Raw genomic sequence first — 135,818 nt, forward strand, 5'->3', positions numbered from 1 at the left:
AATGTATTTTATTAATTTCGAAAAAATTCATGGCCCTGGGCGAAACGTTTTTTTCTGATTTTCGAAGAGCATGTTTTGCTATCTTTTGGCAACCTGCGATGCTGGACATTTCAGAATTTTTTTCCCCCTAAAACGAGCCCGGAGGATGTTTACCACTATAACATTAAATACCATGATTTTTCGAAAAGAAATCAAAGGTGGTGGAACGAAAAATTTGGATAATTTGGCATGCAATGACCGTATTGCACTCGGCTCTGAAATGCTTCCAATGAGTGGGACTTTAAATAATGCCGAAATTTGGCCGACTTCGTGATTCATCTTTGAAACTTTGCACCAGCATAAAAGACGAAGACATACAAAGCGGCACACCAGAAAACCGATTATGTCTGCGCGCCGAAAATGCTTGCGATGCATACATAATCCTACAAGTCACAACACACACGCTTATTTATTGTCTGCAAATTTAACTTCCAACCTAACCCTCCGCACCCAGTGTGCAGAGGCACGGAATTCGCGTGTATTTATCGGCGCGGTTCAGACAATGTACAGCGTGCACGTTTGAAAACTATGCTTGCAAAGTTCCCCGTTTCAGTACCGCCATCTATCGAGAGTGTCGCGAAATGTGCACAACCCGCCGTCTGGGCGACCTTCTTCCAGCTATATATTATACTCTTGCACTGCATGTGCCCAGGAATTAAAGGTATACCAGTGGGAGCATTGGAAGGATAGAAATGACGAACACTTAGAACATCTTTCTTAGCCCGATTTGTGTTGTGGGACAAGTGACAGCTTTTCGCCCATGTCTGTTCTCTCGTTCATGCAACCCTTGCCGTCACGTGATCCACCGCACCGGAAGGCTTAAGTGTTCGTGATCACTGTGGTGGCTCAGTAGTTAAGGCACTCCGCTACTGAGCAGAACACGCGCTCGAACCAAGCCGCGGCGGCCGCGGTTCTAACGGAGGCGAAATGCAAAAGGCGCCCTGGTGCTGTGCGATGTCATTGCACATTAATGATCCCCAGGGTGTCGAAGTTATTCCGGAGACCTCCACTACGGCACCTCTTTCTTCCTTTCTTCTTTCACTCCTTCCCTTATCCCTTCCCTTACGGGTCGGTTCCGGTGTCCACCGAGATATGTGACCCAATTACTGCGCCATTTCGTTTCCTCAAAAACCAATTTTAAAATTTGGATTGGAGGGCTGTAGACTAACTTCGACTACCTGGGGTTTCTTAAAGTGTCCTGACATCGCATAATACACGGGCGCCCTTATGCGTTAAGCTTTTATCGAAACGCGGCCGCCAGCAGTCACTATCACTCCCACTGTTTGGTAACTCTCGTTAAAAACGCGTGTTTTTAGTTGATTTGCTTATTAGCCCTCAGAATCGTACAGGCATTGCAGAGCTGAGTAGGTTACGGAAAGAAAATGTGTGAACATTATGATATTTTACGTTACAGTGAAGATGCTCCTATTCGCACAATGTTTTATAAGTTTCGGAAAAAGATATAATTATGCAAGGGAGATTAGTGGATAAAACACCTATCCTTGACACGTGGTACAATTTTATTGGAAAGATCAATCCAGTTTTTGAAAGTAGTGCGAAGAAATGCACGAGATGAAGAAATCGTAATACATGGTGAATGTCAAATTTGAGAAGGTGATGGACGGGAAGTGATGTGTATATGTGGTATTCGGATGAATTCATTATGCAAGGGGGAATGGTGACCTAACTTCTGGAGCGAAGTTTTGGCGAGAAGGTTTGCTCCGGGATACTAAATATGGAAGGCCGATGGTATTTTACGTCATCGTGGTACTTGCTCCCACATCATAGCTATAATGAAGCGAAGAGAGTTATACTGCAAAAGGTCACGTGATGTTATTTTTAAAATAAAAGTCATGGCAAGTGTCCCAGACTGATTTACAGAACTCAAGTTTAGAGCGAATTAGTGTTTTATAATGCAGTAATTTTAAGGAACTGGGGTCAAGTGGAAGTTTAAGACGCAAATACCTCAACATTTTGTCAACGTTGTCAGTTACATAATCCCCATGAAGCGTTCAAATTTAATCAGATTATAATGTGAATGCCTCAGTACTTATTAGAATTGACACTTTTTAGTACATTCTTTTTATTTATGGTATATACGGAAGAGAGTTTAGGGGTATGTGTTGCACGCATTACCTTGCACTCGTTATGGTTTTCTTCCATTAAGCAGTTACACTTGTTAACCGCAGTAATAAGATAGCGCTATAAGGTGTTAGTATTATTGGTACTGTTTATCTTACAGCAGATGACGCAACCATTGCCGGGTAAATGAGTATTAAATTCTTACTTAGCTGTTCTTTTAATATAGTATATCTAATATGTTTGCATCTGTGGCATTTATATTCAGGCCAATACCGAAATTTCTCATTGTGTTTTTGTTTCTGTTGTTTTTCTTTCAGACCAGTAATTAACTTTTCTGTAAGTGAGTATAAAATGCTCCGACATTTTTGAAACCTTTTCCTGATAGAGCCGGATACGCTTGTCGCTGTGAACCTCTTTGGTGCAACTTGACATTTCTTAAATGATCTGCGGCATTTTTTTTATTACTGTTTGTAATGTAAAACACTTTAACATTGCTTCAAATCAAGAGAAAGCAGTGTTTCTTAATTTGTTATGCAGGGGCAACGAGTTGGGGCGGAGGCTGTGATTTAGAGCAATAGATGTTTATTTGGAATTGGAGATAGGCGGATGCCGAAGTTGCGAGCTTCTTCGTGTGGGAAGCTCTTCAGGCGAAGCAACAGTAGGACCGTATGAGCGCCCTCGGTGGTGAGCGTTCTGCTGCGGCTCTTTCGCTCAACGCCACCAGTACCCAGGCCAGAATCCACCGAAGCCGAATCCGTTCCCGTAGCCGTATCCGAATCCGTACGGGAATCCGTATCCGAATCCGTAAGGCCATCCATAGCCGAAGCCTCCGCCATATAAGATGCCAGCTGAAGCGAGGGCTGAAAAAACGGCTAGAACTGCGAGGATCACCTGAAAATTAGTGACAACAGAAGGCAGGTGTTTTTACAGTTCGATCTTGGTTAGGGTCTTACTTTTTGTTCTTCGCTTCCGCCAAATTTTACAGTCTATGGACGTAAAAAAAAAAAGTCAACATGAAATGCAGGGACAATGTCAACATCCTAATTATCCAGCTTATGTTCTCCAATTAGCTTTGCCCTATGCCAGTTGTAGGCAACTTGTACCAGCAAATTTCCTAGTCTTAATTCAGCACCATACTCTCTTTCACTAATTGCTATGTTTTCTATCTATTTGAGTCCATGCACTCTGCTTCCTAAGAGACTATTGTTGCTGAGTTCTGCCACTCCAATGCTCTTCAATACAGCGTGAACACTAGGAGCCATTTGAACACGCATTGTGATGCATGGTTAAGACTACAGCTCCATCATTAAATACTTTATTTTACTGAAACAACTCAGTGACACGGACAAGCAATGAAGCACTCAGAAAGGGCGATGTGTTGTGATGTTTCGATGCCACACCAACTTGGCCAAGTGTCAATTTTATCGTGAACATGCACAGAGTTCCTAAATAGGGAATAGCGTTAAAACGGATTCGCTCTTATTATGTCTGCAGCAGAACTGCAGATGGAAAAAACAAAGTGAAAGCGTGAATACATTTCGTCAAAACTAAACAAGCTACCTGCTGTGCCCTCACAGCCCACGAAAGAGTGTCCAAGTGTGTCCTTCATGGACAGACTCAGTAAAGTGCCAAGACAGCTTTGCACGTTCACATCCTTTGGCGACGTTTGTTTTGCAGGACGCATAGTGAATACAACGAAACAGCTGTCCATGGCTTGCGTTTTCTCTCATTCTTATCCCGGTGTACCAGAGACACACAAAACTCGCCGAAACTGTTACGACCGCTTGGTGCATTACTTTAACGTCGTTTTTAGTTTCTTCGCATGGGTCGGTGACAAACACAACGAAAAGCGCCTACTGTATATAACGACCATGACCATAAAATATAACTCGCCCGATTAGTTAAATGAAGAGCACAAATAAAAACTCTGACGCTTACTGGTTAACTGTCCATCGTTTATTCTTCTGGATTACAAAAAAAAAATCACAGTACATATCCGGGCCCCTCTTGGTCACTGCCCCCGTGCTACAGAATATCACGTCTATCGAGCAAAGATGTCTGATCATCATACGAATCTTGTGGATGTGTCGTTTTTGCAATTAACTCCTCTCGCGATCGACGTGCAGGCACGCGACGCATGTTAGATATTAATGCTTCCAGGCTTCGCGTTCTCTTTAATGATTTAGATACGCTTTCCGTCTTCACATCAACGTCCTATATGATATATGCGAAAAAGAGATATAAAACACGACACTTACCAGCGATTTCATTCTGTACAATCCGTACTTCTGGTCAAGGGAGCAGCTTCTGGCTACAGCTGATCGGCGACGTCCCCTCTTTATATGAATGCCCCATCCTGCAGGAGCATCCTCCGCAGTCTGACTACTTAAGCACACAACAAAAAGAGAAAGCCAAGAATAAATACAAGTGAGCGGTTTCTACCCACTAGAGACCAGGTTAGCGTGTATTTTCGGAGGAGGTCCACGGGACCTTCGAGTTAACGCAGAGAAAAAGAAAAACGCTTCCCTCTTCGATGCTATCTGTCTCGAAAGCAGCGGCGCAGGCGAAATCACTGGCACGTTTTCGAAACTGTGTTTCGGAAGGCTGACCTCTGCGTTTTTTTCCCAATTCTGTCCGTGTGTTATGTAACTGTCTTCGTATGGTTCTGCGTCCCTTGACTCCGGAGGCCGGTGCGGATCGAGTTCATTGTCTTGAACAAACAACCTTGGAGTGGGAGTCACGGGAACGGGTGGAAGGCTTCTGATGTGGTCAGCACGCAGCAAATGTCTTTCCGTTTCAGGCCACTGGCTCCTAGCGGCGCTGTCTGTCCCTCTTCTCGTGCTGGGGTGCGTTTGCCTTTTGTATGTGTTGTTTTGAGCGAAAAGAATGAAAACAAGCACCGTAGGACTGGGCGTTTATGTGATTATCGCTTGCCGACTCACGTAATAGGTCAGGAACGGCTTTCTGTGCTCGTGACCCCCTACTCCGGAGCCTTTTAATTTATATCGCATTAGATGTGTATCAGCACAGTGGCAAATAATGTGAAAGGGAGTATGCCAGCTCATGCCGATTAGGGCCAGCTGTGCCAAGAAGGCTGTTTAGATATTCGAGGCTCGCTGAGTTTCATGCGCGATGTGGCGAGCACAAAATTTGTAAATTGGTAAAAAATTTAACAAAAGCGTAATTGTTATGAAATAAGGGCCGGAAGTTCCGAAAAAGCTCTTAAGTACTTCTCACCTATCTTATTTTTAAAGCATACGACAAGCATTGGTTTCTTTAGAGTTGTTTCACAGCGACACACACTCAGTTGTTACCTTTTAAACTGCTTGCAACTGTGCGAAGCTTCCGAACTTCATTCAGTGACTGCCTACCGCATGGCTACCGCGTGACATGGCTACTGCGGAAATAAGTCTCCAGGAGGAGAGAGTAGCAATCGAGGCAACGGTTCGAGGTCATAGTTGTGGAGGTGAGGGCCGGGCTCTAATATTTAGTTAAATCATTAGCTTATATGGTAACTATGCGCCTAGATCACTCTTCGCACATCCTAGAGACTTCTGTTCCGGACACGACACTGTCAAGCATGCAGACTGCTGTGATATAGCTAGTCGTTATTTCTAAACTTTCAGCGTTTTGCTTCTGAGCCGATTCTGTCAAACGTTCAGTCACCAATGCCGACGATTACGCCATACTACTTACCCCATAGGCGATATGGTCTAATAAGGAATCTCGTTTAATGTCTTTCCATAAGTAAGCACGTTTGTTGCATTTTTTAAGCCTGTACAAACGAAACTGAAAAAGCTTAACATGACAGATACATGATGGAAGCCAACACCACGGAAATCAAGGAAAATAAGCGAAGTATTTTGTTTTTAATTTGTTTTGTTCATAAATGAGATATTATTAGGCTAATTATTTTTTAAATATAATTGATTAGAGAGTAGAAGAAAAAACAGTCACTGCCACCGGTGGTATCCGAAGTCACGACCTCCGAATTTCGCGTCCGGTGCTCTACCAACTGAGGTCCAAGGACGGCTTTCCAGTCTTCCGCTATCGGGGGTATTTATGTGTACTTTAACCAAACTTTGCGAGTGTTCACCGGCGCCACCCTTGGCTATAGCGGCGGAAGTAGTACGTCCTGTATTACCATGAGTGCCACGTAGGAATCTGATCGAATGGTAAGGGTGGAAGCTGTGCAAGAGCCCTCTTATGCTGCCAGAATTGAGGCCCTCGTTAGCTATTGAGCAGACTTCCCGTGTCTATTCAACATGACAGAGAGTATATCTAAAACTTTCTTCAGATTGAAAGATTGCTCGCCTTGACTAGCGTATATTAGTTTTCCAGAGACGCCGGGGTTACGTAACTTTTAACAAAAATAATGTGGGGCTTTTTGCGCCTTCCAAGCTACCGAGAAGGTAAATACAGTATAGCACAAATAGTTTAACTCATATGTTTCTTGAGGAAATCAACCCAAGACCAATACGGCAACAGCAAAAATTTTTAGAGGAACGTGTCATGTAAAATTTAAAGAATAGTTTTGTAAAATTGTGCTGAAAGTTCAGTAGCCCATAACGTTCTTATAGCATCAGCGTTTTGTCAGTTTTCTCATTATAAGATTCTTTTTGTTAATATGAAACGGAACTGTGATGAAACGGGAAAAGGCACCGCGCTATTCGTAACAACATTAAAGTTAAATATAAAATTATTTGCCTCAAAAATAGTAATTGGGTCGTCATGGGTAGGTAAGTGGAGGTCTCCGGACTGATTGCAGTTACCCCGGTTTCTTAAACATGCACAGAAATCTCAGTATGTAAGCATCCTTCGCACACAGCCTCTGTCGAAATGCTGTTAGCGCAGCCGGGTGTCGAGCTCACACTTTGGTACTCGGCTTTCTTTAGATGGTGGGATGCCAAGAAAAAAAGTTAAAGAAAAATCGCCCGGCCGTCACCGTCTATGGCACAACGCGAAGCAGCAGGCCATGACCGCCGAACCGGCACCCCAGCCTTGAAAGCATTTTCGGTTGGCAAAACTCTGGCCAGTTTTGAACCCATGCCTCATGCATTACAACTTTGATTACACCTTCATTTTCAGTCTTATCTACCGTGAAGTGAAGCAATTTTCCCTAGCCGTCTGTGGCTCGCAGTTCCTTGCAGAAACCGGTTCTCATTCCATATAATCAAGGTTTTGACGGAATACCCTCTGGCGAGGAGCAAACACTGCGGAAATAGTGAACAGATACCCTGTAAATGCTGCGAAGCCGCCTATATCGGCGAAACTGGTAACTTTATGCAGAGGCTCAAAGAGCATCAAAATTGCGTCAGCAGCGGCTGCTCAAAATATAATGTTTGGCTTCGTCGTTGCGCTGCTTTGATTACGAAACAGGGACGAAGAAACACACAGTCAGATAGAGCGCCATGGGCCTAATTAGTTTTTCATATCCAATTAGCAGGCCCATTAAGCCTCACTGCATGTAATGCTTTGGCTGAGAGCAGCGAAACAGCAGCATGCGCCGTTCATCGGGACAAAGAAATTGTCACAGAGAAAACCTTATCATAGAGCCTTCTTTTGGCATTGTTTCATATACATAACATGAAGCTCGTTCGAAACCTTCCAGAAATCTACAATCAGCCACTGCGTAATTTCGACCTTACTTATGTCGTCGTCGTTATATCCAGCGCTCTTTGTGATCAAGGAACACGTACAGGCTCCGAAAGCATGTATTTTCTTCCCTCAAATGCTGGCAGTGTATGTTTACTATCTCCGCAATGTGCGGTGCTCATTTCGAATTGGAATGGTCGACAGCTCTGCTTTTGGCCCAAGTAGTTGTGAAAAGACAATAGAATTTTTGCCGCTTTAATGCCACCTTGCGCCGAATGTAAAACGCTTTACTACGCTCTAGGCAGCCGCGATCTCCACTCTATGACGGAAATTCCTCGGACTTTGGCCACAGCAATCGGCAGCCCTCAGGGTGTACGGAGCACTCTTACGGCTGAGGGCGTCGTTCTTGTGCGAGCAGTTGTGTCTTTGCAACACTCGCATATTTATCCAATATTCTTGCTCATACCCCCCTCCATCTCTTTCCCTTTTACGTCCTTTTCCTTTCCCCCAGTTCGGGGTAGCCAATCGGCGCATCCTTCCGTTAATCCCCCTGCCTTTCCACTTTCTCACTATGTGCTGGAAATGAATATTGCTCCTTTTTTTAACATCTATTCAAGTGAAGTTCTGGAATTTTGTTCACGAACATGGCTGGGTTATTTTCAATGCCATCGCATGTCGGGAAAATACGTCCGTCGTCCGCCTAAAGCATCCGTTGGCAAGTGGCACATCAGAGAAAAGGAACTCCTCATCTCTAGTTTTAGAGGAAGGGGAATAAGAGGGAGAGTGGGAAGATGGAGAGATTGTGGGAGGTGGCGGGAGGCAGGCGGCGGAGAGTGGATAGAGGGTACGGCGTGTAGAACGATGATTGAAGGAGTTGATCACGCCACCCGATCGCACGTCAGCGGCGAAGCTGCTGCTCCGTCCGGGAGTAACAAAATGCAAACGCAAACCTCACCGCATGAATCGCATTCATCGTCTGTGGTGTTTTTTTTTACTGCATCAACCGATTGATATTAGTAGGAAGAGTGCTTCGTCAGATTGAAAGAATACTCTAAATCTAATGTCTTTTAGGGGAAGTAGATATTTTTTTATTTTTCGGAAAGATAGATTAAGAACCAGTATGAGAACTCCCTTCAACGTAGGGCAGAGGATACCTACCACCTGTGGAAGCGCATATATTAAGCCGAAAGCCTTTAATGCCTCATCGTTGTCGACAGAAGGTTGTCAGCAGAGGTGTCACGCTTTTCTAGTCAGACCACAAAAATCTTTGTGCACGATGGGATTCGAACCACCATCCTTCCGTTCCGCAGCCGATCGTGCTAATGGCTATGGTTTTTTTTCCCTTCATGGTATTTATTTACATTGTTTTGTACAAAAAGGATATATGTACATATGTGTGTGCGTTGGCAGGAAGTAGCGTAGCCATTAGCACAATTACAGAGCTAATGGCTACGCTACTTCCTGGCAACGCATATGTAGTTCTTCTTGTCTAGGACTCTGGAGAGTGTTTGCAGAAAGGCTTCGTATCAGACGGATGCCTCCCAAACGCTCTCCAGTGCTCCAGCATTTAAGATTCACACAAAATTGTGTACTTAATTATCATCTTAACCTGCACATAAGTGACACAAGCAGCAACACCGCGCTTAAGGCTTTCACCTCACTGCACTTTAGGTGAACAACGTGCCCCCTGAATTTTCTTTTTGTCTGCATGTTTTAGAACTCATTGCTTAAGACGCGTCATCATCCATTTCAGATGTTCGGATCTATTCAGGAGGAAAAATGCTTCAACGGCTGAGCTGAGCACTTATTAAAATTTACTCTTTTCTGTCTCTCTCTTTCTCGAACTCTCAAGAGCTAAAAACAACAGAACGCCTCGGGAATGTCGGCTCAGCAAGGGCTATGAAGGTATGAAACACTTTCTTGAGAAAAATGTAAAAACACTTTCCTAAAGTGTCCCGGTTTTCTCCGTAAAATTAAATTATGGTGTGCAGTCGCTACGCTTCGTGATGATCACTTACAGGCTTCTTGTTTTTCACGAATTTAAAGCTGTTGTATAATCTCGTGTAAGGGTCGCGCCCGTATATAGGCCGCACCCCCTGTACTAGATAACTGAGAGAAAAGTGCAGTCATACACTTTATTTAATTCGTGTCCAGACTGCATCTTCAGAATTCACACCCGAATTTAATAAAAGTAGCGGCCCTTACACGAGTTTAAACGGTATGCGTATGGCTGTATCTATGGCTGTATTTATTGTATCTTTGTATATTTATATTTATGTCATAGAGCTTCAATCTCACACATCAAGGTTGATATGTATTTTATTGGCGCGTCTTTGATATCGTCATTCCCCGCGGACACATTGTTCCTGATGCTTTTAGTCAAGCTGTTTACTTTATGTACTATGACGAGCACTTATACAGTAGAATTAGGTAAACGGCTGACAAGATCAGAATGAGTAGTATTACACCTTTATTCACTATTAGGGGGATTGTAAACATTGGTAAAAACTAACGTTTGTCGTTTCAAAAGAAGATAGCTCAGAACGTGCAGTTAAAACCACATTTAGTTCAGCGAAATTTTTTCCTGTGCATTACGAGGTCGATCTGTCGCCATAGGTTCGTGCTTTCATTGTATATTTCGGACAGTGCTTTCGGATACTACTGTGTTTTAAAGCGCCTCAGTTGGTTATATAAGCTATTTCGAAACTACTTTAATTCTTCAAGAATCGTTAGGTCGAGTGTTTCCCAAAACTTCTTATACATCTTATTCTCCATTGGATGTCTTTACAGAACGTTTTATATATCTAGGGCTTTATGTTATTTTTACGCTTATGGAAAAAGTTCACTGTAGCACTGAAAAAACTGGCTGAGAAAGGAGGCGTACGCCCCATTAGCATTGTGTCGCTCAAAAATGCTATCCCACCAATGGCGTAGCCAGAAATATTTTTCGGGGGATGTTATACGCCTCCGGCAAAGAAAAAATAAAAGAAAAGAGAGTCTCAATGATGTGCGAAGTAACAAAAAGCATTTTCAGCATTTTCTGACAGCTTAGGTACTGATACGGAGGCGTTATTACTGGCTGTCTACGTCCCTACACGTATGTATACTAAATTCAGGTGTTTTGTGGAAATTTACAGAGCTACATCCGCACATTTAGTTCGGCGCATGTAAACGGAGACACAACATTAACTACAGCTTAAAGGCGCCATCTGGTTTTTAGAACAGGGACCATTTTTGTGAGCAAACCGACGCTGTTCTTATATGCGTTTTTACATTTTAATATATCGATGCTTTGTGTAAAGAGGATGGGCGAAAGAAAGGCCGAAAGGAGGGGGTGGGACACGACGCTCTGAAAATTTCGGGGGATGCTCTGGCAACGAACCCCCCCCCCCCCCCCCCCCCGGCTACGCCCCTGTATCCCACACTCTCCATCAAAGTTTCAAATGAAGTGAGGGATTCTTCGCTAATGCCTCGGAATCCCTTTAGCTCTATGACGGCGGCTTTTTTCATGTCTGATAGGAATGAAACAAAAAAAAGAAACAGGTAAATGGTCACTGATATCTGTAGAGAGCCCACTAGATTCAATGCCAGGAAAAATCTCTCTTGTAACGCCGATATATAATAGTGCATATGTATCAGTAGTAAGTGTATTGTAGGGGGCACAGTTGTGCTAGTAAAGCAAGTACGGGAAAAAAGCAACACTTAAGAATTTACTAGACAGTAAATCGTCAGAGAGTAAGTTTAATATTATGTTGCCATTCGTTCATGAGGACAAATGTAATTTTTCTTTCCCACGCTTTGTGATACTCCTGCCAGCATCGTTTCTTACTGATGGGCATTCTCGATTACCTGCTTTATTGCGTTTTCAAAGCACTTTCGTTTTGGTCCAATGGTTACAGATCTCCTCCAAGGTGGAATAGATTTGTAATAAGGGAGCAATTACTGGCATCCACCCAGCCATACGGCTACAAACAAAAGCTGTACAACTTCCACAGAAACTTGGTAGATGAAAGAAAAAAATTGGCAGTGGTTTAGCTCTGGTTAAACCTGGAGGATTGCGAAAGCAACGAGGAGAGAGAGAGAGAGAGAGAGAGAGATAGAGAGAGAGAGAGAGGAGATGGAGAGCGCGCGGCAGCGGCGGCTGCCCCGGCACGCTAGCTATGCGCCGCTACTGCGCATGCGCAACTGTCGAGCGCGGCGTCGGCACCTCTGAGTCACCCGCGCAGCGTCGGCGGCGGCGTGTCAGCTGTGCGCCGTGTGACGTCGCTGCTTTTCGCGCATGTGCAGTATGGCCTTTCGTCAGCTCCGCGAAATGGCTCGGCGACTCGCGTAGTCTTGCTTTCATAACAAAATTCTTCCTGGTCCGGGGTTCGAACCTGGGACGGCCACTTCACCGGAGCAGTCGCTCTCCCAGCTAGCCAACCTGGACGGATAGTATGTGGTAGGGCTAGAGCTAACTGATCAATAAATTTTTCTTTAACTGCGTAGTTTATGTGGAAGCTTTATAGCTTTAACTGTATGGCTGAGCTTGTCAGTGAGTAGTTTCTCCCCGATTACACCTTCGTTTTAATACCGCCTGTATTAGAATAAGTGTTTGATCTCTTGCAAGGACATTCTTGAAGGCTAGTTGTAGCATGATTTCGCCGTAATATTAGCGCCGAATGAAAAGAACAAGAGGAACGAGAGGAAACGTTCTGTCCTGTCTTCTTCGTTTCGGTTTCCCCTGTGAACCGCCGCTAATAGTCTGACGTTTGTTGTCTTAATGCAGTTTCAGAAGGCAAGCATTACCATTGCGACCAACACCTTGCTGCGCCCTTCGTCCAGGCGCTTAAGTTGATTATAATTTGCTATAACAAGTTTAACCTTTACTTGTTATTACTGCTGTTTTCAGCATCAATAACAAAGCTGTGTCAGTTGCCTTGTTTTGCGAAATGTGTAGAGCAAGCCCCTGCTAAAGGATATTTATTTCAGCGCAGTGTGATTTGTCGTCTTTTGTTTTCAATTACGAAAAGCGCCCTTGTTTTTTCTGCGCTAAATTTTCATTCCAGGCTGACATGAAATCCACTTATTGACACAAATAGGCAACATTTTATGCTCTTGCACAAATGCTATAGTGCAATCTTTCAATTTCATTGCTGCTCAAAAATTGCAGAGGCGGAACCCATTGGTAGTGTGCAGATAGACAGATTCACAATGCTCGATTAGGCTTGAGCGTAAAGTCAAACGAAATTTAGATATTGGATTCAGGGCTCAGTGTTATGAGTCGACCACACCCGAATCACAATTTCGCTTTGTCTTGTTCATACGCATTAGATGACTAATTATTTGTGTAAGCTTTGTGACTATAGCGGGAGAGAAAGTCGAAAGAAGTTTGGTTTTTGTTGAATTTTCCGAACAGATATCTGCAGAATATTAAACGATGGAAGGGTATAACTTTCACAAGCTCCTTCGCGAATGATGTGCGTGTTTAATTAGAGATGTAAGCATCTGCAAGTGAATGCTACTGTTGCTTTAAACAGATTTGTTGGTGTCTGTAATGGCAAGAATAATTTGCCCAGGGCCTATTGCGTTTGTTGCTGGTTTTTGTTTATTATTCAAAAGTGGACTTTGTACAGATCTCTTTGGCAATGGAGAATGGCTGAGCACTCTTTTTAGCCGTGGTATCCATAGCCTCCGTAGCCGCCGAATTTTCCGTAGCCGCCGTAGCCACCATAGCCGCCATAACCGCCGTAGCCGCCATAGCCGATGCCAATTCCAATGCCGTAGCCGATGCCATGACCAATGCCATAGCCCCCGTAGCCACCGTATCCTCCGTAGCCGCCATATCCACCGTATCCGCCGTATCCGCCGTAGCCATACAAGCCAGCGAACGCCGTCGCAACCATGGCAGAGAGGACAAGGAGAGCAATCTGGAAAGGGCAACATTGCACATTATATGAATTTTCCCGCTCATGAAATTACATCCTACATCAGTCAAAATATTTTTTTGTGTATAGGACACGGACTGCTCTGCAGATAAAAATCTTCCCAGCACACTCCAATACTCTCTCGAGGTGGTCCACACCTTTTGCAAAAAAGGAAATATCGCTGACTGTGAACTTCGTATGCTAACCAAAAGCACCTGCGACATGCACTGCGCTGAAATTTTGCTGCGCAGGTGGTGGAGAGCATTACTTCCATATAATTAGAATTTCTGTAATCGTAATCGGACCATAATAAACTGGGTAATGCTTCAGCGGCAGCTATATGCCATAACAGGTCCGTAAGCATCTGGGTTGATTTCAACTATGCCGTTATGTCGTTAGTGGCACATCTACCAATAAGCCACTAATCGCTCCGAAAAAAATCTACATTTTGTTCACCGAACTGCCAGTGATCGAAACCAAACTTCACATCTCTCTCTATTGCTTCTAGCGTTGTTGGGGACGCAGGGAACCTAGATTATTTTCACTGTGGTAAGGAGTTTAAATTTGAACTGCATCATTTCTTCTCTGTCGTCTCAGCTTTGTAGCTAATGAAAAAAAAACATGATAAAAATTATTTAATTACTCTGACGATCAGTGCTGAATTTAAACTCCTACACACTAAAATTAAACCGCTTAATTACGTTTCTTTTACTAAAATCAGTAATTCATAAACGGTGCGCGGCTACTAATGTGCGCTCTTTTTCGTTAGCCGAAATTATCAGACAGGGGAGCTGTGCTGGGGCTATGAAACCGTGCTATTGCATGGCTCCCAACTGTCTATCTATCCAACCGGTCCTCCTTGTCAGGCTGCCTGTAAGTGTTAAGTAAAAACTGATAAAGGTAAATTCCTTTCTTTCTCAGCTTAACGGCCACCGACACGACAGGTACATTTCTACGCATGCATGATATTCATATGAACAAAAGAATTGCCTTATTCCTGACAGCGTAGGCAGGGATAACATGCCGAAGCCTATGATCTCTCCTAAATTGCTGCAACTCGTGAGACTTACGCAGGCCTTCATTGTGATGTCTGGGAGTGGTGCTGGCGTTGTCTAGATCGAGGAGTCAAGTCCTTTGGTTGTGTGTGACCGGAGCTCGGGCGGTAGCGCTTATATAGGAAGACAGGCATACGCTAAAAAGCAGCGCTCCCCCTCCCCTTTTCACCCTTCCTCGCCGGATTCGAAGTGGAGCGCCGCGATTACTCCTTTTTCCGCACCGAAAGCGCGTGCCCGACTCGATCTGCGCAAAATTATGAAAACAGTATCACGGCCACGCCCTCTTTAGCGGGAGCCGAGAGCCCAGGCTCGTGGCGAAAGGGGCAAACAAGGCGACGTCACAGTTGCGTCGTAACGGCACTTGGGTAACGACGACGCCCGGGCGCGGCAGTGCTAGGGCGACGTTTGTTTTTCGCAGCGCCTTAGCTGATGACCTCGTTGGGCTTATTTCGGTGGTTGCGTACCGCCTGCGAGCGCCGCTGCTACGCGTCCATGCGCTACTTGCCCCCTAATAGCCCGCGCTTTTGGCGCTGCAGAGGAGAAAAGGTTGCCTGCACGGAAACGCAACCAGTGAAAGTTGCCGCTTTCAAATATGCGTGCCGAACACTGCTGCAGTGCAAATTGCAACCGAACATGAGAAAAAAAAAAAACAGTCATGAGCCCATTTTTTTTTCTGCGCAGGGTTTCGTGTGTATTACCTTATAATTGTTGGTGCAGTTAGACGATTATGAAGCGTAATTTATAGAAGCGTGACTTGTGGAAGCCATGTCAATTTTTTTTTTATGGTGTCACTGTTGTTTGCACTCGTAACACTGTGACCATGACTACTCTTTGTAGCTCCTCCTTAGCCAATCTGCATCTGGTTAGCGAACATTCGTTACTCTTGAATTTGGTCTTGCCCCGTGATGCCAACTGTGGTGACCGTAGACCCTGATTGCGAGAAACAAACGGCCGGGAAATTAAGAATGCATTGAAGTGCCCTTGTCAGGCTCACCGAGGTTACAAAAGTTGACCTACCAATATTCCTTCAGAGAAAATTGTATAATAGTTGTGTCCAGTTGTATAATGTTGTATAATGCAGTTGTATAATGCTGTGGCCAGTGGCATAGTCCCCGTAGCCACCGTAGTCTACGTAGCCGCCATATACACCGTATCCGCCGTTGTCGGCGCGAAACCTGGATGATAACGAAAAGGCTTGAAATAGACTAAAGGGCATCATTCATAACCATCAAGAGAAATTAACGCAGGAAAAACTAAAAAAATAGAAAAAAGGCTGCGATGACTTTCAAACAAACCCGAGTTAATTATATCCCAGCTGAAATCTAGAGAAATAAATGTAGCTGGTTGAAAAACTGTATGCGTAGAACGCATTGTCGATGGTCCTGTATAGGAACATCCCTCGTTGTATATAATAGATCAGACACGCGGGGCATTAAAAGGAAGAAGGTTATATGAGAAAACTCGAAAGGTTGCTTGACGACGGGTGGAGACGCGCCCTGAGCAGAATTTTTTTTTTTCTTCAGCTCGCACTATGCTCGAACTGCGGGTGCCTGATTGGGGCTGGCTCGCTGCGCCACTTTTTTTTTTTTGTTGGCGGGGTTTATTGGGTTGAGACACTGAAACGGGAGGGATTACATGAATAGGAAAAGGTTGGCTAACCTTGTTAATTTTTAATTATTTGCGATTACTGTAGCCCTCACCGGAGGACCATTACAGGAGAGGAAATGTCGAAGAAAGAATGTCAGGCACTGACGACACAGCATTAAAATCAAGGTCAAAAGCAGGAAAAGAGTAATAGGAAAAGAAAAAACTAACAAAAAGCCCGATAAATTCTCAATTTTGACTTTCATACTTAGCAGCGCAAAAAACGAGGACCAAAGCAAACGAGGAGACACAACACAAGCCCAACTAGCCCAACTTTCTGTACTTATTAATTTTCACTTTGTTTGTAACACGACTGCAGTGAAAGTTCAAACTCTAGCATTTTGTGCTTCGGTAGGGCAGCCTAGAAGGACATTTCACAAATGAATACAAGGAGGAAAGGAAGTGTTTTGGAGCACATTTAGGTGCGCTTAATACGGAGCTATTGTGGCTTGGTTCATACTGACACTTTGGCGGGTGCACATACATTTCTTTGTTCTTTTGTCAAATATTGCCTGGAAAAACAATTTCAGTAGTTTTTTTCTCTTCGTGTTTCTGATAGCTCCAGGTCGCAGAATTTTAGCATGTCAGTTAAAGAATCGGTTCTTCGAGAAAACGAAAAAAAAGAGCCCCTGTTTTGTAAAGCTTTGGTAAAGGTTTCAATCGCAGGAGGTATACTACGAAACCGGGTAAATAAATAAAAGTTTTGTACGCAATTTGCGTCACGCTTTTTGGTGCACGCTCCTTTTTTTTTTTCTGAAATAGCACACTTTGTGATACAGTTTAGAGCAGACCTCCTCCACTAGGCTGTGCCAACACAGATCATGAAGAATAATGAATCCAAAATGTTTAATAAAGCTCTGAGTCTTTAACAAAGAGTTTTCTCCAAGATTATTGGCGAAAGAAAGTACAGACACTTTTCTTGTTATATTAGTAAACGTCGACTTGAAGTAATTAATCTCCATTCTTCACTTATGCAGAAGCCACATATATTTTCTAAGCATCGGTTGATGATAATCCTGTCAGCTATATCGGTCGCTGTGGAGTAAATTAAAGAGCTGTCGGCAGAAGTCCTTAATTTTACTGCTGATTCAGGAAAACTTGGAATGCCATTTATATATAAATAAAAACAATAACAGACACAGCATATACCACTGTGGAACTCCGGACGAAACGTGTAGTGAATTAGACAGGAAATTTTCAGTATGAACAGACTGCACACGACACTTCAGATAGGCTGCGATCGAGTTCACATTACCGCATGTAATGCTTGCCTTCTGAAGTTTAAAAAGCACTTTACTGCGCTGTACCTTATTGAATGCATTGGACAAGTGCGTGCCGATGACGTTATTTTTTTTTTCAGGACCATCCAAAGCTACATAAAGATTATCAACCGCTTCAAAGAGTTGCGAAACAATTGATAAACCACTAGGGAATCCCTTTTGAGATGAAAAGATAAAACCATTCGCCTCAAGGATAATTGCGATATATTATGCAATTGCAGGCTCTCTAACTTGCGTGTGAATCAGGGCGATAGTTGATGTCTTGCACTCGACTGCCGTTTTAAAAACGGGAGCCACAACAGTGCTGCGCCACTCTTGAGATAGTCAACAGATTCGCAAGCACTTGTTAAAGACTATTGTTGGTTAAAATGAGCGCATTCAGCTTATGAACGCAAAAGTTCGCTAGAGATCCCATGCTCTGTGGTTGTTTTGTTTTTTATCAAGCGTCATTAGTTACTGGAATATGCCCTCTGGAGTGATTTTAGAGGGCCTCTTGAGCACGCTCCCGAAACATCGCGCTCACTGTTTACGCTACCAGGTGTTTATTTCATATACACTGACTGGAGGGACACAATGAAGCCGTTTGCTATCTATTTCCTTTGCGCAGTCGTTTCGGATACCCCTTTCGTCACTTATATGTCCTCTTCATTCTCTCTAGAGGTTCTCCAGAATTTTTTCTAGAAATTTTTGAGAAGGCTAGGAAGAGTTTTATTATACGTTTTTGCTTTATGTCTTTTAACGCTCCAATTTCGATGGAGGCGAAATTCTATAGGCTCGTGTGCTGGGCGATGTCAGTGCACGTTAAAGAGCCGCAGGTGGTCGAAATTTCCGGAGCCCTTCAATACGATGTCCCTCATCGCCTGAGTCGCTTTGGGACGTTAAACCCCCGTAAAACAATATTAACGCTGTATTCAGGTGAACGCGCTAATTCGATAATTCTCCAGGGTTTCGTTCCTTTTTCTGCAACCGGTTTGTCCAACGTTTCTTGTGGATAATTTCACTATTTACCCATGAGCTATGATGCTCTGCCCCCCCCCCCCCCCCCCCCCCCCCCCCCCCCCCCTGCCAGTAGGTGTAAATGCATCAACGCAATATTTCGTGATACCCTACTGGAACCGTTTCCATAATTTCTTTTAAGATTCATCAGCTGAGCAGGCCCAAATTCATTAAATGATAGACCTACCCCGTTCACTGTTGTATCGTGCCCGTGCGTAGTCCTTTATCAGTCTCGCAATAAATGATTAAAGGCGAATCTTGAATGCCCGGCGCCTTCTCCATTTTTTCCAATGCCGAGAAGATAGCGATGACCCGACCGATCAAGGACCTCTCCTATCCTCCTTTCCTATCCTTCCCTGTAGTCTAGCCTTTCTACTTTCTCCGTGGCTTTTAGGGAAAGTACCGTCCTGGTGGCGCCCTGCGACGGAACGCGGGTGAACTGAAGCAGCCGCGAGAGGTCTACTTGCTTCAGAGATCTGTACAGGCAGCCGATCCTAGAGTCCCTCCAGCTGGCTAGCGCCGCGTCCCGGCAACTTTCTTTTTTTTTTTCATTGCGACAGCGTGCCTCCTGGCATAAAATATTAAGTAAAAATAAAGATACACGACTTGCCCGATTCCAAAAGGAATTCCAACAAGGTACGCTGGTGCTGTCCTGAGCAGGTTCTGTACGGCTGTGAAACTAAGATTTCGGTATTTTACACATCCTTCTTCCTTGAACCGCAGAAGGCAAAAAAGCAGTGGAGAAGAAGGATGTGTAAAATTTATAAATCTGAGTTTCATCGACAAACACGATTTTATCGTAAATTTCTGCAGGTTGGCGTTGCTATAGTAGCATACAACTTTTAAAAAAAAAAAAAAAACAGCAGTTGCTAACACTCGGTCACGACCCGCGGCGTCCTGTATTACTCCGCTGACCAATCGCAGCAGTAAACGAAATCAAATTTTTGATGTTTGACTACATCAAACAATCCACGTATCAAAATTCAAGAGCTCATAACTCATTTCCTTGTGGCAAGCTCCTTGTTTAGGTAACAAGAAACGTTTAAGAAGCGGACTAATTTTTTCTCGTGGAGGGATTCTGTGCGCGGAGGCTGAATGTGGGCGGAGCTTCACTGCATACTTAAGCTGTATCCGACTACAGCTGGAGGTTATCGTGTTGGCAGACGTCAGAAAACAGGCGAATGGTGTTGTGCAGTAAAATGATTAACTGAATTCCAGTTGTTAACTTTTTAATTAATGCCGATAGGCCCCACTTGCAATTAGACATTGGTAGCCGGCATTTTGTAATAGTCGTATCAGTTTCGAGAATTTCGAAAACACGGTTACCCTGCTCGCTGTGGGTCTACTAACTTGGGGCATTTCTCGCGAAATCGGAGAGCCGTGCTCCTGCAGGAGGGCGCGTAGCGACGTCAATCAAATCGTGCCACTCCGTGACGCACGTATCACGTGACAATCTTTGCCCCGCCCATGCTGCGATGCCTCCCGGTCTTCGCCACTTCGCTTGTCCAGCTCGGCCGGGCAGAGACTGTCCATGGTACGTGTGTCAGGGAGTGACTTGATTCGATTGACGTCGCTATGCGCCCTCCCGCAGGCACGCAGCTTTCGACTGCCGCGAGATATGGCCCAAGTTAGTTGAGCCACAGCGGTGAGGGTACTCCCGTTTTAGAAATTCTAAATATTGATACGGCTATTACTAGCTGTCGGCTACCAACCTTTTTTCTATTTACTGCACATCTCAGAAAATGTAAAAAACAACATAAAAGAAAGAGAGAGAGGGAGCCCGGATCAGCAACGCTTTGCCAGCCTTTTGTCATTCACCGCACCTCTCAGAAAATGTAAAAGAAAAGCAAGGGAAAGAGAGAGAGAGCCCGGATCAGCAATACTTTGCCAGGCTTAACGTCAATTCAAGATAAATGAAAAGGAACTAAATGCTGTAAAGAAGAAAAAAAAACGATTTAATGAGAAAAGTAGATCCGTAAAGACAAAACTGAAACGAAGAAAGAAAAGGAACATTACAGTCGAATCTACTTGTAAAGAACCAACCTATAATTGGAAGGAGAGCTTTTCGGTAATAGTTAGTTAGCTATTCAAAAGTATTGAATCACTTTACTAGGTAACATATTTCGCTCGTTTTTTGATGTCCGCCAACACTGGTATTACTATGCCGCAAAAAGCTTCTGTTTACCTCAAAAACACTACTTTTAAAAATTAGTGGCGGTCTTCCCCGAAACGCCTGGTATATATACACCTGGGTAGGTTGCCCACACCCCGGTGGGCACGTTGCTGCCTTCCCGCCATGGCACGTGGGATACTTTCCAGAAGGACGCCCACTGAACACAGTAACGTCTTTTTGAGATCTCATATACGTATTCTCAAGATAACCGAGACGTCTTGCCGACAGAATAAAAACCTCTACATTTATATTTATATTCCCGATCCCGGCCGCGGCGGCTGGAATTTCTTTGGAGGAGAAATTCTAGAGGCCCGTGTACTGTGCGATGTCAGTGCACGTTAAAGAACCCCAGGTGGTCGAAATTTCCGGAGCCCTCCACTACGGCGTCTCTCATAGCCTTAGTCGCTTTGGGACGTTAAACCCCATAAACCAACCAACTATATTTATATTTATACCTCTACAGAGGTCTTAAAAACATCGTCAGGAAAATCGCGGCTGTTTTCGTGAATGTGGGCTTGAGTGCTACTGCACGAATAGAGGACGTGTTGGTATGCCTATTAGTATATCAACGAATACGATTTTACGCTCTGATATTTCTTGTTCGTTGGGCTGACGCCATGCTGTAAGCAATCTTCCTAGGCCGAGACACTAATTCTGGCAACGGCTGAGAATACGAAGTTTATGGTATATTTTATTGAACAATCTAGCTTAAACTCGAGACATATTTGTGTTCTGATGATAATTTTCTATATTGTCGGATAAATTAAAATCTCCAGTAATTAACAGCCTGGTGCTATCATTCAAATGGGCACGCAAGGAAGTGCTCCGTTCTTCTAGAAACTCAGGAGAGGTAGCTAAGTCCCTGTAAATAGCGCCCGATTTAACCACAACATCATTTAATGATATCCTACATCATACTCCTTCTGTGTAACTACAGGCTGTTGTTTTTGGCCCCAAGTGATGTTCTGAAAACAGCTATGCTTCACATTGTGAGCCCCATCTGTGCATCTTATACACGGAAGGAGTGATGCACTCGTTGAGAATATAAATATTTACACACGTTTACGCAGTAATAACTACATGCAGAATCTGCGATTCCAACTATGTGAGTTGACTTAGAATATTTCCGGCATTTAACTAAAGAAGGCGCCCTGCTGCATATCATTAAGGAGATGAAAGGTGGTTCCCCCCTTCCAAGCAACACAGAACGCTGGACTGTCCAGCTAGAGACCCTTTGCTGTCGGGTGCCGGATTCTCGCTGGTTTAACCATCGACTTTTAAATGTGGCCTATGAGGGAGCCAGTGATGCTGTTTGTTAGGGCAGCAGAGGAGATTCTAATGTAAGGTAACCGCAACGAGGGCCTACTGGACATGCGATTCACGGAAGCTTGAGAGAGAGAGAGAGAGAGAAGAAAGAAGCCCTTTATCGGAAAACAGAGATTTTAGGACGGATGAAAAATTTGCTGGCATTGGTGATAAAAGGATGAAATCCCAGAGGAGCGAAAAATTGTAAAGTAAAAAAGTATCAGACGAGAAGAGAAAAAAACAATAATGAACATTATATGGAGCCGCTCATTCCAGTACCTCTAACAGTGGACTTTGTATTAAAGGTCCTTTAGCTTGCTTTACGCAGCACAGACGTGCAATAAAAATTTTTATTTGCATATTTAGTCGGCGCTAGTCTAGTCTACACTCATATATTCCCGTAAATTTCATCGACAGCACTCTTCATGCACTAAACTTTGTCATCCCCTTTGCAGGACATTGCACGTCGCATTTCATATGCTATCACCTTACTCGTTGATGCACCTCAGGAAGTCTTCTAATACATGGTTTTCTTTACCGGCGCAAGGAAGGATTATTGGAGATCACTTGAAGAGGCTCCAGGCGGATGCGGTGGTCTTGCAGTCTAGTTAATTAGGCTGGCGATGGCGACGAGGATGGCACGATTCTTGCCACGTCAGAAGGGTGGTAAAATACTGACGTAGCTTTGGATAGGCGCAAAGCGAATAGGAGTAGCTTGCGCTTGCTGAGCGCGCTATCTCTAACATATGTTTTGTTTTCATGCCAAGTGCATGGTAGAGTGGCCTTGACTCGGCTGTGAGAAGGTGGCGTCATCCCTTGGAAGGCTCTATAAGTAGAAACTGGTTTGGTTCATCGATTGCTGGGAGAGGGCACTAGAACTGTTCCCCTGGACAAGCGGGGGGCGCTGCGTTGCGATTCCCAAGCTGGCAGAAGCAGCGCATAATCCATAGGCTTATAGTAGTTTATATGGTTCTCCTTTGTTTTACCGCAGCTTGAGCGGGCAGCACATAGGTTCAATACTTTCGTCGAGTTTCCTTTCCGCATGCTATCATTATTGCTCGGGTGAAGCACGTGTTCGCTTTTCTGCTAGAAACGTTTTCTTGCGCTCAAGTAACCTTTCTTTTTGTACGTGTTTTACCTGCACGGAACAAGCAAGTATATTACTATCCAGGGGATCGGCAGGAATTGATGCCATATCGTTGGAACGGGCGTCTCGCCAAAGGGAACGTTTTGAGTGAAATTAACGTTACGTACTGTGTGTCGTGGAGCCTGGCACGCAGTAGAACTACCCAAAGAGCTACCGCGTGATATCCTCTACTGTATAATACGGCTCAACAGCTCTGCTCTATGTATATTCGAAAACGAGACTGAAAGGAACGCAAATTCGATTGACTGATATTACATGATGCTATGTGTTGCAAAAAGGGTGCGATCTTCGTATGGCAATCGTCCTGTTTGATTTCTTGAACCTCGAAAAAAAGAGGAACGTACCAGGGAGGTGACGAAAGAAGTCCCATACCTTTTGCAGCCTAAGTTCCCCCTCTCCTCGCCCATTTTGGATGGGACGAAGAATTGTCAACGCTTGCCTCGCCTCATCCCCTTACCTCCAAACCAGAGGTCCTGCTCCCTGTACATTTTTGGCAGCGCCGTCTCTCGGGTCCACAAGACCCGGTGCTGTCTGGGTCACACTCCCACTGGCCACGCGGTGAGTGCGGGAGATTTCGATTACAGAAAAGTACGCCGACAAGCAGTGCCGACAGCTGACTACATAAACATCACAGCAAACAACTAATTAAACTGCTGCTGCACTGAAAAGAAAAAGGCGCAAGAGTAGTGCACTGTCACAGGTACGCGATCCGCACTCTGCACCATTCGGAAATCCGCAGGCATGCTAAAGGGGTCGCTGAAAAAGGGTATTAATCCGGGGTGTACGACAGCATCGACATCGCCGTCGTTAGCTATGCGGTGCTGCCGCGTCTATCACTTTTCCCGGGCGGAAGCTGTAAATTTTTGGTTTGCAGCTCTTAGTTGTATGATTTCCTTTTCAGGTGAACTATGCTGCAGTCGGCATGGTACACAACAGTGTTCTCCTCGGCATGGTACACAACAGTGTTCTCCGTGTTCTCCTCTGGTCAGATGCAACTTCATCCCAGTAGGCCTAGGCTCTAAGTGGCACCTTGGTCGTGAAGGTTATTTGTGAAGAAGCATACCCAGAGCAGGCAAATCGCATGCACCACTATCACCAGCCACAACGGACACTGATAATTTATGCTCGCAGCGTTAAGGATTGACATAAAAGTATAGATATGCAACACTGGGATCGTAAGAAAATAAATTTATTGCTCAAAGATCTCCGAGCTTTGTACTTGGCTTCATTCGTGGGCACTTCGGGGTACTCTGGTCGGCGCCATGGGACTACGTGATTTCGTTTTACTCCAGCACCCCTTTATCCATGGAACTTCCCGAACTTGCCGAATCCTCCTCCATGGCCGAAACCTCCATGGCCGAAGCCTCCACCGAATCCTCTGCCGTATCCTCCGCCGTATCCTCCGCCGAATCCCTTGTGGCCGAATCCCTTGATGGCAGCAGCGGTTGCCAGAATCAGGCAGATCACCAGCAGGCAAAGCTAGGAATGGGAGCCGATCAAAAGAATACCACACAACATTAGCTTCAAGTTCTGTGCAATTATCTACAAAATCCCCAGGCTTGAGAAGCCTGGGACACGTTATACAGCCGCTTCGCGCACAAGTGGATTTCTTTTATGAGCTTCGTCAAAACCTAGCTTTGTCTCATTCTGTTTAATCATGCTATTTATGCAGCTTTGTTCATTCCCATTTAATTGTGTTAATCTACCGTGCACTACGTACATTATTGTGTACATTGTGAACGCACATTTTTTTTGTGACAAGGTTTCCTCTCTGGGGCAGTAATTTCTGTGTTTCTGACGAATTACGAATTGTTCATAACGTAACTTGAAGGCATTTTGATGTTAGCGGACGAGGAAGTGAGTAAAATATGTCAAAACAGCTTGTGGCAGCACGTTGTTCGGCATTGTCCTGTGTACAGGTTTTGATCGTATTTTTAATTCTGAATATCTGGTGGCGTGTATAACTCGAAAAAAAAAAATACGTGATCGCATGACCCTTGAGTGCCTTTTTGCCAGAGAGTTGCATTTTTGGTAATCCAGTTTAAGAACTGTCGCGACGTTTTGATCACAATTCTCTATACATCTGAACAAAATGTCGGTCGCTGTTGTTCGTTGCACAACAAACTAAGTTTCGTTGGGTATGCATAATCGAAAATATAATTATAGAAATACAAAAGAATTGTATCTAAAAGGGTTCAGTGTTCAGTAAGTAGCCTGTCATGTTCACATGCTAAGAGGCTTTCTTGATAAGAATACCGAAAACCTCTCTTTTCCTGCGATTGAAGTTCACACTGCGGAAGGTGTCAGACATGACGACGCCGCTTTGCCTCGTTCAAGGAGCGCTTGAAAATTTACTTAGTAACAATAGTATTATATCATTGTAGCGCAGGAAAGAGACACTGCAACTGTTTGTAAAAAGAACTGGAAACCACAATTTTATAGCGAATTTTTATGATACATTTGTTCGCCAAAGCTATACCACACCCTATACCGCACTGTAGATGGAACCCCTCACCTCTTGCATCATATAGAAAAAAGATCTCGTACGAGCACACCTACATGTTCGCCTATAATAGCTACTTTAACGCTGACGAGCGCATTTACCTGCCACGTTAATTGTGCATGAATTTCTATATAAAAATTGCTGACTTTCGAAGCGGCTAGTCAAACACCAGGGTCATGAAATTTTCACGTCGTCTTGTTACTTCTCCCCACTTTAATATTTGTTGTCAGTTTTTTTTGGGCTGAATTGGCTTTAAGATGCGACCAAGGCAACTTGGTTTTATATGTATAGGCTCTGCCACAAGTCCCCAGGCTACAAGCTTTGCTTTCGATCAAGATTTTCGGGAACGTGCAACACTCACGAAGCTACCAAGGTACTTAGGGATGTGGATGGGACTCCTTCTCCCCCTCCAAGGGTTCTCAGACCCTGTGGTGTCGTAAATGACCCATTTAAAGGACCAAAAGTAGACATGGTGGCCTGGGAACTTTTGGCCAACTCTGTATACCCAAACACCAAACAAAGCCGTGACCGTGTCTGAAGCTGCGGCTTAGTAAAGAGGACAAAATGATCGTTTATCCAGGAATAAATAATTTACAGCGGTAATAGTTTCTGTCTTTGATATCAGCATAAAGCGAGTGCCTCCGAAAACTAGCTCTCTTGTTCTGATCTCTATGCTGAATCTTTGCTTGTGACCGAAAGCGGTGGAACCATGTGTGCACAAGGGTCACGTAGGTGGCTGGCATGTTCGACCAAAGAAATCGTTTTTTTTTTTCTATGGGTCCCGGATGAACAGCTATTCTTTATTTTAACTAAGTGAGTTCAAGAAGAACACGTATTGACCCCTGTGTGAGTTCTCACTCAATAAAAGTTTCTGTGCTGGCGTTTTTTTCTCTCTTTTTTCATGTCTGATCTTAATTGCTGCGTTCACGTGAGCTGAACTGGAGATATAGAAATTAAGGCGGTCTTTGTAGGTGCGAAAAGAGGGTAGTATTTGAAGTCTGGATTTTTTTAGGTGCACTGCAGAGAGTCTGCGCCGTTCACCTACATGGACGGAACTGTGCAGTCGGTCGTTTACGAGAGAAGTGGGCTTTACATGATCAAGAATATGAAAAAATAAAATTATTGAACGGTGAATTTAGAACATAATTGAAATTCTCACAATTAACTTATCTCGCAATTTTTATCTGATGGAGATTATGTTCTCTGATGCGTATAAAAGGCGGAATGTTTCATTCGTTCTCGCATAAACCTTGTCAAAACGTTTTACTTGTAATTCGCTACATAGAGCGATCGAATAAATCCTCCAATCCCTTTCTGGGTCAAGTAGCAGCCATATATGCACAACTTAAGTTGGCTTCGTTTTAATTTCCTGCGCAATATTCGTCTTGTCACAACAAAATGACATCGACGTAGAGAAGCTGCAGCTGTAATTTTTAGAGTTGATCATTCTTGTCCATTACTCTTCGTTATTGCATGATGTTTTCCATGTAAACTCTATGCACTTAAACCTACTGCGGCGTACAAGTCCACCCAAAAGTTTCCGAGAGCCTTTTAAAGTTCGTGAAGTGCAAAAGAAACGAAACTCACCACAGCCTTCATGATTATCCGAGTGGGATCGCTCTGCGGGCGAAAGCTCCTTTGCTCAAACAGTCAACAAGCTGTTGAGAATGACTGCCATCAGAGAGCCTTATATATGCGCGACCTCCATGTAAAAAGCAAAGAAAAAAAACAAAGCGTGCGACCGTCAACGCAAGCCCACACGTGAAGCGCCCCTTCGTCGAGACGTCATTGCGCGATGGCTCGGACGCCAATTTCCTCTAACCACCGCTGCCGGGCTGGGCAGATCAAGCCCTCTGTGATGGCGGCGTTACGAAAGTGAGAGTTCTAGGAAGAAACACGACCACGGGTAATGGCTATGGGCGTTGCGCGGTATTCGTCGGGATTGTAGGTGGCACTGTGCCCGTGTTTAACGCGCGGCAACGATGCCGGTTATAGACGTCGCGCCAACAACAAAAAGAGAAAAGTCTGTAGGCGACGTAAAGGGGTGAAGGGTGGTGGAGTGATTTGTTTGGATGTCAAAAGTGGACCTTGACTTGCAGGCCGTGTCGCTAGTGCGGTAAAGAGGGAGTCCAGAGAAGAGCAACGGTACTACCTTATCAGTAAGGAAACACTTTGCGAAAGCAAGAAAGAAGAGAAACAACATGTTCTAGTAGTATTGTTTGATTAAAGGGAAACTGCGCGGGTCTTTCCGACACTTTGAGTCGTTAGACATGTCACATTCTTTAAGGCACCTTGTCTCCGCCACAGAAAAAAAAGCAAAAGACGCTTTTCAGTATACTGAGTGCGACTATTTTCAAAGAGGGAGAACATCTAAACTAAATCCGAGACTTAGTCCTTGGCCATGAACGATGCTTCCCGTGATGCACGATGACGACAGACACATTACTTTAAAAACACTCGCACGCGCGTTGAATGGCATCAGTGGCGACTGACGACAATGACTGCTTTCATAAAAGGCCAGAGATGGTCTAATTTTAGCCTCAAAATCTTGTTACTGAAGTGGCGATCGCGTAATAATGTGCATAATCTCTCTGACGTCGCGTATGCAGTCTTAGCCGCAGAAATAATGTGAACTGAGGCTACAGAAACGCCAGATTCCGAAAAGGATTCACGCTGGAACCGAAATCCACTTGGCTGCTTGATGGAATTTTGCTTGATGGAACTTGGTGGAATTTTCCAGGAACGACAGGGAAACCTACGGTATAAGTTTGGTTTGGTTTGGTTTATGGAGTTTAACGTCCCAAAGCGACTAAGGCTATGAGAGACGCCGTAGTGGAGGGCTCCGGAAATTTCGACCACCTGGAGTTCTTTAACGTGCACTGACATCGCGCAGTACACGGGCCTCTAGAATTTCTCCTCCAAAGAAATTCGGCCGCCACGGCCGGGATCGAACCCGCATCTTTCGGGTCAGCAGCCGAGCACCATAACCACTAAGCCACCGCGGCGGCCGTAGTATAAGTTTCATTATAATTCGGTAACCTCGAAAAGCCCCCGGAGCTACCCTTTAAATCGCATGGTGACTTTGATGGTTTTGTAAGATATGGAATGGCACTGAATGGTATGGTACGGTGCACTATAATATGGTATGAATGGCACCGTATGGTGCTGTATGGTGTAGTATACAATGGCATCGTACAGTGCAGTATAGTCTGGTGTGGTATGATATGGTATGTCATGGAATACGATGTTGTAGTGTGGTGTAATGGGGTATGGTATGGTGTAGTGGTATATGGTATGGTATGGTATGGTATGGTATGGTATGGTATGGTATGGTATGGTATGGTATGGTATGGTATGGTATGGTATGGTATGGTATGGTATGGTATGGTATGGTATGGTATGGTATGGTATGGTATGGTGTGGTGTGCAATGGCATGTATGGTATGGCATTATGTGGTATCATGTGCATGGTCTCCGATCTCGAAGTGAGATGTTGGCTATGATAGACGCTGCAAGATTGTAGGAAAGGATTGCAGCACTCTGAAATTGAATTGGCCGAGCGAGTTAATAGCCTTTCTTCACGCGTTTCGCTAAAGCCACTTTACAGGTACATTTGCTTTTGCCTGTTTGCTTCTAAGAGTGACGAACTAAGCATGTTTTTTTCTTTCGTGAAATGTTGTTTTTAGGATACCCACGGATTAATAACAATTAGTTGAAACACCTTTACTCGCAACTCTGCTCTGTGCTGCTTCTTTGGCCATGGAATGGCGTCAGAATCATGGTGCTCTCTATTATGTTAGCGACGCCATAAGATTTCTGATAGAATCTTTGCTTGTTGATGTGTTAAAGATCGCCTACTTGATGTACAAGCGATGCTATTAAAAATCTAAGCGTTCTTCGCAGGCACAGGTGTTGATACCCTTGAAATTGTTGATACCTTTAAATGTTGATACCCTTAAAATCACGTCACGTTTGTTCCTTCCCTAGACAGAATAACTGGTCGGGGCGTTGGTAGTAAAATAAAAAAAAACACAAAAACTTAATGCATATCCTTAGAGTCAAGTAACTGCCTGCATACAAAACAGTGTCCGGGTCATCCGCGTTTAGATAGGTACAAGGACACGCGGACCACCTACCACACGAGCTAACTTATGCCACTCGTGGGAGAATCAAGTAGGAAGACTGGCGCGTTCATTTTGACTCACTGCGGGAAGAAAAGCGCGCGGCGACCTCTTGGAAAACACGCTGGGGAATCGTAGAAACAAGCCGCTACCTTTCACCTTGCGGGCTTGTTATTCGTGATTGCGAAACTAGCGAGGAGGGGAAAAACCGTTTTCACGACGTCCTCGTTCCCAGTTTTGCTTTTGCTTATGGTTTTATCTTTTCCTGAAGCTCGCGGCTTGATTGCATTGCTTCGACGAAGCATCGGTGACGCGAGGACGCAGTCGCGACCGTCACGTATAAATGATGCCTTTGTCTTGTTTTTGATGTTTGTAATTTTGAGCTTTTGTTCCATTTACGGCTGTCGTCGCGCCGGCTCTCGTGAGACCTGTCGTGACCGGCTTCCGGGGACAAGAAATTGCTCGCACGTGGAGAGAGCGGGGGAATCCCCGTGTAGCCTTCGTTTTCACTTTCACTTTTGTATAGCCTCGCGGACTAGGAGCACGAGTTAGACCTACATTGAGAAGTAACGCAGCATCGCCTTTTTTTTTTCTCAAAGCATGCACCTGAACACTGCGCGCATTAAAAACGTAACCGGGTCACCTAATTCGACATGCTTTGTTATGCAATGCTTCAGGAGCTTTACTGTGGGAAACTCAAAGAAAGTGAGAGAAATTCCCAGAAAGCAAACAACGCATGCAGTATTTAACCGGAAACGCTCGCACTGTTTAACACGGTTTGCACGAAGCCCAGAAACACGAAATAACTTAGCGAGGAATGTGTTTCGTGAGCGGGGGTAGCATCGGTCACTTGAATTGGAGTTATTAATTTGTTTTTTTTTTCTCGAGTAAAACGTGTTGCTAGGTTAGTCTGTGATGCGTTGCAATGCGATACTGATTCCTTTATTGAGGTATAAGCTTTCTACATGGGAACCCGCTGTGCTCAACAGCGTCAGGGAACGTGAGATAGTGTTAGGAGCCGTAAAAACCATAAAGATAGAGAAATACGGTTTGAGAGGGTCCGACGCTAACAACGATAAAAGCAAAATATGAATCTCCAAAGGTAATTAAAAAGGTTATGCTACGTGGTGTGAATCACCGAGAGACATATTTGGCTGGTTGAGGGCCTGGAGACGTAGAAGTGAGAAAGGTGGATTAAAAGGCGAGGTAAAAGACGAAAAGCTGCGCAACACCTTCAGAGATGACTACGCCCAATGAACAGTTGAGATTTGCGCAGACAGCTAGCCCTCAAACTTAGTGCACGTAACCTTCATATAAATTCTTCGAAAGAACCGACTTCACTTGTATACAGTGAGACCGACGCCGGCTGAGACAATCCAGGTTCTTCTTTCTGACAAAGAGAGTTTCATTCAGTTCACGGTCATTACGGTTGTGACTTTTATCTAAGGCAAAATTGCGAGGACACTTGGACAACTAAAGTGTTGAGAGGCAAAAGCCGATCACACAATGCCGTCAGAACTTCCGGTGGATGTCAAGTCACACCGTTCCCGCGGCTATATCGGTACCCAAATTATGCATCTTTTGGGGACCCTAAGTGTTAATTACGCTTAATTACACATTTTTCTATCTAAATTGACACAAATCTGATGTTTTTCCGACTATTCTGTGACTATTTTCACTGTGCCGTGACGACTTCCAGTGGATGTGACGTCGCACCGTTCCCGTAGCTATATCGGCGTCCGCGCTATTTCGACACAATTTTGTCATTTCTGCCTATAACTAATTAACAAATCAAACTACAGTCATAAAACTTGGCTTCTGGGTTCATTTTTTCCTTCTCTATCCGAAGCAACCATTGGTTTTCTCCTTTTTTTAGTTCCCGAGTTAGACGCGTGTGACACGCATTGTTAACGGACGACAGTATGAGCCATTAAAGGCTTTCGCCTTAATAGTTCCCTAAAAAAGGGACGTACACGAGCGGTCTTGACAGTTTCCCCTGTCAAGCGGGCGGTTGATCCTGTGCCATACTCGACTGATCACTGATGCTCCCTCAAACACTCTTACACTCACCGCCGGTTTTCCCAAAGTATATGTGAGAGGAATCTGATAGGCAACGCCTTCCTTAATGCAACCGAAATACCTCCTAGCAGCTGCTGATCGTGTGCTAATTTCTTTCCCAACACGTGTTGGGAAAGAAATCACGCCTGCTTCTTATCGATCCGTTCTGATCCCTCAGCTATTGTTTATGAGCAGACGTTAAGTGCATTCTCGGGTCCACTGTTTTTCTCAAACCCACCACCCACTTTCAAAGTGTTGAAAAATAAATCTGTTCATCAGTATGGACTAGCTTGCTCGCAGATATTTCTTGAGCTCATCTGACGATCATTGCAAGAGGAAACGGTTGCGTCTCATGATTTTCAAACCAAGACATTCTTACCAAAGTTTTGGCTCGACAGTGGGGTAAAAAGTGTAGAATGCGCTTGAAAGAGCGTAGCAAACAGCTTTACTGAGAGTCATACAGTAGGTGACATGGTGTGAAGTATGCAGCGCAGGTTCTGGCTATATGAGGTAGTTCGCTTATATTTTTGTCCACTTAAATTATATCGCTCTTATTAATGAGCAAGATAAATGTATTAAATTATATACTTTCTAAGAACTGTAGCTGCGTGCGAATTCATTTGCTTTGCCGATGTACTGCTATAAGTAGTGTGAATTTTCTGTAAGAGACGTACTTTAACAATTTTACTCAATATTTAAAAGGAAAAGAAAACAATACCTGTGCCCCTCACTAGTTCGCGCCGCACGGCAGCTGACTGTAGATACATGCACAAAATTACATTGTAGGTCTATTAGCTGCTCTTAGATGGACCCCCCCCCCCCCCCCCCTTTCCGGTGCGGGAAATTGGTTGAGCTTAAGTACTGCAGTGAAGGGAAAGAGAAATTGCACTGGTATCGCTCACAAAATACCCCATCGTAAAATGACGAAAATGCCAGCATTGCCAAATAATATGTATAGCTTTATCGCTTTAGCCGTAAGACCTCTACTCCCAATGCACCCACACAGCTTGCAAGCTGGGCAAATGCGGTAGGCTTCCAGTTGAGCGTATATGCATACTGGAGATCGCCGCTGCACTGTAAGCGAGGGTACAGCCAATCGCAAAATCTGTGTCCCGGGTCACACGCGCACGGCACATTTTTCCTCTATGCGAGCGCTTCTCGCTCGCAGAAATGTGTAGCCAAATAATCTCAATTATACGCCCACTGTTTTTCGAAGCTCCGCGGAGGCTTTCTTCTAAAAACTTCATCGTTTGTTAGAAAGCGCTTGTATAATTGACGCATCTGCAATGAGCGAAAAAGAGCACTTGTAAACTGCAATGAAGTAGGCACATGGGCGGAATTTCTCGGGTTTCTTTTGAATTGTAGCAGTTATTATTTTCGCTTTCTTTCATTTGGTTTCTATACAGTGACTTCCTTTGGGCTCTATTGGTCTTATTTGTTTCTCCTTTAATGAGCTTAACTAACGCTGGTTATGATCGTTAGAAAGATTTTCGTGCTTAAATGAATTATGTGAACCGAATCCTGTATTGCACATAATGCCCCGTGTGATGACCTGGACTTCGTGGAAGCGAGTAAGAAGAATGCTGCACCCACAGCTGAGTGTGTTTAATCAGATTTAAAATCTGGCTTGTGTTAAGCGTTCATCTCGGTTGGACTTCTTTTACAGGACACATGACAGCGGATAACGCCGCTGCCTATAGGAGGGACTTCCTTGCAGCGCGACAACGTCTCACATCCCCTGCTGCTTTCATGTTCCACCCAATGTTGCCAACTCCTCCAGAATCGCTCACTTGACTTACATCTCCCTGCTACCAACCTCGTTTTTGTAGATCTCCTACTTTTCGTGTCGCGTCGAAGTCCTTGTGTTCACTCGACCGCTTCTCTTTTCTAACACGGAGACAATTATTAAAGGTGCTTCCGCCGATGTCTGTTCGTGTGCTAGAGGTGCATTTCTTTTTCTTTTTTTGTTCGCGGTAGCGAGCGCAGAGGCCGTTCTCCGCGCACGCACCAAGGTTGGCCTAACGCATGGCAACACGCCAGATCTTTCACAAGACTCGAAAGCGACATAGGAAAATAATAAGAAAAGGGTATAGCATATCGCGGCCGCATCATTTCCGAAGGCTATGCCAAATGGGAAAGCGATTTCTTCGGGGCAAATCATGGACTGCTGGCAACTGTTGCCTGGCTCTTTATTCTAAACTAGCGGTCTGCCAGAGGGTTCGCCTACATGTCGTTTGATTCGGCATCCCTTTATGACCCTGTTTTGTCGGTGCTGTATTCGAGCCTGCTTGGACTTACACAATAGACGAGCTTCGATTAGTTTCCGAAATAACGGCTACAAACCGCGCTCATTAGTGTGAGAAGTCACACTCGGGGTACCTGCAAGGGCGAGTCACTGATAATTGGGGCGATTACGAGATCGAGAAAGCAGATTAAGAATAATTGCGAATTATACGCCTTCGTGTTCTCTGGCGCTTTGAAAAAAAGCTTCGTGCCTGCCTTAAGGGTTGTACGGCAAAGATGTGAAACGCAGCCTTTCTTAAAACAAAGGTGTCCGATATACATGCTTTCATAATAATTAGGTTGTTCATTTCATAAAGAAATTTACACCGAGGGTCAAGTAAACTAGTTTCTGCTACAGTCCATTCTCGATAACTTGAACTCGAAGAAGGCAGAACAATTATTCGAATAAGGCAGAATTCGAGTTAAATGAAGCATGTTTAATACAACATTCGTGACAAGAGTAAATCATCCAACTGAATGAACCAGGCGTTCGAATTTCGAATTAAAATTCACGCGACGCCGATGTAACTGTGTCAGGCACGGTAAGTTTTCTGTTCTGAAATCTTAAGATCGAACGTGTTTTCAGTTTCAGGTCCGTCCCATTAGCTCATGGTGGGGTGATGGTAGGTTTCCTATTCATGTACTTTGCCTGCACATAATCATAAAGTCTGTATGTCACTTTCTGCATGTATTGCAGAAAACCTTGGTCTCAGTGTTGCAACATTGTTAAACACTTTGATATAAGGCCACTAAGCAACTTGAAAACCCGCCGTAGTGGTTCAGTGGCTTTGGCGTTTGGCTACTGGCCCATGGTCGCATGATCAATCCCGGCTGTGGCGGCCGTATTCAGATGGAGGCGTAATACGAAAAGAAGCGTGTGCTGTACGACATCGTCGCCCACGTCGCTTCAGGACGTTAAACTCCACAGCTTACAATTTTACAAAGTTAAAGAAAGTGCATAACCTACTTCATAAAAGAGGAAGTCCACTCAGGGTAGAGTGATTTGCTGCCAAAATGCATAAATTATGACAAAAATGTGGAAAATACGAAAAACATTGAAATACGGAAATGTAACCATGTGGCGCATGGCTTTGAACCTTTAAAAAATAGTGTAATGACTTCATCCGTGACGTAAGAAAATAAGAGAGCGACAGAGTAGCCGCAATACGAAGCGTGATGGCCGCTAGGTTTAGCGGCACCGGTTGGGCGCTTTTCCGAATTGCAGATAACGTATTGGTTGTGGGCCAGCGGCACAGACATTTGAAGATTTTCTGATAATATTCAGATCTCTATTAGACATGGTTGTATTCGAGCGAATAAAGCCGAGCAGGTGGCCGCAAGCAAATCTTTAATGGATATCTACAATTTCTTGCAAAACCCAGAAAATAATACCATATAAGATGTCTTCGTTCCAGCACAATTAACCGATTTCGGTCCCTTGTTGAGTGAGACAAAGCGTTGAAATTTCCGCGATATGACGATTGCTACTCCGGCAAGAGCCTTCGAAAGTGGTATCTGGAAAGATCTGAGACGACTCCTTTACAAATGCCACGCTTGCCGATACAGAAAGGCTCGCCTGTTTTACGATCAACTTCGAAGTTTTACTATCAGCTTTAAAAAAAAAAAAGAATAAATTTCCCTAATGTCGTAGCTGTTTCTCAGCAAGCGTTAAGTGCTTTCGCTGGTTAGGGAATTCCACGACCATCAGATTACACATCTAGCCGAACGATCTCTTCCGGAGATTGCGCGCTAGACAAGAGTGGTTACACAAACAAGGAAATAGTGAAGGAATTCGTTGACGTAATAAAAGCAAAATCTAATATTCGCAGTAAGAGTTCGGTGCTAGTTAACGGAATTCCTAAACGCACGGGCGAGGCGTTGTGACCAGTTCTCGACGCTGCTGACATTATCTAGAGTCTCAATTTCAAGCAGTCACGTTTTCCTAGTCGTGTGCCCACCACTCAACGCCTTACGCTTTAGTGTGTGCGTCCGTAGGAAACTTCTTTCGGCGGCATTAAGTTTTTTTTTTTTTTTGATGTTCACAGAAACCAAAAGCCCGCCGCCCCACTCACATTGAAAGGCCAGAGTGAAGGAAATGTGCAGACACTATGCATTTCAGTGCCACACCGCTTTCCCCTCCAAAGTATGTTTGGCGTAAATGCTACATGAAACGAAAAAAAGCATTCAGCGATAGCAGCTCCATAACGGAATTACCGCGTCTGGCGCTGGTAAAGAGGTCCGGAACTCATTAGACGAATGCGTCAGACGCGCATTTATTGGTGCCAGCCCTGTGCCTTATCGCTGCTGTTTGAATTGCGCCACTCCGCATTTGCTAGACAATAATAAAGTTAAACGATCAAGACTGATTGGGGCACGGATTTTATGACGGCATCTGCGGCGGCTTTCTTTTCTTTTTTTGTAACTGTGAGGAGTGGAAAGATGGCCTGCTATGTGGGCCTTTTGAACGGGTTCTTCAATCATCACGTGCCTGAGTACGTTTCACGTCCGGTCCACTAAATACAGATCAGGGCGCACGGTCCTGTGGCCATGCATATCTGCGTTTGGCTCACTCGTAGAGTTGCAATTTTTCTGTTGCCAAAGGACAGCGAAACTTCGAAAATTTTGTGTACACAGCCTGAGAAATTTTATTTCGAAAGCTGTGAAACTTCAAAGTTGGTTGCTTGGCGCCCTGTTAGAGTCAAGCTTGTAAAAGCACGTGTCTGTCCAGGGGATTTTTTATTTTTGCTTGAGTTTTTGACGTCATTTTTCTCAAGAAGGTCGGTTCTAAACACACTTATTTTGTATTGTCCAAGTTTCTCTAGATATACTCACAGCTGGAGTATAGCGTCTACGCTGAAAAGGGAGCTAGCACCAAATCAAGTTGTGTCGTCGGAAGCTGCTGTATTATGTTAAAACAATGTGTCAGACCTGAGAGAAGGTTATTCTTTTTTTCTAATATTATGCCCGCCTACTGTGTCATTATTTTGACAATAAAGTGGAAACTTGGGTCTTTCTGCCTAGATTGTTACTTTATAAATATTTTTTACGTATACGTAAAGCATCCCTCGAGGGGTTTTCCACAGAGAACGCCTCTTTTTTCCAGGTTATCGGTGTTCGTTTTCATAATTTCAGAGGTTAAAACTGGGCGCTGTTTTCTAATCCACAATTTGAACAGATCGTTTTCCAGGATATGTTCCACAGTTGAGATTTATTTGTGAGTATTTTAATTAAGACATACCTATTTAATTTCCGGCCACTTTTTTGCTTTTAAAACGCATGTAAAAATATGCTGCGGACATGATATTCTCTGACTCCGCAAAAGACCTAAAACATTAACTCACAACAAGAAAATGTTTATCGATTCGAATCATTGCCAATCAGATTTAGAGTCAGATTTTATAATCGATTATGAAATTACACACACACACACACACACGCACACACACACGCACACGCACGCACATGCATACGCACAAACACAAACACACACAGGCACGCACAAACACGCACACGCACGCACACGCACACACAAACACACGCACACACAAACAAACAAACACACACACACACGCGCGCACACGCACGCGCACACACACACACAGACACTCACAAACAAACACACACACACACACACACGCACGCATACGCACACACACACACAAACACACACACAAACTAACAAACAAAAACACACACAAACACACGCACACACATACACAAACACACACACAAACAAAAACACACAAACACACGCGCACACACACACACACACACACACACTCACAAACAAACACACGCGCACGCACACACAGACACTCGCAAAGAAACACAAACAAACACAAACACACACACACGCGCGTGCACGTGCACGCACACACATTTGGTAAACACAGGAGGAGATTCCAAAGTCAATGGCTGCACAAGGGTCCTCCCGTTAGAAGAGTGCAAAAAAATGCAAATATACAAATAGTAGAAAAATACTTTTAACTGCTACCATATAGAATTTTAAATATTTGCAAAAGCACAAAATGGCGCAAGCTTTAAAGGGACAGTGAGGAGAGCACTATTAATAATTTTTTATAGCAAAATCCGATAGTTCGGCATGTCATGGCTTTGTTGCCACTTGGCCGGCAGCGAAAGATGCGTTTATTTCTAAGAAATTTGGATTTGAAGTTGAAAAAGTTTTTCCCGCCGCTCTGATTCAAACTTGGGATTCTCCTATGACGACACAGGACTAAGTGACGTGAAACATGACGTGAACACGACGTAACGCAGACTCCGTGATTTCTGTCGGCCAGCAGTGCGGCCTAGCAGCAGCCGAAAAGAAAGCTACCGCCGGCCGCACGTTGAAGGCATCTATCGGCTATTGCGGCCGTCGCTACAGTCGCTTCGCTTACGTTTGCACTGGCGTTTTGCCAGCGTTGTGATGGTTCTCGTTCTCGAAGTCGTCAACGAAGTTCTCGCAAATAGACATCTTTAGCATACCGTGTACCTTGTTACCGTTAGCGGAATACCGGGAGCCCGCCTAACGCCGGTGAGCCGGCGCTGATTGGTCCCGATGCTTCAGGCGCGCGTAGCTGCCGGGCACGTGGCGCCATATGGCGACGTCAAGGAGATTTGCGCATGCATTGGCTGCGCCTCAGCGATTTGTGGCTTCTCGGGTCCTAGAGTTGCTAGAACCAAAGGTTCTAGCAACACTGCTTTGTCCTATGACGTCATCACGCTTGTACTTGCGAGTTTGGCCTGTGGCGGCGATACCTGTATTTTGGTTCTTGCTCTTTTCTACGTTACAAGAGCTTTGTTGTCAGTATGAGTGGCGTTTTTGTAATCAGGAGCTGGTATTCTGTCGATACAAGCCAACTTCAATTTCTCCTCAGTGTCCCTTTAAACGAAACCCAGTTTGGGTAATAGTCGAAACATTTCACGTTAGTGCTCCGTAGGTTCTTAATTATGAAGAAGATATTGAGCGCGATTGAAGAAAGCGACGAAAACCTCTTTTCAAAGAATGTATTGTAAACGATTGCTTCATAGTAAATAGGCATCAATTCCTAAAAGAGTGTGGAAGAAAAATTAACTGAATTTGCGCAACCGGATTAGGCTTCGGTAGCAAGAAATTGTTTTGGCATGTGAAGCGAGTGGAGCTTTGGTGAGGAAACTGGAAACTTTTTTATTTTCGGAATGGAATGCATCTCTTTATGGGCTTTCACAGGAGAATGCCAGGTGAGTAATAGCTTTCTATTTCTTCAAGCACTTTTTAATTTTCACTAAAATATACGTTGGCAACCAATGTAAGCGCCTACGAGGGCTTACCGGGCGTCTCTAAATTAGAGAAATTGGCTGCAAAGGCCGTTTTTAGTTACACCGCTGCTTCACAGGAGCACGATTACCTTACCGGGACAATCGAGAGATTAATTTTTATTTATTTCCAGCATGTCCTGCAGCGCGGAAGCAGGAGAGGGCTAAAAACAATATCAGGCATTGCCACCAAAGAACTGTGAAAACTAACAAATAAACAAATAAATCTGGGACAGGGTAGCTATAAAACGAAGAATTCTTTTGAACATACTGCACAAGTATTATACATAGCTCAGTGTAATACTGAGTTTATTAGCCTGAAATTATCGTTAAGCTGAGCGAATTGGACGCTATCCCGTGATGCTACATCTGTAGAGAACGCATTTCACTCGGGCATTGTTTCTGCGAAGAAAGAAAATTTCACGCAATTTGTCTGACATATTATTTCTCTATTCTTACTTCTCTGCTCCCTACTTCCCGAGACGTTGCCGGGGGCTTTAATATACTTAGATTTATCTGTTCGCGTTAGGTTGCAAATTGCACGCATCAATTTCAGCCATGTTTCCTTCCACATTCTCTACACGGGGTTTTTTTTGTTTAATTATTTGCCTCAGAGCTCCAAGTACGGGGACATTGAATGAGGAATGGGCATGGCAGTTACCTAGCGATGCCCTAGACTGCGTTCTTGAAATGGATGGGGTTGGTATCATGCACGGCGGCCAGCGATAGATCATCCCAGTCCTGAGATATGACAGGACGAAAAATAATTGGCGATGAGCTGTAGTTCTTGCAGCGCGGACATGAACGGCCTTGTGTTGTCTTATTCGGCTGGAGAGGTGATGAGCTGGTGATGTGACCGCCGTTCCGTGAGGCAAATGACAAAATATATGAAAGAGGCGCAATCGAGAAATATTGCGAGCCTTCTTTTGGCGTGGTATTCGATTTAAGGACGGCAATGTCTTTTAGCTGATGTAGCTTTTATTGGCTTCTTTTCGACCTTTTCTAAAAGTGACTCTTTGCCTTTAGTGCCAAGGACTACGAGGTGATGAGAGAGAGGCAGGAATGGGGAGGGGCGGGAGCGGGGATAACTATTATTATTGGTTAAGGAACCCTCTATGAAACAATTAAGGAACTGCCGTATTCGATATGGTAGGTATGTTTTTGGTACATTCGTTACGGGAATTCATGAATAGAAATCTAGTTTATCCTTAATTTTGTCGCACTATTCAGGAGTGCAAAAGTCAGCAAGATTCTACTTTTACACGAAAACGACGTACCTTATCAACCGTGCAGCCAAAGGAACTATGTTCCGTTAACGAAATTACGGCCGTAACAGATGCACTGAAATGTCAGGAGCCCAAGCGGAGACCAAAACTACGATAATTTCCGCGACTTCTAGCATTTCCGGTATGTGGTCCACCTCGGAAAGCGAAATCTCTTTGGCGATCGTAGTCACGCAGGTATACCGAGAATTAGAACTCCTCCGGCTTGCTGTGAGATGAAGCGCAAAACCAAGTGCGCGGCGCGCTCTCGTTTTGAGTGGCCCCGTGCTTTCTGCACTGCTGACACAGTTGCGAGTCCTCACAAATTCCAGGCGTGGTTTCCCATACTCCGTTGACGATCTTTGAGCCGCGCATTGAAAGTCTGTGAACCAGTGGATCTAGTTCGCTTCATATGACACAGCCAAAAATGCGATCGAGATCGCTGTAGGCTTATGCAGAGCATACATTTGAGGCAGAAGCTTTTTTTACAAATTGATTTATTCAAGACAAGTCGCGCTCGCTGTTTTTAACCGTAGTAACCGTGCTTTCCGTAGCCGCCGTAACCTCCGTAGCCTCCGTAGCCACCATAGCCGCCGTAGCCACCGTAGCCTCCGTAGCCACCATAACCGCCGTATCCGCGGCCATATCCACCGTAGCCGCCATAACCACCGTATCCGCGACCGTATCCTCCGTAACCACCGTATCCGAGTCCGCCGTATCCACCATAGCCGCCGTATCCTCCACCGTAGCCTCCATAGCCCCCGTAGCCTCCGTAACCGCCGTATCCGCGGCCGTATCCACCGTAGCCGCCAAGGTAGCCAGCCAGAGCACAGGCGATCAAAGTTGCGAGGGCGAAGAAAACGAGCTGCATGAAGGATGAAACAATAGGACGTTAGTGCTAAATGTGCTAAATACTAAATATGCGCCACTAGGCATGAGCTAAGAGCTCGAGTCCTTGTTTTGCAGTGCCAACTGAATGCAGGGAGAGCAATAAATATGGTACTGCTTGCATGAATATCGGGCAGATGAGCAAAATATGAAAACAAGCAGGAAGAAAATGTTTGAGTTTCTATCACCTGATTCACAGCTGCATATATAGCAGATGTGGCAAAAGCAGTGCAGTGGCTTAGAAAGCAGTGCGAAGTAAGGGTTGCATTTGCTATCGGCGCATTGCATGTATTGACACTGCTGGTGTATAAAAGTAAAACACAAACTCACTCTCATACAGGAAAGTTCGCCGCTAAAGAAGATTTGATAATCGAATCAGCCTTTCAAGCTCGGCCCTATCTAGCCAGCGATCTAGAAAATCTCGACTATGCTTTACCATAGATTAAAGTGAAAAAAAAAAACTTTTTATATATAGGGAACGTCCTTTGCCTAATACGCTACAACTGCTGTACTCACCGTAGCCTTCATGGTGAAAGTCTCTTTGGCAGCGAAGTACCTGAAGATGCGGAGGGCGGACGTGGCAGCGATATGTGCCTGCCTTCGTCGGCCGGAGGTATATATACCCGTTCCCGCCCCCACAGCCCGTGCTCGAGAACCCAACCGCGCCAAACCTGTCTCGCTGTGAATGGCGGCTGGAGCGTGGGCGAACAACGAAAAAAAAAAGAAGCGCATGCCTTCAGAAATTATTTGAGTCCCGCCGAAAAAAGAAAACGAATGCGGGAGGGGTCCCTACAGCTTTCTGTCTCTTGAATTGTTTGCCGGCCTGTGCTACCGCAAACTTCTTTTCGTGTTTACCTTCGCTTTGAAGGAGAGTGCGGAATTGAGAATATTCCCCCCCGGAACTGTGCCGACTTTCGTCCCGGTTTCATTCAGGCGCGACTGCGGGTTTTTGTTTGGCCACCCGAGGTGCTGACGCATGATCTCAGGCGAGTGTGGCAACTTGCTGCAACGTTTGTATTAGTTCCGTTCCGAGCGCCGACAACAGCCTCTCACTTCTGTACCCAGTGGCCTTGGAGCACGCTCACGAGGCACGCGATTTGTGGGACGAGCTGCCTGTAATGCACCTTTGATTATCCTCACTCTGGAGAGGGGCCGGCGTAACCTGCAGAGTGCTGCTCTGATGGAAATGGCGGCAAGCTTTGCAAGAATGTGTGTGGTTACTAACGTGTGATGCTTCTCTTTTCGCTTTTCTCGATTCCCCCGTCGTCACTTAAACTTACGAGCTGAGCTGTATTAACATGATTCATCAGCGTGTGAAGGCCTTCGTGCCAAATTAATGTAATAAATGAAGCCGCACTCAAGTTTCTATACAGTCGCTTCGAAGTGGCATTCATGCATTTGTTGCAAAAATCACGCAGTTAGCCCAGTACTGCCTTGTACTGCACTGCCTCGGGGCAGCTGTGTTAACTCGTAACAGCCTTCGCTCATTATGAACTGAATTGTAATTTTAGCACGCATGCTGAAACGGATACCTTAGAGAATTTCACACCATGCAGAAGACTATTAAGTGCTAATATCTTCTAGTTTCTTTTTTCATTATGACTGCTATAATTTTGTCACGGTTGTAATAAAGAGTTGTTTCGACTGTATTTCATACAACTTTTTTTTCGGCTGATCGAAGCTCATAAAAGTAAGTTTCGGATATAATTAAAATACTTTCCCGTGCGTTCTGTGTATCGTCTCGACATCAGAAACCTGCTTCAACTATTTTAGCAGCGTTGATCGTGCACACAGGTAATTTCAGCAGCCATGCGATTTGCGTATAAAATAAATTTAGCTTACTTTGCAAATAGCAGCCAATAGAGTATACATTACTATCGCGGATTTGAAGAGCGCTTCTGTATAAGCATTTGTGATTTTTATTCGAACCTCTAGGGAACCTCGCGCGTCGTGATGTAGCAATTCTTGCCGCTCTTTCTGTGTTTCGTGCTGTTAGTCTGCCACACAATGCGCTGAAGCCGTGTCTCAAGGTCACTCCTCGATTTGACGCGGTATCCGGCAAACCTTGTTTCTTTCATTTGCTCTCAGTGCGACTTAGATGGCTGGCAGCAAAGTCTCTATGGTGGGCGCCGCGCTGTGATACAAAATGGCGCGTTTTCCATTATTACACTGGCTTCCTATATACTCCACGCTTCGTGCGCTTTGCTGTCGTAAGCAGCACAAGTGAGAGTTAGTTGACCTCACTAAAAAAGAAAGATTTTTCAGTGGAAAATAATACTTTGGCATATTACGCCAATCAGAATCACTCAGCACGTTTTGGGACGATTTTTCCTGCTTTTATAACAACGATGTAAAAAACCTTGCGACTTTCTACGCATCCATTTGCGTGCTGAGTCCCTTTCCGAAGCACTACGTAAGTACATTGCGTCAATATATTCACCCGAATTTACTAAAAATATGGGACAGCCTTACACCTTCGGTAGCTATAGTAATCTGTGAAAGCAAGCCAGATCTACTGATCATCCCTGCCTCACTGCAGTCCCCTTTCATCATTTTTTTTACTATACCTTGTTTCCTGTCTCGAGCCCACCTGATCCATACACTACATCCGCTAAATATAAAGTACTGACTGATCTAAGAGTTGGTTACTGAGTACCACCGAAGCCAAAGATTAATATACACAAATATGATAATATGAAAATGGTTCGCGTTCGTCTGTAACTTGCTTGTTTGTCGAGCGCCCCAAATGCGGTTGGCAACAGCGAACCACGCAAGAGAAAGAAATTTAACTACCTTCCATATCCGGGTCGCAAAAATAAGAGCTGGAACCATGTTTTATAACACTTTATTTCATTTCCATTTCATTTCGTGATGACGCCAATTCATTGGCAGACTAACCTTGCTACGTTTGTTTGTGATGGCCAGTATGCGTATAGGCCGTGTGCCTATACATGCCGGTCTCCGCTGGTGTTAACACTGGCGTCACTTCTGAACAAAATGGCCGAGGTCGAGCCGCTGGACTCACGATGTGCATTCATAGACTTCCCACAGGTGTGTCACTGTCCAAGTGAAGAGCTAGGGTGCCTTCCTTCCGGATCAATGGCAGACACTCTGGGAAAGGGAAACTTTAGGGAGTTTCTGGTGAACCTCTACCAGGCTGATTGGAGATTCCTTCTGTATAGAAATATACAGTAAAGCCGAGAGGGCGGGAACCACGCGTCCCATTTTGTGGCATCGTGAAAAGCGAAGGTGGAGTCCGCCGGGGCCCTCTTTTGTGTTTTTAGTGCGAATACACAAAGGCGAAATGTGTGGCTATTTCACACATTTCGGCGTTGTGTATTTGTCTGTCTGTCTGATTTTTTAGTTTGGCAGGCTGCTCACAGGCAGCTCAGTTAATCGTGAGATTCTGCTCGGGAAGAGCAACCTGGATAGCAACCCAACCCGAGCAACCCAAGTCGCACCGATGACAGCTCCTTCCATAGACGGGCAGTGTCGCATCGCTTGACCGCTGCACCACTCTGCCAGTATTAGTAGGAAGGAGTGGTAGAGGATGAAGGTAGAGAGTGACCAATTCCGCATATATGGACATTAACTTATTACCTCTATCCGAACAACTGCTATCCGTGTACACTGGACGAACTGCTAGCGCACCTAATTCGCATTTGGACAGCTACTGAAATCCACCGTAATTTTTTATTCAACCAATGCCCTGTTTTAACCTTATACCTTGTTCTACATTGCGGAGTAAAGGAAGGCAGTCAGCAATATAAGAAACAGCCTCTCCAGTGAGTGCCAACAAACCGAGTAAAAAAGAATTCGGATTACACTTAAGATCCGTCTTAAGGGTATAACGCGGTAGGGTTAGCGGCTCCTTTCAATGACTTGGGGTCGAAACACAAAGATATCGTTCCGAACGGTCGCGTTTTTGATGCTCTGCGCTGTAATGGATAATTCGGCTCGAGGCCGAGGTACCATGCGGCGCTTGCCGCCAGTAATACTTATATGTTTCCCCGTGTGTTTCCTGGTGTGAATACTGTGTTTCCTCGCCTGCCTGCGGGTAATCTGCTTTTCAACTCCCTTTTTTTTTTACATGCGGACCTTTCTTGCCATCCCTGTAGCGCCCAGGACTTTTGAGATGCCTTACGTTGTGTCGTTGACCTAAGTGAAAGCAGTTCCATCGAACAATTCCAGATTTCCCACGTGCGAATGGTGACTTGCAAGACAGATTTAGCAAAAGCTATGCCATGAGCTCTAGAGAGTAACAGGTGAAAAACCGTAGCATTCAGGTTATTGATCCACAACCGAAGGCTGTCAAGTTCAACCTTCTTTGGCTCCCAGAACAGCTAGAAGATTTTTACATTCGTGACGCCCTTCTAGCTTGCGGAAAGGTTCCTTCCATCGCAGTGGATCACTGGAGAGTTTCCAAAATAGAGGGGTTGTGTGGTTTGAATACAGACATTGCCTTGACTGTGTACGAATGTCACTGTCAACGACGTGCCTCATCTCTTGACGCTTCATGGTCTACAGTGCCTGGTTTTATTTCCAAGAAAGCCACCCTTCCGTCTCCATTGCCACAAGGTTGGGCATATATGCCGTCTCCGCCATACTCCCCGGTGTAATGACTGTCGGCGTATCGGCCATACTACAGAGGAGTGCGTGGTGCCGTGTACTGATAAGCTCCGCAGTGGCACCCCTGTCGTGGACGACGCTCTGCAAGAGCATTTGATTTGATGTGACAGAGGTTTTGTATGCTGCTAGTGGCAGGTCAGGCGTTGCGCCTTTTGAATCAGTGACTACAGTACCAGTGTCCGGTGCCGTTTCTTCTCAGCGGCGTGATCCTACCGAGGCTTCATGGACGGATCAACTTTCCGTTGACCGTGAGTGGCAGGTATTTAAAGTATAGTTAAACAGAGGAGATGTGCGAAAGAATGTGTTCAGCCTGATTTGCTCATAGTTTTCCTCTGCTGGGTCGTCAGCACATCTGGACTTCGGGTTAAGCTCTGATCGAGGTTAAGCAGATTTGACCTGTTCTAGCCGCAAATGAAGTTTGATAAAGACGTCGATGTACAGTGCACAGCGCGAGTGTGTGCTGTGGTTTAACACTAGGCGTGATCGACTGCGGTGATAACATAGTGCTCTCGTGCAGTGGCCAGCGAAGCCGATCTGTCCGCACCGCCCCGGCTGCGAAATCCAGTCGCAGCAATATTTATTTTATTTTTCTGTGGGCTGTTGCTATGTTAGGTTTGGCCGAGGTCACCGTCAAGGTCACTCGTCCATTGGCTACAGATGGCGCGACGCTCTTTCGGAATTATGCGAGCTTCTTCCTATTGGCTGCAGCTTGCACGATGCTCCTCCGACCTAATCCGAGCTTACCCGAGTTACTCCGAGGCTTCACACAAATTCGACTCAGGTCGAGTCTCGAATGAGACAGGTGAAAGCTTCGCTCAATGTACACAGCGTATCTTTAAGTACGTTTCACAACCCTGCGATGCTCAGGCTGTCTGCGAGCGTACCACATGTTAGATAATAACGCCCAAGGGCTAAATTAATCGTAATACAATTGCCTCTAGTGCGCACATGCATTTTTCTTAGTAAATGGCAAGTTGCCAACACTATTATCAGCGACAAATACATTGCAATCACTAATGGCAGGTAATACATGCACCCTGATATAATATTAGTAGTGTTACTGAATAATAAATCAATTACATGGCCTGTGCCGTCGTTACATGATAGCACGCGAACATATTGCTGTAACTAGTTAGCAGCGTGTAATGTACCAGAAGCAATGTTTCGATTTTCACTGCGTTACCAATTAATGTCAAGTAGATTGAAAATGTGGTCACATATAATAGTTTCGACAGTTGAATAGTCTGCTCATATGATGCTCTCAGAGTCCTGTAGTTGGTCCAATGAGAAGCTATTTGCCATTTGCTAAGCGTAATTATTCGCTTGCGGGAGATCATTTATTGAGTCTTCGGTTACCGGAGAAGACATATTAAGCATGACTGTTGTACTACTAAACTGTGAAATTGTCATTAAAGGGTCCCTGAAACACCTTCTCAAGAGAGTAGATAAACTCGCTAAATCACTACATTCTCTCTTCATGAACACTTCGGCCAAAATTAGTCGCAGAGAAGCCACAATCGACCCGCGAAATCTGGCGAGTCCTTTACGGCGACTTTTTCATGCTCGCGGCTTCCTTCGTCAAAAGCTCTTTCGTGATTCTGTTCACAGGTGACTGTTGGTTAGATCTGAAATTCAAATTTTTATTACACATAACTCAGCTTCTACAAAACGGATAAACAAAATTCTTGCTGCATGATTCGTGAAGCGGCATCTCTATCATCCCGGGAATACAGCATCATTATTGAGAATTCCTTTCAGAGTCGCTCTAATAGACCACCTCAATGGCGTTGTTATCTGTTACTAAGCTCGAGTCAGTGCCCTAAGAAGAACAACTCCCTTCAGAGCCACTCTAATAAACCACCTAAATGGCGTTGTTATCTGTTACTAAGCTCGAGTCGGTGCTTTAAGAACTGGAGCGCAGAATGCTTGCCTAATTATCACCAAACATACAGGCCGAATTTTACATAAAATATAAAACTATGCTTTTAAGGCAAGAGACGTGCGAATCGATTGATCTGACGGACATTTCTACAAGCTATGGTATTCATTTAACATTTTGTCGCAACCCCCAGGAGGGCGGAAAAAAACTTAACGCAATAAGTACAGGACAAAGAGAAACAATGTTCACGCTAGCGAATGCCAAAGTTTCAATCTGGTCGACAACAACAGGCGCATATACAGTCTATGTAAAACCGGGCAACATGGTTTACTGAAGTTGACCAGGTTATAAATCTTATTCTACTCTGCCGCGCTACGATTTTGTGCACCCCGAAGCGCCGATTCCCTGTTATGTGGCTCCGGCGTGAGGGCATGCGCTGCTTGTCCTTGCGTGCAGATGGCGCCAGTACTCTAACCTGATGTTTTGATTCGCATGTTAGGTGAAAAGCTGAATACAGCGATTGTCAGCAAATGACTGCTGTTAGCCCTAAATGCGTATGCTATGTAACGGTTTGCGTAATTGATGAGGTCATCAGCACACTTTCGTCAGTTTAATGGTTTCAAATTTATGAAAATTTTCCTCGGTGCCAAAGTCGACAACATTGCAACTGCAGCAGCCGTGAGCATGACAAATATAGCAGGAACTGTCGCGTAAAGAATTCAATGCACAATTATACGCGGCGTTCAGAGCAATGGAAGCGGAAATTGACAGCGTTTTGATTGGAGTTGTTTACCGAGCACCGCTTAATACTCGTAACATCTTCTTAAATGACCTTGAAACTATATTCGCTAACATAACTAAGTGCTCAAAAAACGCTATTATTACTGGGGATATGAACATTGACACACTGGGTGCAGATCATAGCGACTATTCTAATCTTCTCTCTTCATTCGGTTTCTATAACTATATTACATCCCCCACCCGCATTACGAGCAACACTTCGACATGTTTGGATCACATCCTGGGTAACTTTCAACCCACCCATAGTCTCGCTGGAGTGTTCAATACTGCGCTTACAGATCATCTACCTGTGGCACTGTTGTACGGCTTAAATATTCCAGGCCGCCCCGAACCATCTGTCAAATTATTTACTCGGATTGACCACGAAAAATTTTCTTGGTTAATTTCACGTGTTTGCTTTGACGATTTTGACTCTTTAAATCCTAACGAGCACTGCCGACACCTCATAGAAGAAATAAATATGTTAATAAATGAATGCAAGGTTACTAAAAGAGTGAACTATTTCACGGTGCCAATTTGCCCTTGGGTGACTTCTTCTGTGCTTGATGTGATAAAGCAACGCGAGTATTGGCATACCAAAATGAAACAGAACAGGGGCAATGATTATTACGCAGCTCAATATAGAACTCACAGGAATAAAGCCCTTGCGTTGATGCGTCGACAGAAAAGACATTATTATCATTCAAAAATTAATGCTAATGCTAGCAATACCAAGAAACTATGGGAAATTCTGAATTCTATCATTCAGCCAGCAGGAGTAAAAAGGGTACTACCCTCAAAAGACTTGTCCCTGAGTGCATCACACATGGCAGATGAATTTAACAGGCATTTTTGCTCCATAGCTCAGAATGTGATCCCGAAAGCGCAAAGCGGGGAGCCCCTTTTTCTTCCTCCATGGCAGGAATCCAGCTTTAGATATGATGACATAACCTGTCAGGAACTTATATCAGTGGGTAGGCAACTAGAGACCGGAAAAGCGCGCGGACTAGATGGAATTCCTGTGTCGTTATTGAAAAACAATATTGAAGTTCTAGCGCCTACTTTGGTTTCTTTGTTTAATAAGTCCTTTTATAGCGCCACATATCCAGATGCACTGAAGGTAGCAAAAGTAGTCCCGGTATACAAAAATGGAAACCCTGATAATCTAAGCAATTACCGACCAATTTCTGTCTTAAGTTGTTTTAACACACTTTTTGAGAAACTGCTTGCCAAACGTATTAAGAACTTTTTGAAGAAATATGCCATTCTTAGCACTGATCAACATGGCTTTCAAGAGTCAAGATCTACTACTACTGCAATCTTATCCCTATCCGAAGTCGTAAATGACGCACTTAACAGAAATTTTGTAGCAGTAGGCGTGTTCCTAGACATAAAAAAAGCTTTCGATACCGTGGATCATGATATTCTGTCCAAAAAACTTGAAAGACTTGGTTTTAGAGGTTTGGCGTTGCAGTTCCTTAGAAGTTATTTATCCGATCGTTCCCAACGGGTCCAAATTGACGACAATGTTTCAGATTTGCTAACAGTGCCCCTGGGTATTCCACAAGGTTCGGTTCTGGGACCTATTCTTTTTTCTCTTTACGTGAATGACCTTCCTGTATATGCAGAGAAATCACATGTCATTATGTATGCAGACGACACCGCTATGGTAGTTACTGCCAAATCTATAGAGGATGGTATAACCGTGCTTAATAAAGAACTTCAATGCATTAAAACCTGGTTCCAATCTAACCGTCTATCCCTGAACACTGAAAAAACGAAATATATTACTTTCAAATCACCGCATAAGTCTGCGTGCATGTCACCCTGCAGCTTGCATATTGGAGCTGATGAGTTGCAGCAAGTTGACGCAATCACATACTTGGGAGTGATTGTGGATAAAGATTTCAACTGGCATCAGCACATTGATGCCCTGTGTAAAAAGCTGTCGTACTCTTGTTATACATTAGCGAAAGCATCTAAATATTTTCAGACTAATACGCTAAAAACATTATATTTCAGTTTGTTTCAGTCGCAGCTAACATACTGTATTGAGGCCTGGGGCCTTACGTATCCATCGTATATTGAACCCGTGGTAAGGCTGCAAAAAAGGGCTCTTAGAATGATCAATTTTGTTGCACCTAGAACTCCTTCACTGCCTTTATTTAAACAAAATAACATTATGCCACTAACTAACCTAAGAAACTATCGTTTAGCAATTTTTGTAAAAAATGTTATCTGCAACCCTAGCACCTTTCCTTTAGTTTCATACAAGGCCCCACCGTCCAGTTCTCGCTCAGCCGCTCATGGAAAGTTCTTGCTTCCAATATCTAACAATCATTATGGTCATCGATGTCTCCGTTTTTCTGGTGTCAAAATTTGGAATGCTATCCCAAGGTCAGTCATATCTTCACCTAATACATTTAGAGCACTGAAGAATTTTTTCCTTCAAACAGAAACGTCTCAGTGAAGCGACACTATATGCATCTGTGGCTTGGCATAATACTACTAATCTATTGAACGTGGCAATCTGAATGTAGAGTGACATTTATTTTTTATTTGGTTATATGAATGTCATACGATAGTGTTTCAGTCTGTATTTTGTATTGTATTTTATATTGTATTTTGCATTGCAATTGTTTCATTCTACACCGACAGTGTGTGTGTGTGTTTTTTTTTCTTTTGTTTTTTTTTCCTCCTGAATCGTCAGTAGACTTATTTGTATTAATTTTTGGGATCCATGACTAGCCTCTGGCTAAGGATCCTTGAGTGTCTTCATGTAATTACATGTGTACTTTGAAATAAAAAAAAAAAGGTGTGAAAGGTGTGAATGCTTTAAAGTAGTATGGGCACTTCATTTCAGTTTAATGATTTCTTTTCTACAGTTATGTATGCGACATTACAATGCACGGGTGAACCCGTGGTATTCATCTAGGGTGGCTAAATGATGTTTGATTGAATTTTTCCCTCATGTTGTCTTGGTTTCGGTTCCGTCAACCGATCGAAGACTGTAACGTGTGAGAGTTTATAGCTATGTCAAGCACGAAAGGAGCTGCAACTTAACGACTGATATTTAGTTTGTTGTCATTCCAGATCTTGAAGAAGGTTGGCATAAGCGCCTCATAGCCTGAGCCGCTTCGGGGCATTAAACCCCGATAAGCAAAACCAGAATACAGCTAAGACATGCTAACTAGCAGGCTGGTTAACTACTATTGAATAGTTAGCGTTTTAACTATTACTGTTCGGCTCCTTAATTATTGAGAGGCGTGTACCTCATCGTAATTAATATCCACATCAGCTTTTAGAGTTTTGAAAACGCGGTTACCATCGTCGCTGTCGTCCAACAAACTTTGGCTACATTACACAAAACTACATGCGCTTGCGAGAAGCTTGCAGGCAAAGCAACCTCTCCAGCGCACGTAACTCGTCGAAATAGCCAAAACTTATTAGGCCACAGCGCCGAGGGTAACCGCGTTTTCGAGATTCTAAAAACTGAAATGAACATTAATTACGGTGGGCTACACGCCTCTCATAATTAAGGAGCCGAACAGTAATAGTTAGAAAGCTAACTACTCAATATTAGTTGACCAGCCTGATAATGGCCATGCGTCTTAGCTGTATTCAGATCTACTGCACCGCTAGCAATTTTATTCTGGAAAATGCTCTTCTAACTCAAACGGCTTAAAAATCATTTCAGGTGTTAGGTGACACACCCTGTATATGTATATGCCAAGCCGCGCGAGGCGCACTCCACCGCCAGTCGAGGTGGGGCGCCAGGCTTTATGTCGTCGAAGAGCAGCGCACGCGGGGCGTCCTTGTCACTGCGTGCACTATACCTGAGGAGGAGTGAGCGGAACGCCAATCCTGCCTGCTCGATGAATGCACACAGGTTCGCCATTGTGCTGTCACGGGTGCGCGCAGTGCCCATTGTTTCTGCCAGCGATACAAGCGGCCAAGCGGCCAAGAAAAAAGAAAAGAATTGAAAGAAAAAAAAAAGAGAATAATGAAGAAGAACGAAGGAAGAGGGAAGACGGGGGAGAAAATAGAGAAACGCTGTCGTGGAGAGAGAAAGGGAAAGAAGGCGAGAAATTAACAGCCAAATTGAGCTGCGGCTTAGTTGAAACCTGATGGCTCTCGCCGAATGTTTTAACTAAGCCGCGGCACAGTTAAAAGGATTTAGCGGCATAACATTACGTCCATGCCTATTGTGTTTTTTTCGTTGCATACGGTGGCAGCTGCGATGTTTGTTTTGTTTATGTCTGACAGACTAACACACAAAAGATTAGGAATAAGCCATCAGACATTGCTCTGCATTCTATCCTACACGCGACAGTGCACATTGTGCACCACACTCAGGATTCTTCGTGATGAAACGCGCCTAAAAAATGCCGAAATAATTACTTGCTTACTAAAGCTTGGATATGTCGTACAGAAAATCTCACACATGATCTTAAAAAAAAAAAAGACAGCGCAAAAGGATGAAGGACGTTAAAAGAACTGACAACACAAGCGCTCCTTGTGCTCTTTCTAAGTCCGTCGTCTTTTTGCGCTGTTTTTTTTTTCTGAAGATGCTCTACCAACTAGATCAAGTGCCGATATTTCACGCAGAATTCCCGCGGTCTACTTTATTGCTTGCCCATCAATATCTGACTATGACCGTCTAAGACGTGACTGCCTCATCTAAGGCCTGAAGAAGAAAGTTTGGTTGTAGAGCTCTGCCAGCACAGTTTTCATGACACACTGCTGTGTCTCTAATATACTATTCCTAGATTAATTCTTTACCGGTTCACTGCCATCGCTTGCCCTCAGAAATGGCTAGCTCTAAATGAACGCGATTGATTAAACCGATTTACATGCCAAGTAATTGCCTATAACGGATGTTTATATATTACCGCATACTCTGTGGTGAGAGGGAAAGATTTCGCTTTTATTGAAATCCGGGATGAAGTCTAATCCTGTTCTTTGCTCTCTTTATATCTCCGGATATAAACCGTCCTAACTTCTCGCCAACGCATGTCGCTCACTTTGCGATTGAGTGTCTTGCTTCTCTTCCCTTCGTTCGCATTACTTCCAAAACAAGTTTGGCGTTCCTGTTTAAAGGTTTCTCTACTCGTCGAGAGATTTGGAGTGAGAGAATTAAGCTCGTGTGCACTTGCTAACGTCTTTATTCTTTAGAACGATTCACTGTACGAGGTGCGCTTGTCAGCCGTAGAATCCACCGTAGTATCCGCCGTAGCCCAAGCCGTATCCACCGTATCCACCATATCCACCGTATCCACCGTATCCGCCAAGTCCGTAGAGCCCATAACCTCCATAGCCAAGTCCGTAGCCGCCGTAACCTCCGTAACCTCCGTAACCGAGTCCATAGCCGAGGCCATATCCGATTCCGTAGCCGTAGCCAGCGAGTGCTCCGGCGATAGCCAAGCTGAGGATGACAAGAGACAGCTGAAAGAAAATAAAAAGCGCACTTAGTTACAAGAGTGATGCTTTGCACTGCAGGCGCGGAAGCCACATTGGTGTACCTTACAAGTATATATACAGTCGTTCGCAAGTATGTGTAAAGTCGAGCGCTCCAACTCTGCGCCGCCAGCACTCCGCAGCGCGCGCAGAGTGACATCTAATGGTAGCGTATGGTTCGAGATTGCGTATGTGTGATGCTGAAGCCATACTCAAAGATGCGCTATCTCCAACCAGGTGCTGCCACTAGATGTCGCTGTGTGCGCTGCGGAGCCCAGACGGGACGGAGTTCCAGCGCTCTAGACAGGTCTGTGGACGACTGTGCGACGTGTTCCCCTTTCACAGGAGACTGTTTCAAAAATTGTGAGGGACGTTAGACCTCTTTGTGGCTCCATAGCAACAGTTCGGCATTAGCGGCCAGGTCAACGCCACAGGCAGAAAAAAAGACTGAATTAGTGAGAGTTTTGTGCGCAAACAATGTATTTTTGTTCCCGGCGGGAGAGGGGGTCGGAGGGTGGGGGGTGGGGGGTGGGGTTCATGGTGCGAGAAAGAGCAGGGCGCACAGAAAGAAAAAGCTGCTTGGGCTCATACTGAAGACATTTTTGCAAGGCATCCATCAAGAAAAAACAAAAAAGAAAACTCTAGCTGAGAAGGAAAGCTACGCTGACGAGAACGTCGTCAACCAAGTTCAGCGAAGCGGAGGTAACCGCATGTTCGATAGCCCGCGAAGCCAACCGGAGCGAATGCGCGGGGAGCGAAGCCTCATCTCTCATTGCGCTTTCGTCAAGCGTGACGCTCCGGCGGGCGCTGTTCGCGCATGCATGCTTTTGCGCTGCCGCAGTTAGGAGACCGGTACAACGCATTGGAGTCCGGTTTGCGTAAAGGGATTGAATACAAAGCTTGCGGAGCCTCGTTTCAGCGGACTGAGAAGTGCTGAAGCTGTATCGACATCTCTCCGAAACTGATTCGCAGTCGTGCGTGCGAAGAACGTCCCCGTTCCGGTAAGGCGCGAAGGGCTAATGAGTATTTTTCATTTGCCTGTTTTATAAGCGTCGCTGTCTTACGTCTCTGTGATGCGGAAAACTATTGTTAGGTCTGACGGCTCTTATGGAAACAACACGTTCGCTTCTCAATAAATGTGTCATCATAGAATCCGTGCACTGAAGTTTACAAATAAAGTCCTCTCGGGAATCATTCGAACTAATCATCATCCAGTGGGGACAACAGATCGATCAGCCATTCAGATCCCATGTCACATCTGGCAAAAACTACAGTTGTAACGGACACGTCGTTGTAAGCGGGAACAAACTTCCAAGTGGAAATTTTTGAATGCCCCGACCATTGTGTTTTGTGTGCATGAAGTTGTACGAGTTAACTGGGCCGTAATATTTTTTGTTCGGACTTGTTGACGCATTGTTCAGTGGGGCTGCAGATATTGGAGTGCAGTCAGCTTGTTCGCAACGTGCGGTGGATGGTTTAAGAGCACAAACGACGCGAAGCCCAAAAATCACGAAGGCAGAAAAATATCCACGAAGTACCGAGTTCAACTGTTGCGAATTAACCATACATCACGAAAGCCTGATTTGCGCGCTGCGGTAGCTCAGTGGGGATGGCGCTCAGCTTCTGAGACCGAGGTTGCGGTATCAAATGAATCCCGGCCGCAGTGGCTGCATTCAGATTGACGTGAAGCGTAAATACGCCCGTGCGATGCGCGGGATCAGTGCACTTTAAAGAGCCCTACATGTTCAAATTTATTCCGGCGCCTCTCATAGCCTACATTCAGCTTCGTACGTCAACGATCTCAGCGTATCCCCCCAAAAAGCCTGTATTAAGAGACTCAGAAGCACAAACTGTCGGTAACATGCATCAAAAAAAGAATCCCTAAGCCTTGCCCGTTTCTTTTAACTTCTAGAGCGAGGTCTCTGCCTCTTTTGTGCGTATTGTACGTTGCGGTTAAAATTTATTCTCAAGGTCAAAATGTTTGATTAATGTTCAAACCATCGCTAAATCCCGCAATGAATGACCGAAGGCTACTGACCAGTCATGCCTCGTTTTTTGCCCCAATCACTCAGATTCCATTGCACAGCTCTGCGGTAAAGTGGGTATAAAGACTCGAAATTCTGCTAATTTACTCAAAAATTCAGCGTCAAGAACAGAACATTACGCAAATGTATAAATCGTCGCGGGAACTGATAACGAACCTTACAAAATCACCGGTCGATCAACCTGCGTTCGTGCCGCAGCCATGGAAGAGACGCTGCTGGGAAGCCCTGTCGTAACCCATGTATCGAGTTGAAGAATTTCTCATTAAGCACGTTCGGGGCCGCTATTTGTGGGACGCCTTACAACGTGCACCTGAACTTCGCGTCACGCCTTGTGGAAACAAGAGTAAGCGATATTTTCCAGGGCTTACCGTGGACTTCATGGCGGTGGCTTTGGCGGGGTGGGCACAGAGGCTGCTGCTCTGATATGTCTGTGCGAGTAGCTCTCGGAGTGTCCCTTCGCTGTCACGCGGCTCCTATATATACCGCTGTCATGGTTCGCGGACGATGCCATGACTGCGCGGGTGAGCATGCACCAAGGCGCACAAACAGAAGAGCGCGCGCGAGCGCGCGAACCGAGGGAAAGGAAATAAATACAAGAAATGAAACAACTAATTTTCAAAGCTCATTTCCTTAGGGTCTTTCAAGCGACCACGCCTTTCGGAGCAAATGTCGCCAAGCTTCGTGAACCCATTGCGCGCTCGTTGTGAGCGTGCTTTAGCAAAGTAAGTGTGCTTTAGCAAGTTACTTTACTCTCGCGCACTTTTCTGTAAAGGTCCGGCGCCCCGAAAACGATGTTGAGTGCGGGTCGTTGTCACAAGGGGTTCCCTGCAAGTACCAACAGGTCGCTTTTGCAGGTGACCGTTTTGGGCGCTGCCTTATTTCGCTCGCAGCTCTCCGGATCATTCGCGCCACTTGGAGGTCGCCTATGTGACGGGCGACTTTCAACCGTGAGCTTTCCATGTATTCTTTCTTTCTTTCGACAACTATGGTAGGCCTCGGTGGCTGCACTCTTTTTTTTGGGGGGGAGAGGAAGTCGCTTACCTTTGGTGCTATCTTGGCGCGATGTAAATGGTACTTCAAAGAAGGAAGTCGTGTCATGGATAGGAGGGGGGGAGCGAGACACATTCGAGTGCCGCCCAGCACGGCAGCTCCTTATTTTGACCCCCTCCTCCTTTTTTAATTAAAATAATTATGCAAGTTTCTAGCAGCAGCATGGATCCTTCTTGAGAATTTCTGCTTTTCACTGTCCTACAGCACGGTTCTTGCTCGTCCATAACATTGCCTTAACTGCCTTTCTCGTCTATTTTCCTGGCCTCTCTGCATTTATATGTCACGCCGTGTTAGTCGTCACTGCACGGGTAACTGCGGCTTGTAGTGTGTCTGTTTTTGGTATAGAACAACGCGAGGACGAAGGAAATCAAAAAGCAAAAGGACAAATAGACGAGTGCTAAAAATAAGCGCTCGTCTATGTGTCCTGTTTTTTTAATGGTTACGCCAGTCCTCACGCTGTTTCAACCAAAATGAATTGCCATCAACCAGCACAACTGTTTATTTTGATGTAGTCTTAGTTAGCGTCTATTTGGGATTTGCTTGCGTTGCTCTCGACTTCAGGTAGGTCAAGCAGGTTTATCGATTAAACGACGTGATTAAACCTTGTTATACCCGTGCCACACGCGCACAAGAAATGGCAGTAAATGCTTAAGGCCTTAAGTTTATTAATGCCATTATTTTCGGAGTTCGTGCTACACGTCCACATTTAATGCCGTTATCGAAAGTGATGATGACGATAACGCTTGCGAGGTAGTCAAAAGTTTCATCTGAATACAAACATTCCTAATGAGCACAATATATCGGGAATGTTGTTCAAATCTAATGTAAAAACAATTTTCCAGAAAATACGGCTGTTCCTGCTTTACAAGTCGAAAAAGTAGCCATAAACTCGCATGTCAGCACATAAGTCGAGAGTACCTGTCAATAAGGCTGGTTAAAATGGCGCTATTTGCATCGAAAATGCGGTATAGAGGCCTCATCTGACTGAAAGTTAAGAATTAATCATTTCCTACTGGTTAAGAAGTTGTTACTAACAAAGATGCATGCTTTTCTGCGTGTGGATGGGAACGAGAGTATACATTGCACGGGCGAATGAGTTGTGGCGAACTCAGTAGGTCACGAATGGCAGTAAGGCTAATGCCATTAAATATATGCGTGTGACACCGCACGAATGCCATTAAAACTTAAGGCAGTAAGCACTTAATGGCATTAAGTCTGTCCGTGTGGCACGGGTATTAGTCCCAACAGCTTTCATGACTAGTATACCTACGGCTTCCACTAAACAGGAAAAAAAAAAAACTGAAATCACGCACTGGAGTAATCCGATAGCAAAACGTCTACATACTATATCGACGCTCATGGCTGTTCTAACGACCAAGTACTATATCGACGTCCATGGTTATTTTGACGTCTAAGTGTATTTTTTCGTGGTTTTTGCGATCATTAATTAACTCATTACACCTCATCGGCCACATTTTTCACATGGCAACATTTTATCACACACTATCTGTCACAATCTCACTCTCGCCCATTTGTCTTCAGAGAACGACGTAATCCTGCGGACAAAATTGCAGACATTTTTTGCTGACGCGACAGAACAATATAATGCTCTCGCATTAATAAAACAGTAGTCAGCACGTAAGTTATTCCATGACTTGTATTTTGGCTCACAAATGTACAGCAGACGAGGAACTTGGCAGTTAATTATCCGTAGTAGTAGCCTCGTCCGTAGCCGAGCCGTCCATATCCCAGGCCGTAGCCACCTCCGTAGCCTCCTCCGTAGCCCCCGTAGCCACCGTACCCGAGCCCGTAGCCGCCATATCCAAGGCCGTAACCACGACCGAAGCCTAAGCCGTATCCTCCAAGTCCATATCCACCAAGGCCATATCCGAGTCCGTAGCCGAGTCCATAGCCGCCAAGGCCGTAACCGAGACCGTAGCCATAGCCAGCAAATGCAGTTCTCGCCACCACGCAGAATATGATGAGGTAGAACTGGAAAATGAAGCAAACAATTCCAGTTCATTAGACTCGCCCTTTATATGCAGAACACCAGCTGCAAATTCAATACTAAGAACTGCTAAACAAATTGTAACGAATTTTTAAACCTGATAGCGGGCTAGTAAGGTGCCAAGCGCAGAGTTCTATTTCTTTATTTTGAGGTGAGCTGCATATGCTGAACTATTCAAGTCACTCTATGCAATGCAACCCTACCATAATCAGCCTAACTACAACAAAGGCCTCTCCCATATCTCTCCAATTAACCTTGTCCTGTGCCAGCTGCGGTCACCCTATCCCTGCAAATTTCATAATTTCATCTGCCCCCCTAACTTTCTGCCGCCCGCTGCTACGCTTGCCTTCTCTTGGAATGCAGTTGATTACCGTTAACTACCATTGGCTATGTTGACTTAGCTTGACACGCCCTGCCTACACCCATTTCTGCCTTTTGATTTCGACTAGGATGTCATGAACTCGCGTTTTTTCTCTGACCTCATCTGCCCTCTTCCTGTCTTTTGACGTTACACCTACCGATTCGATACATATTCAGTTAAATAAATACTTCAGCATGAACGGCAGTGCAATTAAATTTTTCTTTTAACACACGATACCCACAATTCACAGCAAATAATTGATAACGGCATAAATGCTGTTTTCAGGCGTAAACATTTCAAGGCTTTAAATGTAAGCAAGGTTGCTGTTACGTCCTACACGTAATTATACTTTAAATCAGATATCACCCTCAGGGTTTCGCGAAGCCAAAGTACATTACCAGAGTGTTCATGGTGACCAGGGCCGGACCAAAGCCAGGTAAGTTCGACTCGCGTGCTCTCCCAAAGGTTGCCGACTGTGTCGTCTCCATAGGGCGCCTAGTGCCGTATATATATACCTGGCCGTAATCTTAACGGATGGCTAGGGCCCAGTGTCCCACATCGGGGGACATCCGCACCCAAAGACCAAAGCGGGCGCTGACGAGAGGATGAAGGATTGCCCCAGAAGAAAGCGTCGTGCTTGGTTGTCCCGGAGAGGTTTCCCAAGCTCATTGCGCGACTATACGCGGCGTCGTCGCTCGATCTACAATTACGGGGCGAGCAGCCGGGAAGCACGCTCTCTGCGCTCTCTACTCGTGTTTTCCACTGGCCGAGGAAGTCAAGCCTGCCGGACCGCTGGACCTTGTCCCTCGAGAAAGGCCTAGTACGACGGCGGGCCTTTTCCTTTCCCTCGCCCACAGGGTCAGCCTTGCGCTCGGCGCGGACATTCCGTTCTACTTGTGCGACACAATACCCGCCAGCCGGGCTTGGCCGCTGTGTGGTCAGCGCCGCGTTTCCGCCGGACGTGTCACCATGTTTTTTTGCTTGGGCTCGCTGGTTCAATCGTTCTCGATTCCGTCGTCTATGGGCGGCTCGCAGTGTGGACCGCTGTGTTTGGTTCTTGCCGCTGCTGCTGCGACAGCTACCCAGAAGTGGCGGAGCGGTGGTTGTATCGCGTGCGTGGAGTGATTACGTTGCGTCTGGGGCTGTGACATAACGTGGACACGTGCTTTGCGGGGTTACTGTGGAACGCAGTGGCTTTGTGTGGTTCTGGCCGCGCCTTATTGCAGGGAGCTCCGTTTTGTTGATTTCGGATAGCTCAGAATTGCAGCGGGACCCGTGTAATACAAGGAATCTTTTTTCCCTCGACCCTATTTGGCTCCTGGGACCGGTCTTACCGAGTTGACGGATATTGATATAGCGTTGCGGCAGCGGTAGTGTAGCCAGTAACAAGACGGCCACAAATATCTGGACCTGAGTTGAAGGGAGATTGATTCGGGTTATCCCGCCGAGATGTTGCTACAGCATTTTTATTGCGGTTTGTCGTGGCTCCTGGTTGCTGTTCGCATTCAGAACCAAGCGCAGAAGAGAAGAAAAAATGTAAAAAAGAATGAATTCGTGTCTGTCTGTAGCGTATAGTTAAGCCTCATCCATTTCAGTTGTGCATTCACACGCTGTTAAGACACGCATGGTCAGAGAAGGGCAGTTTCCCAAGATCGAACGCCGAATAAGAAAAACTTTGTCAGCCTGTTCCCCTTCCCTCTTATGAGTCGTTCACTTACGGACGTGTTCTCTTATGCCTCCACTCACCGTAATCTAAATCTAAGCCTCGGTCAATAGGCGTTCGTCGTACACCCGCACTCGGTGACCTCGGAATGTGTCTTAGCTATGCCACTGTCATCACTCGTCAGGATGATGAAGCCTGATTTGCAGACATGCTGCTTTTTGATGCCTCTATCCTATGCTCTACACTGTGCGCCCAACGATGCCATGTCCGAAGGTTTTTCGTTATGCGCTCAGAAGGGCCTGCGGTATGCTACTGTCTGAGCAGTAATTAGAGATTTTAATTTCTTGTTGAATTTGCGCCCGTAATACTAATATTAGTGTGCGACATTGGTCGCAGAGCACTCCCTCTAGTAAATCTTCCATGTATATGACGCCACCTTTGAGCGATATGGACCGATTTGATATTGAAACTGTTTTGACCAGCCATAACCTTTCTTTCTCTGCTTGCAAGAACCTTTTAATTTGTCGGCACTGTTCCTCTTAAAGTATTTGCATCTTCGAAGGCGAATTGTTATGGGATAAAAGAAAGTAAATTGGAGTTGTCATTTCTCTTGTGTTTTCCCGTTTTCGGCCTGTGAGTGCAAGTCGAGAGCTGCTGTGTCAGCCACTCGTTCAGAAGAAAAACATCGAAATTTTTCTTAAGTTATCAGTTGCGCGTGGTCTTACTGAGCGCATTAAATGGCTGTGGACAAGCTGCACGTGTAAGTATTCATTTGAGAATATTTTTGTCATTATATACAGAGCGTTCGAAGGCTGTGTTCTGAGCTTTGACTCTGGGTGCAAAGATATTTGTCTTATTCACTACCGTTTTTATATCACTGTTTCTTAATAAAAATTTAAAGATACCGTTTATCCTTCTTCTTTCAATTTTTCTTTCGATTTTCGCGATTTTCATATTTAAAAAAATATAATTCTCCATAAAGTAATTGACGGGGGCTGGGTCGCACGTAGCATTGTGCATTTGAAGCTATTCTGTCGGAAGCCAAATAGCGACAGCACTAAGCAGGTCGTGCTGATAAAATTTCAAGGTCTGCTTCGGGGCCGGAAGTGAGATTGAACATTAAATGTACAGATGCATCCGACAGCGTTTACGCATTGAGGTCCATAATGCCGGACTAGAAATAGTTCTTTACGCTGAAAGATTCATTACCTGAGCACAAGCGCTAAAATTCCCTTCTGTCTCTGCTGTTTTCAACAATTCAGGTCAATGTCCTCGTAGCGATAATCTTTTCTTACTGCCATTGAATCAAATGGTGAATCAAAGCATAATTCTCCTTAAATACACATACTTTTCATCTCCTTACTCCATTTAATGCGCGGTATTTCAGTCTTCGGTAATTGATTGATAGGTCTCTTGCGTGTGAACCGAAGATGACCCTGCCTGAGGAAGCACCATTCACATTTTCTTGAACAGTTGTCCCAAAAATTACATTTATTGACTACGAAAGAAGCCAACAGCCACAGAAACCAAGGGGCACAGGGGATTTTTAATTAATTTATTTATTTTGTGGTGTTGATCAATTTAGAATATTACTGAATATGTTATCGCTTAAAGCAAATTGATTAGAAAAGCAGAGGAAAAAACAACCACTGCCGCCGGTGGGATCCGAACCCACGACCTCCGAATTACGCGTCCGGTGCTCTACCTCTGAGCTACGGCGACGGCTGTCAAATCTTCTGCTTTCGGGGGTATTTATGTTTACAAGTAACCTAACCTTGAGAGTGTTCGTCAGCGCCACCCACGTTCTTAAGCGGCGGACGTAGAACGTCCTGAGTTTCCGCAGGTGTGACGTAGAACGTCATCGAACGGAGAGGGTGGAAGCTGCGTGAGAACCCTCTTATGCTTCCTATGGCGTCAAGGCTGCCAGAACCGAGGCCCTCGCTAAGCAATTAAGCAAACAAGGGAAGGGGTATGAGGGGCTCGTTATAAATATGAAAGAAGCCAACAGCCACAGAAACCAAGGGGCACAGGGGATTTTTAATTAATTTATTTATTTTGTGGTGTTTATCAATTTAGAATATTACTGAATATGTTATCGCTTAAAGCAAATTGATTAGAAAAGCAGAAGAAAAAACAACCACTGCCGCCGGTGGGATCCGAACCCACGACCTCCGAATTACGCGTCCGGTGCTCTACCTCTGAGCTACGGCGACGGCTGTCAAATCTTCTGCTTTCGGGGGTATTTATGTTTACAAGTAACCTAACCTTGAGAGTGTTCATCAGCGCCACCCACGTTCTTAAGCGGCGGACGTAGAACGTCCTGAGTTTCCGCAGGTGTGACGTAGAACGTCATCGAACGGAGAGGGTGGAAGCTGCGTGAGAACCCTCTTATGCTTCCTATGGCGTCAAGGCTGCCAGAACCGAGGCCCTCGCTAAGCAATTAAGCAAACAAGGGAAGGGGTATGAGGGGCTCGTTATAAATATGAAAGAAGCCAACAGCCACAGAAACCAAGGGGCACAGGGGATTTTTAATTTATTTATTTATTTTGTGGTGTTGATCAATTTAGAATATTACTGAATATGTTATCGCTTAAAGCAAATTGATTAGAAAAGCAGAAGAAAAAACAACCACTGCCGCCGGTGGGATCCGAAGCCACGACCTCCGAATTACGCGTCCGGTGCTCTACCTCTGAGCTACGGCGACGGCTGTCAAATCTTCTGCTTTCGGGGGTATTTATGTTTACAAGTAACCTAACCTTGAGAGTGTTCATCAGCACCACCCACGTTCTTAAGCGGCGGACGTAGAACGTCCTGAGTTTCCGCAGGTGTGACGTAGAACGTCATCGAACGGAGAGGGTGGAAGCTGCGTGAGAACCCTCTTATGCTTCCTATGGCGTCAAGGCTGCCAGAACCGAGGCCCTCGCTAAGCAATTAAGCAAACAAGGGAAGGGGTATGAGGGGCTCGTTATAAATATGAAAGAAGCCAACAGCCACAGAAACCAAGGGGCACAGGGGATTTTTAATTAATTTATTTATTTTGTGGTGTTGATCAATTTAGAATATTACTGAATATGTTATCGCTTAAAGCAAATTGATTAGAAAAGCAGGAGAAAAAAGAACCACTGCCGCCGGTGGGATCCGAACCCACGACCTCCGAATTACGCGTCCGGTGCTCTACCTCTGAGCTACGGCGACGGCTGTCAAATCTTCTGCTTTCGGGGGTATTTATGTTTACAAGTAACCTAACCTTGAGAGTGTTCATCAGCGCCACCCACGTTCTTAAGCGGCGGACGTAGAACGTCCTGAGTTTCCGCAGGTGTGACGTAGAACGTCATCGAACGGAGAGGGTGGAAGCTGCGTGAGAACCCTCTTATGCTTCCTATGGCGTCAAGGCTGCCAGAACCGATGCCCTCGCTAAGCAATTAAGCAAACAAGGGAAGGGGTATGAGGGGCTCGTTATAAATATGAAAGAAGCCAACAGCCACAGAAACCAAGGGGCACAGGGGATTTTTAATTTATTTATTTATTTTGTGGTGTTGATCAATTTAGAATATTACTGAATATGTTATCGCTTAAAGCAAATTGATTAGAAAAGCAGAAGAAAAAACAACCACTGCCGCCGGTGGGATCCGAACCCACGACCTCCGAATTACGCGTCCGGTGCTCTACCTCTTAGCTACGGCGACGGCTGTCAAATCTTCAGCTTTCGGGGGTATTTATGTTTACAAGTAACCTAACCTTGAGAGTGTTCATCATTGACTACGTATCTCAAACAATATATATTCTGCTCAAAAAGCTGACAAATTGCTAAAAGAGTAACCGAATACACACCACGCACATGCTGGCAGCGCTACCTGCTGTATTTAGATGGAGTCTTTTGAGCTTGTAGCGCTAAGTACCTCGTTTTTAAGCGCTCGAGTGCTTCGCATCGTGACCAGTCCGTCACGACCAGTCGTGACCAGTCCGTCCGCATAGGGCCCTCACACACTTTCGTGAATGTGCAGAACGTACCGTCCCTCTTAAAAAAAATCAAATGGCCCTCTTTCCTTGCCAGAACTGGGCCGGTGGATATAGTCTTCTGCCAGCAACTAGCAGCTTTCCGCAAACTTCTCTCACCTGTACCCGGTGGGACTATCTTAAGTGCTTTGAGGGCGTTCGAAATCTGCTTTGCTCCCCGGCACCGTTGGAACCACTCTAATTCGATGTACTTGTGATTAGTAAAATTTTACGGCACTAATTTACGAGTTATCCTGCCTGCAGGATGCGTGACTCTAAAGGAAAAAAAAAGCAGTGAGGAAACAAGCCCTGAAAACTTACTAGTGTGGATTCGTTTAATCGACCAAAATATTCATCTTGACTACATTCAGCTTTACCCTAAGCAGCCACACACACAAAAAAAAGGCACAAGGTTATGCGACAAATTTACCCTAGCTGTATTACGTTCTAAGAGGATTCTGGTGTTGGCTAATTGGTTCATGCTTAATAAACAGTCACACAGCGCTACGGAACGAGGACAGAAGGAACACGAAGAGGAGGAACACGAACACGAAGAGAAGAAACACGAACAGCGTCCATCCTGTGTTTTTCGTGTTCCTTCTGTCCTCGTTCGGTAGCACTGTGTGAATCTCTTTATTAAGCTGTATTAAATGCATAAATTTCGCTGCTACATTGACCGCCTTCCCGCTGCAGCTTAAGGTTGGTAGAGGTGTCGGGAGTGGACGGGTGTTGGGTAGGGTCTTCTGGCGGATGGAGGTTGGTGTTTGATGGTGGGTGAAGGTTCTTGTTGTTTGATGCTTGGATGATACTGAAGGGTGGAGATGGGTGGCGGCAACATCACACCACCAGATGGACAGAGTTTGCGGAAGAGATGGTTGTAATATTAACGTGTGAATTAACGTTTTATTTCGATGCCGAGAACGGGGTTTATTTTTATTGCAAGGTGTCACGCCCTCTGGCGAGTGTACGAAATTTCGTCTACTGCGCAGAATACTGGTTGAAAATAAATCGGCGTGGGCGCCACTGTGCCCTTTACAGGCTTCACAGGCTCGATCAGTTTCCGCGAGGTGCCAGGTATGATTTCCAAGTGGAAGGTGTGAGCTTACAGCTATCGCTTGCACCTGCCACCGTATGTAATCGCGCATGCCCGGTTACAAGCTGGCGCTTCTTTGTTTTTTTTTTCAACCAGTGGTGCGCGGCAGAGGGCAGAGGAGGAGGGGCGCTCATTTGCATTACGGGCAAGTGAAGAAAGCGTAGTATCTATTTCTTCTATTCGGAGCAGCTATTCCTGATTTGGAGGGTTGAAATGTAATTGAGAACGCTAGAATGTTGCTTAAGCCCCAAGTATTGACCAATGCAGGCCGTTTGAGGTCGAAAAAGGTTTCTGAACAGCTTTTGATGAGATTGCATTAGACTTCATGAAAATTCGCGTCCATTAGTCGCAATAGTCGCTGAGTGGTCGAGATGGCGGTGACGTCTCATGGCTACGTGAGCTTGTGGCGTCGCCGTGTATGCGTGAAGAGACGCACACAATATGACAATATGAAATGGTAGCGCGTTAAAAAAGTGGGTGTTCGCTTGGGCGTTCGTACGCATACACCTACGGTTTCGGGTTTCTTCGGAAATTTTTGTATGCATTGCAGCAACGAAATGAAGAACCATATTTATGCAGGAGGAAAAGTTCTTACCGAGGACGGCGATGGAAGCATGTCAGACACCAACCTGTTACACAAACTCTGCGTGGTCAACGGCTGTGTCCATGTGACAAAAAAAAATTATGAAAATTGTCTGGCGGTCAAATTTGGCGGTCAGCCAAAGCGAGCCCAAAGCACGCGCAGCGATGGCACTGCCGCCGCTGCACAGAATGTTCGTCTTCGTCTTTACGAAATAAATTTTGAAGCATGCTATATGTAAATTTCTCTTTCGTTGCAAACTTTCATGCACGACCACTGCTCCCGCTAGGGCTCCTTGACAAATAACTGTGGTGAAGATGCGAGTTTTGATGGATGTGTTCGAGTGTTAATAGGTAGAAGGACCTAAAAGTAGTCTCAGCTTTGTGCAACGGTCGCGAATCGCTTTGAAGTGCTGTAGTAAAAGCAGCTGTTCTGAAAAGATGCAATCACCGCATTGTTTCAACAAAAGTCGAAGAATGTACAGTCTTTGTCAAAAGTTTAGAGCCCAGGGGGTTCACTTCCAAGCTTTATATTGGGACTCCAGGAGCATTCATGGAAGTCCTACCTATTGCAGGAGGCAGTACCAGAAATCTTCTCATGTCCAGGAAATTTGGAGCGCTAGAGATCCATTAAGAACGACACAGTGTGGCTCAAAAGAAAACCCCCTGGGCTCCAAACTTTTGACAAAGGCTGTACATACATTTCAGTGAACAGTTAAACAGACACTCAGGAGAACTATAACAAATTGCTGTTGTCAGTAAAAATTGATTCTCCAACTATTTCTGGCTATGGTATCCTCATGCACACCTTTCAAAACAAACAGGTCCTGTAGACGAAATTATTGAAGGCCACTGGATATCCCAGAGGATACGGCTATCAGGAAGCAGGGCAGGAAGGGACGTACTCGATAGGCTAGGGCTCCGATGCTTTGCCAGAGTGGATTTAGAAGACTAGCTTTGAAGGAAGATCGCGGTGCAGCCCATTCCGAGAAATATGCACCCCAAATTTCATAAGAAAAGAAGAAAGGCTAGGGTGAACGCCATAGGGACAGCATGGGGCAGAATGGAAGAAGCAATTTACGTGGACGCAGCAGGAATGGCCAACGAAATATCAACAATAGCATGCACGGATTCGCAAGGGAAATTATTTAATAGGGCATCAATTCGAAGCCAGGGAATCGCCCATGCTTTGGAGATGGTTTCCAGAAATATATCTTGTGTTTATTACAAACTCCGAGACTGAATGTCGAAACGGTACTGGAAGAATGATTGGTAAGCAAGCAAAAAGAATACTAAGAACTAAAGAAGACATAGACTTGAAGTTCATAATCATATGGACTCCAGGACACACTGCGGATGTTGGAAACGAAGACGCTCATGCCGCTGCTTGCTCGCTATTACCTTGAATTCCCTAACATTCATACGAACATATTTATTCATAACCTCTATTTAGCTATAGGAAGTTTCTCCAACATTTTAGATTAATGAGGAGAGTTTATGCCGAACCATACAAAAATCTCAACAGGAGGCAAGCGGTCATTCTAAGGAAATTGCAATCGAATACTTATATAAATCCTGTCATATTCAGCTATATGTTTCAAAATTCGTACGACCTGCATAGCGCCTTCTGCAGTGAAATGGCTAACTTATACCATATGGTATGGGCGCGCCAGAAAAACCCAGCTACACTAAGAATCAATAACCCAACAACTGAGGACTGAGAAGGCGGCGCTGCCCAGCTCGCATTCGGAAGACCAGCTCTGGCTGGTGAACCGCGCAAGGTTGGTGGCAAAAGCCAATGGGCTCCTTTACTGAGGGCGCACTCAACCATTCTACGCATAAACGATTTTAACCCTTTCTCTCTCTCCTGGGAGGTACCGCAAATAGCGCATTACAGGGCTTTTAAAAGCAACGCTTGTGATCTGAAGACTTTCGGCGAAGGCTGAACATGAGTTTGATACTCTCAGACGCAATCGACTGAAGTTGCCAATGCGAGTTTCCAGCTGCACGGGTAACGAGAGCCACAGAGAAACGAAAAACCTTTGTTAGTAGAAAATGGTGCATGGCGCCAACTGCATGAGCTCAAAGGATGCCTCATCGAAGACAATGCAGCCTACTGCTATGGTAGTTAAAAGCACTCGACAGTTCATAAACAAGCGTTGATTTTACTCGTAAATGGAAAAACACTAGCGCCGAAAAACACACACACACAGCTCAAGAACGACGTAGGACAGCTGTTGAGCTGTGTGTGTGTGTTTTTCGGCGCTACTGTTTTTCCATTTTCGAGTACAATGAACCATCTTGCCCAAATAGAAGTTGTTCTAAGCGTTGATTTCACATCTTAAATCAGCTCACGTTGTTAAGCACTCAATGTCTGCTGCCTCTGTATGCAGAATTAGAGAACTTTAGCGTAGCGGTGAGGTATTAGTGTAGACGTATATCGGATTAACGTACGTCGGATTAACGGCGTCGTATATCGGATTAACGCACGGATGTATATCGGATTAACGCACATACGGTTATAGGCCTTGGAGAAAGGCGGTACGCGCATCCACGACTGTGTGAGCGCAGCGGTCATACATTAAAGCAGTATACATCTACGTCTTGGTCATGCTAAAACTCTCCAAGCCTAGCTAACGACGGGAAACGTACTATTAATTCACTTATTTCAAGCGTAGCAGGGGGCAGCAGAAAGTCAGGTGGGCGGATGAGATTAAGAAGTTCACGGGGATACGGTGGCCGCAGCTGGCAAAGAACAGGGTAAATTGGAGAAACATGGGAGCGGCCTTTGCCTTGCAATGGGCGCAGTCAGGCTGGTGATAAAGATGATGATGAATTGACTTATTTGCGCGAAGTGGGACACACTGTTCTTGCTAGGCAGTCCGATCTGCATTTTTTTTTTATGGATGAAGTATAGCTCAACCAATCTATAAGCTGCACGCACAATTTTGGAAAATGCCAGCGGTTCACACATTACGGAATTGCACGCTTTTCTTAAATTAAGTCGAAATGTACTTCTTTAGCGATCACAGTTCAGCGCTCTTTATTTTCAGGAAAGGAACTCCACTTGCCCCAGCCCGACACTACGTCGCCTCGTTAAACCTGCTCGGGGGTGATGCAGCACTTTAACGGCTCCGTCCTCGCCATCAGCTGTCCACTTTGTCGGTGTAAAGAACGGACAAAAAAAAAAAATAAACAGAGGCAGTCGTCGTCATATCTTCAACGCTCGTTCCTAATCGCGCGAACGGTCAAAGCGTCGTGCATACGTTGCGCCGCTGGCCACGTCTTATGCTTCGAAGGGCGACGCAATTGCGCAGCTCATTCGCAGAAGGCAACCGGGTATATTCCAGAAAGCGCAGGCAGACGGAGCATTACGGTGCACGCAGTCACGTCAGCAATAAAGCGTTGGCTGACTGCGAGCCGCGCGCGGAGCAGAGAATAAGAGTTTGGCGAAGATAGCAATTTGAGAAAGGGATAGAGACAAGTATCTGGCTGGAAACGACGGAGAAAAAAAAAAGAAAGAAGTTGGAATCGGAGAGGGCGGGAGGCGACTCCGCAAGAGAAACTGCGCCAAAATAAGGGCTCCTAGCGGAACTGATCGTCACGGCGACGATTTGTTTATTCCCTTCTGTTTTCGCCCAGTGGTCCGGCGGCAGTACTCCGACTAGCCCGTAGCGGCGGAGGTTTCGTACACCAACCCTTATACGAGAGGTTTGTAAGGGGGTGGGGAGGGAGGGGGGGGGGGGGTGCAGTGAGGAGACGTTTTGGAAAGCTCTCTCTCGAGCGACCAGCGTTGCGTGACAAATGTACGGCCAGGGCTGCCCGCCGTCTTTGGCGATTACAAAAAGAGCTCGGCGCTTGCAACGCGTGCTGCCTGCGTGCTGCCTGTGCCTACGCGACGGAGCGCCAGCATTGGCCCACACCAACGCCGCAGTCGACGCTCGCTTTCGTAAACCTCTCCTCGGGCCGGCGGTTCGTTGCTGGACGACGAATTGCGAGTAAAACGCGGAAAAAGACAAGAACATTAAGCGAAGAAAGCAATGCTAGAAAGCGAGAAGAAAATTCCGAGACGCCACGCAGATGTTGAGTCCCGTGCTTGCACTAATATGCAACACCGGAAACTCAGAGTTCCTTTTACTGGTCCCTCCGCCGCCTCGCTGGAATTCTGGAGCGAACGTGCACAGCCGAGATGCCTGCGACCTTAAACGCGTGCTGGAGAAGTAAACAAGAGGTTGTTGCTTTTGGCGGAAAGTCATGTCACCTTGGGACGCTTTTTCCATGCCCGCCTTTAAAATTAGTTCTGCTTTTTTTTTTTTAATGCAAGGGGCGTTAACACCTTTTCTTTTCACCGCGCGCGGTTCCGGAACAGGGTGAGCGCGTCGAAGGGAGAAGTCATAAAAGTAATACTTTTCGCCTACACCTTCCAATCAGTCTCGCTTGCTACCATTACGTTGTTCCGTGTAAACGATGCCGCCATCGCTTTTCGTACACCGCGTAAGCGTGGAGGGAAGGTAGAGACTGGCTGGGCAAGCCTACAGTACTAGTAGGCGGGTCGTGAGCAAAGCGTTTACAGATGCAATTTAGGGCTTTGCCTGTTTCTAACGGAAAGGAGACATACATGAGTGACAATGCCAAGCATTGTATTTGTCATCTGAGGAGGCGTCAGTTGTGTTGGTGCTTAATCACGCATGCCGAATGCGCGGAGCAGAACCAAAGTGAGCACGTATGACGTGGTTTGGCGCCAATTATCGCCACACACCTGTTTATTTAAAGCCGTCATCAAATGCCAAATACAGGAGTGCAATGCATTGCTGAAAAAAATGTGCTAAAGGGAACGCACAGACTTAGAAAAAGAATTACAAGGACAGGCGTTAACTCGCAATTAAAGTTTATTCGGAAAGGTACGCGTACAAATACGCACGTATTATTGCGCAAGTTTGTATACATACATATAGACAAATACACGTCTCTGTATAAATACACAGATTGCACAAAAAGAACAAACAAAAAGGCACTAATTATCACATGAGACACCACGCATATAAAACCGAATATAGCCTTATTCTAAAGCTTCCAAAGCAAGAAAGGGCTCATCGCAAACCTTTTTTTTTTTTGCTATTCAAACCATCCATCTTGTTTCAGATATGCACGCGGAAACATGATAGCATCAGGTAACCTAACAAATAAGAGAAAAAAAACGGTGAAAGAAGTTTGAACATATCGGTGATAAACCGGAGTGACAATATGCGTGAAGAGAAGTTTATTTAGACCTTGGAGCATACAAGGGACAGCCGTCCCTCTACAAAACAGAAGAAACACTACGGCGACCGATATCGCCCGATGCAACACACATACATACACTCACAAGCAGCGCAAATGTACGAAACACAAAGTGTCCAAAGTACAAGAGTTCAAGAGGGTCCATACGCGCGGGGGAAGCATGCGAGAGGAAGGCTGCGCACCAATTCTGCGCACAAACATCGCGCACTACACTGACACGCGGCACTTAATATTGCAGGAGCCGCACTGTCACATGGCCCCAGCTTGCGACGATGAAGCGGGTGCTCCACCGTCGCAGGAACTCTTCTTCCGGCAGCGTCACCCTGTCTAAGCAGGTCTGCTGGAACAGGCGTGCTCGCTCTCGCTGCAACATAGGGAACATGGCCCGCTGGGGTCGGCCCTGTAAGGAAGCGGCGCCTCCCTGGTGCCACAAAACAAAGGCGCCTACACACAGTAATAGCCGCACAAGCGTATTGCGCGGCCTGGTGCGGGCGTTGAGAGAAACAAAATATCAAAATGAATTCGGCGACATCGTGTTAAAGTTCGACTGAAGCAAACTCGGTCTCGTAGTAACAAAGGTTCATTGAAACTATCGGGCTAGTTGGTGCTGGTAACTTTAAAAGAACTGCGCGAAGGAACGAGGATGGTAGGAAAGAAACGAGAGACACGCAAACGCAGCGCAGGGTGTGTGGTATGCGTGCGGTTCTTGTTTCTTAACTACCGTCCTCGTTTTTCGCGCAGTTTTTAAAGTTAAATGGAACGAGGAGCTTAAAAACATATATCAACAAAAGGTGAGTCAACGGGCAAAACTACAGAGAGAGCAAATGCAGACTCGAAAGACAAGAACTCGCAAACAAAAACAAGAAGGCTAGAAGCAACAAGAAGCTTAAAAAAAAGCACGCACCTGAGCAACTAGAGGGTCGGACGGGTTGCGCAAATATGGAAGTTAGCTACACTGCAGAGCAAAGCTTCCTTCACCCTGGCGGCGCGGCTCACATTGCAGGCAGTAGTTGGGCGCAGCGCTGAGGGCTTCGATTGGAAGCTGTAGCTTTGCAGTAGTAACACATCTCTGACAAGCAGTGGCTTGGATGAAGTATGCTTGAGTCCTTTATCACGACGCATAGCATGCTGGTACAGGAGAGACGCGCGACATTTTCCCCGATTCCTGAAGTCTCCAACGCTGCACCTCATTTCTGCCCCCAAGGCAGGCCAGATGGCATGGTGAAGGAGTGTTCGCTGTGCAGGGTAGCGGACTTCCAGATTTTTGTACCTCTTATATAAATGGACGTCTGCAGCAAAAGCAGAGATAGAGTAGGTAGGGTGTGAAACGTAAGAATCGATACCTCGCCCGTAGAGCCACTGTAGTAGGATATATATAGAGAGAGTTATTTAATAAAAGGGAAGGTGGAGACATGGTAGAATATAGCAAAATAAAGCAAAAGGAGAATGCAAGAGCAAAAATAACCTAAAACTGACAAATAAAACGTAATGAAGGAAAACTTCATGGGTTGCAGAACTCACCGGCGTTAATGTATCCTTTCTTGGATTCATGGGAAAGAAATGCAGTTAAGCGGTGACTGTAATGCGCTAGACTAAAACGGCTAATACCACTGTCACACTGTATGGCGTAGTGTCGTTCGAAAAAAAAAATATATATTTTTGTGCATCTAATGTCCTTCGTTTTTTTTTTTTCTTAGGGGTAAAACGTAATGCCATTTGTTACATTACGTTTACGGCACCAATGAAAATCCACGAAGAAAAACACGAGCAAGTCACTCTGTGTTCAAAATACTTGAAATTGCAATGAAATGGTTGAACGCTTCAGGACCCTTCCTGTTATTGTTTAAAACGCGGTAATAAAATTTTACAGGAAGCTTCATATTTATTTAAACCAAACAATAAATTACACAGGAGCGTTCTGCTAGCGCCAGACTATCAAAATTTAAGGGTAGACAATAGTCAAGCACCAGTCCGGTGAATGTTAAAATTTATATCGGATGCGCGGAATAGGACGGAAATATTCAAAAATGAAATGGGATTTAGGAAGCGAAGCACTCTTTTAACGTGCGAAGCTGTAGCTCTCAGAAGCGGATTGAATATCACAGTGCCGGAGCGGTTGGTGAGCATTAGTGCACATAGACGAGTTAATTAATCTCAGTACCTCTGTTCTAAGCCGGTTATACTCAGGGAGCAGCCACAGACAATTTGTTGAACGCGATAGAGTTATGGGCGGCATGTCGTAGAAAAACTGGCGTCGTCGTCAGCGTCGGCGCCTTTGGCTATGAGCGAAAAACTCACGAAAAATTCCCAAGCCGTGGTAGATTGGCACTTAAATTACTGATTGGTCGTGATAGGTGGATCAGGAAGAGCAACCTGGGTCTCACAAGCCCCACCTATGGCAGCACCTGCCATCGCAGGGCAGTGACGCCTCGTCTAACCGCCACACCACTGCACCGGGAGTGGTATGACTGCTCCGAGCGATCTATTAATGCAAATTGGAGTATTATCGATGCCTCATATATATGACCATTAACTAAGCAACGCCATCGCGTCATACCATTCAGGTGGAGCATAAGTGTTACGGTATATAGACCGTTTACAGAGAGCAGTTTGCTCTGTCCACGACAGATGGGGCCACTACGAGGTCCGCCACTTCTGGCCTTCAAAGCCCGCGTCAGCAGCATCACCACGCATTGCGAAACGCTGTTGCGCAGCTTGCGTACCAACGTCAAGTGACTCTTAAACAACCCAGCTGTAATACGGATGTCATGCGGATTGTTGAATTAATTTAGCTGTTTGTTGAAATAATATCTAGATCTAATATCCCTGTGGTACATGTAGAGTCGGAAAATAGACGCGCTTGTTACAAAAAGGAAACCGCGAAACAATTACCGCTGTTTTTGGAGGAGCTGTCTTGCGAGTTCATGCTGCTTCAAAGCAGAACAGAACGTTAATGTGTTGTTCCGCGAAAAAATAAACATATCACAAACGCCGCGCGCCAGTTTATTTCAACGGCAGCAGTACCTGCAGGAATGGCAGAACGAGCGTACCTATGCCTGTAACGTTTCTCACCATCGACAAACACTGATGCAATACATCGAATGATCGGTGTGTTTTAAACCTTTGCAATAAGTGCTTCCTCGGCGTCAGCACAGTGCTCACTAAACTGTCGTGCGTACTTAACGCTAGCACGGTGGAAGCAGCAACTGTGCGTTTGCAAATGTCCTCAAAGGAGGCCGCTTCAACATGCAATTCTGTCGCCCAGTGCAAAGCTCTACAGTAGTGCGCTAATGTACAGGACAGCGGTGAAATTTATCATTACAGGACTTCGAATATTCTGGCTTATTCCGGCTGCTTACATCTGCGGGTGCTGAACTCCGAGCAGTTTCCAGTTTTACTTAGCAAGAGAGCACGGTCGAATGTCGATGAGCTTCTGAAGGGGTCCTTGAAAAAGAGCCATACTCGTTGGAAGCCGGAATGTTAACGTAAATATCTGCACAATCGGCCGGCGATCACGCGCGCGCGGACGTTCGGCTGTAAGACGCGTGCAAAGTGCTGAGCAGTGAACATTCTTGATAGCTGTGAACACTTATTCCTCCATTCGGGAAAAATATCGAGCTCTAGAAAGCTATCTTTCAGGCAATGACCCGCTTTTAATCGGCAGTTCAACAAAAAGTTATGCGGTCCCCAAATATCGTTACGTGGCGAATTGATTGAATAAATATGAACGCCCAGGTAGCTGACCGCGGTATGTTAAACATTCGAGCCGATGCCGGCAGTCTGAAGGAGACGAGTAAATCAGCTGGTTGAAGCAAACATTTTCCAGCACCAACACGTTCTATGCGCACTCACAAGAATTTTTTGTTGCGTCCGGCAGCTCGTTATCCACAACGAGAGCCGGAGAAGCGTCTTGCAGCCGGGCACCAGCGCGCTGGCAGCCGTCGAAACGAGAAGGGCCGAAGGCCAGCGATGGTGGAATGGTCATGTGACCAAATATGGCGGCGCCCATGCTTCTGCGCTGTAAAGCGTCTATAGCTCCAGTATGACATCATGCCATACCTGTGTGCTGTAATGAGACCGATTGCAATACATCTTGCTTGCAACTTGTTGTGTACCAAGTTTTTTTTTTTTTTTTTTACAGTTTATAAGGAAGTCACAAAAGTGGTAAGGATTTAACGTAGTTAAACCGAATAGGCGTATCAACGATAGGTGTTCATTTTTCGATTGGAAGGGACACCTGAGCTCCGCATTAAGGGTATGACGCGATCGATAGCTTTAGTGGGCTAATCCCCATATAATCAGAATCGGTCATTCTGTACTGAAAGTTCATAGATCGCGGCGTGTCCTATCCCTTTTCCCGATATAGGTCGTCCTATCCATGTTGCTCTTCCCAGGCAACCTCTTGCGACCAGTTATTTTAAATGCCACCTGCCGCCCCATTGGCTACAGCCTGCGTGACGCTTCTACGAACTTACCCGCGCTTCCTCCCATCGGCTGCAACTTCGCGACGCTCTTCCGGACTTACCAGAGATTCCTCCCTTCATTGGCTACAGCTGGCGTGACGCTCCTCCGAACTTACCCGAGCTTACCCGAGTTAACTCGGGTAAGCTCGGGTCAGTTGGTAGTCCAACACAACACAAGATGACAGGATTCTTGCTTGGTGCTGGTACGTCTGGAGTAGTATTTTCGCACTAAAACGCCGAACACTAAATTTTGTTATCAGTGGTGCACAGATTACCATTGCGCAAGCTGCTTTCATTCTCTCGAAAAAAAGCTTATTTTTTCTCTCTCTATCTCGCTCAAGGGGTTTTTCCCTATAAAGTCTCGCATGAAGTTATCAGCGTAAACAAAAGGCCGTTTTGCGGCTTCGCTTTACAAAAATTAGGGGGCCACTTAAGGTCCACTTTTAAGGGCATGACGGGGCAGCGTTTATGGCTCCCTTCAGCGGTTTCTCATCTCACACTCACTGTTCTTTGTTCACATTGACGTATTTATCACCATCAAGAGGAAGAAATGGGCTTGGGCGGGGCATGTAATGCGAAGACAAGATAACCGCTGGTCCTTGAGTGTAACGGAGTGGATTTCAAGAGAAGGCAAGCGTAGCAGGGGGCGGCAGAAAGTTAAGTGGCCAGATGAGTTTAAGAAGTTTGTGTGGATACGGTGGTCACAGCTGGCAAAGGACAACGTTAATTGGAGATACACGGGAGAGGACTTTGCCCTGGTGTGGGCCTAGTGAGGCTGATGATGGTGATAATGACACACACAGTTTCCAGTTCTTGTTTTTTAACTCTCCATACTTCAGTTTACGCCCATAATGTTACTATAATTAGCTTTGTTTGGTTTTATGGGGATCAGGTTCCAAAGTGACTCAGGCTACGAGGGATGCCGTGTAGGAAAGCGGTCGGGATAATTTTGGACACCTCGGGTTCTTTTAGATGAACTAACATTGCACAGTACACGGGCTTCTAGCATTTCACCTCCATCGAAAAGTGACCGCCGCGGACGGGATCGAACCCGCTTCTTTCGGGTCAGCAGCCGAGCATCGTAACCACGCAGATACCGCCGCGGCGCACTGTAATTGGTATCTCACCAATAATCTCGTCAACACTTCATTCCACTAATTACCGTATTATTAAGCTTAAAATTAAGCCAAAATCACACACATCACCTCCAGCTTGTGTCTCAGCCAAGTCGAAGTGCCTAAGTGGACTAGTCCGTAGCTTGCTTGGCGGTCCACCTAATTGTCGTGGGCTCGAATCCCGACCTAAATATATAGAAATTTTCCTTTGTGTGGCGTGAAAAAAGTTAACTCATTTGAGAAATGCGTCGACCTTCAGTGTACATTACAGGTCCTTTATTCAACTATTTTTATTCCAGACATACACGCGTGACACGGATTTTCTGCAGCAACGCCGCCAGGACGACGTCACGTTTTCTGCTGACCTGGAGCCTTAACGCTGCGGCGTTAAAATGTGCCCAACAACCTTTTGACACAGAATTGAAGAAGTGTGGCTTGTTGAGCTAGTTGGCATCTAAAACCACCTGGTGCCTTTTGTTTTCACACTCGAAACTAGCAAAAAGTGGAATAACGAAGGCTTGCCTTGATAATAATGCCTTGTTAAAATGTTGCCTACGCTTTCATCACATCAGTTTTCTTGAACAGATTGTTCGCCTGCGGTTAATTGGCTTCACTGAGCAGGTCGTAGTTTCTCTGGCTAAGTCCATTTCAAGAGAGGTAAAGTTACAGCACGTGCTTGAGAGGAAAAGTGGTGCATGTAAATAAATGAGACCTTCTGTGTCACCTCACATCCACTAGTTCTCAGATACAGTGTAAACGCCGTCTTTTCTTCACCAAATATGCTTTTGTCACTCTGTATCCTGGCGGTCGGGAGCAAGAACACTAAAATCGTTTGGCACTCCAACCACCAGACTATGTTCACGATATGTGCTGCAGATGTGTTCTGTGCTCTGTTGCCCGGTCCTGTGGTAAGGCCTACATTGGTCAGACCTGCCGAACGGCTAAGAGAACATCGCATATCAATGAGCCTGATAATACAGGGAAAAATTCAGGGGGCACTTTGACTGTCTAAAGTGGGTAGAGGCGGAAGCGTTTTCCGCACCACCTTCGCTGCTTCTGTGGCACTGGTGGCGTCACATATAATTGAGTACTAATTACTAAGTGATGACAAATCACTAATTGATGGTTAATTACTGATTAATGCCTGAATACTAATTAACTGCTAATTAATGATGCTTAAGCTTCGCCTTTAGGAGTGGAACGCGACAGCGCGTTGTAGCGCTGCCAGGGAGTCCACGGAACGCCACCACCCGTTCGGCGCGATGCCTTGCCCTTTGAACGCAACGCTTTTTGAGGAAAGGAAATGGCGCAGTAATTCTCTGTCATCTCGGTGGACACCTGAACCGCACCGTAGAGGAAGGGAGGAAGTGGGAGTGAAAGAAGATAGATAAAGAGGAGCCGTAATGAAGAAAATGAAAATTGTATTTGAGGAAAGGAAATTACGCAGTAACTCTCTCACAAAATTCAGGGGGGCACTTTTTTGACCTAAAGTGTGGTCACTGATGTGTGGTTAAGATGTTAAGCTTCGCCCCTAAGAGTGGAACGCGACAGCGTCTTGCAACGCTGCCAAGGAGTCCATAGAACGCCATCGCCCATTCGGTTCTACGCCTCGCTCGTCGGTAAATTGGTTTTTGAGGAAAGAAAATGTATCTGTCTCTCATTTGTCGGTGGACACCTAAACCTCGCTGGAAGGGAATGGAGGAGGATGAGAGTGAGTGAAGACACCGTATTCACTAGACGCGCCTTTGTTCATTCCAAACCATCGAGCTGGCATGGCGGAGTGGATAGCATGCTCGTCTCTCACGCCGAAGACCGGGGTTCGATTCCTGAGCTCGACCAATTTCTTAATCGGTTTTATTTATATATGGCCTGAGTAGTAAAGCTAATTAGGCTAATTAAGTAATTAAGCAATTAACTAAGCTCAGTCCCACTTACTTGGAGCATCACTATACGATCCCTTCAATTGGTTGCATGGTTACTAGCCAAAGTACAATTGGCCCCGTTTGAAATTCGCGCACTGTGACGTCACGACCGTTTCCACCAACTGAAAAGCTTGACATTTTCTGTCGACAACTGCTGCTTACAACGATGAGACAATAAAGGCTTCCGCCTTAATATACGAGACACTACAAGTGCCACACCTGACACCCCCCCTTCCTCCCAATCTTCAGTACAGTTCGAATTATTGGTCACGGCAAAGGATAGCTCGGTTGCGTTTTCAGCAATAAATTTTCGGTTGATGAACACGAGATAAATTGCCATGGTTTGCGACTGCGAAGCTCTAAAGCCGTGCAGAACCAAGTGCCAGCGACGTCACTTAGCAGCAGGGGAATTTAGCGTCAAAATGAAGGGAGCTGACGAACGTAATAATAATAATAATAATAATAATAATAATAATAATAATAATAATAATAATAATAATAATAATAATAATAATAATAATAATAATAATAATAATAATAATAATAATAATAAAGTTTATTTACATCAGATCAGATACAATTTGATGAAGGAGGCAAGACAAAAAACGGCATTCCACTTGACAGAGTTCTCACCTCCTGTTCAGGCGGTAGTGATATGGACGAGAAACAACTGCTAAGGAAATTTTTCAGTCAGGTTCAATATACAACTGTATACAGTCAAGAAAATAAACATCATAATGTGCGCAGTCAAACAGAATACAAGGCATTATAAGCAACGAAAGAAAGTAGGCGGCTAAGCATCAAACAATAAATAAGAGTGGAAGGCCCATCATACAAAAACGGTTGATGTATTAGTGATAACTGAGATGAACTAGAATATTTCGTAAAGTGAAACAGCGTACTAGATACTTCTTGTTAAGAACCTGATAGTCGCGCATATGTTCTTGGAAAGAACAAAGCTTTTCCTATCACAAAAAGATATTTTCTGTTTTTGTTAGCGCCCCCGCAATGTAGCTGCAGTTATCCGCTTACTGCCGATCTTCGCCGGCCGGCCTCTGTAGTTCTCATTCCGTCAGTTTGTTGAGTGTATGACTGCTCGCTTTTTATCAACGTCAATTTCAAGTGCACTCGTTACTTTTAGGCCTCGCGCTACACTCTCATCGGCTACTTTTGCGCGCTTGTTTTTTTGCCGCACCAACCACAATTCCAGTCCTACGGTTTTCACACTGCTGCCCTCGAAAAGACTATGAGGTTCGAGACGGATAGCGTGCAACACGAAAAAACAATTGATGCTCCGTATGTAAGTGTTAAAGTGAGAACTGCTTCTCTGACATCATACTGCAAGGGCAGGGTATTACAGCACTTTGGAACTTTGGTGAGCCTAAAGCAGCCAGAGCGGTGTCTTATAATGCGTGTAGGAGGTGCCAGAGGTGCCTTTCGGTTCATCGCATGGTAGTACACACAAAAGAAGTTGTTCTGTTGTCAATTATGTTCACCTACTGGCACCTGTGATACAACTGAATGATCCTACGTTGTATTCAGTGTACGGGGTGAAGGATTGCGTGAGTATTAATTCTTTTCATGGTCAAGCAATGCAAGTAATGTGCACTTGTGGAAGCCTTAATATATACAACGCCATGCATAGGTTTTGCTTGACGTGGAATTTCTGTGATTTTAAATGCAGATATGTAATAAGGGAGTCATTACTCAGGACGAAGTTTTCTTTAACTGCGAAGTTTAGCTTTCCTTTGCAGCCTTATGGCTGCGCTTGGGTCTTTGTCAATGAGTAATTACTCCCTTATTACACATCTACTCCACCTTGGGGGATTTCCCTAAACATTTGACCAGAAATGCAGATATTCTTCATATATTTCTAAGTATTTCGGAACGCTTTGGAGAAACCTATAGTACTGCCCTACGCAAAGTGAACACTGCCTTAAGGGTGTACGCTACTTACACGTTATTGAGTACTGGAAACTGCGACTGAAAATGTTATTGTGCACAGCGAGTTTACAGTATTCTACTGTGGTGCTACTGCCATTTTACTTTCCCTTTTTATCGTAAATCATCGAAGATAGTGCTAACCGTGCAGAATCTTGATCCTTGTGCGTTATTTGTGCCTTAGCCACGCAGCAGTCTTTTATGAAGTCAGTTGCTTCATTCTAATTTTCCTGGGTAAACTCCTGAAGCAAAAGTGTCCCTTATAGCATCAGTCGCGTTGGGACGTTAAACTCCACAAAGAAAAGCCTTGGAGCAAATGCTTGCTCGAATGTTTCCTATGCTTACAAGCTTGCCATTCGGAGTTACTCATTCTTTCCTACCTTCACTTAGTTCCTCACTGTGCGAGCGCTTGATTTTACGAGGTCTGTTAGAAAAGTATCCGACCTTTGGCTGTAGAAAAAAAACTTGCAAAACTAGAGCGTTGCAAACCTAGTCATCTTTAAAGTAGTCTACTTGGGACTCCACACACTTCTCCCAGCGGTGCTGCCATTGTGGGAAGTATTCTGAAAAGGCCCCTTTCGGAATGGAGTTTAGCTCAGCTGTCATTGCCGCCATAATGTTCTTCCTTGTCTGAAATCGCGCTCCTTTCAATGGCCTCTGGATTTTGGGAACCAGCCAGAAATCGCAGGGGCCATATCAGGAGAGTAAGGAGTCTGTTGAACAACAGGAGTCTGGTTTTTCGCCAAAAAAGTCTGAATCAAGTGCGAGGAATGTGCAGGAGCATTGTCGTGATGGATGCGCCACTTTCCTGTTGACCTCAACTCCGGTTTCTTGCGGCGCACAGCATCACGTAGGCAACGGAGGACATCCCTGTAGTACTCTTTGGTCATTGTTTGACCCTGTGCAGTGCGTACTCGTGGTCTGCCACACAGAGGGAGTCAAAGAAAGCAGTCAGCATCACTTTGACATTGCTGCGCACTTGGCGGGCCTTCTTTTGTCTCGGTGAGATGAAATGCTTCCACTGTGACGACTGGGATTTGGTTTCCGGGTCGTACCCGTACACTCAAGACTCGTCACCAGTGATTATGGTGTTTATGAAGTCGGGGTCACTGTTTGTGGAATCTAGCATTTCCTGCGAGACTTCAACACGCAGCTGCTTTTGCTCCGCCGTGAGCAGCTTCAGCATGAATTTCGCCGCAACTCTCTCCATGGCCAAATATTCGGTGATAATGGAATGTGCAGAAAAATTGCTCATGTCCACCTCTTCCTCAATTTCTCGGATAGTCACGCGACGGTCTCGCATCACCACAGCGTTCAGTTCGGCAATGACCTGGTCATTTCGGCATGTTGATGGCCGATTGGAGCGTGGTTCGCTCTCCACCGATGTGCGGCCATCTTTAAATCAATTGTACCACTGCTTAATCTGTGTGCTGCTCATAGCATCTTCACCGAAAGCCGTCTGAATATTCCGAATGGTTTCCACTTGGCTGTCGCCCAGTTTATGGCAAAATTTGAGGCAGTAGCGCTGCTCCTGTCACTCCGCCATTTTCCTTGCAATAAAAAACCGACGAGAGCACTGCGCACTGCCTCACTCAAATGCTGCGTCCCAGCGACTGACGCTCTCGGCAGGCGGGAAAAAATTTCTGCATGCGCACGAAGGTTCAAGGTCGGCTGCTGTAAGCGCGCTTGTTTCATATCCATAAGGTGTTCGCAAAAAAAAATAAAGTCGTATACTTTTCTAACAGACCTTGTATGTTCCATTTGGTCTGCGTAGCTTGGGATCGCATAAATGAAAATGCTCGTCCTCCATACGTTCTAAAAGGGAAGCCTAATTGCACAGGGAAAGTGCAGCCCTGTTTCCGGCACTGCCGTGTCGTTCATGCACAGCGGGCAACGAGTTTATACAATCAATGCGCAGATTTTAAAGCTATTGTCGTGGGCTAGTTCAGCAACATCTTCTTGCTTCAAAGATCTGTCTGGTTTGTGCGTTCTTGTGACTTTAATAACTGTTACTTTTAAGAAAGGTACACACTATCGTTTCTTTCTATGCGAGCAAAACTCGATGAACACAGTTCTGTCACAGCCCATTACTCGGAAACTCGGGTGCTCGAAAACAGCTTCCCAACAGACAGTAAGTCTACTAGTACTTTATCTCTAGGGAATTAAGATAAATAGCTGCAGGGGGCCAACTGGTACGTTAACAGCTTGAAATTCCGCGCTACTACGATGCGAGGACGAAAGAATCAGACACAACGCACGCAGTCTAAAAATTATTTTGGTAGCGAGCACTGGTCTGTTCTTTCTTTAACTTTACCTCACGTGTCGCTCTGAACTTTGAGACGTTCGAGCATTTATTTTTTTCGCGAAAAAGCACGCGCGCTATGACGCAATGTTTTTGTTGCGAAAGCAACACTACGCGAGTCGCCGAGCCATTTCGCGGAGGTGAAGAAAGGCCGTACTGCGCATGCGGGAGGAGCAGTGACGTCACCCGGCGCACAGCTGGCGCACCGCCACCGTCGCGGCGCGGGTGACTCAGAGGGGCCGCCGCCGCGCACTTCCAGTGGCGCATGCGCAGTAGCGGCACATAGCTAGAGTGCCGGGGCCGCCGCCGCTGCCGCGCGCTCTCCATCGCCCCCCCCCCCCCCCCCCCTATCTCTCTCTTCGTTGCTTTCGCAATCCTCCAGGTTTAACCAGAGCTAAACCACTGCCAATTTTTAAAACCATGACGTTTAGGGGTGTGCGAATATTCGAAATTTTCGAATATAATTCGAATACTATATTTTTAGTATTCGTATTCGATTAGAAATCCAGGTATTCGTGTTGTCTCGAATATTCGACCCGACGCGAATATTCGTATCTAGCCGAATATACATTATGAGCACCGGCGTTCATTTCGGCCCGCAAGCCCTATCGAAAGAGACATAACAAGGCGGTGCCCAGAGCAATGCGCATGGAGGAAGGAAAATTCTTCCTTCCTCCAAGGGCCATGCCACAGCTGACTGCGCTGGTGAGCTGCTTTGTGGGTAAAACTGCGAAGCTGGTGTAGTCAAAGCTGTGCACGAAGTACCTCGCAATACGTGCCAGTTCAGTGCCAAGTGAGAGAGCATTTTCTATGGCTGGAGGAGTCATTTCAGCTAGAAGGGAACTGCTTCTGCCTGACCATGTGGAACAGCGGGTTTTCGTTCACTACAACCTTTTATGTTCATCCCAGCTACACGCGTTTGTGCTGATGGCAAGCTAGCCTTAATCAGTGCTCTGTACCAGCCATCTTCTCTGATATTTGCACTCTTCTAAGAATAATGTTCGAGTCTGATCATTTTTGTACAGCCACACACACCTTTTGTTTTCATTTAATCATCGATAGTTTAACTGTGATGTTCTTGGGTGCTCAAATAATGTTTTGTTGTGGTTAAATGTGTTTGTCCTTGATTATTCGATATTCGATTCGATATTCGGAACCAAGTATTCGTATTCGATTCGTATTCGAAAAATTTGATATTCGCACACCCCTAATGACGTTATTGTTTGGTTGTTCACTACTTCGTAAGTGGAGCTCTCTTCGCACCACAAGCCGCTATGTTCTGAACTCATAGGCTCCGATGCAAGCTACCCTGCCTGGGTAGTGAATCTGCAAATAGTTGAAAGCTCAGAGGGGTTTGCTTGTAAGTTGTGTGTGTGTGTGGGGGGGGGGGGGGGGGGAGGGGGGGGGAGGGGCCTGTAGCATCCGTGGCTGTCCTAGGCCTTGGAATTCGAAGGACCACAGGTACTCTTACCATCAAGGGGTTTGCAACGCTGGGGATCCGTAACTAGCCACATGTTGGGGCCTAGAGGCAAAACGTTCCCGGGCACTAAACTTTTGACAAAGGCTTTACGTCGACATTGGAGGACATTATTGGTCATGTGTACGACAGTAGCGCTTCTGTACGTCACTGATAACTTCGTTGTTTTTTTCTTTGAGTCTGTTAGGCATGCTCGTATACATGTGCACTTTCTTCTGTAGGTGACTGTTTTCAATATGTAATTTAGTTACGTTGAGGCGTCGTCTGTGTATTTTTGTTTTCCGCTGGTTTTTATGTGTGAAGCTTATGTCAGTTTTATAGAAAAAGTTGACTGCTTGCTTGCCTGTGTGCAGCTCAACACCAACGACTTAATGTTGCTCTGCAGGGTAGTTAAGAACGAAAATAGCTAGTTCCTGTGTCTGTCTTCGGAATTTATTTGAAAGCGAAGCAGTCCAGGTTGTTCCTGTAGGGTTTTATGCCTTTGTTTTACTCATAGTCGTCAAATATAAGCGGTCATATCAGAAAAAAAAAACAACACGTATGGCAACTCATGGCTTATATTTTATAGGATTTCACGTGATAATACGACTCAGGCTGTAAGGGACGCCGTAGTGAAGGACTGCGGGTAATTTCGACCACCTGGGGTTCTTTAACGTGCACTGACATCGCACAGCACACGGGCCTCCAGAATTTCGCTTCCATCGAAATTCCACCGCTGCGGCCGGGATCGAATCCGCGTGTTTCGGGACAGCGGTCGCAACATATGGCAGCATGAAAACAAACCAAACACAAGACATTGCTGCTTGGGAAACCTATCTGGCTGGCTGCTGCGCTCCTAAAAACGACCGTAGAGTGTTTTCTATCCAGAACCGCGTCTAACAACTTTCTGTATATGTATGTTATCCAGGATCTTAACACAGTGCACCGCATGCATTGAGTGAAGATGCTTTGCAGTGCATGCAAGGCGTGGGAGGAGTCGCTTCTGAACATACCAGAAAACTCGACTGTATCTCCGAGCGCATTTTCCTCCAAGCATAGAAATTGGCAGTGGTTTAGCTCTGGTTAAACCTGGAGGATTGCGAAAGCAACGAGGAGAGAGAGAGAGGCGATGGAGAGTGCGCGGCAGCGGCGGCGGCACGCTAGCTATGCGCCGCTACTGCGCATGCGCAACTGGCGAGCGCGGCGGCAGCACCTCTGAGTCACCCGCGCAGCGACGTCGGCTGCGCGCCAGCTGTGCGCCGTGTGACGTCATTGCTCCTCGCGCATGCGCAGTACGGCCTTTCGTCAGCTCCGCGAAAAGGCTCGGAGACTCGCGTAGTATTGCTTTCGCAACAAAATAAATCGGGGGATTTTGCTCGTAGGCATGTAGCTAATTTTTCGCTCAGGGCACCGCCAGTCGACAGAAGCAAGACGCGCTTTATACCAGTCTTTCAGCCACATAACAGTCACAGTGGATTTGTTATACGGCGAGATCAATGAAAGCACAAAACGTAGCTTGAAAACAAAAATAAATAATTTTTATATTTCAGAATAAATATAAGCTCCACAGTTTTGAGAATGCCTCTGGACCCTTAGCCGATGACTTTTTCTTCTCAGAGGCATGGAACCTGCGAAAAAAAAACAGAACGTGTGTCAACAAAAGGTTAGGCATTGACGGAGTACACGTACAATGTAACAAACCAAAATATGTAATTCTGCTGCTACTAAACGGAACTGGTCACGAACCATTATTGGGCTGTCAGTGCACGTTAGAGAACCCCAAGTGGTCGAAATTACCGGAGCCCTTCACTACGGCGCCTCTCATAGCCTGAGTCGCTTTGGGACGTTAAACCCCGTAAACCAAACCAAACCATTATTGGGCTTGATGTTTGATACCAGGTTACCTAATGTTCAAAGTGGAAGAAATTTCTTGGACTTCGTTTACAACACATGTAAAGCGGAGGCTGTAGATGTCTTGTGCATAAAGTTGAATAAAAATACAAATACTTGAAGCCCACGCTCATATGATTACTTCTAAACTTTTTTAAGAGCACTTCCCCATTAAGAAGCTACCCCTTGATGGCGGTAAGCTTGAAACAGATTCCCGAAAACAAGGTTCAGGCAAAGTGTTGTGAAACTTGGCGCGTGCTGTGTACTACTGCGCGAAGCTGGTCGCATAAATATCAGTGTTGTTAATCGTTTGTTGTTATATTTTCGTAGGGCTGAAGAAAAGCGAAAGAAAAAGAGAGGTATTCCAATTAGGGTGCCCGCTGGGGCTCACTGATGATTAGTTCTTCGAATTCTCATTGTCTGTTACGCAGTCCGCTGAGTGCCCACCGAGCTCTTATTCCCTACAACACATTTAAATATGGCCCCGCCGCGGTGGCTCAGTGGTTACGGCGCTCGGCTACTGACCCGAACGACGCGGTTTCGATCCCCACCGCGGTGGCTGAATTTCGATGAAGGCGAAATTGTAGAAGCCCATGTACTGTGTGATGTCAGTGCACGTTAAAGAACCCCAGGTGGTCGAAATTTCCGGAGCCCTTCACTACGGCGTCCCTCATAGTCTGAGTTGCTTCAAGACGGTAAACCCCAATAAACCAATAAACCAACATTTAGAAATGGAACGTGGTATTTTATGTTTACTGCAGACATAACTAAAGGGCAGATTGTATTGTAGAGCGGTTTTATCTGTTAATATAGCAGAAATCTAAGTTGCATGATGACGCCCATGCAATGCCAAAGTTGCAGGTTCTGTCATATTATTTGGTCTTTGGCTTCGAGTACGGAGTGCAATGCGACACAGTGTTCATAATTTCTTGAAGTGCAGTGGATATGCTCATATTGAAGACTGTGGATCATTTCCATAATTTTCATTTCTACTTCTTTTTTTGCAGCCTGGAAGAAAAGGCAGCCGCTGAAACACCATGAATGGCGAGTATACCTCTTTTTGTGAAGTTTTGTCATTTAAACAGCGTTCGTTATTTGCAGTACGTATCACTAAAATTTTCAGGGGTCATTTCGTATTACATACTTTACATCTCCACCAAGGCTTCGTCGTTCCCTGTACGTAGATGTGAAACGAGCGATGCGACAGCGTCTCATGAGTACGCAAGGCATTTCGCGCTATCTAACCGCAAGCAGGGTCGACCACTCACGTGCCAAACTTAGTACAGCCGAGAGGTGATGTCCGCTGGGCGTTTATCCACTGAATCCGAATCCGCCTCCGAAGCCACGGCCACCGAAGCCGCCACCGAAGCCGCCGCCGTATCCACGTCCGTACGGGTAGGGGTAGTAGCCGCCACCACCGCGCGAGAGGGCGCCAGCCGCGCCACCGAGCAGAGCGCCGGCTCCGAAGCCCAGGGCACCGGCTCCCAGGGCCTTGAGGAGGACGGCATGAGCCACCGACAGAGCAACGAGGAACACGGACACGACCAGCTGCACAAGGGAAGGAAAATTCTGAGCCGGAACTTAGTACAAGGAAGGATCGTCATGAGTTGGATGAAACTCACGTTTTTGTTGCGAAAGGAGCACTACGGTAGTCACCGAGCCATTTTGTGGAGCCGAAGAAAGGCCCTACCGCGCATGCGCGAGGAACAGTGACGTCACACGGCGCACAGCTGGCGCGCCGCCGCCCTCGCTGCGCGTGTGACTCAGAGGTGCCGCCGCCGCGCTCGCCAGTTGCGCATGCGCAATAGCGGCGCACAGCTAGCCTGCCGGGGCGGCCGCCGCTGCCGCGCGCACTCCAACGCCCCCTTCTCTCTCTCCTCGTAGCTTTCGCGATCCTCCAGGTTTAACCAGAGTTAAACCACTGCCATTTTTTTTTGCAGTGGAACTAAGTCCACGGTGAGTAAAAAGCTGCTCATCGGAGTATACTCTCCCAGTACCTGTGCTGCCAACTGTTCAGTATCCGTTCTATTTGTTACACTGACAGACCGCTGGCTATCTCTGCCGAGCACTGCTACGCAGCATAGACAGAGTTGCAAATGTCCTGAAGCATTTGTTCACCTTTATGCGCAAGGCCTTTGTTCTCCGTTCGGTACATCTATAGAGCTAAAGGCTGCAGAAGACTGAGCAGGGCATGAAGTCATCGGGCAGCAATAACGTCAGTGTTCCCTGAGTTTTCAGCTCCTTTCTTCGAGACACATATTAGTGAACGCACTCCTCTACTCTCATGCAAGAACAGCGTTTATTTGATGCAGTGCCGGAGAAAGTGGTGTTAATTCAAGACACGCAGTGACGTTAGTGCCGCAAATAAAGAGACATTGTCCAAAAAGATTGCACCAAGCGTCTTTTCTTTCGTCACTAGTATAGCAGCGACTAGAGAGGTGTTCATCTTTCTTTTGGAATATACGCGGCGATTAACACTATGACAGCCGCAAAAGCATGAAAACTCGAAAGACAATTAAGATAACTTATTTCAACATATGTTGCACAGCTTCAGTAGGAGCATTTGTGGTATATGAACCTGCAGTGGTAGTGTACTCGCCGGTGAATGGGGTGCCATTCCACTGTCAGGCCTTAAGCTAAGGGCTCCAGTGAATTGCAACAAGTGGCAACCTGACGATCCTACTGAGTGGTGAAGAACTATCAGCCATACCCGAACATGCCCGGGTTTACCCGCGCAGCCGTCTACAGACTTCAACTGTTTGTCTACCTATTCTAGCACATGCGGACACGACCGGCCCACCCTCACCCCAGGCCATGCGTTGCCTTTATCTTTGCATTACCTCGTTTTATTTTCTTTTCCTTTCTGGTTCTGTCATTTTAAAGTTGAGCAGTGACTGCACGTTCTCTCCATCACCTCGTGTACTCGAACTCCTATGGGTAGTATGAATCGGAACAGATACTTGGTGCGTGTCTGCGTCCTTGAGTTATCTGATTTATCACGTTCGCTTAAGCAGCATAACCCAGCCCACAAAACAGCACGTCTAACTTCACTGTTCAGCCTTCTGAACATTACTCTGTTAAGGTGCCGCAATTAATTATCTTTCTCACTAAAACTGACACCCAGATGGCTCCTTTATGTTTTGAAATAAGGAAGTTTCTGGCGGCGACTACCCACTGCAAGTTTATTTAATTTCAGCATATAGGAATACGTGCAATGAACAGCTTACAACTGATCCTTCCAACGGGCGCAACAAAATTGTCGACTACAGCGAAGTCTAAGCTAGAGGAACTTTTACACATACCTGAGAGCAAACAAATGAGCTGTGGTTCATGAACTTCACCAAACTGAAAACCTTGTCGTACTACTTTACATCGTACTTCGGAAGCACGGCACACTCGCTTTTCAACTATCCACCTTTGTATTTTCAGCACAGGGAAGGTTTTGATTGGTTTACTGGTTTATGGGGGTTTAACGTCCCAATGCGACTCAGGTTATGAGGGATGCCGTAGTGGAGGGCTCCGGAAATTTCGACCACCTGTGGTGCACTGGCATCGCACAGTACAAGGCGCTCTAGAATTTCACCTCAGTCGAAATTCGACCGGCGCGCATGACGTTTTGAATCTGTGAATAAGCTCAAGAGGACACTTTGGTTGAGATAGCCGTTAGGCATGCTACATTTTAAAGGAACACTCAATGAGCAGTTGGACTGTATCGATAGACGACGCATTATAAAGACAAAAAGACCGCTGTAAACAAAAAGGGAGCTTTTTTAATCTAGAAAACACCAAAAACTAAATACAGGTGTCGCCATAACCGGCCGATTTCGCAAGTAAACTGCTTACGTCGACGGGAATTTTTCGCGCGGATCCAAGAGGCTATGCTACACCTCCACTCACTTCAAAATGGCGCCAACGAGTCCTTTTCCCTGTCGACGTCAAGTGTTAGAATCTAGAGGCGGGAAAATATTTCAGTTCAGTTTCCTCAGCCATAAATGCGCCTTTTGCTGCCAGAAAAACGTCCACAGACCAGAAAGACCGCAGAATTAATTTAAAGGGGTTGAGAATTGGGCGAGTTGGTACGAATTCATACTGCTGTGGCACCACAAGGACAGGGACAGAGACAGAGTTACAACAACACAAGCACTTGTGTTGTTGTCACTCTGTCTCTGTCCCTGTCCTTGTGGTGCCGCAGCAGTATGAATTAATTTATACTGAGTTCAATAATTGGCTGGAGTTGTCCTCCGTGCCCATTTAAGAGACTCTTGTCGCTGTTTTTCTTTCAGGAGTGGAAAGCTTGTTGCGCCCTCAGCAGCGGCAGCCTGACTATTCCCACTGCAGGGCAAACGCCTCTCCAATATCATTCGAATTAACCCTGTTATGTGCCAGCGGCGGCCACCCATGTACCCTCAAACTTTTCAATGTCGTCCGCCCACCTAACTTTGACATCCTAGTCGGAAACAAGAGGGAGAAATGGTCTTGAGCGGGGCATGGAATGCGAATGCAAGATAACCGATGGTAACGGACCGGATTCCAAGGGAGGCTGGTATTACATGGCGCAATAAAAATGCACCTCTTAGGTAGCCAGGTCTTGATGCAATGCGCCCCCTTGTAAACGTTTCCAGTTTACAAGCATCTGACATATGTAGTTACACAGCCTAACAAGGGACCTTGAATTTTAGATATATTGGGCGAGAAAGCACCCGAAAAAATCCTCAGAGAGGTGAAGCTTCGATTGCTTCGATACATGGGAATCTGCTAACAAAAAATGAGTGCGTTTTCTTGAAGGCATCAACTGGCTGCAAATTTCCGGATATTTAATTTCCCACGATGGTCAGAGAATCGTGCTTTACCCTGATAACGAGAAATAGTGCATGATAGAAACTCGCCCGCCCCAGAGGCGTTTGAATTCAAGTAACACTATAATACGTAGTTGCAACCATCTATGCTTGTAGGACAATTTTTTTCAAATCTCCCAACAAGTCCGAAAGCAGTGCACTCACCACAGCCTTCATGATTCCAGCTTTCTGGATCAACTCAGTGCACTGCAGGGGCGCCCGCTGCCTTTTATACCACCCACAATTTGCAATGCACAGCACCGTTACTTCCCTTTGCACCGTTACTCGTCCTTGATACGTGACCGGTCGGTGCGTCAGAAATTCAGCTCTTTTTGTCACGGATACCTGAGTTGACCACTCCTTCCGCAGATTTTTCAGTGAGCACCACAGTGGCTTAACTGCCCCGCGATGCGCCTTCAGTAGTGCGTGTTTGTTTTACGCAAGTGGCGCAAATAAGAAACAAGACCCGCTGAACGGGTTTGTGTCTATCTTATGTCGTTCGTTCGTTGTAACAACGACATCGGATTAGAATGCCATAAGAGGCTCCAGTAAGCTCCGTTACGCCACGTTGCATCTTAATATCAAATAAGAAAATGTGTGGAATGCACCGTGCTGCAATGCACAGTGGAATCTCATGTCCGGTGGTACAAGGAAAAGTCACTTTCAGTGATTTTTTTTTCATGTGCTACTCTTCGCAAGCCAAACCTTTCAGGCAAATGCCTTAACTTTCAGATTTCTTTTGTCTCGAAAACAACGAAGTAATCCAGAATATTCTAAGGTTTGGTTTGGTTTATGGGGTTTAACGTCCCAAAGCGACTAAGGCTCTGATAGACGCCGTAGGGGAGGGCTCCGGAAATTTCGACCACCTGGTCCAGTAAGCTCCGTTACGCCACGTTGCATCTTAATATCAAATAAGAAAATGTGTGGAATGCACCGTGCTGCAATGCACAGTGGAATCTCATGTCCCGTGGTACAAGGAAAAGTCACTTTCAGTGATTTTTTTTTCATGTGCTACTCTTCGCAAGCCAAACCTTTCAGGCAAATGCCTTAACTTTCAGATTTCTTTTGTCTCGAAAACAACGAAGTAATCCAGAATATTCTAAGGTTTGGTTTGGTTTATGGGGTTTAACGTCCCAAAGCGACTAAGGCTCTGATAGACGCCGTAGGGGAGGGCTCCGGAAATTTCGACCACCTGGGGTTCTTTAACGTGCACTGACATCGCACAGTACACGGGCCTCTAGAATTTCTCCTCCAAAAAAATTCAACCGCCGCGGCCGGGATCGAACCCGCGTCTTTCGGGTCAGCAGCCGAGCACCATAACCACTAAGCCACCGCGGCGACAGAATATTATAAGGCATCCAGTGATGAAATCAGCTGTCTCATACTGTAAATGACATAATTTTTGCATTTATCGCAAATCGCATCCAACTCTCAGGAAGAATAGGTCTCTCGGATAATTTAGACAGTACGTGGACCTAAAATTTGTTATTTTCATTTTCATTTTTCATGTTAGTACTCTAAAAGCACCGGGGGCATTACGCATGGGGGGAAGCGACAACACAAATATCATCAAATCATTACATTGTGTCATCACACGTTAACAAACATACAGTCTTCGATGTACACAAGTACATCGAAGAATGTATGTTTGTTAACGTGTGATGACACAATGTAATGATTTGATGATATTTGTGTTGTCGCTTCCCCCCATGCGTAATGCCCCCGGTGCTTTTAGAGTACTAACATGAAAACTGAAAATGAAAATAACAAAATGGTAAAAGTAGGCGAAAAGAAAACAGACAACGATAAAGCAAAGGAGTTAAAACAGGGCACATTCAGGTCAGTAATTCTGCCTAATCACTTAGAAGCGTGACCAGACTGTCTCCAAATTTTTCGTTGCTCGTGATGCAGACAGTATTTTCGGGAATGGCATTCGATTTGATTGTCGCTAGATGAAGAAATGATAATCATAGTAAATCTGTTCTTGCAAATGAAGGCTCCATTTTATAACTGTGGTGGATACGAGGAAAAATACGAGTGGCAAGGTACGTATTTAAACCGAGTAGACGTGCCAAAACAGGTATTCATTCTTTAATTGTAGCGGACACGTAAGCTCCGCCTTAAGGGTATGACGCAATATCTTTAGCGAGTTACAGCAGAGTTATTCATCAGAGTAATACCATTAAACTAATGATCGAGGAGGAATCCAGCTGTTCTCGAGCCTTTCTCAGGTTCTCAGGTGACTCTGATAAAAACAGCCACCTGCCACTGCAGTTGAACATCTCTTAACCACTGCACCACTGTGCCAGGAGTGGTATGAGAACTCGCCACGATATATTGATATTAAGTAGAAAATGACCAATTCTTCTGATATGAACATTAACCCACAAAGGCTATCGCGTCATACCCTTAAGGCATAGCTTAAGTGTCCACTCTAATTGAAGAATGAACGCATGCTTTCGCACGTCTGCTTGGTTTAACTACGTTAAACAGCTACCAGTTTTTATTCGGTCTGTATTATTTCCACTAAATACACCAGTACGTTTTTAAGCCGAAGTCGCAGCGCAGATTCTTTTTTAAACGCGATATCAGTAACACCAAAACGTTTCATCAGTCTTTTCTTCGTTAAAAGCTGACGGCATTTCCGTTCAGCCTAGAGATTTCGTTTTGAAACAAGCTGCATGTATTTATTCCCAAGAAAGGAAAGAGTAGAAGAAGGCGCCAGAAAGTCAGGTGAGAGGATGAGGTTGGGAGGTGTGCTTAAGGTAGCCGCAGCTTGCACAAGACAGGAATCCACCTTTATACTACTCTTTCACTCTGCGCCTTTTCTTCTCCAATTCCACTGGTTTAAATCAAACCGTCAACTTCTACTGCGCATGCGCTGTTCATGTTAGTGGCAGGTGGATGCGAAAGACGGTGCCTGCTGTCAAGCATGCACTTGAAACATCGAAGGCTTAATGTTCATCTCGTGCAACCGGACGATGCCTGCGCTTTTCACGTGCTTTTGTTTTCAACCAGCAGCCAAAACCTTTTCGCCTCTCCCTAGAGGACGCCAGGTATTGTGAAAAAGCCGGATTGGAGATGTATCAGGGCTTTCTTCTGCCTTGCACGCTGTGAGGCTGATGATTAATGATTATGATGGGTCTTTGCGAGCCTTTGGCTGCGGGCCTTTGGCTGTGGGCAACCCCACGGATCAGAATAGAAGTGGGCAGGATTCATCGCGTTTAAGGCTGTGCATGTATTCGCAATATGCGCCGTACAGTGGTTCCTGGCGGTTTAACCTGCACCCGGTGTTCGTGTACGTTCGAAACAGAGGCATTAGACTACTCTTTCTCTAGAATTTCGTAGAGTAATGGCATGGCCGATTCTGCCGGGAAAATCAGCCGCTTTATATTTGCACGCTCTGTATATTTCTCTGTTAGCTTTCCCGTTTTGCAGACATCAGCAAGTGGCATGGTTGCGAAACATACAGCGAATATTCCCTTTGAATACAACCGTACCCCCCCCCCCCCCCCCCCCCCCCCCCTATGATTCGCGTTCTCAACATAACAAGCGGATTTTAACGCAATAGCGTTAAAGGCCACGTTATCCAGAAAATCTGGTGTCGCCACTGTAAAAAAAAAACCAAAAAAAACGAAAGCGCATGAGCATGGCTGTGGCAGGTGGTCCCCCGAGAGCAGTGGAAGGCGAGTGGCCCACCTAGGTCACGGGACCTTGCGGAGTCATCACAACCTGCCCACCGTGGCAGGTGTCTGTTAAATTAATGATCGGTCACTCGGGAAGCGCAACGTTGGCCGCAAAATGCCTACCGCTGGAAGCACCTTCTATCGCAGGGCAGTGGCGCATCGCTTAAGCGCTGCCACACTGCGCCAGGTTAAGTATCACGACTCCCTGGGATCTGTAATGTAAAGTAGAGAATGACGTTCTGCATATATGGAAATTAATCCATTGCAGTATCGTGACATACCCTTAATGCGGAGTTTAAGTGTCCCCTCGAGTTTTTCTGTTCTCATCCCACAAACCCTGTTCTCGTTCAACTGTGCGTGCTGAGACACTCTCTTTGATGACGCCGCCATTGCGGGGCCTGCCTCAAGGCGGCGCTGCCTTTGCTTCGTCATGACGACGCTTATTACAACGCTTCTTGGCACGTTGAAATTGCTAGCTAAACTCTGTACACGGCCTTTTTTTTTTTTTTGCGGTGTTGGCTGAAGGTGTGTTTTCGCACAGCCGTCGTCGCAAACAGTGTACCTAAAGTTATTTGACCTCCTCTGGTATTGGGCAAAATCCAGGACTTCAGGTTGATGTATTCTCCGGAAAAGCTGTGTCTGTTTTCTTGCGAAGAAGTAATTCTATTGATAACAATGCTCTTAACATTTTAACACCTCTGAAGTTATGCGATGTCAACGCCGTTTCTTTCGGGTACAATTTTTATTTTCTCTCGCTCGTTTTCATTTCCACTATTCAGGTTAGCTCCATAATACTCCCTTTGCGCTCCCTTCTCCTCGGGTAACGCACAGACTTCCTTAAAATGCCGCTGAGAGCCAGGGCATGGGGTGTTGAGAATGCAGTATGTTTAAAATATCTGCCATAAAGTTCAAAGCAAGGAGGAAGATGGCGCAAGGCATAATGGCAGGTGTGTCGGCGGCATGAGCCGAGGTCCGAAGAAAATCCGAAGGGGGGGGGGGGGGGGGGGGGGTGCGGCATTAATGTCATATAAAAACACGAACATATTCAGCATGGGTCATTTGGGAGTGCTTATTGCGGGGAAAATAAGAGTACGTCGAAAGTATATGGTCGGCCGTTTGTGTTTTTATTACATAACTGCACAAGGAACTTCGTCCAAATTAAATGGCGTCGCCGTCTTAGTATGTTTAACAAAACTTCTGTTTGGGCTAGATGGTGCATAGCTATAAATGAAATGAAATTTAAGCGCACACGAAAAACGCACACAAGAGGAGATACACACAGGACAGGCATTAGCGCCTGTCCTGTGTGTATCTCCTCTTGTGTGCGTTTTTCGTGTGCGCTTAAATTTCATTTCATTTATATTTATGTCTTAGTATGTCTTCACCGTAAATTCTTCCCCTCACCTGGGGTCTAAAGACAATGTTTCCGAGCTTTGCAACGCTGCACAGAGCCATAGAAGGTTCAAGACATATTCTCAACGGGTAGCCTGGATCATGAGGCCCCAATATCAGGAAATGAACTCCCAATGGGTCATTTGCTCGACAGGCACATTATCGACTTGTAGTGAGTGCCGTCTTGCACCAGACTGGCTAAGACTGTGCACTAGAATAAAGGACATTCTATTGTATTCTGTTCTGTTAGATTATAGCAGTCTTGTGACGTGCTTAGTTTGCAGTGCTCAGTTTTATTTTCGCTGCTAGAGCGGTCTGGGGCGGAGATTGGCTTCACTCAACAAGCCTGAGCCGCCCAGAAGCTTTGAGGCTGTTGATTCTGCACTTCATTTAGAAAAAAAGCAAAAAAACAGTTCGTGCGTGCTTACAGCCCGTTGTGTCATCTTCGCCCGTGGCGGTCCCGTTTAAAACAACTGCGAGGTCACTGTGCCGTGTTATAAATTTAAAGCTTACATGTAAGCAGAGTAGCTGTCTCAGAGCTATCTGCAGGTGAGAAAACTGCACTCCTTTTTTTTTTAATGGAGAAGCTTAAGCTCAGCGATAGATACCGGTGATGCAAACTACTCGATTTTCGTTCTTATGGCTGTCGGCAAAAGGTAACTTGGTTCTTACAGGTAACTTGGTTCTACGCCATGAATAAATCTGAACGAACTGCGAAGTTCATGGCCTCAAGCCCGCTCCTGTGCGACTTGCTGGAAGTTCCAGCAGCAATGATTCAGACTGTCGCTTAGTGAAATAGAAATATGTACAAGGTTTATTTGCGGAATTGCTGTACTCTGTACTTTTTCGTGGATATCCTGATTTTTAGATGTCGTGGATGTCCGGATGTCTGTTTATAAATATGTCAGTGCTTGTCTGTGACCTGAAAAAGAGGAGACAGAAGTTTGTTAGCACATGATAAATTTCATTTGAATGGTTCCAACTGGAGCCATCTTGTAGTCTTAGCCAAATCATTTTCATTCATCCAAAGATTACTATACAATTCTTTTTTCTGCGCGGTCACTCTGTACAAAGTATGCTTTACTTCTGAACAGCGAAGTTAATTGAGGATTGCGCCAAAGGTAAGGAATTTTACTCAGTGACTACAGCGAAACAATGCCGAGTGAGGCGGTAAATATTTTATTTATGTGTTCTTTTATTGATCCTTTGTGAAGTGGGGCTGGGGATATGCGATTTCTTACTTTCATACCTTCAAGGATAAAATGCTTGCTTACCATGAAAGAAATAGAAACTCAAGATGATATTTTTTGCGAAATACACAACAGAATGCTTATCCTATGGGCAATAAAAATCTCTCATCACCTACTGTTTAAATGTGGCAAAGGGGGATTTACACTGCTGATAAGAGTAGTGTTCTAATGTGTATTGTACATAATGAAGTACCATCTTCAGTCCGTATTTCCGTCATGATTAGCCAGTGTTTCATCTTCGATGGCATGGAAGTGTTAAATGTCATATCAACATCACTCCTCTGCAAAGGATCAATAAGCAACTATGTAAAATAACTACCGCATCATTAAGAATTATTTTACTGCCGTCACTGAATAATATTTCTGATGTGTACAAGCGGCTCAATATTCAAAATCAATTCTCTGCAAAGAATCAGTAAAAAAGTTGCAAAATAATTGCCGCCTCGTTCAGAATTGTTTCGCAGGAACTAAGTACACCTGCATTTCATTACACCACCATCGATTCTCGTTTAGCTTTCTGAATGCTGCAGTACATTGCTCGTTAAGGATGGCGCAGCGTTGCACGCCTGGATAAGTCAGTACGTGAACGGCCTGAATTCCGCATGAAAAACGAGCATTGAGACTTCTTTTACTTTTAATTGGAAAAACGCCGAGAGTCGTCATGTGTGTTTTACTATCAAGGTAGCTGTTCCGTTCGGCGTGTTTGCTTCATTTTCCTGGTGGTGTCCTAGTCCCGTTCAACCGCCCCTGTTCCTGAATTGATTTCCACATATTTAAACCGGCTTAGCGCTCGGTTTTTACACTTAATACAAGGATGCTAAGCACTTGGCTACCGTATCGCAGCCACTTATTCAGATTAGGGTGAAAAAAAAAAATTCCTAGCTTGGCATGCTGAACTACAACTTCTGTAAAAGTTTTTTTTTTTCCTGAACACGCTGCAAGGCCTGACGATAGTTAATCAACGCCGAGGCCTTCAGAGCGTTTCCGCTAATGTGGCAGTTCCTTCAGTTACTCGTAAAGATACCCGTATATCAGTTTATTTAGAAGCGCGACGCATTTTGCGCAGTGCATCAGAAAATAAGGATCTCTATCTCATTTTAAAACAGCATCATAGGGTACAGAGGAAGACGAAAAGTAGCAGGAAAGAACACTAGGTTTTAGGCTTCGCCCGATCGGTAATATACAAATGAAAGTTGATTAGAAGCCGTTTTCATCAAATGTTTATCAGGTCTGCTCCATTACTTGAGGGTTTGCTTTCTCTATTTAGATTTTCGTCCGCTGGGACTGCATAAGAACATTCTCAGGCCGTAGACAATCGATGGCAGCACCTTTCAATAACGTTACACCGCGTTGTTGCTCTACGATCACGTTACAACACGAAGTACTAAGTTATTTGGTATTATATTTTAAGTCCTACTCGCTGTGCCCAACTTTTTCAACGTATAAGACTATATTACAATGCTACGCTTTTCCTATCGCTAAAATAACGTGGTCGTGGTTTTATCTACAAGGCGCTTCCTTTGCATTTTCGCGTCCCTGGTTGAAACCAGCTACCTACCAGGTCATGGGCGCTTTGTCTAGAGACGTCGAAATGTCACACGTACGCACATCAGACATTTTTAACTTGGGCCAGGAGAGAGCATATTCAGTTTAATTTAAAAATGTTAATTCTGCTTGCCAGTAGCTGTCTTCCTACCCTTGCTGGCTCTGATGGCTCACCTTCATAGCTGGTGCTTAAGATTATCCGCTGAAACCGATATGGAAGCCGAAACCAGGTCCGCCACCGTATCCGCCTCCGTGAAATGCCATCGGGTAGGGTGCTCCGTAGTGGCCGTATCCACCACCGAAGCCGCCGTGGGCGCCGGCGAGACCGGCTCCGAGGAGAAATCCAGCTCCAAGGCCCAGGGCGCCCAGGCCGAGAGCCTTCAGCAGGATGGCGTTGGCGGCAGACAGGATCATGCCGATCACGCAAATCGTGAGCTGCGGGATTTGGACAGTTGCATATCAGCACGTTCACTCACGTTTAGTATGTTGTCTCTAGGAATTCAAATATATTTCGAAGCAGTTCACACAGCATCATTCTGTATTAAGTCCTTTGATTCGACTGCCCAATCATATGAACCGGCAAGCAGTTTTGTGGAGTTCGCTAACCAGCTGTCGGGGCCAAGAGCCCATTCATATTTTAAAAAAGGCAAGCGCTGTTGACTGAGACGGAAGCAAGAGCACTTAGTTACTTGATTTTAGCCCCCGCGGTGGCTCAGTGGTTATGGTGCTCGGCTGCTGACCCGAAAGACGCGGGTTCGATCCCGGCAGCGGCGGTCGACTTTCGATGGAGGCGAAATTCTAGAGGCCCGTGTACTGTGCGATGCCAGTGCACGTTAAAGAACCCCAGGTGGTCGAAATTTCCGGAGCCCTTCACTACGGCATCACTGATAGTCTGAGTCGCTTTGGGATGTTGAACCCCCATAAACTAAACCAAATAAAACTTAGTTACTCGAGAAAAAAAACAATGCGTCTATAAAGCTTGCAGGGAACATTATGATGCATCTCTGACACCTAAAAACGGTTCAGAGCAGCTTTGTAATTGTCTCTTCCGAAAATAATTATGTAGACCTTCAGTCAATCTAGGCTCCCCTTTAAAATGCCATTTACTCATAGAATTGAGATACCAAAGTCTTTTGGTATCAGATTGGCCGTCCTAATATCAACTAATGAGGCAGCTAATAGAATCTTTCAATGCAGCACACAGCACCGAACAGTTCAGGCAATTTACGAACTGGTTTCAAGCAAAGAGTCTTCATTGATTCCAAGCATTCGCGTATTCCGTGCGTCATGGGCAAACGATCGAGGAGAGACTCGCTTATGAGGAGGGTGCCGTAATTCGCAACCTAAACGTGATTGCGCCTGACGTGTCGCTGCGCACGTGGGAAGAATGCGCGTATTCCAATGCTTCTTGTGCGAGTCCCGGATCGCAACCGCACTGAGGCACCGCATTCTCTGTGCAGGTTGCGGTAGGTTATAAAACGGCATTAGTACACATTGTTTGTTAGTGCTGCCGTGGTGATGATGAAGCTGAATGCTCTGAAGCATATACTTGAAAAGCTCTGTCGACAGAAGCACGTAAGAAAAGCGCGCATTACCGAACGTATTCCCCAGGAAGAGTGTGCTTGCTCCTTTCTTTACTGAATAAGTTTTTTTTAAGTACTACGTAAAGCGAAATAAAGATAAAATGTCTCGTATAACATGCGATACCGCTCCAACGTAACGACAGACACTTCACAGTGGGTTCTGCGGTGACGCTGCGCTGCGCATCTTACCATCTATTTTCGTGTTTCACCAGATCAATATCTGATTTGCAGCACTGAAGGGTTATGTTTTATTTAGAGTAACTATTAGACTTTTACGATGCTTTCACGTATGTCGGGGTCGACTGTGCTTATAAAGCGGCAGCTTTTCTCGTCGTAGTACTATAATGGGCAATAAGGGTCTGGGTATCCTTTCACTCTTATTCGACGCAGGTGGACTCTGAAATGTTCGTGCGGGTTATCATTTTATAATTCTATGCTGCCATCTCAAGGCTTACACTGGATGTCAGTGGTGCCTGCAATTCTGGCCGTTCGCATCATCAGGCAAGCCATTTTTTGCGAGATGAACAAAGGAAACGGAAAACCTGCCCATTTTCACCCTTAATCTTATCCCCCCGTTTGCGTATTTTAGCGGTAAATCTGTAACACAGCCGTAGGCTGCCATAAACGTCGTTATCCGTAATTAAAGATAAACTTTTTCTCACTGTCTGTGCGCACATCATGGCATCAAAATAGGCCTTATGCCTACAGAAAAAGTAATCGTTCGGGGCTTCTCAGCGACCAGTTCTCCTCCATTCTTGATATTTTGCTTCTCGAAGCAGTGGTATCCAGTGACATCCGGCGGCTTAACGAGTGGATAGAAAAGCCAGAGGAGCACTTACGAGGGCCTTCATGGTTGCTGTCTTTGCTGAATCTCTGCGTGTCCGTTGAAGCTTTGTGTCCCTTATATAGTGTCCCCCTTTCCTTCGTCACCAGAGCGGCGCCGTAGAACTTTCTTAACCACGTTACGTAATGTCAGGGCGTGACTTTTCTGTTAAAGTTGAAGGAGCCGTTTTGCCGAAAGTCATTGTATAATCGAGCGCCCTACTGCAGTGGCCATGAGTGAGAGATAACTGTTGCGTACTGTATGACAATTGCACAGCCGTAACGAAATCCCGTTGCACAGTAAATAATGCGACGCGCGCACAGCTAGCGAAGCAAGTAGAGTCAGAAAGTTGGGCTTCTTGACGGAATGCTGTTCACGCTTCGTTCGGGACCCGTACACTGGAATGGAATGAGGTGAAGAAAGCAGGCCTCTTTTGTGGCTTTACTATTTGCGCCCCGGAGCTACAGATACGATCCGATAAGATTGAAGAATGCGGTCATTTAAAAGGAAGAATGAGGTTACTATGTGCACGTAGTGTACGATGTTTTCCTGCTGATGTGTTCCAGGAAAGGTCCATCCAGGGCTGCGAATTCTTGTTCACCGTGCCATGCCCTGTGATGGGCTATAACTCGGAGACAGTCACTTGTTGCGGTAATGAAAAGGACTTGCTTTTTATTTCGGAGTCCCAGCACAGTATGTAGGAGGCATCATTATCCGCCAGCGACCTGTTTTGGGTTGCGGCTCACGGCACAAATGCTAACCAGCTTTTGTTGCGAGCGAGAAGACAAATAGAAATAATCAAACATATCTAAACAGTCACGAAAGCACAGTGTTTAATCTTTAGATATGCTAGGTGTTCCCCCTTGTGTCACGGACCTGCGATTTCTGTTCACTGGCGTGCAAAAAAAAAAAAAAAAAGCACCTAAACACATACAGCCGTTAGAAAGTGAAAGAGAGGTCTAGAAAAATAGCTCGTATCTGCTGTAGTAATGCAAAAATATTATCAAGTGAAAAAATATACAGGACTACACATCATGCTAAGAAATTCATGTCAGTTGGTGTCGCAGACACCAGTTTCTCCAAGCCCCCTTTTCACCAATGTATGCTTTGTGAAGAAAAACTTCTTTATTAAGGCGAAAGCCTTTAGTGCCTCATCGTTGTCGACAGAAGGTTGTCAGCAGAAGCTTGTCAGCAAAAGGTTGTCAGCAGAAGCTTGTCATCAGAAGCTTTCCAGCAGCTTGTCAGCAGAGGTGTCACGCTTTCCGGTTGGCCGAAATAGTTATGACGTCAGAGTGCGCGGATCTGGAGCAATGAGGTCACGAACGGAAATAAAAAATTGTAGAAAAAATAAAAAACTTAAGAAATAAAAATAAATATAAAACGTAAAAGTAAAAGAAAACAAGAACAAAAAGTAAGAATAAAAATGAAAATAAAGGAATCAATGCCAAACATTGCGGAAGGAAAGACTGTCGCCTTGCAGCACTTTAGAGAGCCAAAGTGCCCCTGAATTTTTTGACCGTTTATTTGATTGATTGATTCAAGCAGCAGGGCGCGGGTTGGGGTGGTTGTTCATTCTTCGCGCACAGCTGCCCTGCTTGATGGCTTTTAGTGCGAAAGCACGACTAAACGGGGTCAAACCCAACCCAGAATCTTGTGGCTTGCGTGACTGTGAGGTTGCGGACATAAAACAACTGTTGCCGCGACTGGGTTTCGAACCCGCGGCTGCTCGAACAGATCAGCTTCACTGGCCACTGCACCAGAGCACTGTGCTATCGGCGCAATTTTTTGTTGCGGAAGCAACACTACGCTAGGTGAGCGATTTCGCGGAGTCCCGGAGAGCCCCAACTGCGCATGAGCGAGGAGTGACTGTGAGACAGTTACTGCATGATTTCCTTTCCTCAAATACAATTTTCACTTTCTTCATTACGGCCCCCCTTTCTCTTTCTTCTTTCACTCCCACTTCCTCCCTTCCAATCTTTACGCCTAGTCACTGCATGAGGCGGCTGCAACATGTTTTTAGAGCGCAGCTCTTAAGCACCCGTTTGTGTATTCTGCGCCGTAGTCGTCGTCGTAGCACGCCACCTACCAACGGTGGCAGGTAGCATCTGAGCGAAAGACCACCTGCCACGGTGACAGCGGAAGAATGAACAACTGGAAGGTGGGCCTCATGGGAAGATCCCGGGGGGTGGCTAGCAGCTTAACACGCCACCTGCCGGGGTGGCAGGTGGCGTTCTGGGACCCTATATTCGCCCCCCCCCCCCCCCGCCCCTTGGCTACATGCCTGCCACGCCTGCCTGCCATGCCTGTCACCGAGCTTATAGGAGCTTATCGCTGCACCTTACAGGCATATAAGGCACCCTCACACTACAGGTAATCACTCTTCGAGGTAGCGCAGTGGCTAAGGCGTTACGCGACTGTGTTGGGCAGGTGCACGGGCTAGTAACCCGGCCTCGGAGACTGCGCCCAGGTTGGAGAATGGGTGCGAAAACGCCCGTGTACTATCGGGTACACGTACATAAGGCGAAGGCTTCCGTAGGACTCCACTGCGGAAAACAGAACACTTCGTAACACAACTGTAAACTGATATAAATACGAACAATAACACTGTAACTGTGATATAACTAACATAGAATAATGCAAATAAAAACAATAATACTGTAACTGTAATATGATATAACGGATGTAAAATAAAACTAATGCTACTGCAAGTGTAAAATATAATATCTAATGTAAATAATAGTTTAGCATAGCGTATATTGTGTGATCGCTTACCGCGGCCGCTAGTGCGCATGCGCAGATGGAGGCATCTGCACGTGCGCACTGGCGGCTGGCGGCCGCGGTAAGCCGAGGGTGGAGGGTGGCGAAAAGCGCGTAGGTGGTATATGTTTTTTTTTTTTGTTGCGGAAGCAACACTACGCCAGGTGTGAGCGATTTCGCGAAGCCCCGGAGAGCCCCAACTGAGCATGCGCGGGGAGCGAGTGTGAGACGGTTACTGCGTAATTTCCTTTCTTCAAATACAATTTTCATTTTCTGCATTACGGCCACTCTTTCTCTTTCTTTTTTCACTCCTACTTCCTCCCTTCCTGTACCGTGCGGTTCAGGTGTCCACCGAGATGACAGAGAATTACCGTGCCATTTACTTTCCTCGAAAAGCGTTGCGTTCGAAGGGCAAGGCATCGCGCCGAACGGGTGGTGGTGTTCCGTGGACTCCCTGGCAGCGCTACAACACGCTGTCGCGTTCCACTCCTAAAGGCGAAGCTCAAGCGGAATTAATTAACAGTTAATTAGTATTTAGGCATTAATCAGTAATTAGCCATTAATTAGTAATTTGTCATTAGATATTAATTAGTACTTAATTACATGTGGCGTCATCCAGTGGTGACGTCACCAGTGGCAGAGAGGCAGTCAAAGTGGGCGCGGAAAACGCTTTCGCCCCTACGCACTTCACACAGTCAAAGTGCCCCCTGAGACGCCGTCGCCGCGGCGATTGGCGCGCCGTTGCTTCCGCAGTTCTACTTGGGATGGCCATTGGTGAAACCACAGCCAATTTTTTTTCAGTATAGTATTTATTACACAAGGTTATGTATGTACCGAAAGGGGTTATGTACAGAATAATTACAAAGCACTTTAGTTAGTGACTGCACTGCACTAGCGTGACAGAAAACAACACAACGGAAATGGCGGCAAAGAAAGACACCGCATCAGCAGCTGAAACCAGTCCGGTAGAGTCTCTTTCACCAGCCGATCACGCTTCGTGTTAAACTGCAACACTCTCTCGCGCTGTGCATCAACTTCCATCTGCGGCGCGAGCAGATCAGACCAGCTTAACCTCGATCAGAGCTTAATTTCAGTCTAATATCGCCGCCAGGCGTGCTGACGACCCAGCAAAGCAAAACCATGAGCCAACCAGTTTAAACGCACGCTTTCGCACGTCTACAGGCTTAACTGCTTTAAAAGCTTACGACTTTTTGACAATGACCGCTGTATTATAGACCGTTTTCGGCGCGAGGAGGAAAATAGCCTCGAACCGGCGCGCCCGCGCCGCCGCTTCTCCTCCTCCTCTCCTCCTGGTATGCGCGTGCGGCGAGGTACGCGTTGAGTGACGTTCGTGTCCTGCTGTCTTATTGCGCGAGAAAACAGCTTTTACGTGTTTTGACGCTGACTGTGAACATGAATCGTGAGCCGAGGACATCAGGATACCACCGCGCTGTTGTTGGCTGCACCAACAGCTATCGCAAGCGGAAAAAACTAGCCGCAGAGCCATGTGCACAGCATCAACAGCCGCGACGTCAGTGCGGCTGCGACCTGTTCCACCTGTATCGCTTTCCGTCAGATGTAGACGAGCGATGTCTTTGGCTAGCTAGCGTTAACAGAGAGGATTTTGTGCCTCCTTGATGTCACATGCTTTCTTCTCTAGCAAATAAAAAATGATGTGTGGCATCCGGACGTTTGGCCACTTCAGTCAGTGACAACACTGGGATGCCTGTACAGCTAGTGACCTGCAGACAAGTATGAAGGTCACAAAATCATCGCAATGGAAGTAGATAGCTCAGATAAGCAGAAAAAAGACCTCTCTAAAGTTTTTGTCGCATGCTAAATATGACAGCAAATGATATGCGATATTACAGCACTGCCGAGTAAGCAATGTTGTTGCAGCAGTGTTGTTACCGCTTACAACGGGCCTTGGAAGAAGCAGAGCGTGCTCACTGCACCAGTCGTCAAGATACCAAAGTCTGCAAAACTTGTGGGAAGACGCGTAGCGTGCTTAACGACGACCGCAAACGCGCTTGCTCACCAAAGCACAATCGAGCTGTGGGGGGCGTGGCGAATTTCTACTGCCGCGTGGCAAATACTCATGTAACCTCTCACCTTTCTGTCTTTAGTGCGGACATTTATTTAGGGCCGCAACACTTTTCTTTCGACGAGTGAAGAGTGTACACGTACGCGAAAAAAAGTGGCGAGGCAGCGAGAACGACCATTGCTCGCGCTCGCTCGGTGGCCGAGGCCATCACTAAACCAAACGGCGGCAGTCTTGCTCGAAAACCTTTTCCCGTCACCCAGGCGCTTTTCTAGCGCGCACGCGCGCGCACACACACACACACACACACACACACACGCACACGCACACGCACACACACACACACACACACACACACACACACACACACACACACACACACACACACAAAAAATCAGAAGCTCCGAAGCGCCACTTTGCGACGCCGCCGTACTACACCGTGGGCGCAGCACAAATGCGCGCGCGCATACCAGCATGGCGCTAGGGACAAGAACAGAACATAGACGGCGCCACCTCCCCAAAATGGCGGCGCCCTAGATGAAATGGTCTATAGGCCTTATCAGAAATAACGACCATCGAAGTTGCTGTAGCATGTGCCATTCCGAAAATTCTCCGTGTTCAGCTGCTGACGGAAGAGAATATGGCAGCTGGTGCGTTAATGAAAGGGCGAAGGAGCGGTTGTGAATTTCACGGGATGAAGCTATCGGGTCATATCTTCCCTCAGAACGGCTGAGAATCATTCTTTTTTTATGCGAAGCATATTACTAGAGCTACACTACAGCCCGTCGAGCGCGGCGGTGGAGCTACCATTGACCTTTAGCGTGACCACGTGACACCACGTGACAACATGACGTCACAGCAGAGGAGAGATGGGCTGCCGGCTCGCGCGGTCGGCCGCGGCGGTGGAGGCTCCACATCAGAGGCGCTGCAGCTGACCACGTGACGCTACAGCAGCGGTATAAAGCTGAGCTTGCCTCGCTCTCCGGGCACTTACGAGGCGGCCAGGTGTTGGGATGCCGCCTAGAAGCAGGGCTGATTTGAACGAGAAGCGAAAGCTTCAGCGTGCTACAGAGACCGATGAAGAGCGGGATGAACGTCAACCAAGGAAAGCCATGTATTACCAAGCCTAGCCATCAATATGCTTCGCATCTGACTAGGCTTAACCTTAGCTAAGCCTCAGCCATTTTTTTTACACCGCAGCTGTTAACGGCTCGTTTGTCGGTTCAGTGTTGGTGTTCTAACCAGATCACGTGACCGCGTACCGGTCAGATGACTCACAAAACGCTTATGGGTGTTTCTTAGAATCATGGCGTCATCAGTAACGTCCTTTCTGATGCTTCTTCCGGTTTGTCACAGTTGTGACTGCATCACTCTTGTCGCCTCTCCCAGGTCATTGTTTCGGTCTCAGGTTTCAGGACGTCATCACACGAAACGATAATGAGACAGCGCTCACCGCCGCTTCATCAGTTCACTCCTGCCATTGCCATGGAGGTGCAGGCAGGTGACAGTCTCTCTGCAGCTGTAGCCAAGAAGCCCCCAAAAGTGTCTTTGCAGCTCTGAGCGAAGCCACTGACATCACAGGCATTTACTCGAGTAATGTAGACGAGGATTAATTATATCACAGGAAAGCCAATCTCGCCCGAGCACTTGCTAACGAATCTCTGTGCCTGCAATCGAACAAACTGATGCCATGACCACCCCACAACATAACAAAACTTCCGCAAGAACAAAACTTCATCAGTCGCAGAAATCAACCACAACATTTGTGCTATAATAACACACTACTGACTAGCGTAATCATCTAATGAACTGTTTTCCTAATGGGCAGGATAGTAGAACGCTTGGTCATCATACTAATACGTCGGCGGGCTCTAAGCAACTAAAGGATGCGTTGCACGACGAACCTGTTGACATCTTTCGAACTTCTACAATTTCGTGAAATTATTAACAGAAATGGCGCTTATATTTTCAAACGATACTGCAATGTACAACGCAGCATGATGCCGTTAACAGGACAAGTGAAAATTGAATGTTGTGTCTTCATCCGATATCTGTCGTGGAGCTGTTTGAACCGGAAGCAGATCTATGAAAACAATGGTACAAGCGAATGGTTATTAAGCGTCATCATGAGAAATGTGATGCACATCTAAGACGAGACACTTCAGATACCTCAGCGACACCACCTTAAGGATCTCGTTTTTGAGGGCTGTCCTAACAATGTGGCGAACGTTTCTTCGAGTTCTGTAATATGCAAGAATTAAATTTGGTGCTTTGCTGGATTCCCAGACCTCCAGTTGTCAACTTATAGAGACCTGCGGTCATAATATGAGACCTTTGAGCAAATGCCACTGAAAGCGAAATGTGTTTGAACTCCCTCTCCCTGCCCTTCTGCTCCTGTCAGCAGCACGGTGCATTGAACTGTTGGTTTACCTATATGCAGCACCTTGGACTTCCAGACAAATCTCCTTTCTTGAAATGTACTCACTGTTATTCTGTCGCCACACGTTTTATGCAGTTTCCCTTTGTAAAGCTTTCCCTTTGTAAATCTTCCCCTTCTGTTGCCTCCTTTCTGTCGCTAAGTCCACGTCGCAACGCAGAGAAGCGTATGGACAGTTTTTAAACCAAAATGTAACGTCAACAAAATTAAATATCAGCCGGATCTTTCTCTCTATCTTGCTCAATCGCGACTACAAGAAATGGCACACAACAACAAATCGCTTAACAAGGAAATCGTTACCACTAATGCGTTTTCAGAGATGTCAGGAGTAAGAGTGCTTAACGAATGCACAAATCTTGGGGCTTACTGTGTAGAGCTAAGTGCGGTACCACACACAACAAGCGACTACTAGCTAAGTGCCTGCCGATTTTAAGGCATATCGGGCATGTCAAGCGAGAGCGAAGCATTCTGCGAAGTATTGCTTACCTATTTACTCTTCCCGTCCTATTCACTTACATTTTTTTCTTCGGCACTATACTGAGAAAAGGGAGCTGCCTAATATATCTCTTCTTCCCAAGCACTGTCGGCATGTAACGCAGCTTTACAAATTCTCAGCGCCCGCACAGGACGGGGCTGTGATTCGTCGCTCATCGTCATTTATTATGCAATCGACATTTATTATACAAAGGCTCAAAAAGCATTATATAAGAGGGCGGGTGATGCGTAAACCAATAATTTAGTGCAAAAGCAATACACGTGCAATTTCAACCCGACGAAAATATCGCATTGTCTCCGATAATCAAAGTCTGCTAGCCAGCACTTTCTATACTTTCTGCAATTCTACTCTAAAACTAGCCCTTGCAGAAATGTCCCGTTCGGAAGTTCGGAGGTGCGTGAAGTGTTCCTCGCTTCGAAAATGTCGAAATTATGTTCGACTTATGTGTTTGCAAATAATTAGCTCAAAATAAACATTTTGGCTTTCTCATGGGTTTTGTTCCAATAAAACCTCCGAGCAGAGAAAAAATAGGGTGAGGTGCGTAGAGCTTCATTGTTCACTAGAAGTTTTAGCCACGTCATATTAGCATTTAACACTTTATATGGCCGTCATACAAAACAAAGGGCAATTACTGCACCCCTATACCGTTATGTATACTTTATGTGCCCACAATTTGGGCTGGTGGCATTCGAGGCCACTGCAATAAAAGTCCGACAATTGTAAATAGAATTTTCTTTCTTTGTAAAGTAACAGAAACGAGCACTTCTACGAGGCAGTTTTTCTGCGGGAAACTCGAAGCGAACGGAACACAAAGTTTCTAATAGCAAGAAGGCACCGATCTAAAAAAAAAATCTCTGCCTCTCCCGTAACCGAGAGTAGAGTAAGCATGAAATGTTTACGGGCCTAATGTCATCTCGGTGGACACCCGAACCGCACCGTACAGGAAGGGAGGAACGCCACCACCCGTTCAGCGCGATGCCTTGCCATTTGGTTTTTTGAGGAAAGGAAATGGCGCAGTAATTCTCTGCCATCTCGGTGGACACCCGAACCGCACCGTAAAGCAAGGGAGGAACGCCACCACCCGTTCGGCGCGATGCCTTGCCCTTTGAACGCAGCGCTTCTCCCCCGGGCCCCTGTGCACCTGCGCAGCTTTGCTTCGATGCGCGAAGCCCCTAAGAGATCACGTACGACAACGAAGTGTACGTGGCATTTATGTGCTTTTTGCAGGCGTTATTAGAAATCGGAAATTATAATTCCGTGCATTATCAAACGCACAGCGCGACTGATATCTTGATAAACATTGAGAAGGCACTGGCAGCAGTTATTTTTTGTGACTCGTTTGGAGACCAACCGTTGCTTGCATGCCGGTCGCGTAGGAGGGCTTAGAGAGTCTCGTTAAATCTCGTTAAGTCTCGTACGGTGCCCGGATGTTCTCGTTTCAGAGCCCGGATGACTGGAATTCAGTGCCCGGATGACTCGATTTCAGTGCCCGGATGACTCCATTTCAGTGCCGGATGACTCGATTTCAGTGCCCGGATGACTCGATTTCAGTGCCCGGATGAGTGGATTTCAGTGCCCGGATGAGTGGATTTCAATGCCCGGATGAGTGGATCTCGGTCTCGGCGTGACGTCACCACACTGCCGACAACGGGGGCTAAAAGCATTTCATGCTTAAAAAAATGCCCAGGCTTAGCTTGGTTAAGCCAAGAATGCGTTGCATATTGCGCGGTCTTTTTGCGCGAGGTATTGCTTGGCGGCACTCGATTTTCTCAGCAGCTTTTCCTCCGTGACGTATGGATGGATGGATGGAAACGAGGCGGTGGCAACCGGGGCGGTGCCACCGCCCCTTTGAAACGGGGCGGTGGCAACCCCCACCATGCTCAGCCGTTCTTTTCTTTCTTTTTTGTTTTTTTTTGGTTTTTTTTCCTGTTTACTGTGTTTGAAATTCTCACCAAGAATCGCCATCATCTCTACGGTTTTTCCTCCGGCTGTCGTGACGTCACGTCACATGGTTTGGTGGCTGCCCGGCCGCGTCCAAAGGCTTAACTGAGTGATTGCAATATGCTACGCATAATAAAGTGTTCTTGGTTTCAAATATGCTCAGTGCGTTCAAAGGTTTAAAAGAAAATGGGTGCAGTTAAGTTACCACATCTCTAATGAGATTCAGTGCCCACCATTTCATGCGTTTATAAACCTTTTAGCTCCCATTTGCTTTGCTTTTCCACGTTTTATTCTGCATAGCTACGGAGGATTCTTTTATTTCACAAACTGACTAGGAGACATCGTTGTATCATGAAATTCCTGCTTCACATTGCCTTTCGCGAAGTGCGCAATTCATACCAGGGCAGTAGCCTATTGGCAGCAGTGCTCTATCCCTTTGCGGCACGACGCCAACAATTGTGCTCGTCACTGTGCAAATTGTTTTTTTTTTTTTTTCTCGAGCCACCTAGCACGGTTTTCACCAGGCCAGAAGTGGCTGCTAAATTTCAAGTTCCTGCTGAATAGAATGGCAGGGCCATTTTGTGTCCCGACGAAAAAATCGCTTTTCAGGAACAAGACATTAAGATGGACGTCGTGAAATTTGCTTCGCGCCGAGGAAGTGCTGTCTTGAGGTGCCGCTGTGACGCGGTGATTTTTAATTAAAGACTTCGCAACTGAGCTTTTCTTGCTGAAACAGCCTCAAATGCAAGAAAAACAAATATTTTTGCATATTTGTGCTTCATAAAAAAATAAGGTACCGATTCCGTGGGCATGAAATTGCGCGGCGTGCATGAATTGTTTGAATTTTGTGCCATGCACGTTGTTTTAAGGCGGAAGCCTTTAATGCCTCATCGTTGTAAGCAGGAGTTGTCGACAGAAAATGTCACGCTTTTCAATTGGTCGAAATGCTCGTGACGTCACAGTGCGCGAATTTCAAATGGGGCCAATTGTACTTTGGCTAGTAACCATGCAACCAATCAAAGGGGTCGTATAGTGATGCTCCAACTAAGTTGGACTGAGTTTAGTTAACTGCTTAACTAATCAATTAGCCTAATTAAGATCGAGGAGAATGAAGAGGTCAGAAGAAAGAGGAAAAGAAAAGAAAGACGCGCGCCGCAGCGACAACAGCGTCCGCGGTAGGAGACGCTGCTGAAAAAAAAACATAAGTACGAAGCCGCGTTCGCTCCACCACCACGCACTTCCCCACTCAGTTCGACGTTGCTCGTTTCATATACGTTGTGTCGAACATCCTAGACAGTTCCAACAATTGACTCGTGAATGACAGAACACGATGGATAGAAATACAATAATATAAATATGGAATAGCCTAATTAACCTTTCTTGTTAGACCGCATAAATCAATAAAACCGAGAACGAAATTGGTCGAGTTGCGGAATCGAACTAGGGTCTCCGGAGTGCGATACGAGCACGCTAGCCACTCCGTAATGACAGCTGAGTGGTTTGGAATGAACAAAGGCGCGTCTAGCTAATACGGTGTCTTCGTTCACTCCCATCTTCCCCCTTTCCCTTACGGCGAGGTACAGGTGTCCACCCAGATATGCGAGAGAGATACATTTCCTTTCCTCAAAAAATAAATTTACCGTCCAGCAAGGCGTACAGCCGAATTGGCGATGGCGTTCTGTAGACTCCCTGGCCGCGTTGCAAGACGCTGTCGCGTTCCACTCTTACAGGCAAAGCTTAACATGTTAACCACACATCAGTAACACACGCAGACAGCCAATGGACGCGTCATTCGCTGGCAGCACTTCAATCATCATTCAAAACCACATTCGTGACAGAATGCTGTACTAAGGCTTTCGCCTTGCACCACTTTAGTCGCCAAAGTGACTCCTAATTTTTGTGATATAGAGGGTTCTAAACATACACACACCAATTTTCAGGTTTTCTTGATAGTAGAACACAATTCGTAGCTGAAGGAGCTATATCTACTTCCACTGTGCGCAAAACCTACGAAAATATTTGGAAAGCTGTTTAACGGCGTGTTATTGGGTCTACTAACCATCAAAGTGTTTTGAAAAAGGCTCGGTTATGGAAATTTATGTCCGCGTAGCGAGTGCCACGTGGTAAAGATAATCCTGACATCTACACTACGATCTCCATCATTGCCGCTGCCTTGCTTTTATTGACTGAAAATCCACTAATCAATGAAATATATGCCTACTGAGCAAATGTTTTACTGTCTGGCTTATGGCGGGTGCTTGAGAGATCTCCGCCACGAATGCTTTAAACTTAGGCTTTAAGAGGTATGAAGCCTGCTTCTGTGGCATATTAATATCGCTTTGGCGGCCACCAGAAAACAATTGAATCATGCGAACTACTGAAACTGAAATTGAACGTTTATTTCTCTAACACACATTACACTGAGAAGAGGGGAACGCTGGGCAAAATCTACCTAAGACAGCTTGAAGTAACATCCAGTGCCCGAGGTATACATAGACATCATTATGTTACCGCACAACTGGCTTGAGTACAACGTAATATCCTCTTCAAAAAAAAAAGAACGACAGAAAAAACAGCATAACGCTTACCGCGCAAAGAAAAAAATAAATTGGACATACCTTTTTCATTCATTTATTTCTGACAAGAAGCGGTGCCGTGTATATATATGCATACACTTATTTAATTTTCCTGTCTGGATAGCCGAGGCAAAAGGAGTATTGAAACGCCGGGCGGGGCGTCGGAAAATAAGAAACAACGCACATTACAATGCACCACACTTATCTACAATGATAACAGAAAAGATTCGAAAATGCCCATGATTGATAGTAACTGCCTGAGATTCCTTCTATACGTATGTTATTTTCTGCCAGAATGCTAAGGTAATATGCTATGCTATAGGGTAAAGACTGCTTACCATATGCTGTTTTACTTTTTACCTAAGCTGGTTGACTCGTTTTGTGATCTGCTAAGCTGGTTAACTAAAAACGACGGACATTTTCGGCGCTGTGGCTCAACAAACTTTGGTTTCTTTTGCGCCCCTTTCAAAAAGCGCGCGTATTTGGCGCGCGGAAAACCACGCCCACCGGTACACATCAACCCGTGGCGATCATTTCGCGTCGCCTTCTCTTTCCCTTGTGGACTGGAGCAGCGAGCAGCGGCAAGCACCGCGCCACGGGTGGAACAGAGAACGCCACGTGCCTCAATAAAAAATTGACGAACTATTAAGCGTGGTTAGGCCAGATTGGTCTCTACTTTATATTCATACATGGTCTGTTCTGAAAGTAGTAGGACTCACTTTTTTAAACAAAATTTAGTCAAGCGAATAGTACAAACGATTACAATTCTTCAAGGTAGCAACCTTCCGCACCTACACGCTGCTGCCAATGAGTTTTACAGTTTTCGTACGCCTCCAGGAACGCCTGGACCGGAATGCTGTTTAGCTTCCTCGTCACGGCCTGTTGAACAACCTCTACCGATCCGTGATGTTTCCCCTTGAGCGTCGATTTTATTCTCGGGAATAGAAAAAAGTCTGGTGGGGTCAAGTCGAGGCTGTAGGGGGGCTGAGGCAGCGTTGCCGCTATGTGGTGGGCAAAAAATCGGGGTCCTCATTCACGTGATGAAGAAGATCCTACCGGTTGGCCTTTTCGTCCTCTGACAACACTCCCGGCACCAACTTCACGCACGTTTTCCTCATGGATAAGGTTTCTGTCACGATCTCAAAAACTTGGGTTTGAGGAATGCTCAAGTCGTCAGCAATCATTCTGATACTCATTTACGATCACTGTTAAGTAAATGTTTCACTCGCTACACATTTTTGATGGTCTTGCTGGTCGAAGGGCGTCTGGAGCGGTCGTCTTCCTCCACTCTTTCTTTACCTTCTCGAAATAGCTTGTGCCACTCAAAAAGCACCTGATCTACCCATGGAAGCGTCACCGTAGGCCTCCTTAATCATGTTGTGAGTCTCTTTGCCCGTTTTACCAAGATTTACTCAAAATTTGATCGCGTATCGCTGATGCAGTAAACGCTCGATGATTCTGCATGACGAGACGTTTCGACAGGGGTTCGCAGTACAAGCGACCTCCTCTCTTCAACGGCCGAGAGCCGACAGTCGATTTTCCCCAGCATTCCCAATATCCCCCTTCAGCGATCCTGCACGCGCAGACCACCTCTCGTCTGCCCGTTCGCCCAGGAAAAAACCAGTCCTACTACTTTCAGAACAGAGCATGTATGTCTCTGGGAGTCCTCATACCACTCCTGGCGCAGTGGTGCTGCGGTTAAGCGATGCACCACTGCCCTGCGATGGCACCGGTGGGGCTTTTGCGACCCAGGTTGCTCTTCCCGAGCAACACGTCACAAGGTCACGGGATCTAGGTGGCAGGTGGGCCACCTAGGCCAAGTTACCCACAACCCGCTGGGCACACAAAGGGACCGTAAAGACAAAGGCTAAGCGGCTGAGGCTCTAGCTCTAACGCACTAAAATTTTTTTTACAAACAAAGCGATCTTTTATCGTCGTTTCTGTCTGATGATGCTGTGTGGGTGGCGTCATCTCAATCCTGGTTCGCAAACATCGGCAAGATTCACCTCTACAGCTCCGTTCTTTGAGTGCGGTAAAATTGTGAAACAAATATGAATACAGATGCTCGTGTCTGTGTTTCTTCTCGTCACTGTCCCGTTTTCGGCGTGCTGCTTTCGTTGCAGTCATGTACCAACTGGCCCGGCTGCTTTCTGTAATCAGCCAAACAATTTTTTGCGCTACCGTTTCCGACAAACGAAAATGTAAACGCATGTAATTTATCCAAAGAGCAGCATCGCGAAAAATGCTGTGACATACGTCGGTTGAAAATAACTTCCACGTATGCAGTAGACCTAAAATTTAAAATTATAAAAAAAAATTCGAGATTCTGCGTCTGTGGGTCTTGACAGCACTCGTAAAACTTGTTCGCTCCGTTCGCTAGTCTTTTTTTCCCGACCGGTTTGTAGGTTCCACTACCACTGGGGCGATCAGCATGCGAGATCTGTGTGAGAGGCAGGCTGCACCGAATGCCAAAGACATCACGCTGTCCTCATGACGCAGCCAGCGTTTCTTTATTCGTTATTGAAACAAAACTGATCGTTTTCATAAAAATCATTATGATACTCCTTGCTTTCTCTCGTTCAACGCCTCACAAATTTTGTAAAATTAAATGTCATTTTTTCGCTTTTTGTCGGCATGATGTCATGTCGGATATACTCTGCTATGCCATTCGAAGTAAATTATGGTAATCTAATTCCTCATAGAGCACTTTTTACATACCGTCTGTAAAGCAACATTAAGAGCACTACTTCTCTAGTTAATTAAAATATTAATGATCCTTATTGCAACTACAATCAGCGTAACCGATGTGTAATAACTACAGTTATACTTTCAGCTACCTGTAGATAAAGAGCAAACAAGATTCTGAAATTTATTGTCAGCGTTGAGGTGAAGCCTATTGTGGCAACTGTGCTGTGCTTTGTATTTTTTAATAAGACAGTTATTACGTGAAGGTAAATGACAGGATTTACTGAATGTAAAATCATCGAAACTGATTATGAAACGTAAAGCCCTTGCTACAGTCAGTCTGCTTGACTTGTTTGGGAACTTCTGGGGATGTTGGCATGTCTAGTAGAGAGGAGAGCTGGGCCAGTTGATACAGGGTGACAAAGGACACAATAAGCGAATGGGACGTAGAAACAGTAAAGAACAGAAGACGAAGCTAATGTATTTAAAGTAATATATTTATATTTAAAGTTATATTCGCTTCAGTTAAAGCATTGTTCTGTATGTCACAATTTAAGCATAGTCCATCTGCGATTTTCTCTTTCTATTTTGAAAGAGGTTGCGGCAGATGAGGTCCCAGGCACATCGTAACAGACAATCTGACCACATGTCTGGAAATGTCGATCCCTCTTCAAGAGGTGTATGCTTGAGTTATTTTCTCATAAACACACGCAACAAGCATTTTCGGACGTCTTTTAATGCAGGCATCAACGGTGAGAGTACTCTGAAAGCAAATATTTAAAAAAATAAATCAACAACTGTAGCTGCCACAAGACACCGACAACCACACACCCGTCCGCCCACGCCGTACCGCCTCCATTTCAGGAAAGATCGCGCAACTTCCGAGTGTTGCGAAATATCATCCTGAGTGTGGATAGCGGCCCATTAGTCGCAAACGTGGCACGTTGCCAGTGAGGCCCGAAGCAAACTCACTCCATATGAAAGGTACTACTAGAAATCTTAAGCGGAAGTTATTGCATATTTCCGGTGTATATTTGCTTGCCTACTGACACTTCCATTCAGGTAGCTTCCGGTCATCTTTGAATTTAGTTTCCGTCGAAGTAGAGCGGGAGCACCCGATTAGTGCACTGCACGGGCTCGGGCCGGCCCGAAAGCCCGGGCCCGGCCCGGCCCGCGGGCCGGGCCCGCGGGCGGGCCGGGATCTGTTTTGCCGGGCCTGGGCCGGGCCCGGGCCTGAAGCTGCGGGCCTGGGCCGGGCTCGGGCTTAAAGCTGCGGACCCGAGTCGGGCTTTGGTCCGTGCAGAAACGGCTGGTGTCCGACTCTTCACTTTTGCAGAGTGAAGTACACAACTGCGGCATTGGAGCAGAGACACGGATGAGCTATGGGGTATAGTACGCGCTGAGAAAAAAAACTATTCTTAACTCATTGACTTATTTATTTCCTTATTTCCACTCCGCGGTGGCTTAGTGGTCAAGGCGCTTGATTACTGAGCCGGGGAACCAGGGTTTGCTCCTAGCCTCGGCGGCCGCATTTCTATTTAGGCGGCAAGGTTGACAGCCATGTACTTTGCAATATCATTGCTCGTTGAAGAAACACAGGTGGTAGAAATGATCCGGAGCCCTCTGCTTAGGTGTCTCTCACAGCCGACTCCCCTTGGGCCCTTAAGCCCCAAAAACATAGCTTTTGTTTTATAGCTATATTTTTCTCATGTGAGAAAATTCACAAACTAAAGCGCATTTGGTTTTTTTTGATCAGCCGACCTGAACGTCTCGTAAATGAAATAGCCACAAAATCTCATCTCATAACCACATCTATCCTTCCTCGCGTCTTCAGCCTGGTTGTCATGACAAGTGTTTTGTAATGTAAGTTATCACGTGGTTCGCGCGTTATCTTCTGCTCCACCAGTAAGAGAAAAATTCTACCGATTTTAATTGGCCACTGATCGTTCGTCATCCCAAAACATACCTATACACTATTAGAAATTCATTCGGGAAGAACATATGAGTTTAGGACGCTTATAGTCTTCGAAACACACGCCATGAAATACTCAAGCCTTTTAGCTTTTCGTTTCTGCTGAAAGGCGACTAGTTCGGATATGAGTTAAACCAGTGTGATCGCGTTCACTAAAAAAATGTTATTTCACTGCTTGCTAGGCAGCTTTAATGTTTATACTTCCGGGCGGAAAAATATAACTGAATAAAATCATGGGGGAATGTAAAGTAGTCTATTACGCGCGCATGCAGCCCTGTTTATTTAGCTCTCGCAACTTCCGAGTTTATCTTTGAGCACACGTACACAAGATCACTGTCTAAAAGACGGGCCTGGCGAGCACTACTCTTAATCACTTCCTTTTGGGTTAAAAAGAACCAATTTTCTGCCAGCCAAACTGTGGTTTCAGGACCATAGTCGGCCAGTTTCTTTTCGGTCTAGTAGCAGTCTACTTGCTCAGAGTGAGCGGTATATCTCAAGCGTTACTGTGAAACGGGCCGGGCCGGGCTGGGCTTCACTCCGGGATTCACGGGCCGGGCCGGGCCCGCTAGAGCGAGAATTTAGCGGGCCTGGGCCGGGCCCGGGCTTGAAGCCGCGGGCCTGGGCCGGGCTCGGGCTTCAGGTCTCGGGCCCGGGCCGGGCTTGGGCCTCAGATTGAGGCCCGTGCAGTGCTCTACACCCGATTACGAAACCACATGTTCATAACCTACAACAGAACGCCAATCTTGACGGGCTACCATGGCAGATGGTAGCCCGTCTGGAAGTGTGTGAGCCGCCTACCCACTGCGGGCAATAGTGTCCAGTAGAAAACGTCAAACACGCTGTTTGACGTAAACTTCGGAAACACCCTGTCAAGCTCAGTACGCCCTGTGCCAAACGGATGTCCTGCTAGAACAATTTAGGAGCCACACAGTAGAACTCGAACTATGTCGGTGAAGAAAGTTTTAACGTAGAAGTAGTTGTTAAGCTGGCAGTGAATGGTCCTTGATCTTCATGAGGGCTACGCTTGAAGCGGATAAAATATCCCCGACTGTTTTTTGGCAGCAGTCCTACATTGGCCATTAGCAAAATGCTGTGCTTTGAGGCGCGAGCTCATGCTCGGGCGCACATTGATCGTCGGCACTTGCCAATGACTGAAAAGTCTTTCACCATCAAGGAGGAATCGCACGAGCCACCTTTGGCTCGGTGTGAACATGCAGATTCTGGTTGAGGCAATAACAAACAATGAGGCAGGAGTATGTACAAGATTTATTTGCCCAATTTTAGCGCTTTGTACTGTGTGCTGGTGTTGTAGTGATCGCTTCCAGACGAACCACTGGGCCCTTCTGACCTGCAAAACAAAATAAATAAAAGTCATTTGTTTTCCCAAACTCAATGCGTAGCCGCAAACGAACTTCAGCCTTTTTTTCTTCAAGGTGCTGGAAGCCAGCTAATAATACTACTCAGTGAGATCGTGCAAGGGTGTACACATAGCAGTAACAAATGGCAGACAGTTTACCAAGTTCATGAAGAAGAGAAAAGTTACGCCAGCAGTCATCGCAAAGGCCCCTGATCAAGCTAGGCTTACTATTTTTGTTCTACATGGTTTGAGTTATCTTTACTTTGCTCCCCTGATGCACCCTTTGTCATTTGTTAGAGTCATCTTAAGGAAAGCGAATAGCGGTTGCTGATGCTCTTAATTTGGGAGCTGGTTTTTCTATTACGTGCTCTTTTTGTCTTAATTATTCGTACAGTGGCGAAATAAGGCTGGACGCTGCGGGCGCCTTGCGTAATTTTTCACTTTGCCACTGTGGTATACCGCTATGGTTAACGAATGAGCAGAATGGTTCTTTTTTTTTGTAAGATACGAGACATCCGTTTTTTGTTATGAAACTGCTGCGAGCGTAATTAGGCTTTGCTCGCTCAGGGCGGATTTCCTTTCGTTTACGGGGCCGAGCTTGTGCAGCGCGCTTAGTACAGGATTGAAGACGGAGAAAACAACCCAAGCATACAGTCATGAACGAAAGTTTGTGGGATGCAGATTCGCGGTAACAAAAAATCAGCTCATATTCTTCCTATGAATGAAGGCCCCCTAGAAAAATGATGGGTTTTCACACGTCTTTGTAAAATTCAGCAGAAAACAATTTTCCTACACTTTGAGCAGGGCGCCATTAAACCAAACACACACAACATTCTTGCTATGAATGATACGATGTACCCTCGTTATTTGAGGCCTTTCAGTGACCTGGTTTACCCTGCAGCACAGAATTTTTTTTTCGCGAACCAGCATCTTGAAAACTTTATGACTGAACCTTCTTGTCAATGTAACGACGGAGACTTGGCGGAAAGAGGGAACTCGTAAAATCACTATGGGTAATCTGTCAAGGTCAATGCTCGAAGGAGACAGAAATTGAACGTACTGCTTTTTAGTAACTTTTCTAGCTTGTCAAATCAATTTCATTATATCATATCAACGAGCATCAAAAGTAGGTAAGAAAAAGCCACCGGAGGTATCATTGCCAAAAATAGAGTCCAAATACAATAAAACACCTCCAAGACGAAAAAAGCGCAGTAATTCAAATATAAATCGGCCTGACTAGTTTTTTTTTCTCAAATCTTTTTTCCAATGTTTATTGTCACTTTTGTGTTACACGCATAAAGTTGCTCATTAAATTTCGTTTTTAGGGCAGCTGGTTTATGCCATCAGTAGAAATGCAAATATAAACGTCTTTGACATTTACTTTCGTTACTTCCTACATATAATCTTATGGAAAATTCTAGGAAGCTTTTAAAAAACTTCTCGAACATCTGTATAAAGGGCTGTTCGGTACTCACGTTTCTCCATAGGAACTCATCCAATTTATCCATGGAAGCCGAAGCCGGGTCCAAAGCCAGGTCCGCCAGGGCCGAAGCCTCCGTAGCTACCGCCGTAGGATCCTGCGTAGGTGCCGTGGTAGGATCCGCTGTAGTGTCCTCCGTATCCACCTCCGTATCCGCCTCCGTATCCGCCACCGTGGAACGCCATGGGGTACGGCGCTCCGTAGTAGCCGTATCCACCTCCACCTCCGCCGAGGCCCTTGGCTAGACCAGCCCCAAGAAGGGCTCCTGCTCCCAGGCCGAGGGCGCCCAGGGCGAGACCCTTGAGCAGGATGGCGTTGGCCACGGACAGGGCCATGCCGATTACGCAGATTGTCAGCTGGGGGCAAAGAATGGAGGTCAATGCACCCTCTTCACACAACAACCGCTTTTTTTTTTGTGGTTACCGAACCAAAGAAAGTCCGCTTAGGTCACGGATGCAGTTCCCACTCATAAGCATTTGTGTGTAACATTTGTTTTAAATGAGTAGGTAACGTGCGCTATTAAGAATTTTACTACCTTTTGAAAGCACAGAAAATCTGTAGCATGATCTGCCGGGCTAGTTGGTTGCGGTCCATATGTATCAGCAGCGCGAACACAATCCTGAAAAAAGGTGCAGATAGGACAGAACGCTGTCCTGTCCTATCTGCACCTTTTTTCAGGATTGTGTTCACTTTGGGACGTTCAACACCATAAACCAAACCAAACCAAGCCAGAACGCTGTCCTATCTGCATCTTTTTCCTGCCTGTGTTCACGTTGCTGATACATATAAGAAATTGTGTGTCGGATAACGAAAGATGAACGAATACTGTAGGATGCTCGAGGATATTGCAGGCTGTAGGCAACGCAACTAGAAGCACGGACGAGCTGAAAACTAAAAAGAGCTCTCCGCATACTTGAGTCCTAATAAAGCAGGCTGCAGTGTCACTGTGGCAATCTGTTAGCTTTGAGCTAGTGTACGAAGGCACAGGGGCACGAACAAACAATAGGAGAGCTCTGATTGTTGTGCTGTACTGTCTTTCAGGGTCACCTAGACGACTTCACGGATTAAAATATAAAAATGAACAATATAAAGACAGGCCGTGGTTTGTTGTCGCTTTGTGTTACTCTTAACTTGATAGCGTTAAGGCGCCCATTCTGCAGAATAACCTCTGCCATCGGCGTTGTGTGCGAAAAGTCTCTTGTGAAGCGGCCAAGGTGGGTCACCGACGTCACGTGACCTTGTGGCGTCATCCCAACCTGCCCACCGGATTGAGAACAAACTGACCACCATGGCAGGTGGCAGATAAGCTAATAATTGATTAATCGCGAGAGGGTGAGTTGGAAGAGCAATTTGGGTCGCACAAGCCCCATCGTGGTAGCCATCACCGGGCAGTAGCGCATCGCTTAACCACTGCACCCTTTTGTCAGAAACTAGTGTTTAATCGGAATAATGGTTCACTTTATGCCTCACAAACAGGTTCAATCCGACGTTAAGAGACTAAGAATTCTTTAAACATGCTCGGTATAAGAAACGCAGCTGCTGTAAACGCTTATAAAATTTCATGATGTGCTTAATCTCTTGTGGACAAGTAGCGGATCGCAATTTTAAAAGGGCAAATAACCAATTCCTTTCTCTGCGCACTCCAAGGTCCGCAAACTATCATGATCATAATTTTTGCGAAGTGCTGCTCAACAGTTATGCTAGAAAATAAATGACGCAAATGTCAGATCTCCGGCGCCCGGACAGCTGTAGCACGGCCAACAATGGTCATCTGGTGAAGCTCGTTGCCTTGCCTAGAATGTGGAGCAACCCGGCGCACTATTTTAGCCCTGTCTCGAAGGCAATGTTCCGGCTTTCTACAGTTTTTGTCCTTAGCGTTCTTCTTTCGGGCAGTGTGCGACTGCCTTCGGAGGCTTATGAATCCTTGGATTTCCACTCCAAACACTTAAAAGTATACTAATGCGATCCCGCAAGTAAATAGTTACACCTCAAACATGAGCTCTTTGGGACTAGCAATCTGTAATATGTTTACTTAAAAAGTGAATTCCTTAACGTTCTAATTGCTTCAGCTTCTAGAAACGCGCCGTCTAAAGTGTTGCCAGTAAAGAGAGGTCGAAGACGTGCATGTTTAGACAGCAGAACAAATCAATTTATGGGCCCTTGATAGTGCTTCCTTTCCCATATTTTTTTTACAGCGGTCAGTTATAGAAATTAAGATGTGCTATTTGCTTTAAGTCTAACGAAGACGAAAAGCTCACTCACCAGAGCCTTCATGGTCTTTGCGTTTCTTGCCACTGTGCGTTCTGTTTGAGTTTGAAAGTCTCTTATATAATGTGCTTGCTTTCCTGCTCCCTCCGAATGACGTCAGTTCAGGTATTCGGTCCGTTATACAGCGCTGAAAGCGTGACTCTTTTAATTAAGTCGGCAGCCGACATTTTACCGGTGTCTATTGTATAATTTACCCTCTTAATACGGCCACCTTCAGTTGAACGGAACTCCGAGGTGATCTCTGATTAGTGGGGAACACTTCACGGCATGCCCACGTGCAATGCCCGTCATGCTGTTTTCAACAAAGCATACAAAAGGAACAAGAAAAGGTGATTGCCTTGAAGGTGGCCCATTCAAGCTCTGTTCGCGATCCATGCGTTGTTCGCGAACTGTGTAAAGGAGGAGAGAGATCTGAATCGTTTTACCGCGATACGATTCTCTCCGTAGAGCTTTGGCATCTCTGCTTTAGAACAGTGGCCGAGACTGAAGAGGAATTGTAAAGACGTAAAATGTGTGCAGTAAGGTGTGTACGCAGCATGTTGATTGGCAGGAAAATGAACTGCGTCGTACTTTCCTACAAGTTCATGTTGCAATAATTATTCCCGCCAAAGAGGACAACTGTAAAACGTTAAGCGAATCAAAGTATGAGTGCTTCTTGCTTCATTAGCCGGCAAGTGCATCGAAATTCAGAGAGAACGATATAGGTTTGCAGAAACTTCTCTCTCGTCTACCCGTTACATCTGATAAGCGTCCGCAGCGAAAGTGATAAAAGAGGTCGACTGAGCAACACGTAATGCATATATTCGACTTCACGATGTTACGGTGTTAGTGACCTATATGATTCGAGACATCAGAGACGTACAGTCTTTGTCAAAAATATGCAGTACAAGGGGTTTGCTTCCAAGCCGTGTAGCAGGGCTCTTTAGCACACTCGACAATTCAATGCTTGGGATAGTTGAGGAATTAAGTTCCTCCCGCATTCGTGAAATTGGGGTCCTTGAGTATGCAACATGAGCCACGCTGCGGGGCTCAGAAGCAGATTCCTTGGGCTGTATACTTTTGACAAAGACTGTACGTGCTCAAAGCTTCGTGTGCATGTCGAGGCATATTGTTGGGCATATAGGAATGCAAGAGTTGGGGAGCCAGCTCTCTCAAGTGATAGAATAGAACCGAAGCTATTATTATAATGTAGTTTATTTGCGCAGAGTCTAAACACGAGAAATGATAGCTTGCGTATGTAAACCGTGTGCTTCAAGCAAATAGGTTGTTCTCCTGACACTTAAACAATTTCGAATGTCTAACTGCCAAGTCTACATTTTTAAACAAGCAGCTATACCTTTAAGCAGAATTCAACACATTTGTGTAGGCTTCTGCAACATTATTTATCGCCAGTGGTTCTTTCTGAGCACACCATATTCCATTTCGGATGGGGTGATACATTTTGAATACACCATTTTGTTGATGAGTGCCACTTTCTACATAGGGAGTGGTAATATAACAAAGCAGTACGGAAGGTGTGGAGTACTGTAAAATGATAGCATTCGTCTGTTAGGGGCGTTCAGGACTTTTCGAGCACACTAAACATCCAAATGAACGGGCTTACTGTACTGCGTCTGCTTAAGAAAGCTCCGATTAAGCTTCTTAGTCCGGTCGTAGCTTGTAAATAGAGACCTTCGTATTTTATTGCATGCTTGTTTCTCCATACCTATCCAATAAAATTTATGTAACATATGAAAGCAGTTGCATACTATAACATGGTACTTATGCTTGCTTAATTCCCGGCCTTTGCACTGGCAATGGCTGTTTTGCGATAATGGCTACTGGCAATTAAATAATATTGTGAGATTTGGTCCACTGGTGTTACATTGTGCACAAAAGACACTCTTTATTTGCCGAACTGGCTCATTATATTGAACTTCGACAGGAGATGGGTGCTTGGAATGCATTCGTCCCCTCCCTCCTCTTAGCACACCTGGATTTCTCGTGAGGTGAACCTTTCAGGCGCCATTTGTCATTTCATTTCAGTCTAGATATTTTCCCATACAAAATAGTGTATTCCGGTAGTAAGAAAGCCATTTCGTTAGCTTTCAAAAGAACACACGAATCCATATTTTACGCTCATATACAATTTTTGTTACAAAATGGGAACCTTGTTGGGAACAGCAGTGTTCAAATACCACAGTTTCTGAAAGTAACACCCTTGGTATAGTGGAGTCATTTTGATTTCTTAAAATGCGCTCCAGCATAAAATTTCACAAAAACAATTTGCATTAATGCATTAGACAATAGTGTTAGTACTATACCTGTGCCACACGCGCACAAGAAATGGCGCGTAGGGATGCGTTTATTACGTGTCCTCGGAGACGCCGAGCCGCTGTTACGGATCTTGCAGCGTATTCAGCCGTAGCCAGCACCAAGAGAAGCGGGGCGACTTCGTCTTCAGGCGCAGCGTAGTGTCGGCGCATGCCGGTAGCGAAACCTGTGACAGTCGGTACACTACAGCGGTAAATGTTTGGGGCGTTAAGTTTGCTAATGCCATTATTTTCGGAGTTGATGCTGCAGTTCCTTGTTTAATGCCATTAAACGAAAGTCAAAGTCACAATGACGATAACGCTTGCAAGACAGTCAGAAACTTCACCTGAACATAAGCAGTACTAATGAGCACAATATCTCGGAAATGATGTTCAAATGTAATACAGAAAAAAATTTGCAGAAAATATCTCTCACCTTGCTTCGCAACTCGAAAAAGTAGGCTTAAGCTCGCTTGCCAGCCCACAAGCTGAGATTATCTGTCAGAAGTGCTCGTAAAAATGGCGCCCTTCCCATAAAACATGCAGTACAGATGCCCCATGTGACTGAAAGTTATGAAATAACCACTTGCTGCTGGATAGGAAGTTTTTACTAACGAACTGCTTGCCTTTCTACGTGTGGAATGGGGACCAGTGCGCGTTGCTCGGACGAATGAGTTTTGGCGAACTCAGTAGGTCGCGAATGGCAGTAACGCTAATGACTATATATTTGACCGTGAGGCACGGCCATTAGCAGCAACAACTGTCATTAGTGAAATATCCGGGCAAGAAAATGGCGGAGGACGTGCTACCACACTGACTGCTTCCAGAAATACTTCGTAGCTGCTCTACCTAGTTGGCATTGAAAAAAAACTCCCTCTGCGATACGAAGGATGCTGAACTCTCCGGTACTCACCTAAGGGGCAGAAACGTGGAGGCTAACAAAGAGGGTTCAGCTTAAGTTAACAACAACGCAGCGAGCTATGAAAAGGAAAATGATAGGTGTAACGTTAAGAGATCGGAAGAGGGCGGAGTGGGTGAGGGAACAAACGCGGGTTAATGACATCTTAGTTGAAATCAAGAGGAAGAAATGGGCTTGGCCAGGGCATGTAATGCGAAGGCAAGATAACCACTGGTCCTTAAAGGGCCCGTGCCCACCCCAGCGCAGCAGACACTCTCTACCTCTCTTTGAGCGAGCCTCCTCTCCTTCCATTCCCTCCTCGAAATTCTTCTCTCCCGCTCCTCGTCGAGTAGGCTCGGCAAGGCAAAATCACTCCTTCCTTCTCTGGTGTAAGCCGGAGGCGTGGTGTCTGTGGAGTGCGTCACAGGGCGACGTCATGGCCCCGCCTTCAATAGAATTCTTTTCTTGGTTTTTGCATTTTCTCCGCACACTGAACGATCGAGAGGCGCGATCGACTCGACCACCTAGACTTGTTAGCGAGCGCATCCTTTCATACATCTGTTTGTCATTCCCAGTTAACGAGCCACCTTTTCATTTTCTTTTAGGCCTCCCCACCGTTTCACGAGCGGAGGGGCGGAAGTCGGTTGTGTTCGAAACACACGGCGAAGCGCGGACCCGGCAACCGCCCGTTTGCTTTTCTCCATGCGTGTTTGTGTTCTGTGTGTTTGTGTCTTTTCTCCGCTCCAAAGCATATGTCATTCATTGGAGTCAAGGCGTACGCAAGATGCACGAAAGTTAAGCGGTGTGTGTGCGGAGCGGTCAAGTGGGCGAGCGAGGGAAAGGCTCTGCTGCACTACTAATTAAAACCTTGTTTTGGGGGGCTCGCATAGAAGAAAAGAAACTGAGAAGGGAGCGCGCACGCAGAGCGTGTCGTGACGTGATCACGGCGAGGGGGGGGGGAGGGGGGGGCGAACCAACTCCCTCAGTTTTACTATTTTTTTACTTTTCATGGCTAAGGTTCAAGGCTGTCGCCGCACGCTCCCTCCGCAGTTTTTTTTTTTTTTGTTCCTTCATGAGGGTTCATGGTATGTAGAAAACCAGCGAAAAGGACGCATTCACAAGGAGGAGAAGTACACAGGACAACGCTGGACAAGCTACGCTCCTTCAATTCATGAGGGTTTGTAGGCATGAGCCAGAACAGAAGGCGCTGCGGAAAGCCTTGTGCAGACGACGCGACGCCAAGGCTACGCCCAACCTTCTCCCGTCAGTCAGAACGATGCACCAATGGAGTGCCTTTAGCGAAAGTAGCACCCCTTGACGTCAGCGGGGTGCAGAGTAGTGGGCCGGGCCCGTTTTTGAAGGAAGGAAAGAACGAACGGGCTTTGATTTGAATTTTCGCAGCTTTTCGGGACACGCATGGCTCTAGTATTTTGCAGAGGTTATCTTCGATGCCTCATCTATGCAGTGGGCTTGTTTTTCAAAAATGTCCGGACCCTGGGCAGTGGCCCTTTAAGGCTAACGGAGTGGATTCCAAGAGAAAGCAAACGTAGCAGGGGACGGCAGAAAGTTAGGTGGGCGGATGAGATTAAGAAGTTTGCGGGGATACAGTGGCGGCAACTGACAAAGGACAGGGTTAATTGGAGAGACATGGGAGAGGCCTTTGCCCTGCTGTGGGTGTAGTCAGGCTGATGATGATGATGATGAACTCTCCTGATGCAAAGAAGTCAGTGCTAGGCACAGCCAAGTCTAGAAAAACCAAACTTCGCAATTACCACCATTGTGACAAAGCGCCTTAAATGTGTATGCTGCCTGCTACATTGTTTTTAACGCGGGAAAGTAGGATAACCAGTGAAGTATCATCGACCGTTGAACTATGCTTCCGAAAGGTACAAGTTCATCATCTGTGAAACGCAACAAAATAAAATTGACTCTCAAGAACACAATGATAGGCTGTCGTTGATTTAAAGTATTTATTTATTTTCCTTAGTCAAATTAAATAAACCATGGTTCTCCATATGAGGTGGCCTTGGTAGCTTCTTGTCAACGGGGCTCTGGAAGAAAGGGAGAAAGGAAGAAAAATATAGGTCAGGACAGAAAATAGTTTTGAACCGTAAGGTTTAACATAACGACGTATAAAAAAACCGTCTATCCACTTGATCCGCGACCATTTTCTGAATTACAGTGCGCTGTAGCTGGAGAAAATGTAGTAAGCCCGTGTGGAACACTCAACTACGATTTATAGATAATGTTTAGAGGCTACAAAGTTGTTGGAATAAGCACACACGTCTAAGTGTGAGTGCAATTAAACCTCCGTCAAATTCGATTTGAACGTCTTTCTGACCATTTGTTTTGTTGGTTACCTACGCACCAGCTTTGAATAAACAAGCAAGCTCAAAACGCGCCTCGCTAAAGCAAAAGCAGCTTGCATAATGAATAATATGATGCAAATCTTGCGACAGCTTTACACTCGAGAACTGCAAGTATATTAAATGTGGTTTGCTTGATGGTAGTGTAATCCTGTTCCACACCGGAATATCAACGGTAATAACCCTAGAAACAAGTGAGCAAGCCCTTACTTTGGTATATTGCAAACAGGCGTATATTAGGAAGAATACAGTTTTTATCGGCTAGAGTTTCAAAACACAGGGGGGGGGGGGGGGGGGGGGGGGTTCCTTGTTCAAGCGCATACTCACAAATTTATAAATCCTAGTAGAACACTCGCTCAACCGTAGAAGCCGCCGAGGTGTCCGCCGCCGTAGTGGCCTCCGTAGGAGCCGGCGTAGCTGCCAGCGTAGCTGCCGCCGTAGTGGCCGCCGAAGCCTCCGTGGCCGAAGCCTCCGTGGCCGAAGCCTCCATGGCCGAGGCCACCGCCGTAGCCGAAGCCACCGAGACCACCGCCGTAGCCAAAGCCGCCGAGACCACCGCCGTAGCCGAGACCACCGAAGCCACCAGCGGCAGCAACAGCGAAGACAACAGCGAGGACAGCAGCGCAAAGCTGCAAAGTTGAAAATGACCAAAGTTGGCGAAACAAAGATGCATGCACGTCAGTGGTATCTCCTAGGACAGCAAGACTTCTGGAAATGTCATTTCGGGGTTGAAGTTTTTGGTTTTTTTTTTGCATTCATGCATGACCCTCTCGTCCAATAAGCGAATCAAGTTCTTGAGGGCGCAACAGCCTGGATACATGAAGCCCTCCCTTATTTCGTAAAACGCGCCGCCGTTCAGACTAGAAATTTTCCTTGCCTCATGCCCGACTTGATACTGAGCATGATTGAAATACTCTATAAGTTTTAGTGTTTTCAGTCACTGAGCCTTGTGAACAAATTTTGCCGCTCCGTGGTTCTATAGCTCCAGCTGCAGTCGTCAAGAGGCTGAGAGGCGGATTGCTCTACGTCCTTTTTTAACTGTTGTCGCACACTTCTACCGCTGTATTGCGAAAAAATGAGCGTTAATTCATTTTAAATATTTATCATAATGGTTGAAGGGGAGTGCCTCGCAAGACAGAGTTAAATTACGTTTGTTTCTAAAAATAAGATATTTTTAAGCTAGTTAGACAAAACGCTTTAGAACCCTTTAGAACTTAGTGACGATGCACTTATGCCTGGCGCTCAGTGGCCATACAGGCTACAGTGGCAGACATCGAGTGAGTTGATGGTAATCCGATGGTTTCGCTTCTAGGTGCACGGTGCAGGACACTCACCACGGCCTTCATGGTTGTGACGATGGTCTTCGTTCGCAACGGAGCGTTCAACTGACTGCTCTTCACGCAGAGAAGCCTTATATAGTCCCCGACGCCTGGTAGCACTCGCTGATTGTGACCACCTTTTCACAGTGAAAGCAGCCTTCCCTCGCCACGTGCCGTTCTACTGCACACCGCCGTGGCACCCCGCCGTGGCTGCCTAATTGTAAGGCACGGCATCGACAGTTATCTGCGTAAGGTCCCGCATAAGGCGTGGATGCCCGCTGCATAATCGATATTTAGATCAGCGCATTTAAGAATTCGCAGGGACTGGAATCTTTATTCGCGTTCAGCGCTGGTCTTTGTGGATTCTGCTCGCAGGTGCATTCGTGCGTAGCAACCGTGCGAAGGAAGCGGTTTTCGCCGCCACCTTTTTTTTTTCTACAGGACAATGTACGCAAGTCATGTGCTTTGAAGGAAGAGTTTGTCTTCCTCACATTTTCATAATGTTGAATATACTAATGAAAAGTCCAGAGTTTTTTTTAACGAGAAGTATTACCTTTGTGCAGATAACTAGATTTGCAACAAATTTGTTAGGCTCAAGCAACTGTACTTAGCGCCAGTGCGTTTTGAAAACAGCATTTTGTTAACGAGTAGAGTTAGAGTATGGTAATATAAGAGGGTAATAGTGAAGTTACGGAGAGAAGCAGACGAACAACACACTCTGCTGTTTAGGGGCATTCAGGTTTCTTATGGCGGGAAAAAACAGTTATAAGAAAGCAGTTTTTTTTCTTTTTGCCACCGGCTGCTACCCCCATTGCTCGACGATTTCGAATGATGTAACCTGTGCTCAACGTAGCAAATCGCTGTCTGTTGATGGAAAAGTTTTGCGGATGTGTTGGCTGTGAACGGGATTTTCTATTCGAAGAAAAAATACGTGGGTGTCACTGCGAGTTCACTGGCGGGAAAGAGTTCAGATGCGTAGAGTAACTGGCACACTGAGCAGTATCATCCCTAGAGCTGCGCTGCAGTGAAGGATGATTAATTTTTGTGATCGCATACATTATCAAAATAATTCAAAAATAGTTAGACGCTACTGCTCATCAACGATACTATCAGCTAGCTCCGTTTCACAAAAGTTTACCGACTGCTGTTGCAGAAATCAACCGTGGATGAACTGAATAAGTCGGTGGAGACTGTTCTGTCCTCAGTAAGCTGTATCTCAATAAATACAATAATGTTATTGCGCCTGCACTCTACTGCTCCTAATCAAGTCGCGGTTCAAATCCTTGAAAGTGAAGTATCTGGGCAGTATCTGGGGCTCTAACAGAATCGTTCTGAAGTCAGTGACATTGAGCATTACTCAAGACTCTTAAACATGAAAATACATACAGTAGGTTGGCACATAACTGCTAGGTCATTGAAGATCTCGTACTAAAATAAGCATCAACGCAAAAAATTCTGACGTGCTGGCAGTTGATCGTCTTCCGACCAAGCAAAGCCTAGAGTTCTGGTTAGGTTTGCTTCAGCCGCAGTTAGGAAGCAATAGGTGACATTTCGAAGGCACATTTGCTCCCGAGAGTAGGAGCGGATCCCTGCAGCCTATTTTCATAGCATTATTACTAGTTCTAACAGGAACCTTTTCTTGACAGCTCGCTAGTAGCACAAAGCCAACAAATTCAAATTTGTGTTGGAAGCTTCGAAATTTCCTCGTCCGTATTAACAAATCTGGGGACAAAGAAAAATTTATCTCAGCTATAGAAGACAGTTCCTCTGACTGTCTTGTTACTTACCCTTGAGTGGATTGAGTTATTTTAGGGCATGCATGAAAATGTACACGCGTGGTATTCGGAAGCATTGGCAGACTTTTAGTATTCATTAAATTTGCGAAAGCCTATTTGTTACATGCTTGAATTAACAGAAATTAACATTCAAGACTGACACCTACGTTCACCTTGGGTACGTACGCTAACTATTCATTTACTCGTTAAGCTGGAAGAGATGGAGACCTAACGATTTTTGTTCCCTACAGTTGGCGAGCTAATCCGTAAAATATTTCGTTTCTGTGCGCTGAGTACCTGACAACAGGAACAATTTTACGCGATATAAAAGTAATTTTGCCTGCAGCCTACAAGCAGGATACGTTGTTGGGCGAGTTGGTTCATGACGAAGGGAAGGTAAGTGCGCAAAAAGGACGATCACGAGACAGGAAGGGACGAGCGCAAACTTCAACTGATGTTTATTGGAAATTTAGGGCCGCCGCGGTGGCTCAGTGGCTATGGTGCTCGGCTGCTGTCCCGAAAGACGCGGGTTCGATCCCGGCCGCGGCGGTTGAATTTCTTTGGAGGAGAAATTCGAGGCCAGTGTACTGTGCGATGTCAGTGCACGTTAAAGAACCCCAGGTGGTCGAAATTTCCGGAGCCCTCCACTACGGCGTCTCTCATAGCCTTAGTCGCTTTGGGACGTTAAACCCCATAAACCAAAACCAAACCAAATTTAGGAAAGCTTACATACTTATTTTTTCCCTATTTTTTTTTGTAAGTACAGGCTCAAATCGGTATGCAAGCATTAATCGCATAAAAGCAAAAAAATACACACAAGGGGCAAATCATAGTAGGGTGACTTCGAGAAAACGCTTTTCACTATCGCAAAGATTGATTGACGTATCACTGATACAGTCTGCACCCCTTTTATCAATGTAATACTCTTCTAAAGTTCTCGTGCTGTTTTTCTCTGCACTTGCGCAGGATCTTCGTTTCTTTCAGTAACGGCTTGTATTTGTGAGCCAGGCAATGTTTTGGCAGGTAACGTGGATCTAGTTCCCGAACTGACCCTTTATGTTCAGCCAAGCGGATGTTGATGCAGCGGCCAGTCTGGCCTACGTATATCTTACGACATGATAGGGGGAATCCGATAACCACGCCTGTCTGGCAGTCCACATAAGGGTTTCTGTGTTTTACACTGCAGCCATTGCGTTTCTTCATGGTGGAAGTCTGGCCGATTCGAGCACATAGGCGGCTGAGCTTACAGGGCGCAGAAAACACCAGCCGGACGCCGTGTTTATTCCCTTCTTTGTTCAAGTTGTGAGCAGTCTTGTGGGCATAGGGGACTACGATTAGTCTGTATGAAACATTATCTGTATCAGTCTTTGGTTCAGGGGGTGCCTTTAAGTTATTTGCCATTCTTTTAGCCACTGCCTTAAAGACTTCGTCAGGGAAGCCAGCTTCCCGCAACCTTGATAAGAGCCGGTCGAAGCTTGACTGCATAGCATGTGTGCAGGATTTCCCTAGGGCATTTGCAATAAGTGGAGATCAAAGAACAAAACTTTGACTTGCACCTCCACAATTGTGGTCACCAGTAGCCGGCTAATTTCGCAGCTATCGCCCTCGTTTGAGGAACACGTGGTCCAGAGAATTTTGTCCCCAACTGTACCGGTAAAGAACTCCACCCCCCCTCTACTCAAGAATGAAAAAAAGTTACCTTTGATTGACCCCCGCCACCTGTAAAATACAGGGTCATGTGCTAACTGGTTAAACTAAACGCCGCCAAGGTGCGCTAGCACAATGTCCTTGCTTAGCTTTGTTTACCGTTTACTGAACATGAAAATTCGCGTTGCACTCAAATGTTTTTGTAGTCGTTCCTCGGCTTTGCTCTTGCGATAATCCTCCTGAGCTGCTCGTTGCGATTATAATCGTCCTTCCCTCTGGTCAGAAGACACTTGTACTCGCCTCTCTACCGCACGTTCCTCCGGCGCTTCATCATTCGCCTCCTCTTTCTGACATCTGCAGGTGCACATAACCGCGTTTCTTCCTCTTCATATGTTTCCGCATTGCACTTTTCAAGGTTATACTGTATTCGCCTCTCTGCTTCAGCTTTACGCCTCGCTATATCCACAGGATCAGTTGACTCACGTCGGCGCTCTGTTCATTTGCATTGTTGTTCAGCTCACCATGCAAGGGGTCGGTTTCGGAGCCTGTCTAAACATCGGCTTCATCCGCGATATATCGTATGACCTCTCTTCCTTCGCGTCTTCTTTCTGACATCTGCATGTGCACGCTGCCGCGTTTTGCGCTCTTCATCTTCTCACCCTCTCTCCATTTGGCTGCAGCTAGCTCGACACCCGCCTCACATTGGCTGCAGCTGGCGTGACGCTCCTCCGAGCTTACCCGAGTTACTCCAGGAAAGGCTGATTAAGCACCTCAAAAGCTGCCCTACCTTCGTAACACTGAGCTCCATGTTTCATTGCATCCTTTTTTCTCTCTATCTATTCAATTCTACGTTTTGT

The 135,818-nt window shown here is 45.7% G+C and overlaps 2 protein-coding genes and 4 long non-coding RNA genes across 7 annotated transcripts; all 6 read right to left on the reverse strand.

The window, feature by feature from the left end:
- Window positions 1–13,316: 13,316 nt before the first annotated feature.
- Window positions 13,317–22,790, reverse strand: LOC149339451 (uncharacterized). 2 transcript variants are annotated; one of them, XR_016283790.1, is made up of 3 exons: window positions 22,563–22,790; window positions 14,693–14,921; window positions 13,317–13,625 (listed from the first exon to the last, which is right to left on the reverse strand). It is a non-coding gene; the product is annotated as an uncharacterized LOC149339451 (long non-coding RNA). The 2 variants fall into 2 exon arrangements; XR_016283791.1 differs by lacking the exon at window positions 14,693–14,921.
- Window positions 22,791–24,395: 1,605 nt separating this feature from the next.
- LOC149339452 (uncharacterized) lies at window positions 24,396–27,471 on the reverse strand. Its single transcript, XR_016283525.1, has 2 exons — window positions 27,313–27,471; window positions 24,396–24,701 (listed from the first exon to the last, which is right to left on the reverse strand). It is a non-coding gene; the product is annotated as an uncharacterized LOC149339452 (long non-coding RNA).
- A 13,752-nt stretch (window positions 27,472–41,223) lies between these two features.
- LOC149339453 (uncharacterized) lies at window positions 41,224–42,559 on the reverse strand. Its single transcript, XM_089550478.1, has 2 exons — window positions 42,149–42,559; window positions 41,224–41,609 (listed from the first exon to the last, which is right to left on the reverse strand). Exons 1-2 carry the CDS (start codon window positions 42,362–42,364, stop codon window positions 41,271–41,273), a joined length of 555 nt encoding a protein of 184 aa, XP_089406604.1. The 5' UTR covers window positions 42,365–42,559; the 3' UTR covers window positions 41,224–41,270.
- Window positions 42,560–54,067: 11,508 nt separating this feature from the next.
- LOC149339454 (uncharacterized) lies at window positions 54,068–56,859 on the reverse strand. The gene is made up of 2 exons (XR_016283792.1): window positions 56,791–56,859; window positions 54,068–54,365 (listed from the first exon to the last, which is right to left on the reverse strand). It is a non-coding gene; the product is annotated as an uncharacterized LOC149339454 (long non-coding RNA).
- Window positions 56,860–59,146: 2,287 nt separating this feature from the next.
- Window positions 59,147–60,428, reverse strand: LOC149339455 (uncharacterized). Its single transcript, XM_089550479.1, has 2 exons — window positions 60,240–60,428; window positions 59,147–59,464 (listed from the first exon to the last, which is right to left on the reverse strand). Exons 1-2 carry the CDS (start codon window positions 60,327–60,329, stop codon window positions 59,177–59,179), a joined length of 378 nt encoding a protein of 125 aa, XP_089406605.1. The 5' UTR covers window positions 60,330–60,428; the 3' UTR covers window positions 59,147–59,176.
- Window positions 60,429–130,553: 70,125 nt separating this feature from the next.
- LOC149339456 (uncharacterized) lies at window positions 130,554–131,593 on the reverse strand. Its single transcript, XR_016283793.1, has 2 exons — window positions 131,555–131,593; window positions 130,554–130,849 (listed from the first exon to the last, which is right to left on the reverse strand). It is a non-coding gene; the product is annotated as an uncharacterized LOC149339456 (long non-coding RNA).
- Between the last annotated feature and the right edge of the window lie 4,225 nt (window positions 131,594–135,818).

Source organism: Amblyomma mixtum, chromosome 6 (assembly GCF_055824585.1).
Source record: "Amblyomma mixtum isolate Tamu chromosome 6, ASM5582458v1, whole genome shotgun sequence".
Taxonomy (NCBI): Eukaryota; Metazoa; Arthropoda; class Arachnida; order Ixodida; family Ixodidae; genus Amblyomma; species Amblyomma mixtum.

Bases quoted from the DNA above. Each gene is read 5' to 3' on its own strand.
- LOC149339453 (XM_089550478.1), bottom strand. From the start codon at position 42,364: ATGCGCTTCTTTTTTTTTTCGTTGTTCGCCCACGCTCCAGCCGCCATT. The intron at 41,610-42,148 runs GTGAGTACAGCA...TCCTTCATGCAG, and splicing joins CTTTCACCATGAAGGCTACG to CTCGTTTTCTTCGCCCTCGC.
- LOC149339455 (XM_089550479.1), bottom strand. From the start codon at position 60,329: ATGGAGACGACACAGTCGGCAACCTTTGGGAGAGCACGCGAGTCGAAC. The intron at 59,465-60,239 runs GTAATGTACTTT...TTCATTTTCCAG, and splicing joins TGGTCACCATGAACACTCTG to TTCTACCTCATCATATTCTG.